We start from the raw sequence: 103488 nt of genomic DNA, 5'->3' as shown, positions 1-103488 counted from the left end.
CTTGTGAATTTTACCCCAGGTGTAACTGAAGTCTTATTTAAACGTCGATTATATTTCACATCAATAATCCAAATCTGAGTAATTCAATGTATTAAATAAATGTAGTGGAGTAAATGTACACGATTTACCTCTGAATTGTAGTTGAGTAGAAGTAGAAAGCAAAAAATTGTAGTACAAATACCTCAAAATTGTACTTAAGCACAGTACTTGAGTAAATGTACTAAATGTAGTTCCCCTACCACTGTCCAGATTACATTTCGTATTTATTTATTTTCTGAATAGAGGTCGTGTTGCCTCAATAAAATCACACAAGTGTATAAAGGATAATAGCAGTGGGTGGGATTTCCGTGTGAAGTGGGAGGGTAGCTCCACAGAAATGCAGGGAAGAAACCTCTCTTTACGAGCTTTACACACGGGGCGGGCCTTTCATTCATGTGAGTTGGGGGTGTAGGCCACTCAGTCAAAGACAATCAGAGATGTTTGAGTTTCCATGCGCAGTGACCAGGGAGGTAAAGCGCACAGCAGTTTACCCCTCCTCCAGCTTCGACCTTTTTTTCGGCCTCCACAACCACTAAATCACACTTGATCCGAGCAAGCTTTTTCTGATTAAAAAGAAAACTGGTCATGCGACGCGATTTATTCCTGCCCGAGGGAAGAAGGAAAAACTAGATACGACCTGTTGGCGATGATGGATTACTCGAAGGCGCAAATGGTGAGTGTCGACGACTGCTGGGCTGCGACCCGTGTTTCGTGTTTGTTACAGTAACAAAGCAAATGGCGATTAATGTAATCGTTTTAAGAACATTTGCACGCTTTCAAAAGCCGTTTCGCTGTGGTTATTAGAAGTGTTTTTGTGATGATCAGTGTAGTCCGTGTGTTCGCGTTGATCTGCACTGGGAAATTGTTGTTTTCCCATTAATAAAACCGAAAAATCGACTTGTGAAAAAAATCCCGAGTTCTTGCATATTTAAGTAGCTTTTAACAAACTGAGGATACAGGGATCTAAGTGAGGAGCATTTTGTATCCTGCTACTAATTTATTCTTAGTTTAATTCATGATTTTTCCTGTACATTTTCTGTTAATTATGGTCTCAAACCATCAAGCTTTGTTTCCCTTTAATCCACATATGCTGGGCTTTCTGGGCCCGAGACAGCCCCCCTCTTTTGAAAAGTTTCAATTTACCATGTCAATTTGTTTTTATCAGAAGATAAATATACATAGGTTTGTTCAGACAATATAGTGTTTAAACAACAATCTGGGAAACAAATAATTAGCCTTTTTTATTTGTTGAATACATTTCTCCATTAACATTGGATACATTTCTGCAGCATTTATTGCAAAGAACCCAATCAAACATTTCCCCAATTAATTTTGAGATTTGATTTGTTTTTCTGTGCATAGTCAAGCTTCACTGAGGAGGGGAATTCAGCTGGGTTTCCTCCGCCTGGTAATGCTGGGGTGAAGCTGGAGGCGGTGATGGAGCAGTTGCAGAGACAACAAGAGGCCAAACTGGGGATGAATCTGCAGGAGAAACATCTTCTTCACGCCCAGCTCCTCTTCGCCCAACACGCTGCTGCAGCCAGGGCCTCTGGCTCCAGACTAGACCCCGCGTTATTTGGCAAACCAGATGGACAGACTTATCTGGCAGCTCAACAGGCTTACACCAGCAGAATAGATCCAGATGAGGAAGATGAAGACTCAGATGAGGAGGAGCAGGAAATGGTGGGGCCTGAAGGGAATGATGACATGGAGGAAGATGATGATGATGAGGATGAGGAGGAGATGGGGGACGGGCCTCATCCACAGGCGAAGAAGCCGTGTCTCCAGCAGGTTCCTGGCTTCCCCTTCGCTCCTTATCCCACACCTCAAGCGTCCGCTGTGAAGCAAATGTCCCAATCTCCTCCTCCAGTAGCAATAAAAGAGGAGCAGGAGGAGACGGAGCTGCTGTCTCCTGCAGGACAACAGGCCTTCACCTCGCCCAATGGCTTCGCTGACTGGGGCTTTGATGAGTCGTTCAAACAAGTAAGTTACCTTTAATTTAACTGCATGAATAAAGGCCATATTGTTGTTCTACGCTGTATTGTTTTCTATATTTGGTAGTGAGATATTTCTCTTTAAAAGATACAGATATATCCAAAATAAAAACTCTTTCCACTGTTGGATATATTCTAGTGATTATAACTCCATTCTGATGTAGTCTCAACAAGAGAAAACTGTATCTGTACAGAGTCAATTAACTTCTGTATCTCTCCATGATACTTGTGTGTTCTAATTCCTATTAATAATTCTTGACTTCTTCCTGCTGTGTCGCCTCCTGCGCTCTCACACATGTGGGGGGGGATGTTTCCTATTGGCAAAATGCCTGAGTTTGATAGTTTTGAATTACTCGGTAGGCCAGAGATCTCTCCTTCTGCTATAGCTTGTGTCTCACACTTCAGAAAACACACCCTCGCCACCTACTGAGCTAATTGGTCTTGGCTGTGGTCCAATCCTAACTGCTCAAATCAGGCCTGACAGGGATGAAGTTAAAATGAGAGCAGGGGATTAATGAAATCGCCTCAAGCGTGTATTTATGGCTTCAAAGGTTAACTACTGTAAGGAATTGCAGGGTAGGGGGTGGACTTTTCTCTCACTGTATCAGACAGATCTCCTCTAGATGAGGCCCAAAGCTAGTATTTACGAGTATGTTTTCAACAGATATGTTATAGGAAACAGAGGCTCCCGTCAGAGACTTTTTCTACAAGCAGCCTATGTGATTGGTTGTGCTGTATGTCTTTCCCTTAAAAGGCCCCACTTCAATACAATACATTATGATTAATGAGGCCTGTGGCCAGAGGACAGCTGGGTTAGTGCCTCACAGCATACCAGCAAGCAACTACCCATAAAGTTGACTTACAGTAGTTCAGTGGAGCAGAATGGGCTTTTTGATATTTGTTTTGAGTTTTACGCATAATTTTCTTTGATACCTCACATTTACTTGTGTGCCCTCCTTGTTGCCTGAGTTTTGGTAAATATTCTCTATGATTTAAAAAGGTTATGTGTACATAAGGCCCTTCTAAAATCTCACAGGCTCACAAACCTTGCTGCTGACGTAGCTCAGTGGATAGCTCTGCATAATTTAACCGTTGCCTGGCAACACTTAATGGCAGCTTAATTCAAATGCCAGTAATCAATACATTATATGGCCACTGTAGTGAGAATTGCATTTCCTTTTGTCAGGCCAGCACACAACACCTGGGGCAATGAAGAGCATTTGTCCCGTTTTAATTAAAGCACAACAACAAGTTGTGAAATTAACTTAATTGTGTGTGTGAAATGGTTAAGGTTATGTGTTTAGACGCTTAAATCACACAAAAACCTCTCTGGAATATATATTAGAATAAAGGTATTTGATAAGTAGTAGTTTGACATTAAATGAACTTAGCTGATTTAAAATGGTATGAAGCCCATTACCACAGATTTTTGTTTTTTAAATGCTGGGTTTTTTTGTACAGTTGATTTTAAAGCAGGACTCCTTCAGTGGTTTGAATTGAGACGGTTTTATGTGACGTGATTATAAATAAGTTCTGTTTGTTAGTTTGAAGTAGGACCTTGCGCGAGTTAATTGGTGGCTGGTTGAAATGGTTGTAATTATTTACTCTTGTTAACCTCTTGTTAACCTTTACTTTCAAATCAGTACCATCTCCATAATCCTTTGTTTTTCTTTCCTTCACTACCGTTATTAATCAAACTTCTTTGTTGTTTTGGGCATGCTGTACAAGCCTCCCTATGCTGGGCAGCCATTGTTCACTCCTGGTGTGCGGTCTCACTGTACGCCATTAAATGTGGAAAGGGCGGGGATGAATGGCCCCCATTTGCTCTCATTCCCAGTCCACAGCCCAGCAAGGGGCCAGATAAATGATCCTGACCTGTTCGGATGACTAAAGGCTCAATAATTAGATTTGGATTAAACATTTGGTCCCCCTGTGGTTACATGACATTAGGAGAGGGATCAGTTTTCACTCTTGCAGCTCAATGATTTAATGAGGCTCATTATAAGAGGAAGTTATCGCCGGGTGTTTTGATAGGACTAGATTTTAAACCAAGTGTCATTTCTTTATTTTGTCATCTTGACTGGTTGAACAGACATACTTAACATTACTACTTTTTGCATAAACCTGATCATTTACATTTTATTGAAATACAAAAACACAGCTTAAACCCTAATAAAATCTGGCCTTTTTTAACAAAACAAAAGAAACCTTTTCCTGACCTACATACTGAATACTATCAGGATTCCCAGGGCTGGATGTGTGAAAACTCTGAGCAATTAACTGAGAGCTCTTTGTTAATAGAGCCACAGTAGGTCTCACTTGCTCATCAATAAGGGGGGGGAAGGGTTTTATTTCCATCTCCTGGTGAAAAGACTGGGATGTTTATCTACCTTCACATCAATAAGCTTTGGCTGGGGGAGTAGAAGTCCTTTATTAGAAACTCTAAGCTGAAGCCATTAGATGTGTCAACAGCTCGGCCACCACAGGGGCAGTTTTATCTGTAAAGTGAAGACATACAGATATACTGTTTAACTAGAACAACAACTAACAACAGTAACAGAAAAGAAAGAAACATTGGTATTTACAGGAGCCCATTACAACAGAGATTTTCAACCAGAGGGTATACTTAATTCTGCAAATGTTCTTCTGGAAAATGTTTTAATTGAAAATAAATTTAAAATGTGTTGAGATAATGTCATCAATTAGCTGTATCGCATGCACTGTATGGTTCATGGTTTAAAGGGTGAGCTAAAGTAACAAATACTTTGGTAAATAATTAGCAAAAAGAAATGTAAAACTGGTTTAAAAGTCAGCTACAAGTAATATTTACGTTTTTCAAATGGTTAGCTAAAATAACATTTATTCTGTTGGGTTAAATAGTAAGTAACCAATAAATGGTTGAAATAGTACGCTAAAGAAATGGATAAATGGTTTAAAACTCAGCTCAAAGAAATGTATATATATTTAAAGTAGACAAATAAATTATTGAAATAGTAAGCTAAAGGGCGACTGTGGCTGGGATCGAAAGACGACCGCATTCTCTCGCAGCCACAGTCGCCCTTTAGCTTACTATTTTAATGCAGTCAACATGTCGATGTATCCTTGGGCAAGATACTTAACCCTGAGTTGCTCCCGATGCCATGGCCAACGGTGTGTGAATGTAAGGTACATGTAAGGTATGAATGGGTGAAGGACATATGTAAAGCGCATTGAGTGCTCTTCAAGACTGGATAAAGCGCTATATAAGTACAGTCCATTTAACAGTAATGAATAAACTATTCAGATAGTAAGCTAAAATTGATATGTAAGATTTAAAATAGTTAGACAATAGTAATGTATAAAAGAATAGTTACAGTGGTGGTTTAAAATACATTTAAATGACCTCTGGTTGGGCTGTGGGTGTACATGTGACAACAAAGGCTGTGAACTTCTGCTTTACAATGTCCTGCAGCTGTCTGCGTGTCAGCATTAATATATTTATACAATATATAATATTGTTTTTACTGTAAACAGTTGGATTCGAAGAGAGATTATTGCATGTTCATAATGTTTCTTTGTAGCTCAAACGGTAAATTGTTATGGGTTTTAAACCTCAATCAGATCGGATCACCACACTTCAGATTTAGTGAATTCAATAATGTGCTTTATAGTAAAAAGTAATACATTTGTATCCAAGCATTACGTGACATTTTAAAAAGGCAAGACAATTAAAGACATACATGGTACTTTAATAAACTAGGGTGACAATTGAAGTTTATCAAATACAAAAATGAGGGATGTTGTTGAAAACACACAAGCTTGTTTTAGTTTTAAACATTTTCACATTGCCCTCATGAGGCTATAAAGCCAGCCAATGATTTATATCCAAGTGTGACATTTCATAACATGAAACAAGGTCCACTATAGTCCCTAAATGAATGTACTGCAATGTCAGTTTTGAATGAAGATCGAAGGAATAATAGGAAAAAAGCATCATCTAGTTAATGTAATTGTAACGACAGAGCGTTCTTGAGACTGTTCTACTAACCATGTTTGATTTTCATCCTTGCATCATCGCGCAGCTCTCGTGGGCATTGGCAGAACAATAACATCTCAGCAGGCCTTTCCACACAGTTGCACACGCACTGCCCTTTTCTGACATTTTTAACCTTTAACTGTCTTAAGGAGGGGGCCGATGGACGATTAAAATGTCACATTGAACTACATAATGAGCCCTTCCATTAATCCCCCTTTTACTGTGCCCAGCTCTGAATGGACCCCCATTTGTGAAATATCAGACAAAATAAGCCTTTTTATTGATTACCATAGGTTTGTATTAAGTGTTGTAGCAGAAAAGGGACATCAAAGAAATACAGATACATAAATAAGTGAAAAAAAACATTGTAAAGTATCTAAAATAAAAATATAAACCAGACAAATGTTAACTCTTTATTACGAGGTAGTACAAGTGAAGTGCAATAATGGTGTGATTGTGGCATAACCTAAAATTCAGAATATTATGATAACACCTACAATACATTGGAGTGATGTATATGATTTATTTATTTATTTGTAGTTTGTCTGTATTCATTTAGCAATGTGATATAACACTAACAGTACATGATGTAAACAGTATGACCGATTACCATTATAAAGTACAGGACTGTTAGTATATTTAACCAAAAAGATATATAAAATGTATGTACAGTGTAAAACAATATGTGTAGTAGAGAAATATAAATATGATATGTAGTCTTTGTGCACAACACCAGCAGTTAACCCTCTTTTATGCAGTGAGCTGTGGTTTCAGGGCTGGGAAAAAATCAGGCATGAACATGAGGTGTGTAGCACAAAGTCCAGAGTCCATGAGGGTACAGGACAAATAAAGAAAACCTTCAAAAAGAAATGGTATCTCTCCGAGGATAAACCCTGCCAGTGTTTCTTTGATTTACATTATCTTGTGTGTCTATTGCATGTCTTGTGGGCAGTATTTGAACCATAAATAGTAAAACACCATATCTACATCAATTTGAACCCTGAAAATGCAATCATTAAACTGGTCACAGTGTGAGGACTCCGGACAGTCTGGAGGACAAACTGTTCACGTGTGTGTGTGTGTGTGTGTGTGTGTGTGTGTGTGTGTGTGTGTGTGTGTGTGTGTGTGTGTGTGTGTGTGTGTGTGTGTGTGTGTGTGTGTGTGTGTGTGTGTGTGTGTGTGTGTGTGTGTGTGTGTGTGTGTGTGTGTGTGTGTGTGTGTGTGTGTGTGTGTGTGTGTGTGTGTGTGTGTGTGTGTGTGTGTGTGTGTGTGTGTGTGTGTGTGTGTGTGTGTGTGTGTGTGTGTGTGTGTGTGTGTGTGTGTGTGTGTGTGTGTGTGTGTGTGTGTGTTACAGAGAGGAAGTGCCATCTGGGCTGAGGAGAGTGACGGAGCAAAAGTAAAAGCTGAACCATCAAGGGACTTCGCCAAGGTCAGTATATTTTGTAGATGTGTTGTAACAAGGCTGACATTATCACACACTAACATTTGCCATTGTTTTTTTTTAACTTACAGCTTTATGAACTTGATAATGACCCACAACGGAAGGAGTTTCTTGATGACCTCTTCATCTTTATGCAGAAACGAGGTAAGGTTTTACAAAACGTGTTGTTTTACCTAGGGGAAATCTTTGATCATTCGAACATTAAATAGACATAGTGGTGGTGTGACATTACATTGCAAGTGAACGCAGCAGGCCCTTAGTTTAACTAAGATGGAAAGTTAATGAGTTACTTCAAAGCGGCGGATGGCACAGTCTGTATTATGAATTGGTGATAAGAATAGTTTTTTCTTGTGTCCATAATAGCATGAAAAAATACTCAAAAGGTCGAATCCTGCAGGTCTTACTATTCATATCAAGTAAAGACTGTCTAATAAGTGTTAGGTTGCTAAATAATAAAACGTATCATTATAATTTCTACGTTTTTTTTTATGGAGGTTAAAATGGCTTTTCATATGTTACAGAAATCTAGGAATGTTTTAATCGTTTGAAAACAGCCTTTTTACTCAACATTATCTACAATTAGCTATAGAAATGCGTCTGTTATACCTTGATGATTTGCCGTATAATTTGTGTTTACATTTCCTGTCCTCTATTCGTCTACCAGCGTTAAGTACTTTATGTTAAAGACAGTTCTGCAGAATAATTTGGCCCAATTAAAACTTTGAAGTAGATGTAGGAATCTTTACTCGTTTGTGCAGGTCAGGGTCCCTGCAGTGTGTGCGTGCATGCGTGTGTCTTCAACCAAATAAATCTTGTTTCTACAACAGTTTTTTAGCCCCCTTGCTTAATTGGCTTTATACCAAATGGGGATTGAAAGGGTTAGCCATCAACCCTGTGATTGGCAGGCACTGCTGGCTCTAAAATCCCCCTCCCCCCCCCTACACTCAAATCAATGCAGCTACAGAGTTGTGGAATTACCTCCACCCCCATCCATCTGAAATAAGCTTCATTAGAAAAGTCTATCCACACAGATTACGCATGCTTAACCGTTTCACCAAACGTTTAGGGCAGACCCTTACCTGCTTTAATCTGCTGTTGCCCTCCTCCTGCTTGTGCTATCCCTACTTTTACAAAGTCACTCGTGTTTCGTGCAAACTTCTCAGGATTTCATTTAGTTATCCTCTCGTTCATGCAGGAACTCCTGTGAACCGCATTCCCATCATGGCGAAGCAGGTGCTGGACCTGTACCGGCTGTATGCTCTGGTGACAGAGAAGGGGGGCCTGGTGGAGGTTATCAACAAGAAGATCTGGAGGGAGATCACCAAGGGTCTCAACCTCCCCACATCCATCACCAGCGCAGCCTTCACGCTCCGCACCCAGTAGGTGTCGCTTTCATTTGCAACAGAAAATCTGAAAAGGCTGTTGACAGCTTTTCTCTTCAGGAGCAATCGAGGAATAGATGGGCTAGAAAATGAGTTAATGTTTTTTTGCTTTTAGGTTTGCTGTACTTGAACTAGAATAAATGATTTACTGTTATTCCTGAAAAAAACAGCAATTACTTTAGTTTAAATAGTTTTGTGCATGTCTACATGGTAAAGTAATCAAAGTATGTCAATCTTTTTTGTTGATTTAAACGCTGACATTTCAGTTATAGTTTCCACATTTCTCAGTATTTTGTACACTTGGTGTAATTCAAAGAAAGTGCAAAACATTGAAATATTTTTGAGTTAAAGGTGGGGTAGGTAATTTTGGTGAAACCAGCTCGAGTGCGCTAGAATTAGAAAATACACAGCCGGAAGAAATCTGCTACTTCCTTACAGAGCCCCTCCTCCAACACACACGAACGCGCACATGACCAATGAGGGCACGATATAAGTTTGTGCACAGATGGAAGGCTGACAGGCAGGTAGGCCATCCAGTTATTTTATCCGGGCCGGCTCAGATGATTGGTCGTGCTTTTTACAGTACTACGGCTTCCACAGATGACATTTTTGTATGGATTTTTGTCAAAGCACTTCAGATATTCATTGCCATCAGGATGTTAAGAGCATTCCATGGAATATAACAAAAAGTGTATCTCGAGTCGGTTTCTCAAACTTACCTACCCCACCTTTAATGGTCTTTCAAGTTAAATAGTTTTTTAATAAAAAAAAAGGCATCAAATATAATTTCTTTAATACCCAGGTTATTTTACAATTTTAAATAGTGCTGCTATAAATCATATGACTAATCCGAAACATTTCCTTGCAGGTATATGAAGTACCTGTACCCATTTGAGTGTGAGAAGAAGGGCCTGAGTTCTCCAGGTGAGCTGCAGGCTGCCATCGACAGTAACCGCAGAGAGGGCCGACGCCCCAGCTACACCAACAGCTTGTACCGCTACTCCCCCTCCCCGAGCTCCGCTCAACACCGCCTCTCTTCACCCACCATGCAGACTACCCCGAACGGCCTGAGTTCATCCGCCAGCCCAGTTCTGAAGAGAAACCCAGGTATGACATATGAGAGTGCAGGAAAACAACAATTGTTCTCATCACAAATAGAACCTGCTGGTAATTGGATGATCCAGCTTCCACCAAACTTCCATTTAAAAAAAAAAAAAAAAACCTAAATCATTAGAGGTCTTATACTTGATTTTTGAAGCATGTTTTAACAATTTTAACATGTTTTCTATTGTTTAACACATTACAAATCATCCTGGTGTAGAACCAGGTGGATCCTCCAGCACATTTAGGAGAGCATTTTTTTCCAGTATTTATCGAGGTAACCTAGACAGGATTATTTATCAGGCATATTATAAACTGCTACCGTTTCTTGTAGGCCGTCCCAGCGTCAGCCTTGTAAGGGCTTTCTTGATAAAAAAAGCATTGGGGTATTTCCAATGGATTTGTCGAATATTGCAGAAAATGGGATCTGTGGTAGACGCACCTTAATGTTTGAATCAGCTGGATAAACACATGTTAACACTACTTTTTATTACATTACATTACATGTCACTTGTTAGACGCTTTTATCCAAAGCAACTTACATACTCAATACTGTGGACAATCCCCACAGGAGCAATTTGGGGTGATGTTTCTTGTCCAGGGACACTGACATGCTGACTGCAGTGGGGTTTGAACCTGTGCTCCCCTGATCTGAACACCAACGCACTATCCACTGCGCCACACGCCTCCCCGCCCGCCCTTTATAATAATTAAAGCGTTAATGCAATTGGTAGAAGTGAATAGCTAATATAATCCTATAAACAAAATACCTGATGGTCGTATTGTACCCAGCTAAAATAAAGGTGGACTCATGTGTCATGTAAGCTTGTGTTATCCACAGACCATTTTTGTGCATCTCAGCAATAACTCATTAAAGAAACGATTTATTTTTGATTCATTTCAAAGTAGCCCGGAAGCGCTCAAATGCGAACACATTTCAAAGTTAAAGACTCATTTCTATACATTCCATTGCCTTTTTCCTTTGCCTATTCTTTAAACACTAATTATAATTTCATGACATGTTTAAAACTATTCCCACTCTGATGTTTTCCCAATCAGATGAGATGCCTACCCCTGTGATGCCCGGCAGGCTGCCCATGGCTCTGGCCCTGGGGCAGCAGCAGCAGCAACAGCTGGCACAAGCTGCCGCGCTGGAGAGTTTCAGAGAGAGGCTGGAGCGCAGCGCTGGAGGAGCCGCAGCCGACGGGCCAGAGAAGAAGATGATGAGGATGGCCGAGGAGCAGCAGCGCCTCATGCAGCAGGCCATCCAACAAAACCTCCTGGCCTTCGCTTCTCACTTCAACCCCATGAATCTCAAACTTAACAATGGACATGGTGAGTTGTCTAGGCTGTGATTGTTATACTGGCTCTTTCATTGCTTAACATGATTTAAGGAAAGTTTATTAAATGGAGTATTTTATTCCCCCCCCCCACAGAGAACAAACAGGATATGTCTCTGAGCATCTCCACTAATGGAGCAGCCAGTATCAGTGTGTCTGTGGAGGTCAATGGCACAGTTTACTCAGGTGAGCGAAACCATTGAAACAGGGTGTATGCCTTTTTTAGTGCTTTTTAAATTCCCCCCCAAAAACTGCTACACCTCTGTCAGAAGATAAATAATGTACGCCTACAGGCTCCTGTACACCCCACTCAATAAAATAAAATATCCTATTATGTGTCTTTAATCCGTACAGAAGCAGGAGATAAACTACAAATTGTGGTTGAATAGGCGAGAAAGGAATACAATTTGAATTTAACCATTTCATGCCTTGGAGCAGTGATTTCCTCACAAAACATATACTTTTTCACTTTTATCAGCACTAAATTCTTCCTGAAACTTGACTGAATTTGTATGTTTTTTTTATGGTTTTCATTGTAATCTGATCTCTGCATTGCAGGAAAGCTGTTTGCCCAGAAGTCGGCTGTTCCTGCGGCGTCGCAGGCTGTAAATCTGGCAGGAACGAATGGTTTCAGTGCCATGTCCTCCTCGCATAGTCCCTCCTCTTCGTCTTCCACTTCCTCTAAGGGACCAAATTAAGCCTCACTTGACCTTAAATGTGTCCTCAGCAAAATTATTTAGCACCATGCAAAAACTGTGTGAACTCTTAACTAAACTGCTGTCTCCTAGGACCCCTAGTTGTGCTAGTTGACTTCCTGTTTGTCTACTCGAGCAGTGCAGAAAGTCAGCCGTACCACTTCAGGAAATCATTATTTTTACAATATAATGTGCTTTAAATAAGTTTTGTCAAGAGGACAGAGATGTTTAACCTCAAAGGCTTTAAAACTGACCATAATATAGATTCAGATCAGAGTTTACCTTTGTGCCTGTTAGATGTTTTTTCTTTTAAATGGCTTTACAAGGTTTGTTCAGAAGTGAGTTTTGACTTTTCTTTGGTTTGTCAACTGCATTTATGTCTAATTAACTAACAGTTCTGTAGCTGCCTTTTTCCATAGCCATAGTAGAACAGTATGGTTGCCAAAATGCAGCTAATGAAGACCAAAAAGCCTTAGCTCAATGTCATAGCTCCTGTCTGTAACTGTTTTACTGGAGCCATTGTGTACCCTTTTTAGTTAAAATTTGGTTTAACCCGGCCGAAAGCTCATAGTTTAATAGCAGCTTTCCAGGTTTATGTATAAAAAAAAAAAATTAGAGAAATGTTTTGCAGGTTGGATTTTTGTATGTTTTGTATTGTGTTTCATTTTATCTTTTTTTATATTTAATCATTTGGCTCAGAATTAGAATTATATGTAGGGTGGAAGTGGTTCAACATTTACCTCAATTGACTTTCCATGTTGGTAAGTTTCTCGGGAATTTCTTCTGGACTCAGGAATGTCCTTTTGGACTCATCACTGTTATACTGTATCTTATAATATATATTGCTGTGTTGTGTTTGCATTAATGCAGAGAATGTATCACTAATGACCTCAAGCTTTTGACAAGTGCACACTGAAACAGTGCTACCTCACTCTTCTAGAGAAATATGCAATGCTTAATGCAGTGTGTTGGTTTAGACATCCACTGAAATGGACTGTATGTGGACAATCAAGTAGACATATCAATCATGCAAACAAATGTCACTGTGAACATCAGAAAGCAAGGTGTATGCTAAACTCTTTTTTGATCTTTGCTGAATGTATTTCTTGGACATATGGCCATAAGGAATAAAACCATCTTGTGTGCTGTAGAAAGACTGTTTTGTTTTCTTCAGCCAAGTCATTGTTACCTTTGGAAAACCCCTGCATTTATGGGCTTGTTTTATCATGTTCCAATAGAAGTTAGCCTTGCGGTTGATAATGTTCGTTTAAGATGATAACATTTTCTAGTAGTCTTTTAATAGACGTGTGTCAGCTTGAAACAATCCTAATAAGTAGGTAAGCATTTAATAACTCTCAACACAAGGTCCACTTATTGGCTGTTTACTGATCTTCAAACTGCATCTCACAATCTTCACCAGTGACTGAAATGATTTTCTGATGTCACACACACTGATCCCAATGTCCAGAAATGAATTTCCATGTTTAGATGTATGTAGGACATTCTAAAACCTGGTTTGCCACCAAAAACCCAAATGGTAGAATGTAAATGTGTCTTTATTCAACTGATTGTACTTTCCATTTAATTTGACTTCACACTTCCAATCCAAAATGCACTATTTACCCTGCATATCAATCAAGGGTTTACATAGAAAACACATGGATCATTTTACAAATGTAATGCATTGTCGTAAATTAAACACATCAAATTACTTTTGATATTTTAAGTATATTTTGCAAAAAATAAGTATGCACTTTAAATACTTTTTCCGCACTATAATAATTGAGTATTTTTAATTGCAGTATTTTTAGTTTTACTCCAGTAAATGATCTGAATACCTGCACCTTTGCTGGACAGTACATGCCAAAGGAAAATAATACACGAGTGAGTGGCCAGATGGGGGTAGTATTTACTCGGCTATAAAAAAACGAGACCACCAGTTCAGGGGTCTTATTTATCTGTAAACATGCACATTTATCCGTATTCAATGTATAATCTCAGTTTTTAATCTCTTTAACAAAGAGCATGGACCAGTAAACATGCAGTATTTGTTTCCCCTGTCTTTAATCTTAAAAGTCATTTATATTTTCTTCCCGATTGAGACCTTGGTGTTTTTCCCACATAAGTCTATCAGAAGTCTACTTAATTCCTACATGGAAGAGGAAGAATGGAAAGAGTCTGTATTGAGTTAATTCCTGAACTCTGCATGCAGACCTTTGACAGACTTTATACCGGGTTAAACTAATGGAGATGAGAGCTCACGGGTCAGATGATAAAATCAGATTGAACAGGTTGTAGGATTTAATGTGGGGGGGCGGAGTATTCTATAACACTGCTGGATGGCATCTGGAATACTGTAGAAGAAAGATGCTACAGGCACAATTTAGAGGTGTTATCAGAGGATATCTCCGCCCACTGCCCCGCCAACCAGGGCGGAATAATACTCGTCAAGTCACTCTCCTCGGACGATGACTGGAATATATTGTCAATGTGCAGGTTTTATTACTCAAAACTGAAACTTGTGTTTTAAATAGTGTGATTTTGTTGTGCCTTTGTGTTTCTGGCAAACCCAAATAATGGCATAGATTGCCTGAAACAAAATCATGTGAGGGAGATCTCGAGGACTGAAAGCCAGAATGTGGTTTAATAAGCCCAACAAATGATCCTCTTTACCGGGACTTCTTGGTTTCTACTTGTGGATGTTTTAAAATAGGCTCTGACAAACCTTCAGCACTCTGTTGGCACCATGCCTTACCACGATGAGGAGTATCCGGGTCAGCCTCTGTGGCAGTCGGTTATGCTCTTCTGCTGTAAGGGTATGATCGAGGGCATCATGGTCATACTCTTCTTCTGGCTCCTGGTGCAGGTCCTTTTCACCAAACAACTGGAAGGTATGGCCCTAAAGGATAAGTTCACAGTTTTTATGATTCTAAATTAACATCCGTATGGTCATATTTGTACCAATACAAGTATGCGGTACAACGTTTTTAGGCATGTGAATATTGTTTTAAAACAGGTTTGAAAATAATGAACTACTCTTTTATCAGTTAGTGTGAAATCTTGTTTCTGTGCTTTAAGGCAAATGATGGGGTAAAATAGAATGTCCTATAACATGTAATTCAGGGTGAGTTTCAACAGTTTCTGAACCATCTGATTTAAGTTATTATTCTCTCTTTTGTCTGCAGTTCACCTCCAAATCCTTCTTTTGGTCGGACTGATAGCTTTTTGTCTCAGTTTGTGCCTGGGATGTGTCCTGTGCTGGAGAAGTCATATGAGTGAAGTGAAAGACAAAGATGCTGTGACTTCAGTACCAGCTCCTGCTGAACCTTTGACCTTTGTCCAGAGCCCGCCTCCCTCATTGCCAAGGCAGCAATACGAGGAGCTGGACGGAGACATAGTGGAGTACCCCTCCACTTTCACCAGCCCTGTCCCTTCTGTGTCTGAATTGTCCTCTCTGCCATTCTCTCAACCAGCTAGAGCTGCCTCTGAACAGCGGCACCAGCCAAAGTCTTATTTCTCCCTGCGTCGCCTCAACACAACACCACAAACAGCCCCCCTTTACAAAGCCATTGATCCCAGCCATGCTACCCTGCCTGCATTTCCCAAACTGGGACAGTTGTCCAAAAAATGTAAGACTCTGCAGAGGCGCTGCATGGTGACTGGAGATAAAATATCTTACAATGAACACAGCCGGCTCACTGGCCCCAGTGCTGTCTCTCCTTCAATGCCTGAAGAACGAATCCCACTGGCTCAACTGAGCTATGGCTCCAGTGCCAGCTGCCAACAGCCACTATCACCAAATCCCTGCCTCAATTTCACTATGGCTTTCTCTCCTGATCAACAAACCCTGGCAGTGACTGTGCTCTGCCTCACTGGGACGCCCCACAGGCTGCAGGATGTGTCTGTGCTGGGCAGTCTGCCGCCTCTCTACCCCTGTCCCATACAGGCCTCTGCCCAGAGCAGCCTCAGCTCAGAGACCCACAGCCTGGTGCTGCTTTTGAAGGTGAGCTCTGTGAAGGAGCTTATGAGGTGTGTCCTGAGAATAGCCATATACACACGGGAACCCCCCAGCATGAGAGGCACCACGCTGGCTGAACTGGAGGCTGACTGTGGAGGGAGAGACTGGGGATCAGAGCAACAATTTCACTTCACAAAGGAGCTCGATCTAAACAAGTGGAGGACAAAAAAGGTACTGGTGTGTTGAACTAAAATATGTGAGTAGGTGTTGACTTTATTCTTAAGATATAGAGCAGAATAACCTGTAAGGACAACTGTGTCAAAAACATGTTGCTGGGCCTCTTTCGAGCATGTTTACGATGCATGTTTAAGATTAAAGGTCAAGACCTTTAGGGGCCCATGTGGGTCTCGGGGCCCAAGGCAAAGTGTTGCCTGTTGAGCCCAGATGGTAATCCTGTAGAAAGGTCACAGCTAAATGGTCTGCTGAAACGTGCAACAAGTGGAAGACATGGAGACAAACAAAAATCTGTATTTGTCAGTATATAAAAAGACGATGTTTCCTATGGTGATTTATCTGTATGTTGTACTCTACAAAGCTACTGCACTACACATGCTGCATGTCCTGCGGATCAATGTTTCTCTTTCTGCTCTTTGACGGCAGAGTCTGATATCACACGATGCACCGCCCTGTAAAGTGCTAAGGTGTCCTCCACAGATCTACATTTTGCTTCAGTATCAGACTACGGACCACCGCATCAAAGCCACGGTCCTCAGAGCAGAAAACCTAGAAAACCTCGTCCACTCGCTGGCAGCAGCAGGTAAAGCCGGCGTTTAATGTCACTAGAATTTGACAAAATGTGTATTTCATTCAGTGATCCTGTTAGGACAACCTGCATAGGGATTATGTAACCATGCAGGGCGGAACCAACTTTTGCTTTTTAAGGACTGAGGTAAAGTAATTCCCTATGTTTGCTTGTAATGTTTAGGGGATTACATGATGTCTTACAGGACTCAAATGCAGCAGGAGATCATCCCTTTTTTTTAATGACATTGTAGTTTAATCCCTCACTATTCACAATCCGCAGGAAAATGTTCCAATCTCCTCTGGATCTGACAGATCTAATCTTTGTTTGCATTAGCCTGTCTAGGCATTACTTTTATTGCAGACAAGCACATCCTGTATAAAGAGCCATTAGATGATATCTGTCTCAGTGCCGTTATGTCACATTAATTTTACTAGGATAATCTGCTTGTTTTATATCAGATGTGTTCATGCGACTAGACAAAATGGCATTACAATGGATAAAGATAGGGGGGGGGAAATGTACGTTATGCATACAGTAAGAACAGTAGAAAATGTTGTCAGTTTGATAAACCTACTAGTGTGATGTGCTTTTTCAACATTTCTATCTTTTAGGTTTAGGTTTTACATCTGACTCATCTATAAGAACATGCCTGCTCGGCTGCATTTTAGTGCAAGAAAAGATTTGACACCAAAAACATTGTGGCATGCGAACTCTACTCCACTGCTTCCATTTGCTGCAGTTGGAAAGCCAGTTCTTTCCAGCAAGCATTTGAATATCAGCTGTCATGTTTAATGTTTGTTCTACAGTAGACTTTCTTTCACGCTTACAATCTTTGTTTGCACAGAATACCAGGTGGTGATCAATCTGCATAATAAAGGAGTCATGATCAGCAGCAGAGAAACTACTCTGTGGGATTCTTCTTTCCTGTTTGACCTGCCTCCATTTGAGATCACTCAGCTGCCCCTCCTGCTTGAGTTTGTTATCATGCAGGTAAATATCACACAGTAAAATGCATTTATGCCAATTTATACATGTTTTCTTAACATAACCCTCTGAATCCTACTTTCTATTTCCTCTCTAATGGGACACATGTAGGTCATTCCTGAAGGGAAAGCTGTCGGTCGAGTGCTTATCGGAGCAGAGGCTGCAGGTGCAGGACTCGCTCACTGGAGGGACATGTGCAGCCTGCAGGTGGAGCAGGCACGCTGGCACATTGTACAACCAGAGTGTCTATAGAGTGCTGACACTCAAGAAAAACTTTGGGAGCAGTGGACCTGATGTATTGTAGGAACTCAGTGGGTATCCGAAGTTAAAAATATCATGTCACCCTTGCCATAAAGGACACACAGCTGGTGTTTACATTGTATATCAAATTGTTTGACTACTGAGAGTTCATTTGTGTGTATATATATGTATATGGGCAATCAGCAATAGCCTTAGTAATGGCCTTATTTCAATGGATCAACCTGTTAATACTCAGTTGGGAAGGTACTGTAAGTGCACAAAACAACCTTTGTAGAGTTCAGAATGCATGGTCTTCTAACATGGTCTTTCTAAATGGATCTTTTACATTTTTTGGGGAACTTAATAATATCTTATAACCATTCAGTCACTCGATATGTAAATAAAAGGAAAAACATAAAGCTACTTGAAGTAATCGTTTAAGTCCTGCTTAACATCAGTGCTTGTTACTAAAATCCATGCAATACATTTATTTTTTCATGTGCATATGGAATTTTATTATTACTCTAAGATCCTTTTTTAAAATATCGTGTTGGCTGTTGGACTTTCTGAATGATGTGAAGAACGGTAGTTTGTCATATGAATAAAAGACACATTTTGCTTGCTTGGTGACTTTTATTAACAGTGTCATCTGAGGTAAAAGCATCTATCAAGTATAACCTCAACATCATTGTGTCTTTAAATTGCTGAAGTAAGTTAGTCCTTACATTTATTTTGAGTAAAACATTTAAAGCTATAAGGCACAAAGTTAGCTGGTTCAGCACAAACACCTCATTTGTCTCCTTCCTCCTCTTCGTCTTCATCTGGGCTACAGATATCTACCAGCTCAGCCAGGAATAATCCATCAGGATAGAGCAAAGCGGGCTTGGTCTGCTGCAGGTCGGTCACATCTGAACCGAGAGCAGTCTTGTTTTTTGCAGTAAGAGGGCAGTCCTGGATTGGTTTGCACCTTAGTGTTGCTGAATCAGGGAAAAAAAGACAAGTCACACAAAACATACACATTTTAAAATGTCATATCTTGCAAATACAGAAGATAGAAAATCAAGCAAGAACAGAAGAAGAAAATAAAAATCATTAAGATCAAAGTAAACAAATACAAATTAGAAAAGTAGCTTGTTATTGTATTAATAATGTATGAATCCCATAGATTTCCAAAAAGCTGGAAACTATCAACATTGCACATATCAAAGCAAATGTCTACACTACTGATTATTACATTAATTCATGCACAACTTCACCTGGCAGCAGATTTTCATTTTTTGCCTTCAGTTTGCAGATAACTGCAGTCATAGTTGACATCTGGCAGGGGAAAGAGCAGTTTTTAATCTCTAATTTCATCTTTATTTTTGGTGCAGAGACCTCTTTTGCAGATGTGTCTGTAGAATGCTATTTAAGTAAATTGTTGTTGTTATATGTTTTTCAAACGGAAGCTTAAAAAGTGCAGAAGAGGGCAACTTCTTGTTTATCAAATAAGATCTGCATCTGTTGTAACAAAGTCTAAAGTTTTAAGAAGATAAAATGTGCAGTTTCTTATTTATCAGCAATGCAAATCATTAAGAGCTTTTAAAGACTTTGATAAAGACTTGTTGTATTTTATCTGAATGTTTTTCAGTACAAGACACTGACGTACTGTAACTCTTTCCTATCCTCTTATTATTGAGTCAGATGTGTTCAGCTTCAATCCGATTATTTACCCAGTAGAAAGAGTCATATGTGAGATTATAGCTGAAAGACATTTCACATTTCGTTTAAGTGGTTATGCAGCCAGGCTGACACTCCTCCCTGTGTGCTGTATGTTCGTTGATTAAAGCAGAAACTGGGATGTGTGTGTGTGTGTGTGTGTGTGTGTGTGTGTGTGTGTGTGTGTGTGTGTGTGTGTGTGTGTGTGTGTGTGTGTGTGTGTGTGTGTATGCAATGAATGAATGTGTGGGTAGTTCTGCTCATTTTATTATATCATCTATGCAACGATTAAGCCATCAATGATATTAATTTCCACCGGTTGCAGATGCTAATACATTATATATCAAACATGCTTGCATGGCATGCAGACAGGCAGATGCAGATGGTCTTGTGCTGTGTTGTGGTTGGAGGTTTAATACTGATGTTTTAGTCATTTAGCAGTTGCATACCACCTGTTTAGACTTTTGTTTATGCTTTTCTACTTAAAAAAACGTTACATTTGATGTAATCTAAGTCTGTGCAACCTGTTGGCTTTGGTTGTGCCAGTTTTCCTCAACATGAGCCTCCTCCCCTCCTGGACAGTCACACTCCTCTTCATCCTCCTCAAACACTGGCATTAAACCTGAACCATGCTGCCAGATCCTCCTGTCCACTGAATTCTGAATGGAGAAAAAAATGAAAATATTTAAGTTAAATGTAAAAACTCTAGTTGTATATGTTAGTTTCTGAAAGGTTCCTCACCCTTACACCCTTAGATGTTTGGGTCCAGTCTTCTGGTGAGGAGAGTGCATTTTCACCTGCAGCTAATCTGTTGTCAACAGTTTCCATCTCTTTTCCTTCTCGCTCCTTAAACAGATTCTTTAACTACAACCATGGTAAGATACAGTATATTCATCAAGTGATGCTTTGTCATTTACAAAAGGTAAAAACAAGGCTTACAGCGCTACATGGCTCGAGCTAAATGCTAATGTGATGAATATAACAATGCTAACGTGAGGATGTAGCACCTTTCACCTTTGTTACCCTATTAGTTTAGCATGTTAGCATGCTAACACTTGCTAATTAGCAGTGGTGGAAGAAAGAGGCTACTTTTGTTTAGGCCTACAAGTGAAAGTTATATGAGAAGTCAAACTAATCAATTATTCAGAATTGAAAATTCAAGTATTATTCATATTATATTATTTGATTATAATGAACATTGCAACTGGTGTAGCTACTTTATTCTCTTCTGGTAGCTTGTGTATTTCAGCTAAATACTCTCGGGAAAGTATGTCTAAATAAAATGCTTGACCTATTCATCAAATAGTTGTTGAGATATTTCGGTCTTAAAAATGTATCAGACTAACATAACCAACCCTAGATCCTTGTATTTAAACAAACTGAAATGGTGTTAGCATCAGGCATTGTGTACCTGCTCAGTGACCATCCTCCTCTGCTGGTCTGTCTCTGGATCTAAAGGAGAGACAGTTTTATCCTTCCTGCCTTCAACAGATGGTATCTCATCTTGAACCTGTAGATAAGAAATCTGTCATTCATTATGTTCACTACCACTATAGAAGGCCATCCTTAGAGGTGTTGTTTTTATGAACTTTACCGGATAAAGCTGCCTCAGTGTTTGGAGCCTCTGGTCTGACAATGTTTCTTCTTCCTGCAGCTGCCTCGTTCTCCTCCTGCTCTCTGAAATCATATGATGGAAGAAGATGTTTTACATCTTAGCCAGTGAGGAAAAGCATTGCATGAACCTACCAAATGTGTGTTTCTTTTAAAACAGGCTCTGACCTTCCAGCTGGGACCTCAGTGAGTTACTGGTCCAGATAGTTGCTTGGTTTCCATCATCCTGATCTTCAGAGGACTTTAAAGTGAGTGTTCATGAGAAACAGATGATACAGGAAGAAGAGATGTGCTGGTTATTCCAACCGTTCAAGCGCAGATCTATTGTGCTTTTAATTAATAGCTTGATGTGGCCGCATGTTTAGATTGAGAGAAAGAAAGTGAGACATCTTTAGTTGAACCTGTTGTTTTCAATTTCTCTCAGCCTTTCCAGACTCTTAAAATCTTCTTCATTATCACATTTAGATGATCAACCGGTTACAGAATCACTTCCCAGTCTTTAAGACAACTCAGCATTTGTTATCTTGTTTTAAAGAAAGCTTACTTTTCCTTTTGTTCCCTTACTCTGACAGTTTTTGCTTCTGCCCTAACCTTGCTGCGTTGTATATACACACCTTTATATCAACACACACACACACGCCTATATATCAAGTCAACTGTAAGTATCCTACACACTAAATATTTATCCTACATACATGTTTACATAAAAATACATCACTGTAGCCCCCCACCCCCACCCTAAGTTAAAAAGTTCAGTGAGAGAGGAGCATGTCGTTACCTTGGGGGCTTTGTTTTGGCTGCTGTGAGAGGCTGATGACGGCTTCCATAACAAAGAGGATTCTGATAATCTGATGAACAGATAGTCAGAGTACACGATAAAGACTCAGATAACAGAATTTCATTTTGAGCGTTTGCTGATCATGCATTTTGAAAATGACAATCTCATCAAAATCCACCCACTCTGTCTGTGTCCCTCTGTCCTCAGTCTGTGCCAAGGCATCAGTGCCTGCAAATACAAGGTCACAGCACTTTAACGCCCCCTTGTGTTAACACAATAAAACAACACTTGTTGATAACATTTGCAGGTGCCAAAGACTGCTGAAAGAGAAGTGCATTCACCTCTATCTTCACATCTGTGAAGCTGAGTCCTGCTCCTCTCCAGCTCCAGCTGTTGTTTGCATGCGCCAAGCTCAGCCCTCAGCAGCAAGTCCGATTCCTTCAGATAAAATGCATATTGGTAAAAAGTGACTCTCTTGTCTTTCTGACCCTCTATCTTAAGTCTTTTAATCTCTGTTGAGAGATTTACAGCTTGCATCTAAATGCACTGAAAGCCATTTGTGGGGGATAGCCATACATACATTTCTGGAGTTGTACTTTTTGACTTCCTCTAGCTCCTGTTGTGTAGACTGCAGGGTCAAAGCCAGCCTTTGCCATTTCTGTGCCCAGTGTGAGGCCACAGCCTTCAGTTCCTCGTTGCTCCGGAGTCTCCCTGCGTCTTGTTTCCGGTGCTCTACCTCTTGCAGTTGTAGCTTTTCCTCCCTCTCAAGGACCCCGGCCTCCAAATACATGCATCGATCCTGCAGTTTCTGCTTTTCTAATTCGTAAACCTCCACAGATTCCCTGCATAAATAGTTTGTGGGTTTGAGGACAGAGGGTACCCCTACTTTTTCATAAGTTTATCTCCAGAATTGAAGGATTTGTTACTTGATTAACATCTCACCTGAGCAGGTGGCACTTTTCTTTCATCGCTGTTATCTCTTCATGTCCACTTCCACTCACTCTACTCAGCAGTTCCTCTCTTTCTGTGGTCAGCTGAGCGCAGTCTGCCTCCAGATCTGTGATCCTTTTAGAGATGGTTAACCTCTCCGAGGTTTCTTCCTGTAGCTGAGACTGTGATGTTTTCAGTTTCTGCTTAATCTTTTCAAGCTCCCCTGTCAGCTTTTCATGTACCTGTTGTAAAGACACAACATTTTATAAAGAATTCAGTAAATGTGAAATAAAAAAAAAGGATGTTTAGTTTAAGTTTTCCACCTCTTTTAGCGACTTTAAATCTTCCTTCGTTTGAACAGTTTCCTGATTGCTTTGGGATTGGCAACCCTCTGAACCTTGTTGGGTCCTCTCCTTAACAACACACAACAGAAGAAAACAAATCTTGTTGTAATCCACACACATTATATGTTTATCTTAAATACCTTAGACACAGTTAAACATGTAATACCTGGATCAGGTGATCTTTGTCAAACCCTGTCAGTTTGGCCTTCAGCTCTTTTATATTTTCCTCCAGTTTTAGCATTTGAGTTGACAAGATGGCTTTTTCCTGAGAAGAATTAAAGACACATTTCAAGATGTAATTCTTTCCGATGATTGTGAAACAAAGGGCCCCTTGGCACAGACATGCAAACAACACCACATGTCCTACAGACGTTATAGTTCTCTTTCTGTTAATCATGCATTTCTTTTCGGTTATTTAATCAGCGGCAGACTTACCAGGCATGCTCGGCTGATCTTGTTGTTAGCCTCACTCAGCTCTTCTTGCAATGTAGAGAGATTCTGTCTCCTTTGATTCGTTTCCTCTATTTGATTCAACAGAGTCTGCTGTGTCTAGAAACGTAGAAACAAAATGCACAGAGCCTAAAGATGTGTACATTGAACAAAAACTAAATAGCAGCACAACAAACAACTACAGTGTGATTTTGTGTACAAATATTTTTTATAGTATATTTTAAGATTTCCGATATATCATTTATACCTCTGTAGAAATCTGGAGTTTCTTGAGCGCCTGGTTGAGTTCATCTTCTTTTGTCCTTGTCCTCGCCTCAGCATCTCTGAGTGCATCTCTAAGCTTGCACAGCTCTAAGTCAACATTCTGCGTAACCTGAATTAAAATCCAAGTCAGAGATTGGCAAACAAAACTATGGAAGAATACTTCATTTAGAAAACATATCTGTTTTTATAATACAAAAGCTTGCCTGTCTGTTAAAGTTGTCTTGACTCTTCGGTAATGTTCCGCCAAGCGAGTCAAGGTTTCTCTCCGTTGGCTGATCATGGCTCCTTCTGTCCAAAGTTGATCTCAGATGCAACAACTCTTTCTCCAGCTGTAGCACCCTTATGAGTGCATTTCACATCAGTACTTTTAATCTTATCTAAAGTCTTTTCACTTTTCCTTTCGATGTGTTTTGCTTCACTTACCTTTCTTGAAGCGCTCTGCGTTGGTGACTCTTTTCAAACTGTGATAATTCAGCTGCCTCTTTCTCCTGCTCCAAAGTGGCCAGTGTTTCTGACAGCTGCTGTGAAACACATGAGTGCCAAACAAGATGCTGTGTGCGTATGAAACAAGATTAAACTTTTACCATAGTGTCCATAATGTTTTCGCTTACCTTATGTTTCATGTCAAACAGTTGTGAAGCAGTTATGTTGTGGCTCAGCGGTGAATTTCTCATCCTCAGCCGGTCCAGTTGAGTGTCTAAACGCTTGTGAGCATCCTGCAGCCAATGGGCTCCTTCTGCTTGTCTAAAGCTACTTTCACCTCGGGCAAACCTTAATCCAGATCCTGGAGATGGAGGAAAGGGCTGTGTCGCACATTCAGGTGCTAGGTGGGACAACGACTGCCACTTCCTCAGACCTGGGTCACTCTGTCCGAAGCCACCAGTGCTCCCAGATGTGCTGGAATACATACAAATATATCAACCTAACCTTATTACTATGCATCACTGACTTTAAAATTGCCAAAAGCATTTCTGACACTTAACTCATTTCAGTATTTCCTCACCTGGAGCTGACATCCGACAGAAACCCAGTCCCAGAGACAGTTGCGGATCCAGACCATGCTGAGCTCTAAGAAAGAAAAAAACATATTTCTTAAAACAACTACTCTCTGATCAACCAACCTGATATACCAGATACAAATATTTGGGTCTTACTTGAGCTGTAAAACGAGATTTGGTGTCCCACATGTCGAGGTCACTGAGAGAAAATGGACTTGAGCTTCTGTACGACGGTCTGAACATTTTGGAGAGTCTTCCTCGATCCAAGTCATGTCTTCTCTTTGTACGGGTGAGGCTGCAGTCTTCCTCTCCCCACGTATGACAGGGTTAGATTTTCGCACAAAGGTGGCAGCTTGAGGTGTGTGGCTATTCTTGGACCATGTGTCTAGATATTTCCATTGCTTGCGTGATGGTCAACAACTAGTTTTAAAACAGGGTTTTTGTGATTCACATAATTATTTTGTCTCATTTTATTTTTGTTTATTCACATATTTTTCTACTTTAAAGGCAATTATGTCTGTATAAAAATGTGATTGACAAAAAATAAACAATACATCTTTTGATCTAATACCTGAAGTGTGCACACAATTGCTTCCTCTTACAGTACCTTGCTGCAGAAACCCCCTCCTCTCCACTGACAATGCTCACTTGCTTTGCTTGTAAAGCATCACACAGCTTTGATTGCGAGCTTTTCAGTGTACAGTCTTTGAACTGAGTATCCATGGTAACTTATGTACACAGGACTCAGTGAGATGGGTGTGTCATGTGCTAACACTTCTGGGATAGTCTCCATATGATCTCACTGCTGCTGAGTGGCTGTTTGTTGACATGAGTCGTTAGGAACATCTCCCCAACACTGATAATAATGCACATAGCTAACCTCTGATTAATGATGTACGACAGTGAATGTGTAATGATTGATGATGGTTGCCTTAAGGGACACATACAAATAATGATTTATAATTATGCTGTTAGAGGGTTTTTTGACTTCAGTTTCAGTAACTAATATAATTATATAAAAATTGCCTATTGAGTTATTTTCTATTCCCCCTTATTGCCGTATCTATATGGTTTATAGTTAAATTACATGTGTTGTTATTAAATACAATATAGTAGAGGATATAATTTTACCGCCAGGGATGATGAATGTCAGATAGTAACATGGCTTTACCAAGTATGTTGACACAGCTCAGTGTGAAATATTGCATGCAACTAATTAAATAGTTGTTTATTTGCATAGTCCAGGCAAATCATTATTCAGCTCTATGCTTCAAAAATATTGCACATCCCAATTAATTATGGTCATTAGCGCTACATGTGACTCAGACTTTCAAACAAAACAAAACAAAACAAAAACACAAGCTTAAAAGGGAAAATCAGCAGCATGTCAGATTGTGCGTAAAAATGTCAGGGTTAAACTCTTATTTCGAAAAACGCCTTATACCGGAAGCAGGATGTTGTCATTCAGCAGCTAGCACCAGCAGCATCTTTTGACCATTCAATGAGCTAAGACCTAACAGTTTTAAAGGAGCTACAATTTTCCTTACAGCACCTAACTTTACACTGTATTCATTGGTTTTCTGGAAAAGAGTGTGTTTCGTATTGATTTCAAAAAGGTACAAAACTTAAACAACACGTGTTTAACCAAATACGGTGTTTGCGTCTTTAAATTAACGCTAGAAAACAGGCCGAAGCTAACGCTAGTCATTTAGCATAACTTCGGTAACCTCATGTAATCCGTGTTTGTGATGTCCTGCATTCAGAAAGTTACTGAATAATTTAAAATCACGTTTGAAGTTAATACAAATATTATCCGACAACTAGCTAAATATTCTGTTCTTTATCCTTGTGCAGTCATGGCAGCCGATTGGTTGGGTAGTTTGGTGTCAATTAACTGTGGTCCAACGCTGGGAGTGTATCAAGGAGAGGTGGTGTCTGTGGACCAGTCCAGCCAAACCATCTCCTTAAGACAACCTTTCCACAATGGAGTCAAGTGCCCTGTTCCCGAGGTCACTTTCAGGTAAAGCTGTACTTTATTTCAATTATTGGCTCTTCTTCCTCGGTTGCATCGAAAATACAACACATTAACAACAAAACAAAAGGAGATACAATACAATACGAGAAAGTAAAGTAAGCACCACAAATATAATCAGCCTTCACATACAGTATCATATGTAGCCTTAAATAATTGCTGTTATTATTTTCTTTATAAAATTGATTGATTCATGATTGATGTAGTCCTTTTATAGCAGTTTATTTGAAGCATTGGTTTTAGGTAAAGATAATGTAAAGTGTCACATGAAGGTATGACTGGTGTGTCATCATTTTGTCTGTCTGGTATGTAGGTTAAACACACATTGGTCTTATGTACTGTACTGTATGTACCAATCAAAATTTGTATAACACGCCGTTGCTCATTGGGTAACAATGTGAACAGCTCTGTTTTGAGTGAACTGGATCTTATGAAGATTGAAAGCATCTTTTGAAGCACTAAACCAGATTGCTAGACACTTATCGAGGTGGAATGAAAATGACATTACTATTATAATTGTAATCTCTTTTATAAAGTTAGTGGTCTTCCAATGACAAAAATGCCTGCCGCTGTTTCTTTCTGTCACTAAATATAAAATGGTCCCTTTTTTCTGCAGCGCCATTGACATAAAGGAGCTCAAGATTTTAGACATCACAATTGGCAATGCTAAAAACAGCTCTTCTGCATCTACAAAAGTAAGCAGTGCTCCAGTCGCAGTCCCAAAGGGCGACCCCAGGTCTGCGGCCAATCTCAACTCTCCTCAGGACTGCTCCAAAAGCCAAGGAGAACGTCACGTGGACATACCTGGCCAGCCAAAAGGATTTCGTCGAAGACACAACTCGTGTAAGTCCCGGAACTTAAACTTTTGAGCTTTCATTTGACGTTAAGAACACACACACCGTTGCAGTCCTATCGTTGATTGTTGCTCTGTTGAGATGATTGTCATTTTCCCATCAGGGTCATCTAGCAGTAAAGGGGCAAACCAAGCAACACCGAAAAAGAATGGTGTGAAGAACGGCCAGATGAAGCCCAGAGACGACGAGTGTTTTGGGGAGGCCACCGACGACGCGGTGGATGCGGATTTTGATTTTGAAGGAAACTTGGCTCTTTTTGACAAAGCAGCAGTTTTCTCAGAAATCGACATTTCGGAGCGCCGTAACGGTGCAAGATCACGTGGGACGCCTCTAGACCAAACGCCCACACGGTACCGCCATGATGAAAACATCCTGGAGGCCAAACCGGTTGTGTACAGACAGATTACTGTGCCGCAGCCTGGGGCCAAAGAGTACTGCACTGGTAAGTTGTTTCTCATTGTAAAGAAATAAAGGTACTGAGGGCAAATATCTAAAGTAGACTGTTATATATATATATTTTTTACCTTTTTAAATATTTCTTTCCATCAATACAGACTCTGGGCTTGTTGTACCCAGTATATCCTATGAACTACATCAGCGTCTGTTGTCAATCGCTGAGCGCCACGGTCTCTCACTGGAGCGAAGACTTGAGATGACCGGAGTGTGTGCGACTCAGATGGCGCTCACGTTGCTGGGAGGACCCAACAGGTGAGCATGTATGGTTTGTTAGCACAGATGAGAACAGCTTTAGTTAAAAAATTATAGCTAGGTCTTACTATTTTTGTTTCGCCTTCTGAGCTAGTATCCTGCAAAAAGAAATCGGCCAAGAATAACATATCAAGCCAGTATAGTGTTCAAGTTCCATAGAAATGAATTGTTAACATTTTATATTTTCAAAGCCAAACATAAGTTTACTGCTATCCAGTGCTTGGAGAGTGCAAACTTCAGGCAATTCAACTTAGTCTCTTTTCCTTGTTTCCTCTAGATTCACTCCAAAGAACTTACACCAGCGTCCTACGGTGGCTCTGATGTGTGGCCCTCATGTTCAGGGAGCCCAGGGCATCAGCTGTGGTCGTCACCTGGCCAATCATGAAGTGGAGGTCGTCATGTTTCTGCCTAATTTTGTCAAGATGCTCGACTGCGTCACCAGCGAGGTCACCCTCTTCAACAAGACCAGTGGCAAACAGGTGTCAAGTATCAAAGGTATGCATTTTTTCCTACTTATGGTTAGATTCTTTCATCTCAGCTAAGCCTAACTGTGGGGAGATTTTTGGCTGTTTGCATATTGAATATATTCATAATGTCAATTTGTGCTCTTATACGACTGTATGGTTAATGATTTCTCGTGCTGTCAAGATGCATATTTTTTTTTTATCATAACTTTATGAAGCAAGGAGGGACAATTAAGTGAGATACAAGATACATTATTCGGGAAAGGAGAGGGAGACCAACTTGGTAGAGATCTGCACTCGGACTACATTTTGCATTCTAAGTGTTCAGATATTCAAATGTTGCTCTTTGATTTTTCAGACCTCCCAGACACGCCGGTGGACTTAATCATAAACTGCCTTGACTGCCACGAGAACACATTCCTGATGGACCAGCCTTGGTACCGGGCGGCTGCAGACTGGGCGAACCAGAACCGAGCACCCGTGCTCAGCTTAGACCCTCCTGGTAGTGGACAGGGTCATGCGGTGGAGGCCAAGTGGTCCCTCTCTCTCTGTCTCCCCTTCTCCCTTGCCGAGGGGGCCGGCAGAGTTTACCTGTGTGACATAGGTATTCCTCGACAGGTGTTCAAGGAAGTGGGAATCAAGTACATTTGTCCCTTTGGCTGCAAATTCGTCATCCCTTTGCACTCTGCGTAATGGGACTAATAGTCAACATGAATCTTTCACCCTCCATGACCATTGGGGTTTTGGCGCCTTTTGTTCCAGAGTTCATCCATTGCGTTACTAACTCATCGACATGAGAAAGGGACCACTGTTTGGTCAATTAGTTCTACGAGGACCAAGTCCATGTGGGTGGGATTGGAAAGAGCTTTATTGAAAAAGTAAATGTGTTGACCATCCGAGGCTTCGGCCATAATGCAGATACTATTGTATTTACATCATTTCACATGATAATTTGTAGACACATCTGAAGTGTCAAAATGATATTACATAACGTTCAGATTGACAATCTCTGATTTAAAAGGGACATATTTCTGGATGTCACTGCAATCTAAACTCATTCTTGAGCCTATCTGGTGAATAAACACCATTCAAACATATATTTTGTTTAAATGTGATGATATTACATTACCACAGAAAACCAACATAGATTGGTGTCACCATTGCTAATGGCCTTACAGCCTGCCATACTCTGCAGAACTTTATTACTCTTACTTCCCATTTAAGCAAATGTGGAAAATTGTCATTAATGCGAGTCGTTTTCTATTTTCTTAACCAGTGTTGAATGGAGCAGCTGATAGAGAATCCAGATATCAGCAGTTGTGTTTGTTAAAGCTAAAGAAGGCCTTCATATGGGCTCTGATAAGATGTCATTTAAAACCTCTTATAGGCAAGGAGATTTGCTTACAGAAATGTGTTACTGAAGTCATGATGTTCCACTAGCTTCTGTGCAATCTCTCCTCTCAGTTAAGCCAATGTGTCATCCACTATAGTAGTTATGAGAAATATCAACCTTAAATTGAATAGGGATGAGCTTTTTAGCATAAAATAAGTACAAGCTGGGAACCTTTGTCATTGTGCCTTGGTTGTCATCCCTATCCGTTCCCTTTGGCTCTCTAGTGTATGTTAAAGGACCACAGCAGAGTGTTTACACGTTTTAGTTCCTTAACTACCAATCATTTATGTAATCTGATCTTTTTTTAAATGCAGAACACAGATTACAGATTTTTAGGAATTCCTCAGAGCCATCATAAAGTCTGTGGTAGTTAAATTGTTTTTTCGTAATGTAGTTGATTTAAAAAAAAGTCTCCATGCATTCTAGACATAGTCTGTTAAGGACTAAAATGTCAAGAATGTCCAAATAGATTTTCACGTTTTATGAAAACAAATGAAAGCCAATGGATGCCTGGTAGACAAAATGGTCTACAGTTGGTTTCGACCTCCAGGCAGGTGAGAATGTCGACAGGTTTTTTCGGTTGACAACAAGCTGTGTTTTCTTAAGTAAAAAGGCTCTTTATATTTCAGATATGAATGCATTTCCAGGTGAATCATCTGTGATGAAAAATGTAACCGTTTGTTTTTTTAATTCCCTCTCCTGGTATTGTGAAGTATGCCTGCTGTGTGTACTCCACCATTAGTGGTATTTACCATGAGAGCTGCTTGTTTTGTGCTGCTTTACGAGGCCTTGACAGAGGGGGTTGTAGGCATTTCTACTGCCAAAAGCTTGTTCTTTTACAAAATCACATTCTTTTAAAATGTGTCCAGAGACAAAGACCGTTGTATTAGGTACTGGACATGGACATTGTATACAACATGTCCCTAAATTGTGTATCATTGCGGTCAGTTTAGTCTATACCTAGCTGCACTAAAGCAGTTACAGAAATGATAAAGGAATTCAACTGGGAAAAGGTTTACAGTGGTTTTGTATCTACAAAATAACATCTCAGGAGGATTACAAATACTTCCATGATATTTTAGTTTTTTCTCTGTGCACATTATCCTGCACAGGGTTCATACACTGATTCTGTGAAAATGAATTCTCATGCACAAAGGGTTTGTCCTTTCTCCAACATTCCTCCGGCCTGATGTGTTATGTCACATCTGTTGAGACAAGTCTGGCTGGGAAGCATCAGCCAGCACTACTGATTGTGAAGAGCTGTTTCCTCTTTGGCCGCCAGGGGGCCATTAAACCACACTTTTGGTGTCTCTTCCTTAATCCTTTGTAATGGCAGCTTAATATACCTTGTCCCCCGAAAATATGGGTATTTCTCTACGAAATGTGAACAGTCATAAACCATGTGGTGATCTGGCTTTGGCAGGAAAGCATTTTGAAAGTGTATTTGTTTAAATGCAGGCTCTGCTTCTTGATATGCATTACATTAGTTTACATGTTTCACATTCTCACATCTTTGCTGGGTTTTTAGGACATGCGATGTTAGTTTGCAGTTCAGGAATAAAATGCGTTTTTTTTACAGCCAGTGGGAGGTTTTGTCTACAGTACAACAGTTTCCTTTTTGGTGCGAAGTTCAGTATCAAGGTTCAAGTGCAAAAGTACTGTGCAGTCCTCTTGTGTCATGTCTGCAGATTGAAATAATAAAAACTTTCAACATTGCTTTATATGTGAGAGTACATTTTGTCCACATTAATGATCTAACACCTTCACCAAATCGCCTGAAATGAATTTAATGATACATTTTTAGCCGTACTAGTTTCTCACTAACGCGCATGTGCACTGCAAAAACAAGGTGGGGCAAACAAAACTTGAATGTGTGTGACTGCGAAAAGGAGTGGGCTGAAGTAGACTCATATTAATCTGAAAGCAATCGTTTAATGGCTGCAATATTTAACAAGTTGGGCTATCGCGTTTTCTCCTCACTCATTTTGACTTTTTCCACAAAATCACCGTCGAGACTGCAGTGAGAAGTTCGTAGCAAAGTTGTTTTTTCTTCATATAAAGGGGCTTTTTCAGGTGATGTTGACAGGAGACGCACCAACTAAAGTCTCGGCTGGTTTTATCGAGATACTTTTGGACTGCTGAAGGTTTCGTGTCACCTGGGACAGATTTCACTTCCTCATCGGGGCTTTGGTTTGTTTTTTCGCCTCGATATCAACTGTCGGTATTTTTTTGGGGTGAATGGGAATTTGTGTGCTGTCGCTCAGATGAAAAGGCTCTTCGGACAGTAAACAAGTCACCTGTTATTACCCGAAACGTCTCGGTTTTTGCCTGAAAAAAAGGTAAGAGTTCTATTTTGAAATTGAGCCTTTTCTTGCAGATACAGTGAAGTTGCTGTGTTGTGGTTGAAGTAGGCTAAATAACAACCCTTAAGTTAATTTTACTTCCTTGTATATAATGAGTACAGGGTAACTAAATGTGTCATATCCTGCCAATGTGGGGTGCAGCAGTTACATCACGCAGCCCTCTAAATGTCTCTGTTCCAACATGGTAGATAATAGTATTGATAATAGGCAATGTATCCTGCTGACTCAAAACTGTCACATAGCCTGTCATCTTTTAACGTTTATTTGTGTCTTATATTGTAAAACATAATGCAGAAGTAGAGGGTTAATAATGTATTTCAGTTTGCTATTGCTTTTTGTCACTTATCTCTCATTCTAATGAAACAATTTACCAACCAGAACCAGCATTTGTGAGAGAGAGGAACTGAGGAGCCATTGGGTGTGTTTCAGGGTGATGCCCCTTTTGCAAATTTCTGAAAAAGACTGAAGCTAGTCTGCTGATGGCTGGCATTGTCTTTATAATATGGCAGAAGATGGAGGGTGACACATCTGAAAGAAGCATGAAGCTTGTGAAACAGGCTCTTGAAACCACAGCAAAGCATGTGTTGCATGCACGGCTGCATCAGCAGGGCATGTTGAGCACAGCTCTCAGCCAGGAAGTGTCCGTCTGCTGCTCAGGCATTCAAGCGCTGCCTTAAATGGTGTTTTTGACGTGTAGACTAGTTTTAAATCACCAATTACCCACACATGTTCGAACATTGGATAGAAGTAAAATGCAAAGTTTGTTGTAATGCCTGGGTGCCAAATTGAGGGGGGGGGGGGGGTTTCCCCTGCCACTCTGACGACAGTTTAGCTTTTCAATGTGACGTTTTGTATTTTATTATGATAAGCAAGTTTGTTTTACATGTATACCCTGTCAATGGCTTTTATGCCGCCTTATATCAGCCTCAGAGGCAATACTGACAGTCATTAAAGTGACACAATGAAGGCTTGTGCAGCAGGGCCTGCCACTGGACTCGTACTTCCTGTCTTACTTCCTGCAGACAGTTGATACAGTGAGCTCCACAGTCAAGCTGCTGTCCTGGAGGCAGAGGTGATTTCCTCCTCTGAGCTTTCTGAAAAACATCTGCAGGCTCTCAGACTCGCATGGCTGAACGTTGGCAGGAACTCTTTCTGTTTCGGTACCATTGTGTCCTTCTCGGTGCACTTGGCCCTGCCACCCTGCTGCTGTAATGGTGATGATAACAGGGCAGCAGCATCAAAGCAGTCAAAAGAGCCTCCCGAGGCAGGAGGGTCAGGATCATACATGTATGAGAGGCAGATTACCCAGGACCCCCTGCTGCACATAGAGATGCAGGAGCACACAGTGAATAACACAGACATACTGCTCATTTTAAAAGTATTGCTTCAAATCACACTTAAAGCACAGAGGTTTTATCAACAAAATACACCAAGAGTACTCCTTACATCATTACATGGCCGCTGTGTCTGATTTATTGCATACTATATTATTAGATTGTTAATATTGGTGTATCGATATGTAGGCAGCATTTTACTTTTGTAGCTGATCAAGTCGTTTTACATTTGAGATACTTTATATAATTGTCAGGTGTCCAGAGGATCCCATCCAGCCTCTGAATTAATCGTTAACAAGGCATTTGATTTGATTTGTTTATATACAGTAGCTATGTTTCTATTCAATGGTAAATGTTAATTGTAATTAATAGTGGAGCTTAAGTACCCTCAAATAGAAATACTCAAGTGAAGTACACGTCCCTCAAAAATCTACTTACAGTAATGGAGTAAATGTACTTTGAGGAAACATTTCAAAGACCAGTGAATAACGTTGTTTTTCAGTGACAAATATCCACATAGACGTCACTGTATCACAGCAGTTTTTCTACACCTTACATGATCAGCATTTTCACGTCTGCAGATAGTCGAGGGAGTGGCAGATTTAAACAAGACCAAAGAACATATTTTTACATTCCTGTCCTGTCTTGCTTGGTTCAGTCAGGCTAACTCTCATCTGTAAAGTTCAGACTGCGACTGGCTTGCAAAAGACAAGAGCCAAATGTTGATCAACCAGTTTGGTTTGAACAATTAGATTGTTATGGATGTCAAGAATATGCAAAATGGGACTATTGTATCTACAGTTGCTCTCTATCTACAGGTATGGCACCTGTATTTGAGTTACTTGTTACATTTGGAGTGTTTTTGTGCTCTCTGGGCTTCTTTCTGACTCATTTCATGTTAAGCCTGCCACTGGGTTTGCTGATTTCCTGTTGTTCTCAGTAGCTTATGCCATGAGTCGATTCTTCTGTAACACACAATTTCCACAGTCTGATATATAAATTCACTGCTTAAAACATATCATTGTATTTATGTGTGCCTGTTTGAGATCATTTACTTCATAATACCAGAGCAGCTGACCCTTGAACTCGCTGCATAAAATATGAAGTGCAACTGATAACTAATGAACTGAAGCTTTACTGAACCTAAAGCCAGTTACTGGGCTGACTGATTTATGATGATAAACTCCTCAATGAGACAGAGGTCAGTAGAAGCTCAGGGGTCAGTAGAAACTCACAATGATAGCCTTGTCCCCTTACTGAATCGAACAAGCTGTGGTTCCATGTGGAGCTCTCTGGAAATGGCAATGTGACACCATGACAGACCGAGTTCTGTCCCTTTCAGTCAACCGCTGCTGGCCTGCTGTTGCGATGAGTGGACTGTCCCAAAAGACAGGAATTAAAGAGATGCGTGGCCCCACTCATCTATTCCTCAGTCGGTGAGATCACTTTGCTTCTTCAATGAGGACAGACAGATTCTGTTGCAATCAACAAATTCTGTTTTAGAGCATAGTGAGCATTTCTACTCTACGTAGATTTGATTAAGATTGTATTTGTAACCACACTAGTAGCATTGCTCTTGGGATGGCATTGTTTGTCAGTCCTCTTTGGTCAAGGCTGTAATATCTCAACAACTATTAGATGGATTGACTTCAAATGTAATGCCTTGAGAACTGTTGGATGGATCACAATGACATTTAGTCCAAGCACGAATAGTTTTTGTTCCACTTTCGTGATCCACTGCCTTATTTTTGGTGCTATTTATAACATGTGTTCCAATCTTTCATTTTCACGTAAAACAGACAGCCCTATGAAAAAACATTCACTAAAACAACACAAATTGTATTAATAAAATATTCTTCAATCTATAAAAGCAAGGCTATGCAGTTAAAAGGAGTTCCTTATGCGTAGACTTTTAAACCGTTAATAGGGGTCACCTGGAGGGATTTGGGTTAGGATTCTTTACAATGAGAATAATGCTCTACTAGCATAGTTTCAGACTTATAGTTTTTGTGTTTCCTGTTAGAACATTCCCCCCCGAGTGAAATGTCAAAGTATCACATAGAAAAGATGCGTTTGGGACGAGCAGATGCAAAGTGGGGGTGTCCTTGCTTGGTTGCTGGGCCTGGGAAATATGTCCAGATAGACAGCTGTGGGGTCTCCACGGGGAACAACATCCGCGTCATCCTCATCATACTGGGTGATGACAGTCCTCTCTGGGACACGTGGACGTTTTAAGTCTCACATTTAGTGTCTTTGAAGAGGCTGGACCTTTATTTAAATGTATGACATAGAAGAAATGCCAGTTTATGTATTCAATGTAAGAAATCTGCTTTTAAAAGGAAGAGCTTAAAGAGAACCCCACCCAAATACTGGTGTTTTCTAAACCTGGGCTCTCTCACAGGAAGCTCATTGCACAGTAATGGAGACGTCGGAGGATGTGACCTCATGTAAAGTGACAGATCTATCAGCCAGGATTTTCCCTTAGCACTGACCATTAATTCCCCCCCCCCCACTTCTCCTTGGGAACTGATACAGGAAGAGAGGAAGTGGTGTTTTTCGGCGGAAGGATTGAGAGAGGGGATGTTAAGCATGACTTAATCCAGAGGTCATCATTTGGTTATACCGGCTCTGATGTGTTGTGCATGTATCATGGAAACGCGGCCCCTGGGTGACTCAGGTCTAAGGTTAGAGTTGCAGTGGCTGCTTTATTGACGCAAAGAAACGCTGGGCTGGATGAGTCCCTCTGGCCTGGTTAGACCACAAGTTTGCATTCCTCCGCTGAACAGAACTATCTTAACTCCTACAACGGCCAGTCATTGGTGCTTAGCTGGAGAGTGGAGTGTCCATTTTTGGTCAAAATGAACCGAGCACCATATGGAGTACATACTACATAATAGATTACGTTTACCGCCTTTTCTTAATAGGCTAGAATATTTTTTAGAAATCTTCTTTAGAGTATATTTCTATGTTCGCTGAAGCCTTGTCTTTAGGTACAAACTGTACTGTTATTCTGCATCATGGAAACATTCTGCCCCAGTTGTGAAAGTGTGATTTCAAAAAAAGAAGACTTGTAAGTTCTGCTTTCTGAACCAGTGAGTTATTTTTACTCACACGGTCTGATCTGACGCTATTCTGACTGCATTCTGATAATAGCTGAATTTTTCACTATTGAACAAATTATACATGACATTACAAATATACACCGCGTTCATGTCACTCAAGGTCACCTTACATCACACCTGTAGCTAGAGGTGGGAGAAGTACTCAGATCTCGTACTTGAGTAAAAAGTACCAGAGTTTTGGAATACTCTGTTAGAAGTAAAAGTCCTTCATTCAAAATGTTACTCAAGTAAAAGTAGAAAAGTATTAGCATCAAAATATACTTAAAGTACTTATTATCCAAATTGGTCCATTTCAGAATAATGTAATATATATATATATATTTTCCATTTAATTATTGATGCATTAAAGTGTTATCAAAGCTGGTAAAGGTGCAGCTAGTTTTAATGACTTAGTATGCTCCAAGGTAGCTTTTTAATTTACTCCAGGTGTAACTAAAGTCTTATTTAAGTGTTGATTATATTTCACATAATTAATCCAAATATAAGTAACTAAAGCTATAAAATAAATGTAGTGAAGTAACAGTACACACGATTTACCTCTGAATTGTAGTGGAAGAGAAGTACAAAGTAGCATAACATGGAAATACTTGAGTAAAGAACAAGTGTCCTAAAATTGTACCTAATTAAAGTACTTGAGTAAATGTACTTAGTTACTTCCTACCTCTGCCTGTTCGAACACAAAACGTACGCATTAGCAAAAGAAGCACCAGTACTTGAACATCCATGGAATCCTCATAATGAGATATACAATGGGCAACTGAAAATAACTCAGATTCAAGATCGGTGTAAACTGCTGTTAAAGTAAGTAAGATGGGTTCAAATGATGGTTTTGAAGAGCGGTTTTGAATTTTGTAATGGGTTCCAGTTTACGATGTGAGCGGAAAGTGTATTTCTCATACTATTAATATGCACTTACACACCAATAAAACACACATGAATTGTCTTGCTGATACTTTGTGTGTAGATATAGTAAGGCTGGCCTACTGACTTCATTCTGTTTCTTTTTGTAGGTACTGCATGTTTGTGTGTGTTACCAGCTCTAATGTTAGCAGCTAGAAAACATCATCCCCTGTGAGAGGATTGAACCGCCTCACCATGACGGAGGTGCAGGTAAGACAGGCCCTCCAGAGAGGGTGCAAGTCAAAACGTAGATACACAACAAGACATGTCTGATGAGAAATGTGTGTGACATTTGTTTACTAATTAGTGATTTGCCCATTTCCCGTAGACTCCATGGCCGCAGGGCACAGAGTGTGTGGCCAGGTACAATTTCAAAGGCACATCAGAACAGGACCTGCCCTTCAACAAAGGAGACGTGTTGAGTATTATTATCGTCACCAAGGTAAAGTTACAGTGCCTAGAACTTGTAGTTTTTTAAAAATGCAATATTTAATCCACACCACTATTTTAATTATTCATTTCTGACATTTTGTTTTTCAGGATCCAAACTGGTACAAAGCTAAAAATGTTGCCGGTCGCGAGGGAACGATTCCTGCCAATTATGTTACGAAAAGAGAAGGTGTGAAATCAGGAGGGAAGCTGAGTTTGATGCCGTGAGTACACAGATTATCATGTTTGACTTCTGATGCCCAATATTATCTTTCACTCTGAATAGCAAACATCATTAGACTTATGTGTGTTCTCTATATTTCAAAAGTTGCCACCACACTAGCTCTGGTTTGCTTCTGCAGCGATGGCTAAAATAGCTCGACGTTGCCATCGCTCTGTGGCTGTGTGGTTGCTGTAGGCAGATGGGCTATTTGTCGTGGCACTGGCGCTGCAGTTATGTGAATGGCGACCACAGATGGGTCGGGCTGTTGTGTAATTGCAGTGCACTTGTGTCTGTTTCCAGCTCAGCCCTGCGTAGCTTCCTGTTGTTTCTCGTCTTTCTCAGACTGAAGTTATCTAAAAGATCTCTCTGTTTGTCCACATGATTGGATTCCGTGTGCATGCATGCAAGCATGTGAATGAATAAGAGTTTTTTTTTTAGAGCTCTTAATCACAAAATAATGTCTAGAATGACTTAATAAGGGCAAACCAAGCTACAAAACAACAACCCTTGCCTTAAACACACCCACAAAAAGGCCCTTTAAAACATAACATGGCAAAATACAGCTATTAAAAAGGAATAACTGCTACCCTAAACCTTATCTAATTAAAACCTCACTTTAAAGATGTATAATGTCCTACAGAACTGTGTTTCTGAGCATCTATTCTGCTTGTACAGCAACACCTTTTTACAGTTGGAGTATCAAAGGACTCCAGCTGATGTTATCATAGGAAACGCAGCTCTTACTGAATTATTGTAAATATAATCTGAGATGAATGGTAAAAGAGGATGTCGACCTTTTGAGTGAAAGCTGTATCATGTTTGTGAATATGAAATCCCTAACTAAAGGGAAAATCCCTGTTGTCGTACCTCAGAGGGAAGCTGCTTCTGTTCCTGTCAGAATAGAGGCTTTTTCTCCTTTTCCAATAAGCTTTTCTGTGTGATAGTGGAATGTAACTTTCTCATGGAGACATGCAAATGGCTTTACTGTACATACTGTGGCTCTGTCATATGCAAATGAGTGTCATCTATACCTTTTTATCTCCAGAACCGTATTGGTTTTATTTGCATTAAGCATCCATTTACAGTAATACAATATTATAAAGTGCAAAAAAACTGAAAAAAAAAAAAAGATGGCGGGACATAACAGTTTACACATTAACATTAAGAAGTTCATAATTTCATTGAGGGACAGTTGTTTTGTGTGCCTCCACCTGTAATATGTTTTTTAAATGACTGATGCAAACAGTAGGAAGTTAGCTGAAACAATTAAAATAGATTTCAATAATTTAGTTTCTAGAATGCATACATTATCCTCATTTTAAAGATTGTTGTGATTAGATTAGTTTTGGTCACATTGTTTTAGTGGCCTCTATTCATTTGTTGCTTCTCTGCGTCTTGACTCCCAGATGGTTTCATGGAAAGATAACTCGGGAACAGGCAGAGCAGTTGCTTGTCCCTCACGAAACCGGCCTGTTCTTGGTGCGAGAGAGCACCAACTTCCCCGGCGACTATACCCTGTGTGTGAGCTGCGAAAGCAAGGTGGAGCACTATCGCATCGTCTACTCCAACGGCAAGCTCACCATCGATGACGAGGGGTACTTTGAAAACCTCATGCAGCTGGTTGAGGTAAGACATTAGATCTCTGTTTAGTTTTTATTCATAAAACGGGATGTTTCGAGTGCTCGCCCTGGTGCTATATAGATCTCTGTCTACTGTATGTTTGTTGTGTTTTCCTGTTATGAGCCCCCGCGTCTCTGTGCTACCTCATAGACCACATACAGTTCCTGGAACAAATAATGAACAGGAAGTGTCAAAGAGGAAGAGTGAACAAGCTGAGGTGCAAAGTTCTAACCTCAAAAAGACGCGGGGCCTTTTACTCTCAAAACGAGTCCCTTTCCTTTTTAACATGCTTATTTTTAACTGAAGCCTTCGAAATAGTTCATGAGTATTTTTAGTCCGACCTATTTAAGGGGAAACCTTTTTCCGTTGTCCATTATATATTTAGCTAATTTGACTTTACAGCCCTCTATTGGTCATTCTGAAGCACTGCTGAGTCTAAATGCCTGAGAACTTTAATGCAGGTTGAGGCTCTGTTATCGAAAGGTGGTACAGTTATATGCCTAAATAAAAGTCAAAACCGCAGATACAATATTATGAATCAAGAACAAACAGTTAACATGATAAGGAATATTCAAACGGACAAAACACAGCTTAATCTATGAATTACAAAAAATTTACCGGTAAGTCATTTTTATTTAAAGTGAGACTTCATTATTCAAATTGATATGGACCTCTTCCAGAAAACGCAGTACATTTACAATAATCCAGCAACATTTTCATTCTTTAAAGGCAAAAGGATTTTGTCCAGGTGGAGTGTCTCCTGATAAATAATTGAGCTAATGATGTACCAAAGGTTGTTCTGTTTTCTAGAAACAATAAGGCTATATGCAATAAGCAACTTTTGGAGACCCCTTAAAGTGCTGTAATGCTAGTGTGTCCATTTCTCTTCATCCCTTGTTTGTTTTTGCTCTGTATGTAGCACTACACCAAAGATGCTGATGGTCTGTGCACCAAACTAATTAAGCCAAAGCTGGAGGAAGGCACGGTGGCCGCTCAGGACGAGTTCTCCAGGGGTGAGTCTCCGTTTGTTGGTCAATTACAATTTATGCATCCACATTATTTACGAGGAGCATGTATGGGCCTGTTATGTTTCAGCTTCATGTTGTTTCCTCTTTAAATGGCCAACAGGTGGCTGGTCCATGAGCAGAAAAGACCTCAAGCTGCAGCAGGTTATTGGAAAAGGAGAATTTGGAGGCAAGTTGCTTCAAGTTTACTTTGAATAGTAGAAACGTGACCTAATTGTATTGTATTGCTTACATATGGCAAAGTTCTGATAAGTATACTGAGCATGTAGACAGGAGTAGACTTACTTTACAAACACAAACAGTATACTATGAACAGGTATAGGTACACATTCAGCATTAAATCTTGTGTATAGAATTTGTACAAAGGTTTTGATAAAAGTCGAGTAAAACCTTGGAGATGCAAACTTTGTTATGTAAACTAAATATCAGCTAAAAAAACCTTTAACAATGAAACACATTCCCTCACCTCTCATGGTTTAAGAGAAGGCTTTGGTTTTTCATATTTGTTTGTTTTGTATATCAAAGGGATGACACTTTAAAATGTGAGTTAACCATTGATTTTCTATTGTTTGTATTCACCTCAGATGTCATGGTGGGAGACTACAGAGGGACTAAAGTAGCTGTGAAGTGCATAAAGAACGATGCTACAGCACAGGCCTTTATTGAAGAGGCTTCTGTCATGACGTAAGAAAGATCCGATATTTTGCTACTCTGGTTTTAGAAACACGAATGCACAAGTAACATGTAAACAAATAACATGTCTGTGTGCTCTTCTCCTCTCTCAGGCAACTACGGCATGATAACCTAGTGGGGCTGCTTGGAGTGATCGTCGAGGAGAACGGGAGTCTGTTTATAGTTACTGAGTACATGGCCAAAGTGAGTGGCAGACTGTCTGTCTGAAAACGTGTCAACCTCCAGAGTGACATTCAAAATATATAACATTTCTGTTTTTGTTTTTTCAGGGCTGTTTGGTTGACTACTTGCGTTCCAGAGGCCGGACAGTACTCGATGGAGAAGCTCTCCTTAATTTTGTTCTGTGCGTATGACTAACACTTTATCTACAATTACACTATATTAAAGTCAGGGAAGCTTGTTTTTGATTGGCTGCATAATGTTGGAGATATGATTAGGGTAAATACATCGTAAGCAAGGCTCACTAGATTTAAACTAAACCATGTTGAACTGCAAGAACATTCTACTGTGTCCACTTTAGGATTGCCCATGTTTTATTGGATCATCAGGAAGTGTATACTGCATGTTTTTGATCCCACAATTGAATGTGGAAAGACAACAGTTCTGAGGTTTTGAACTTTGTTTTCCTGTGCTTTCACAGAGACGTCTGTGAAGCCATGGCTTACCTGGAAAACAACAACTTTGTCCACCGAGATTTGGCAGCACGCAACGTTCTTGTGTCAGAAGACAACATGGCCAAAGTCAGTGACTTTGGTCTGACCAAAGAGGCCTCCTCCACTCAGGACACTGCCAAGCTGCCGGTGAAGTGGACCGCCCCGGAGGCTCTCAGGGAAAAGGTATGCAGTTGTTTTCATGGACTGTTGTTGGTGCTTTGCCTTGTGTAGCTCCCAAGATGTGAAATAAACTCTACGTGTTTTTTTTCCCTAATCAATAGAAATTCTCCACCAAATCGGATGTTTGGAGCTACGGTATTCTGCTTTGGGAGATTTACTCTTTCGGCCGAGTGCCTTACCCAAGAATTGTAAGTACCAATATCTTTTCGGGAAGAGGCATAAAGAAAATATGAAGGAAAAATAAGGGTTTTGATTTAAGAGTGAAACTATCCGAAACAGCCTAGACTCTTTCCTTTTGCTGTAATACCTGAGAGTATCATACTAAAGTGTACAATTATGATGTGGTATTGCAACCTTTCTACATAATATAACACTACTTATAATGTATGTAACAAAAATGCATTCATTAGATAAAAAAGAGACAATCAACCACATTGCTCTTTAATGAGAATATATAAAACTAGAACTGTATATGCACTGAATTTGAATGTGTTGATTGTATTTTAACGAGTTACATAGTTTGCCTCAAATCGTCCTTAAGCTGTTTTCTGTCAAATCTGTCTTTCTCACAACTACTTATTCCGTTCTGTAGCCATTAAAAGACGTCGTGCCTCGAGTGGAGAAGGGATACAAAATGGACTGTCCAGATGGCTGTCCTGAAGTGGTGTATAACATCATGAAACAGTGCTGGAACCTGGACCCTGCTGCTCGACCAAGCTTTCAGATGTTGAAGGAGTGGCTACAACATATCAACCAAGGGAAAGGGAAAAAACCTTAAGACATCTGACAGAACGGATACAAAAAGTGACTTTCCTCTCCCTTCATTTCGACCACTTGGACCACAACCTAGGAGGAAGAAATATTTTGAAGACAATGTTAGATTTGTCCGTGAACCGTAACTGTCAACGTTTATGTTCCTAAGCAGCATCCATGTCTCAGGGTGTTCATATTGCAGTTACTCTTAGTATCTGATTCGGTTGCTCTTTCTGCGCTAGGTTTTCAAGAGGGAATGATTAAGTGTCATATCAACGAGTCTTTCTTTAATACACAGTGCCTTGACCTGTTTTGTGTATTTTATGACCTTTATGTTGATAGCCTTGGTCGTATTGGGGACTGCATTATTTTTTATGAACATTTACTGTGGACCGTGACATAATTTGACTAAGTCGACTGAATCCATTGTATCGGTTTAAAGAGGAGAGACATGTCAAAAGTAGAAAGATGGTTTTGATACATCATTACACACTCTATTCCTTTTTTTTTTTTACAGTTTCATGGTACACCTTACTGCATGATCGTATAATTATTTTTTTAAGAGGACTAAGTTAAAATAACTTTAATTATGCAGCTTTACATTTTTTATTGTCTATTTCAAATGCCCTATAAAAGGAAGTGTGGACAAATGTAAACTTGACTACTGATATAGAACACCATTCAGCTGATTCATGTAGAAACCATTCCCATGTACAGAATTGTCCATCCAACATCATGAAATGTTTCTATTTTTCTGATTCTTCAGATTGAACCAAATATTCTGGATTTTGTATGTAAAGAGAAAAAAGAATGTTAATAAATTACATATTGAAAAAACGTTTTTATTTTCCTTTTTTTCAAAGTTAAGTATTAGCTATTTAATATGGAATTATTCATTTACACTTTTAAACCAATCAAACTCAAATAAATGAAAATCAAATACGAATGGTACCTAAACAATTTGGAGATATTTATATGTTACTAAGTATTTCTATTCTTTGCTGCTTTCTACTTCCACCATTAACCTTCTCTCAACTTTTATAATATGTTGCATTTAAAAAACCTGGATAACAAGATAATAACAGCCATTAGATTAATAAAGTACAGTATTAAAAAAAGAGTACAAATGTATGTACTTGTTTTATAATATTTTATATTATATCAAGACCAGGCTCAAAAACCAGAGAGGACCGAGCAGCTAGGCCCCAGGCTCTGGAACAGTCTGCCCCTCCATGTGAGGTCGGCCCAGACCCTTGGGGTTTTTAAATCCTCACTGAAGACTCACTTCTTCTCTCAGTTCTTCTAGTCAGAGTATAACTCCTGACATTTCCCTGTGTTTTGTTTTTATATTTGCTGTTGTAAATTATTGTCTTTTGTTATTATTGTAGTAAAGTGTTTTTATTACATGTCATGTACAGCACTTTGGCCGACCAAAAATCCTTTTAAAATGTGCTCTATAAATAAAACCTGATTTGATTTGATATATTCTAATACAAGTTATTCCTTTAAGCCATTGCAGTTTAAGTTAACAGTGCTATCAAGAGGTTCCGTTTCTTATTAACAGAGGCTGTGATAGTGGTTATGTAATTTTCCCTTTCTTCAAACGGCAATCAAATAATACATGAACTAATAAGTAAATATAAGTCGTCTCATGGGGTTTCAACGATTTAAGAAGCGGAACCTTGAGGAGGAAAATCCCCCTAAAAGATGGGGGCTTATTACTGTGTTACACTTGGTGTCACAGCGAAATACAGACTGAAAACAGTGTCAGCGTTAAGTGACAGCCTCAGCCTGCAGCTCGTCACAGCTCAGGATTACACAGGCTTTGTTTTACTTTGTGATGATGGACAATGAGGTCGATGTCTTCTATCGGGAGCTGCCAAAAGTGGTAAGTCGCAAAATAATTGATACATCTTAAGATGAGAAGAAAGTGTGAGGAGTTTAAACACGGTTAAAAGTATGTTTGTGTACATTTATAGTTACCTAGTCCTAGATGCTAACGTCAGCGTTTCAAACCGTCACCAGGAGCTCCATGCTCACCTCAACGGCTCCGTCAGCTGCCCGACCATCGAGAAGCTCATCAGCCGGAAACCGCAGCTCAACATCGGACACGGCATGACGGCCATCGGCAAGGGCCAGCGGAGGACCCTGGATGAGTGCGTATAACTTGATATGAAAGTTTAATAAAGGACCCATTTTGTATCAATTAGAGCTATATTTGATGATGACATCGTCGTTATTTCACAAGTAGAAGTATAACGATGGGTGGGTATTAAAGTGTTACTGTTTTTAGATAAGAATAAAACAAAAGCTGTCAATTATTAAAGACGTATTTCACTCCAGGGTGATAGCAGCACACCCCAATTTAGAGAATATCAGGATAATCTGTTTTTGATTTATTCTTTTCTAAAAACAGAGGGATAATAGCTCATATGAGACTTCAAAGGTATTTTATTTTGAAACTGTACATCAGATTATCCTGATATTCTCTGAGTGAATAGATGGGATGTCCTGCTATCACCCTGGAGTGAAATAAGTATTTGATACTGGAGAGTTTTAAAAAATGTATTCTTATCTAAAAACAGCCGGACGATAGCTCATATTATGAGACTTCAAAGGTATTTTATTTTGAAACTGTACATCAGATTGTCTTGATATTCTCTAAGTGACTAGTTGGGGTGTGCTGCTATCACCCTGGAGTGAAATATGTCTTTGATAATTGACAGTTTTTGTTTTATTCTTATCTAAAAACAGATGGACGATAGCGATATGAGATTTCAAAAGTATTTTATTTTGAAACTCCTTACATTTTACATTCACTCAGTTATAATGTGGTAGTTATACGTAGTTTGTTTTAAATAATTATTGATCACATTATATAGACCATATTTCTTAATTTAAGCTCCAGTATTTATGAATATGTTTGGTATGTTTTTTAGGTATATTTCTTATTGAGCGAGTAAGCTTTCTTGACCGCAGTAATAGTAATGTGACAATGGGGAGAGGGGGTTTTTCTTTTTTAAAGGGGTCAAATCTATAAGAAAATGGCCCTCAGGTGTAAATGGCATTTTTATCATAATAATATTATAATGAATTGTAGGCATAGATATGTGTATATATATTGTTTAATTAATCATATTGAAAAATGGAAATGGAATAGTTATACATGAAACATCAACGAATAGAATAGAATACAAAATAATGACCTGCCCATGCAGGAGCATTATCTATGAATGTAATTTTATGTTGGTTATTGGGCAGACATTCACTTGATGTGTAATTCATTGATCTTGAATAAATATTTAAAAAGAAGATTATTTCAGATTTTGAATAAGCTGAAGTCAGAACACATTTCAATAGCTTCCATGTCATGTAGTCTGAACAAGTACGACATGTCGCTTTTTATTGGATTTTAGTCCACCTTATGTTATGAAAAATTGTATGACTTTCATTTGTATTGCTTCACTGCTGTAAATTATAATACATCTTTCCATAGAAAAAAACTGTAGTCCTATGCATGATGTTTACAGCCTGTTGACCAAACAAATAGCAAAACAGACAACATTGATCTGCATGAGGAAGATGTAAACTTAAGCATACTTGATGTCTGCAGGTGTTTCCAAGTCTTCAAGGTCATCCATCAGCTGGTGGACACGGAGGAAGACATCCTGATGGTGAGGGCTGACTGTTTGATATATATGTTTTGCACAGAATGTTACCGACAGCTGTTTCTTTTCTCTCTTCACAGGTTGCTACAGATGTGATCAAAGAGTTTGCAGCAGATGGTGTCAAATATTTAGAGCTGAGAAGTACACCAAGGGAGGAGAAACACACAGGTGGAGAAGCAGCCTTATATCTGAGAAGTGATTTACTGTCAAGGTTTTTTAATTAAATTATTTGGCTCTCAAATTAGACAGTTTACACAGATATTTTGTATTCCCATGGCACGTCTTTGAAGAAAACATGATTTAAAAAAATCCTATTTTATTTGTTTTGTGAGCTGATACAAATGTGTAAAATATTTATATTGTATCGGCAGACTTTGATTTCTTAAAACATGCCATCATTGTCCACACAATAGAAATAGTGTTGTATTGTGATTTAAATGTATCGTTTACACCCCTAATGTGTATACATTTACAGTATATGTGTGTCTTTTGGAAACACTTTGGTGCAAAACATAAAATAAAATAGAATTTGAAACAAGTTTAATACCTTTTCCCTATAGGATTGACAAAGAAGAGTTACATTGAAACCGTCATCAAAGCCATTAAACAATGCAAAAGCGAAGGAGTGGACATTGATGTGAGGTAGGCAACAGTTTTATTTGTGTGTGCAAGTCGGGAAATGTTTATTTTTGTGTGTGTGAGAAGTGCCTGTGTTGAACACACTCCCATTACAGTCTGCATAATGTTTTACCATGATGATCTAGGAACGTGAGTGCTGGCCACAGTAGTTGAATGGTTGTAAATGTGTTCATTTGTTCTCAAGGTTTCTGGTGGCGATTGACCGCAGGAATGGAACTGAAGTTGCCATGGAGACGGTGAAGCTTGCTGAGGACTTCATGCTGTCGTCTGATGGTTTGGTGTTGGGACTCGACCTCAGTGGAGATCCAACAGTTAGTACAAATTGAGCATCATTGGAATTTAAAACATTCACTATTTAATTTCTCTGTGTTACCAGTTTCTGCCTTTCACATGTGCTGGCTGTATTTCTCAGACGGATCAAAAAGACAGTTTTACTCCTAATAATACGTTCCATTAGAGTTACAATACCCACTAGTTGGGGACCAGTTAGAGTAGCGTTTTTTTGCAGGTTATGGCATGTTCAGAAATAGTACTTTTGCTTCTGATACTTGTGCTTTTAAGTTCAAGCTACAAATATGTTTACTTATACATTTATGAAGGTAATGTAAAGACAAAAGCATAAAAAACAATGGTTGATGTTATGTCTTACAGAAAGTGCAGTCTTTCATAATGGTAGCTGTTAAACAATTTGCTCAGGTTTTTTAGTAGTGTTAGCAGTCACTATAGTTTGTGGGAGTATTCCAGTGACTGATCCCAACGTGGTTTCTTGTTTATTTTTTGACAGATGCATTGCTATATTAAAATGATGCTATTTGCAAAAATAATAGTTTCAAATTAAAGGGAAGGTACAGTAAACAATAATTTCATTAAAAATCAAATCCAAGTAAATGAAATATTCAGTGAGATTTAAAAGGAATCCACGAGTCTGACATTTACTCACAACACTTCCTGTTAATGAATGTACTTTTCCCTCTCAGGTTGGCCATGGCAAAGACCTACTTCCTGCTCTACAGAAGGCAAAGAACTGTGGACTGAAGTTGTCCCTGCACCTCTCAGAAGTATGACCACAACATTAAATGTAATCCGTTATCGGTGAGCGATCTGATGAGAGTTAATTATCTGTGAGAGATCTGATGTTCCAACATGAACGGTTGCAGATCCCGTCCCAGCTGGAGGAGTCCGACATGCTGCTGGATCTTCCTCCGGACAGGATCGGTCACGGCACCTTCCTGCACCCGGCCATGGGGGGATCTCAAGGGCTTGTTGACAAAGTGGTGAAGCACAACATACCTCTGGGTAAGAGTGAGATTCAAAGATTTATTTTCTGAGGCGAGCACCAGTGGATTTGCTTATGGACTTTTTTTTTTTATCTCAGAGCTCTGCCTGACATCAAACGTCAAAGGACAAACGGTAGCACGTTACTCCGATCATCATTTCAAACACTGGTACCAGATGGGACATCCCAGTGTGATTTGTGTAAGTTTCGCCTCACATACGATACTATGACCAGTTTTGAATTGCATCTTGACATTTTGTGGCATACTTAACTGACGGTTTTATATGTTTTTTAATGACATACTTAACTGTCTTTACAAAGACTTCCAAAGTCAGAATAATGTATTTCAAAACTTAACAAAGATTATTATTTTGTTTGCTAAATTCTAATTCATTAGAGTCGAGGTATAGTATGCCATATACAGTCTATTTTATGAGACATTATGAATGGACATTTTTTGGAATATGCTTGCTTCCTAAATTGCAACTAAGTCGTCATTACTTCAACCCTTAATTGGGCAATCACATAAATATTTTGGAAAATAATTGATTGCTTGATTTCTACATAACACCTGATGTACACGTTATAACACCCGTTTAACAGCCAATATAATCACTTATCACACCCAGCTAATACCAATATTACACTTGTTACATATGGACACTGACTGTCAAATGACACTAAAGTATGCACCATGAAACTAACCATGTAAGGGTTAGGGACACCTGATATAGAACCTGAATTGACACCATGTTGACCATGAATGATTTTATTCTTTGTCACATTACAGACTGATGATAAAGGAGTCTTCAGTACGGACTTGTCTCAGGAATATCAGCTGGCAGCTTCCACGTTTGATCTCAGTCGTGAAGCTGTGTGGAAACTTTCCCATGATGCCATAGACTGTATCTTTGCCCCGGACGCCGTGAAACAGCAGCTCAAACAGAAGTGGATTGATTTAAAGCCTCAAGTGTTCAAGTGATCCATTACAGGGAAACTGACAGCCTTTAATATACCTCAGAAATCATGTTACAGAACGTATTCATTAACATTTTACAATGTAGAAATCATGTCTTCAACTAAAAGGGAAACTCTAAACATACTGTGAAAATGTTTAAAATAACTGAAAGTAAATCCTTCCTATTTAGTACAACGTGTGTAAGTGTGTTATTTGCTGCCGATATACAGGGTCTCTGCCATGTTGCACACACACACCATAAAACAAAGCAACAAACTTGTTATGACGTACTGTAGAAATAAAAAAATCATAAGCATAAGAAATGATATCTCAGAGGATATCCAGTCTTTTAGGTGCTCTTCAGTATCATCATCATCATGTTGATACCGCTTGGTTCCCACACTTTCCTGTCAACACAGCAGTTTACGGTCACGCCCTCTTTCCAAATTTGCCCTGCTTGTCCTTGTTCTTCTTGAATTTTCCGTGTTGTGTCTCTTTCTTTTTCAGTTTTCCATGCTCTGGAGGCCCATTGCTTGCTTTTGTGTTTTCCCCTTCATACTTCCTCTTCTTTTCACTGTTGGGAGAAGGACATTGTTACAAACATGTTTCTACAACATCCCAAACAACCACAGTCTGCCAAACATCCTGATGTCACTGCACCTTTTGATGCTGACGACCGCTGTGGTCCCTGCTTTCTTCAGCACCTGGTCCCATTCCTCATTATCTCCACGGATCGTGTACCTGTAAATACAAAAAGGAAATTATTAAAACTGCAACAGTAAATATTGCCCTGCATATTTTCAAGATGCTACACAAATGACCAAAATCACCCCTCCTCAAAACCTTGTACTCACTCTTCCATGTCCATTTCCTTGACTTTCTCCACATCCTGCTTGTGTTTCTCATCAAACTCCTTAGCCGCTTCATTCTGTGAGTGACAAATTCATTTTTAAACCTTTTTCCCCCCAAACAAACAAACGCAATTTTTTCTTATATTCATTATTTTCCCTGATAGGTTACTTTACGTAGAGGAAAAAACAAAATCAACACTTTCCACATGAGCATTTGAAACCAGCAAAGGCTTTAAAAATAATCAAGAGTTGTTAAACACATACCAGATCATCATTGAGGCTTCTGACAGTGGGCTCCATGGAAACATCTATAGAAGTCGCCATCTCTGCCTCAATGGCTTTTTCTTGGATGCTGGTGAAGACCTAGGATTGTTTCAAGTTTCAAGCCTTTATATTCATGTGCACATTCGCTACAGCGTAGAAATGGCAATACAAAACTTCAGCCACAGGCTCCTCCAACAGTGCAACACATATACAAAGAGTAATGTTGTTGCAGAAGTATTACATTACATTTGATGGCATCTTCCTCACAGCATGTACGGCTTTTAGAAGTAAACTTACTTGGACAAATTTCCGGATCAGCCGGTTGAAGAGGCCCATGAGCTGCGAGCTTGGGAGTTCAATTTCCTTTTCCAGCTGGTCTACTGATTTGTGCTGTAAACCTATGCCGAGCAGTAGAGCCTAGAGGAAAAAAGGGAAAAGCAACAGGTTCAAATAAAACTGACTTCACGTCAAAGAAACATCTGAAACCATGAGCTCAAGGGAAACGTACACACTGTGCTGCGGAGAGAGACACGTCCCCGAGCTGCTTCAGGAAGAACATGCGAGCCACTGTTGGGACCAGGTCCATGATGAGGTGGTAGTCCACCATGCTCCTCGAATACAGCTCCAGGCGCTTGAGGTCGTAGGGGCTGAAATTGGAGGCCAGCTCGGATCTGCTGAGAACTGTGGAGGTCAGAAAGCGTGTGAGGTGGAGAGGAAATCTGTAGGGTTAGAACTGCTACAATACAGATCAAAATATTCAAATGAATAAAGATAGGGCTCCCATTTTTTTTTTTAAAAAGGACCACACAGTTTACATTAGCAGTTACAGAGAAATGATTCCAGGGACTTAGGATCTCAATGAAACTCGTTTGATCACACACTTCTTCATAAAATAACAAATATGGCGTTTGCATTTGAAGCACGAGCTGGAATAAAGTGTTTACAATCTCAGAGAGCATGATACGTTTACTTTGGATGCTTACAACCTTTTGGCTAATAATCTGAATCTTCTGTTGAATAGGTTTTTCACTTCTGGAACCTCACTGTTGAGCTGTCTCCCTCTAGTAGGGATGCCAGAAAATGACCATGATCAAATTCGAAAACCGGACAGCCCTGGCGAATATTAATCGATTATTATTATATATTTTGGTTGAAACTAAGCCAGGAAAAAAAAGAAAAACATAAATAATAATAAAAATATATATAACTAAAATCGAATTTTAAAAATAATTTTCGATTATGGAGACTGTAACGAATATTCGAAAAATTGAATCATCGCTGGCATCCCTAATGTGATAGCATCAGTTATTGAAGGAGTCTTACCGGTGGTCTCGTCCTTGGACTTCTTATTCTGCAGGATGCTGAGTGACATGCTGGGATGGAAGCTGCTGAACTGGTAGGAGAGGAGAGACAGGAAGCGCCGGCGGAAATCTGAGGGAAACAATAACTTTGTAGTCAGACTATCATGAGTTCAAACAAAGCAGATCTCCAGAGGCAGTGCAGGGAAGTTGTTGAAGTTCACCTTTCCAGAAGGCAGAGAGCCACTGGCTCTGCTCCGGGGAGTCATCTGTGTTCAGCTCCTTCAGCATCACGCAGGAGTGCTCTCCTGTCAGGTCGTTCTATAGACACACACACAATCAATACAGCCTGTGACGACAGCAAAATGCACAGACAAATATATAACAATCTCTTTTTATACTTACAGGGGTTTGTCTTAAGTAGACCGGAGTATAACCAGCTTTCCTCCAGAACCTGCCAGGTTGCACATTTAAAAAAAAAGAGAAATTTATGAAATAAAAAATCTGCAAAAATACAACAACCCTCATCTCCATATTCAAGGACACTCACTTGAGCAGCCTTGTAGTAAGGCCATAGGACACTCCCAGATAGTCCAGTCTCTCCGCTCTCCTCTCACTCAGCTTCAGCAGCAGAGGGGGGAGCTCTTTCCGAGGAGTGATCACCTCCTCCAGCAGACTGACAGCCTGCACACGAGAGACACATGAGTTTCTACCCTAGTTATAATGCATGTGTGTAATCGATGTCTTCTAAATATTGCTGAATATGTCATTTCATCACCTCGCTGCTGACGGATGTGATCTCATTTGGATTTGAGCTTGTGCTCTCATCCATGGTGGGGAACTTGCCCTCGTAGTACATCTGCAGCAGTTGGAGAGCTCTGGAGCCGTAGCCCATCTGGAGGACAGGTGGAGAACCAGTTAGATTCAGAACATGCAGATTAAAATGAAACTGAGAACATGCTGAGACTTGTGCAGGCTCTTACCCCCTGGTAGTCTGGGTTGACAGCGATCCGCACCACTCTGCCTCCGGAGAGGCCGCCGAACTCTGGGTCTTGGAACTACAAAGAGAAAAAGGATAAAATATTTGCACATTGATAATGTGAGTTCAAAAATGTCAAAGCGCTTGTATCGAGTGTGTACCTGCTCTGACACCGTCCAGGGAATCAGGTCCCCAGAGGCCTTCTTTCCTCTGGACAGACTGTTCAAGATGGACTGCCGAGATATTTCTCCCTCCAGACACACCTGAGAAAAACAAATGTACATTTACTAAGAGTCAAGTCAATTCACAAATTAAAAAGAAAGAAGCATACACAAATGGTAATTTTGTTAATAAAAGCTGTAACTGAGCATATGTGTGTCTCCTGTGCTGCGTAACAGGACTACAGCGGCAGCACACGATGAGCATAGTCAGGGTTTGGAGTAACTTACTTATTTAAGTTAACTATAGCAACAACATGGCTTGGAAGAAATAAACAAAGTCATGTTTTGGCTGGACTGACTGACATCAAATGTTCAAAATAAGCTGGTGACTAAAAACTCAACAGTTTGTCATTGACTAAAACTAAGATAAGTTAGGGTTTTCTTTGACAAAGGTAAGACGACATGCCCAGACCTTTAGTCAACTAACAAAAAAGAAACAACCTACGAAACCTCAAAATGTATCTGATCAAATGGCCGGCAGTCAGCTGTGTTTTACCTGCACCACAGCGAGGACCTCGGGCAGAGCGTTCTGTGTGGGGGGGACAGGAGGGAGGAGGCAGAAGAGGTGATGGGCCGGAGCATCGGACAACATCTGCAGGTCGTTGGGGGAATTCTGGATCCAGAGAAAATATTTGAGACGGCGAATAAACAAACAGATGACAGGATACTGTGCGTAGGATGCAATGTGATCCTCAGACTAAGATTCTCACCTTGTAGTGCGAGGCCACGTAGAGGGCCATCAGCCTCTGCAGGAAGGCCTCAGACGCCTTGTGGTAACAGAACAGGGTGTCTCTGTTCACATAGTACCTGCACAGTGGGGGTTAAGGACAAACGCAGAACAAACTGGTGTGTAGGAGTGTGTCACTCAGACAGTTGCATGCAAGTGATACAACATTTCACATTTTTCGTTGTCTGATTTGATTAACAGAAGATTATGATTAGCTACACAGCAGTTTATTTCTTGTTTCATGCATTGAATGTTATGGTCCTGAATGGTAATATCAAAAAAGAGATGAGAAGTGATACAAAGAGAAATGTTCTCTGTAAGCCCCAAGTTTTGTTATTTTAGAAATATTTGAAGTGGATATTGGAAAACTTAAGAAGAGGGTTGAAACATACCAGTTGATATTAACTGGAAGGCAATAATTGATTTTATTACAAGTGTCATCCCCTTTTCTTAATTATATGTAAAACATGTTTTGCTTCCATTACATGCTGTATGTAAACCAGTATGTGGCAGAGGACAATAGGTCAGTAATGTAATGTAACCCGGGCTGACCAGGTCGGTGCATAAAGGATACAGGTCACAGGTCTGTGGGAGGGGGCAGCCGGAGATGAGTCTGGGTATGTTCATACAGTCGAGACACAGCAGGTCGTTCAGCCACTTCTCCACAGCGTCTCCAGGGGCGTACCGGATCGACTCGTGAAGAGTGACCTCGTGGAGAGAGCGAGCTGTGTGCAGAGACAGAGAAACAGTCAGTCCGTTTGCTGACTCACATTGGTCACTAAGCAACCACAGACAGATCCCTGATGTCTGTACCTGCTGCCAGCCTCTCTGTGTTGGAGCTCCTGTTCTCTGCAGACATGTTCTGCTGACTGTCGGCACTCTGTTGCCGCAGCTGTTGGATCAGTTTGAGGGAAAGAGAGCGCCCGGTGCCTTCATATCTGCAGAGAGAGAGAGGAACACAGCGGTGAGAGAGGCCAAGAGCTACTTCTGAAATAGTGAAGTAAAACTGAAATATCAACCATTTCAAAACTCTAATCAGAATTACTGGTTGAAGGGTTCTCGAGGTGTGTTAAAATACAAATATTCTATTTTACAAAACTGAATATTATCAGGGGTTTTGACTATTGTTCAAAGAAAAATCAAGCATATGTAACCTAGGCTTTACAAACATCATATTGCGGATTTCTAGACTATTTTTAAACAAAACAATCCAAAAATGCATTGAATAACTACTCATTATAAATATTTGTTTTCCTTCCTTTCAATGGCTTTATTGGTATTCATGTTTTTGCCAAAGCATCAAAGAACAAACTGACTTATAAATAAACCCATAATAATCAAAATACCACCTCTAAATGTTTTTGCATGTTTAGTTATTTGGGCAAAAGTAGTGTGATATTGGATCATGCATGTCTTCCAGCATACTGACCCGTTGATGGTGGAGGCCATGAACACCAGGTAAGGCCCCAGCAGTTTCTTCACCAGAGGCAGAGGGATGGCGGCGGCCTCGTCTATCACCAGCAGCTCAGCCTGACCCAGCTTCACTGCGTCTCCTGGGTGGATGTACTGTTGGTCACATGGACAGGAAGGTTAGAGGCGAGTCATTCACTAAATATGATATATAACTAACTTTGAGAAGAGTGGCCTGGTCTTGTTTACCTGGATTGTCTGCCGGTGCTCTTTGAAGATGTTCACCCTCACCACAGCTTTGTTGAAGTCTGGATTTAAAGACTGGATGATCTCATAGTCAAGATGCTCCTACAAAATGCAAAAGGGGATGTGAGCTTAGTGTATTAACGTACAGTCCTTGATACAGAGAAGACTCTCAGACTGCATACCTGATACTGCAGAGAATCAAAGCCTTTGAAGATGAATTCAAACATGGTGTGCAGGTTGTCCGGGCTCGGGGAGGTCACAAAGATATTGGAATAGCTGTGGACAATACCAGGAAATCAATATCAAATTAAGTCAGCATAATATACCGAACTGGTTTATTTGTAAGACATTATCAAACCAATCTTACCCAAATGCAACAGCTCCAGCGACAGCCAGCCCCAGAGCTGCAGACTTGCCTCGACCACGGGCAGCCGTCAGAGTCACGGTGGTCCGCAGGGTCTTCTCTGAGATCGCCTCGATGAACTTCAGCACTCCTTTAGCCTAGAGGACAATTCAAACCTTAAGATTTACATTTATTATGACTTGGACAATTATTGAGGTGTAATTCCTTTGTGTTGGTAACTTCAAATACGATCAGTACATTTCATTGAACATTGTACTTTGTATTGTTTAAAAGCTGAGAGGTACTGACCTGGTCCATGGTCTTGCAGCAGTCCACCAACACACCCACAGGCTGAGTGTCATGCAGAGATTCCTTTAGGTCCTTCAGCTCCTGTTCTCGTGGAGTCAGACCGTCCTCCTGAAGAAACGAGACAACAGGTCAGAAATCAGGAACAAGCAACAAGCAAGCAAACTTCATTTATGTAGCACTTTTTAAAAACAGTTGCAAAGTAGTTTATAGAAGTGAACAAAAACACTGACAAGTCCCAAGTGACTTAGAAAGTCAAGCAACTTTTAAGATGCCTCAGGAGGATGTTCCGTAGTCAACGAGCAACAACAAATAATGTCTCCTATAATAAAGTTACCTGAGTCTTTGGAGGAATGGGCTTGATGTTCGCCATGTGGCTGGAGATTGGCAGGATGTTGAGTTGGTCGTCAATGACAACACAGTTCTTGCAGGATGCAAGTGACAGAATGAATCTGAAAACAGTTGAACAAAATAAATGAATACCATTTAACTTTTGGCTCCAAATGCTCCAAATGTTGTGAAATCCATAAGAGCCCTTGCCTCTCATTGAAGCGTCCCACCACATCCTGATGAGCCTCGGTCCGGTACCGAGAGTGCACGTCCTGGGAGAAAAACAGACCACAATGATCCCAAGTCGAGCTAACAGAGTCTGACATGTGTGGAGATGTAACAAGTTAAAGACTTACCATAGTCATCGTGTAGAGCTGCTTGAGAGAGTTCACGGTCCTCAGCAGAATCACCACTATACCTCCTCCTTCTACGGTCTCAACCGTTCTCGCCAACAGGTTGGGAGTGAGAGCTTCAAAGTCCTGGGCGACACAGAAAACAAAACCTCAAATGAGTCGAGTCAATCTGCTACATCAAAATCTGTCTACAGCCGAAAGGTTTGTGGGTTGTGAGCCAATTAAATGAACCGTATTCCATGTTCTTTGATAGAGGCACTCTGGTGTGCAGCGGACAAGGAGACACTCACCTGCAGGACGCACATCCCGTATGTGTTTCCCAGGATCTTGTGAGTCTCGTTGTAGTAACAGTAGCGGATGTTGGTTGCAGCGATGAAGAGTTCAAACGGGTCATCCTGATTCAGGTTCAACGTGCCAGTATTTATTTTCTTCTGCAGGTGTCTCATGCGCTTCTTCCGATTGCTGTTTCAAGCATTTGAGACAAGTTTAATCCCCTTCTCCTTTATAATACAACAAATGTCAAACAGCTTATTCTCTGAGGAGTTTACCTGCTGAAGCCCAGCTCTTTTTTGTAGCACCAGAGTACAGAGGGCCGTGCTTTCACACTAGCTTTAGACAGCATGTGATGCAGAATGACAACCTGGATCAAAGGCAGATTTAAATATATAAAAAAAAAAACAGAAACAAAACTTTAAAGGATTGTAGTTTCAACTACAGACAGCATTTCCATAAATACATCATTTACTAAACAGCAAAAGATTCATAGCTCATTCACGGTCACCATACATCATGGAAAAGGAAGATGCAGTGACACGAAGAGCTGAGTTAAGGTTTGTTCAAAAGAAAACAGCAGAAAAACAACAAAAACAAGGGCTACCTTTGGGCAGAATAGTTGAGTATCTGGAAATCAACATATGAAGGATGTTGAGGACCCAAGCAGAATCAGTATCAGTTTTTCAATAGTCTTTACCATTAAGGTAACCCTCACTTCTTACACATGCTGAATGTCATAACGTGCAGCACCATTGACATTTTTCTTAGTGCAAAAGGATGTGTGTGTTGAATTCAATTGAAACTGATATACACACAGCTATAGATTAAGATTACCTGATCTCTCCCACGATCTCCCACCACCACATATATCGTCCGGTGCTTTAGAGCGACTCCATTCTCAATCTGGACTCGAATCCGGTTGTCTATCTTCTTGCGGACTGTTGCCATTGTTTCACTAAGAGGAGACAGAAAACACAAAGAAGCAAACGGTATGAGATACAGTGTGACACATGGTGCCAACACCCACAGTGCTGTCAAATTGAGTTGTTCTTCACTAACATAAATGGTGATGTACAACATTTAACATCAGATATCTACCATTAAAACAGTCGCATTAAGTAGTGAAATAAAAGAAATGCAGGAAGCATTCCTAATAAACTATTATCAGTAAAAGGAAATAATGATGTTAAAATGTTTAAGTTGCTTAAAACAGTAGAAATAAGGCTGTGTTTTCAGGAATATATTCTTATTTAATGGATAATCTTGCAATAATAATAATTATGCATCCTGTTTACATCTTTCGGAAACATAACAAAAAACACACTTTTTAAAATAAACAATAATGCATTTTTTTTTTACAAAAGGCACAACCACATTTACATTCATAACATGGGCTAAATGTTATGTATTTGAATGTTTTCGAGACGTTATTATCCAAATCGGCGTTTAAAAAAAGATACACGGAAAAACACATTTGATTACTAATTTTAAAGAGGAACTTATTAGGTAATATAAAAGTTGAACAATTCAAAAGTAATGCTGTAAAACTGAGTTAAGAGGAATTTTAGACTGAAGCTAACTTGCAGCCAAAACAAATGAGAGTTCATGGCAGCAGGGAAACTCAAATCAGCCACACAGCGAAGAAGAAACGCAATGAAAGTGTCATATAAATAAAATACACTTAATGTTTCCACTTACCTTCAGTTATCGGAATGAGTGGTTGTTTAATCTTTATGCAATTCCAACAAGTTAAGGGCTGATTTTATATGCTAGGCATCATGCTGTTGATACACTCACGTGGAGACATCGGTTCATGGAGGACCCCCAGTATGACGTCAGAACAGTGCGACGGCATCCTGAAAACATGTGGAAGTAAGTCCCCGAGTTCTGTATGCCAGGTGGAAAACTTTAACTCTTATTACTTCATTTATACGTACGCGTTTATTGGTTTGATTTATGTAATAATATATCCAGGTTTAACGTTTCAAATTAGGGGCTGGTGATACCAGAAGAAGGAGGAAAGATCATTTTTGAATTCTGCCTGTCAGCATTAGTTGAGGGGGGAAAAGCCCATTAACCATGTGCACCAAATGAGCACGCGCCTCTCTGTGGTAACATACCTAGTAGCAACCACAGCATGGACAATAGACTATAGAGTTATTTGGCTTTTTAATAAAACCGTTTGTCAGGGATTTGTTAGCATTAAAAATAACATTTAGCCTAACAGTCCAAATACTTTAAAAAAAACAACACAAGTTCTTATTGTTGCTGTAAACAAATTACAGTTGATACATTTGAAAGGCAGCATCTCAGTTGTATATGAGATATAGTAATTAAAATAGAAATGTATGCACTTGTCACCTACGGTGTTACACTAATCATTCACTTCAGCATATTGCAGTTTAGTATCATTGGACTATAATTTACAGTCACATTTTAAAACATTGCATTTTATTGTTACTTGATAAATGGATCTTCTTTCACCTATTTTTAGAAACATAATAGCTAAATGTTTAAGTGCATTCACCTTTGAAAACTTAACTACAGAGCTTAGTTTGTTTCTCTATGTCTACAGGACTAAGGGAAACATTACTGGTTACATTTTTATGATACTTGGTGCAAGTGTGTATCATGGGCCAAGGAAGAACACCTTACATTTTGGAAGATTGGGCTTACTGGAGGTCTGCGCTCTATGGCCTTCCTAGTGGTCCTTTATGTTTAGCTGCATGTCTACACGTGTGCATTAACAACAATCTCCTTCTGTGTGTAGTGTCCACACATCTGGCAAATTAAACTGATTCAGATTGAGTAACTGTACAGTGGAAAACTAAGGCTGAAGCATGGGTATGCAACACAACTTTATTGAAGCTCTTGAAGCAACATCAATTTACAAACAAGGAAACGGGCGCTCATTGAACATAAAAACATTTTTTTTTAAACTAAAATGACAGTAAAGAACCAAGAAGGGGAACAAACTCCCAAGGGTTGGACCAGCAGTGGCAGGTGCATTTTTTTTATACAAAAAATAACTTATGAAATCTTTCAAGTTTACAGGAATATTGTAACACATGGCATGTGTAAATCGATGATTGGATTTACAGCTCAGCTTGTGTTTCAGACTTTAAACAATTTAATATTTCCAAATACCAAAGCAGAGTTTACTTTGATTTAAGGGACAGGAAAAATACCACTGATAAAGAACAAAAAAAAAGAAAGAACATGAGTGAGCTGGGGCGAATGCGTTTTGGAATTTTCAGTGTGGTGCAAGTTAGTCAGTCACAGTCATTATGAGAGGCCTTTTCAGGATCGTATCGCCTGAGTGCTGCCTCTCGACACTCCTCTGGGTCCCTGACCCGCGCCGCGCTTGTAGTTCGGTTGGTAACCCTCCTGGAGCAACAGAGGGAAAAAACCACATGTTAGAAACTACTCCCACAGAAAGCAAAGCCAACAGAGTGAGGACTGAAAGCTTCTTTCATACCCTCTGATAATTCCCGTTTGAGTAATCCCGAGGTGTGTTGAACTGAGTCTGTCCATAACCAGAGTTTTGAGTATTGGCGAACGGAGGACGATATCCATCATAGCCACCTGAAAGAAGGAAGACTTGAAACTTCAAAAGCTTCTCCTGAAATGTATACCAAGAAAGCTCTGAACATTTTGACCCTTCAGACATGCATGCAATTCTAAATGTCTACAAGCATCAGGGTTACTTTGACAGGTACTATGTTAAAAAGACAGTTAAACTAATCTGAATTGAATCAAAATGCTTAAACTGAAAAGCAACACCAGTATGAAGTTACATAATTCAAGAAAAAAATGTTTAATAATTGTAAATTCTTGTCATTTTAAATTACAAAAAGGCAAAAATATTTCTAATGAATAATAAAATCGATAGGGACATTTGATGTCACTGTGAGAAGGAGTACCATGCTAACAAAGATCATTAACTGAGGCTTCAAAATTAATTTAAAAAATCTAAGTCAGCAATGCCATTTTCTCTGTAACGGTTCTGCTAAGTCTGACTTAAGCCATAATGTAATTGACACCTATGTCTGAATGACAAAAAGCCCTATCTTTAACAGATGAGGTGATGTCACTTAAGTGAAAATAAAGGATATGTTTGTGGCCGTAGGATGTGTTCCTACCTCTGAATCCGTTCGAGGAGCCTCTGTATCCGTTGATCATCCCCCTGGCGTTGCGAGGTCCGCCGCGGGACATGCCTCTGCTGTTGTAGAAGGACTGGCCCTGCCTGGTGAAGCCCGGGCCCTGCTGCTGGGGGGGCTGCTGGCCTGCTGACTGGTCCTGGGAATGGAAGGCACCAACTACCAGAAAACACAGTGGGTGCCCCAAAACGGATCAAGTCAATCTCCAGTATCATTTGAACACAGTATTTATTCATAAAAATAGAGTTAATTGGAAAGGTCAGAGAATTTAAATGAATGTCTGTATTTATGTATAATTTGCCAAGACTTGGAAGGAAAGGGGTAATGTGTGTGTGTGTATGTGTATGTGAGCAATAACATCCAGATTTGAGTGGACTGTAAACTGAGGCAGGGGTGACTTTTGTGTACATCTCCATGTATGTTATATATTTGTGGAATAAATAAAAAGTTCTAAAAAAAAAAGAATAGAGCTAACGGTAACTTTATGTCAGGAAGACAAATCTTGCACAATCAATCCTGCAAGTGCAAAATGAAAACATCTGCCCACCTGTCTGCAGCTGCTCTGCCTGCATCTCTGTTGGCTCCGCAGGATGCTGCTGCGGCGGGCTGCTGAAGGCTGGGTTGTAGCTGTTCTGGTATTGGCTGGCCTGGTTCAAAGCCTCTGTCTCATTAGCTGGCGGGACTGGGGCATTGAGGTTGAACACCTGAGGGGAGAACAAGGGCCACATTGTAGTCAAGCCAAAACCAGAGGAAAGGTCACACGCTCATTAGGAGTAAAGTGCATTACTCATTACTTCCTGGATTCAGCTGCTTCACTTAAAACTAGGGCTCTCAAACGATTAAAAAATTTACTCAGATTAATCACAGCTTAAAAATCAATTAATCATGATTAATCACCATTTGAACTATATCCAAAATATGCCCCTTCTTTATGTATATTGTCGTGGGAATGGAAAGATAAATGAAAGAAGGCGGATATATCCATTTCACATACAGTAGTATGTATGTTTATTATAACATTTTTCTGTGTGTCAAAATGAAAGACAGCCCACACACCTATAAATCATCAAACCGTGGGGTCTTAATTCATTACGTGTTGATTTCTATCAACGGGGGAGTACTTCAGGAAAGTCGACCGGGGGGGGGGCTTTGTGACACAAGTGACGGTACGCATTTCAGATTACGCACATAGCCTGCGTACCAGTTATGTGCACCCCTGTACTACAGCAAAAGTATTCTCCGTCGGGACTTCCTGCAAAAACTCCACGCCGTTATCTTGATTCTGATTGGCCAGAATACGTTATCAAAGATGTTCTATTGAGAAGACCATCACTACGTGACAAAAGTTTTCAAAACCGTTTCTAGTCTTTGGTATTTCCAGACAAGTGGCAACTGAGATCAATCTTACTAACTGCTGTCTTTGCAATTCTCGGCGCGAGTTGGCGGACTTTATTTTGCTTACTTTAACATCATTTTTCATGGAGGGGCTAAGCCATTTCTTGGTATGGGTGTAGCCTACCCCAGCCATACCCTGGCGCTGCCACTGGTGGGATGTGTGGGGCGGGCCATTCTGCACATGCGTTAAATATTTTAACGCAATTCATTCAAAAAATGTATTACCGCCGTTAACGCGATCATTTTGACAGCATTACTTAAAACCCATACAACTGCAATATGATGAGAGAGCACACTGAAGGACTGCACTAACAATCCCTAATGACAGTCATTAGTGATATATTTTATTCCACTGGCAGTGATGCACAAAGTCCTGGAAATGCATTTCTATCTGCTTGACAGGACACATACTCTATTTGAGTACACTAAAAACACAAAATGCTTTAAATAGCTGTATTTCTGGATACCATGAACAACTCTTGAGTAAGTTTGATTTTTCAGTAAGTCTCGTCACAAGGGCCTTACTGTCTGCATTGACTGGAATGGTGCTGCGTTCACGTTGATGCCACTGCTGTGCGGAGCTTTGGAGACAGGCTGGAAAACTTGTGTTTGAGAGGCAGACGGGAGAGCTGTGGAGGGCGGAGGCTGCTCCGACGACAACGACATGGAGGTCTGACGAAGAGGAAAACAAGTTCAGAGGGTCACAACATTGTTCAATGTCGTATATCATTTATGAGCAGGTATTACAATGCAACTTCCAAGTTACATTCTCTTGGCAGGATCAAAAGAGAAAATGAAGATGTGATATTTGACAACTAAAGTCATGTCCTTCATTTCCCCCCTGGCTCTTATTTAAATAATACAGCTACCTACCATCACAGCCTCGCAAACAGGGCATTTTACAGGCTTTTAGGTCAGGACTGGTGCTGGTTCTCGGTTTGTATACTTATACAGTACTTAAAGGACTATAAAAAACCTTTTAAACTTAAAATGTTGCAATTGTTGTTAAACAAAATAGTCTCAAGTAAGAAAAGTTTCCTTATTGACAATCGGCTCAAATCTGATGATATACCCATCATTTTAAGAAGGGCTCTCACTCTTCACAGAGCATGGTTTACCTGGATGGGGTCGATGGTATCTGTTGGGGGTCGAGGATCTGGCGTGTGTGAACTCTGATACATGGGGGGCGGAGTTTGGGAAACAATAGGAACCTGGACACAGATATTAAACATTAACACATATTCTCTTTCAAAGCATATTTAGCATGGCTACACAATCAGGGTTTTCCAGGGTTGAGCACTTACTTGTGTGGGCTCAGGCTGGACAGGAACAGAGTTGGGTTGCGATAGTCGGGACTCTGGGTGAACTAAGAAGATTTGAGCATTGCACCTTTAGTAAACCAGAAAAGTAATTTCAAGCTTTCAAATGCCATGTTTTTATACAAGATCACCAGAACTGGATTTCTCTTTATAACCATACCTGGAGGACACACCATCTGTGGTAAGTCCATGTTCTGAGCGGGTTTCATGGGCTGTGCTGAGACAATGGCGGGGTCAATGGGCTGTCCGTCAAACTCAAGCATGGAGTCCTGAGAGCAGAGGAGTGATGAGCACCTTGCTTAATGTCTAATGTCTACAGTCAACTGTGTTTACTAGAGCAAAGTAACAAAGTTCCCACCTGCATGAAGTTGTACGTTCCCTGCATCTGTGCCATTAGGTCCTTTACCACCTGCTTCCTGATCAAGGGGTCGTTCGGCGGCACAGGAGACGCTAAATTCAAGGGGTGGGTCTCCATAGCAACAGGTGAAACGGCAGGCTGCATAAGCGGCGGCTGTTGCTGCTGCAGTGCAGCGACTGCCTGAGGGTTTTGGAGACAGAACAGATTAATCAGAAACATACAGGAAAAACAGACAACTTGTATAGTTAGTGCTTAATAGATATTACCTGTGGGTTTAAAGTCAGATCATTAAATAAGATTCAACTTGATAATGCTGATAATGACATGTAATTGTTATTGCTGCAGATTTATAACCACGATTAATGATTGGTCAATATTGACAGTAATGTAAATGTTGACATTACAATATATACATGAATAGTCATTGAAGTTGGAAAACCTCGCATTTATTGAACTTTAAAGGGATTTCCTTAAACTTTAATCAACTAAAAAACAAACAAAAGTAGGTGAAAATAAACAGTTAAAACAAACCACAAAGTAACACAAAATAATAATATATATTTATATATTAAAGAATGCAATCATAGCTAAAATCAGAAGTAAAAAAAAGAATTAAAAAAATCAGCAACACAAGATGAATAAATAAATGTAAATCCCAGAAAGAACCATCCCTGCAGCATACCTCTGTTTCCGTGGTCCACTCGTCCCCCTGCTCCTTCTCACTGCTGCTGTATGTGCCATCGGGAATGAACTGTCTGTTTATGAACTACAGGGGGAAGAAGAAACTATCAGCACAACGCTAGGAAAGAGTAGTAGCCCCGGGACCTGACTGGAAAGGGGGAAATGTATCTCACCTCTGTCGTCTCCACAGCAATGGGCTCTGTGAACTCCTCAATCATTTCTGTTTCTGTGAAGAGAAAAACTATTTAGAGAATGCAGTGCTGATTTTATTATTGGTTTATTACATTAGCATTTCAAAATAGAGTTTAATGCAGCATGACTTCAGAGACTGGTTAGTACCTGGATCAGGAGTCTGCTCTTCTGCTTCTGACGATTCAGCTACGGCCGCTGCTGCTGCCACCGCTGAAGCTGCTGCTGAGGCTGCCACTTCCTCCTCCTCCTCCTCTTCCTCCTCCTCTTCACATATGCCGTTTTGGTGAGATCGAACCCGGTCAAAGTACCCACTGAGCAGAACCTGGTCCAAAGTCTCTCTCAGAGCCTTGTCTATTAGAGGAATTACATGGTAAGCACATTATTGGAAAGAAATCCACACAACATCAATTAAAAGCAAGCAAGCAACCCTGTGACTGCTGATATGTTTGGCTTAATCCTGATTGATGCACGAATGTTAAGGGAAATCACTTTTCCCGCAAAACAACAATATTGAATGTGAAAACACAAATACATTTAAATACATGCAAGACAGATTGAAACATATTTCTCAGGGCCAGATCTCCATACTGGAAGAGTCAAAAGATGAACCAAAAACTAATTTATGATCAAAGAAATCCAGGGCCTAAATGTTCTTAATGGCTGACTAAATCGATAAGAAATATGCTACTTTAACAATCAATACCAAGTCATTCGACAACCATCACTTCATTCACTAGAAAACCCATCAAGCCTTTAAGCTAGCTCAGGCATTTCCACGTTTAGCTGTTCAGGAAGAGCAGGTCAGTGTTACTTCCTCCACGGCCTCATGCTTCAGGCCAAGCTGTCTGTTGCTGCTTTAAAAAGAATCACCCTGAGTCACTGAGTAAGACCTCCTCACTGAGGGGGAAAGCCTTGGCTGGTGTCACTACAGTGAACTGGGTCACAAGTATCCTAATGTGGCTCCGGAGATCTGACCAGTGGAACCACATGCCACTGGCACCCTGCCCCCCCCCGCTGCTGAGTCAGGAGCAGCCCTCAGGCTCGGCCCACAGCAGAATGCAGCAGCCCAGAGAACAGAGCGCTGAGAATGCAGAACATCAATATCCCCAAGGCCTGATTACTCACATCAGAACACTGCATTCACAAAATACAACATACACTGGGCTACATTAACATAGAGCCTACAGTACTTTATAACAAGAAGGTCTTGTTCAGAGCGTTTGACAATTTTAACTCACTTATCTTGGGATTACTTGAACGTTTCCAAGAAATTACTTACGGACAGTTTCATCACAAGGAGAGTCTTGCTAATGACTGCTGTGTCACCAACCGTCTAATTAAATGTTCTGCCAACAATTTTCATCACCAGCTGAGAATCTTAATAAAGCGAGTATTACTTAAATAATGCATCCCTTTTTATGCTAACTTAATATTTGACCTTTCAATAGTTATTACTTTGAATGAATGTCTTCAGATTGCTTGTTTTTGCCGCGGATGTTCTATCACCATCATCGTAAAATATAGTTAATGATTAACTGATTATCGATGAAGTTCCTTTTCTGTTTGAAGATACAGAACATTTGAGCTGCTAAATCGGGTGTGCTCGAAATAGATAGCCTGAGCAATCATTAACCAAAATATCAAGGTCTTCTGCTCGCAAACAATCATAGGCTCCAAGTTAAATGGCACTTACACGTTGTTCCAACCACAGCCTTGTCTCTCCCGTCCAGCAGATCCCAGAGGTGCACCGATGCTTCTTCGTACTGGTCAACCAACCTGCAAGTGATAAGATACAGATTCTCTTGTTTACAACAACCAAAAAAAGCTTTTTTCATATTAACTCTATCAAGATATCAATGCCTCAGTTCTACCTGATGCTTTGGTCACGGTCTGGCCCCACCAGTTTATAGAACTCATCAAAAGATGCGAGGTCTGCATCCGTCAGCAGTGACCCGCTGACGCCCTGCTTCAGGTCCTGCCGCACCGCGTCCTCTCCCAGCCGGTCCAGCAGGAACTGCAGCTCCAGAATCGTCTTCAGCCGCTTCTGCTCGGCCTCCTCCCGCTGAAGCTGTTCCCTCCGCACAGTCTTTTTCACCGCCTTCTGGATCTAATGATAATATACATGAGCCACAAAAAGTTACTATAAGTCAGGTCCAACATCACTCTTGAGGTGAAATTAAAAAAGTCATACTTACATCTTGTCCCAGTGTCATGAACGTCTTCTGCAAATCTCGTCCGAATTCTAAGTTATGCATGATTTCCTGGAATTTGGAGAGGGCCTCCTAATAAAACGCAAAGGAAAAAGGACTTGTAAGAATGACAGGATTATTCGTGCTAATGTACAGAATGATAAGGCTTCAGTGCACCCACCAGCTGGTCCTGATTCAGATTTTCCCCTTTTTCCTTCCTGACTTGATAGTCGTCCAGTTTACTCTGTAACAGAAGATCCAAAATGCAGCAAATTCTTAATATGTTAGTACATATTAAAAGTAAAGATAATCTTCTCGTCAGTGATTTCGTTTTTCAAGGGCACTTCAGATATCAGTTACAGATTGCTTCTGAGTGAGACACATGTCATGCCACAACATTAAACACAACAGCATGTCCACATGTTGTTATGAGGAAGTGTCTGGAACAAAAGCTTCACCTTTTTCTTCTCCATGTTGCGGACCTTCTTGTCGAGTACACAAAGCACTTGCTTCATGACTTCAGGCTGTCCAGCAAAATTACCCATTGACCCTGGAGCGGATCCCACATCTGGGCTGGCAGACTGCAAGGTCCCGTTTGCATTCATCGCTGAGGGCATCTATAGAAAAAAATGTGGAAAATCAACTTACATCTATTTAGAAATAACTTAAATTCATGGACAAAGGATTCATTTGACATAAGTGTAATCAGCATGATATGTAAAATGTCAACACTGTAGATACAATTGTTAAAAATCACAAACTCAAACAGTCCAAAATCTAAAGGGAACAGTTTGAAATGAAAACAAAAATAAAGAAAAGCCCAATTGATTGTGATTGTTTATCAAAAGTGTCCTGATTAATCAATGAGTTAACTAACTGTAAGTGTTACATGAAGTAATGTTAGATTGCATGATACAGTGGGCCTAGATAAAGTGAATGACAAAGAACCCACGACTCAAATATCACAGAGATTTCCTGTGTATTAAGATAGCAAACATTTTAACGAATGGAATAACTCAAGTAATACAAGTGATTGAGGTGGGATTTAATAGCACGAACAAAACAGTAACGTTACAGTAACGTATGACTGGTAAAACAATACATTAATAATTTTTACAGAACAATTTAGGTCGATGTTGCCAGTGTTTCAGATTTGGAGGCACAATCACATATGTATTTCTGACGCTGGTTATACATATGTAATTAAGCTTCCGAATAAAAAACTATACAAGTTCCAGTATATCCCTCATCCTCAGAAACCCATTCATCACAGCAACTGGCTAACTTTAGTCCTACTCTTTGAACCCCACATTTCTCCTTAGTTAACCTAATTATTTCCCCTATAGCTGCAGCTACACAGCTGTATCTTCGGCTCCCAGCTCCTTGGACCAGCCAGCCCCGACATACGGTCAGGTCGCCGGTGTTATCTGAGGTCTGGTAAAATGGCCCTCCACACCACCGTTAGCATAGACCGTTGACTTAACGTTAGCATCTTCACGCATTGCTAGCTCGGTTTTCTTGTAGCTTCGGCGACGCGTGCTAACCAGCAGCCGCCCGGGAGCCGCGTTCCCCAGGCAACAGGACTGAAGATATACCCACCTTTATGGTATGTATCCAGAGGGGAGCTTGCTAGTGAAATGTAGGAAACGGCCAAGTTGTTATTATTGTTGTTGTGTTGCTTTATTTTCTCTTTTACTCTAGTGTGGGATCCGCCCCGCCGGCCTCACCGACAACTGAGACGGTGCGAAAGACGGAGAAACTCTTTATAAAGGCGAAGCTCCGTCTTTAGGCGTCAAAGACATGCCTGCATATATAAACCATAAATACTAAATCCCAAAAGAAGGTAGGATTAATAATAACCTCACTTTCAAATATAACATACAAATATCAATTGGAATATTTAATAAATGATCAACCTTGTCACATTTAAACATAAGGATTTGATATTTGTAGTCAGGCAAAATAGTCAACAGCCTCTTGGCAGGAAACCTGCACAATCATTAGCTTTGATTATGCATATCTATACTATACCATACACTGTACATTATAAACAATTTACATTGTAAAGGCCCTATCCATGTGCCATATAAACATATACAGTGTTTCTTTCTGCAGCTATACATGGTAATACAAGACTTTGCTATCTTTTACACGTCATTTTGAAGTTCAAGTTCAGTGGCTGTTTTTTTCTTCTGAAGATGCTTGTCATTTACACTTATTGGTTAAGGTTTAATAACTTATTTGAGAAATATTAGATTGCTGGTTGTACAACAATCAGATCCAAAGTACACATCCAGAATGATACTATAATCCAACTATATATATTGTAAAATGATAGTCCATGAATAATAAAGATACATTAAATGCATTTGTAAGCTCTAGGCCCTAGGACCACACAAATGAACGGAAATTGAGAGTCAGACGGATGTAGGGCCGTTTGAGTTCTGCCCCTACTGGAGAAATGCATTCATATAGTAAAAGGAAAAATGAAGGCAACATTTACCACAAAAAGACTCCGCTTGCAAAGTTGCAAGTGTGAAATCCCACACCATGCGGGGGAAATAAGAGCCCAACTTGTAACACTTTATGTATACAATACATATACATTACACCTTACACTGAAAGAACCTGCAATAGTAAACATAGAACTGTATATTGAAGAGCTGCAGTTGACAGGGCTTTCCTAGTTTGATTTAAGCATGTTAAGGTGTCAAATTAACAAGTAGGCCAAATATCAGTAGAGATTACATTTTGCATTGCATTTTCAAGAACTAAGATTAGCTCCAAATATATGTTATGGAAGTCTTGATGTGCAGTATTCCCTAATCCATTGTTCAAGTTTAGAACATAACAAACACATTTCAATCTGCATGTTTTACAAGCACAAATCCATCGGCATCTCTGTTTTCTTGACTTCAAGTTAATAAACTCTGATGTAAACTTTAATAAAAGAAAAACCATTCAATCCTGATGTGAAATTATATTGTATGAGGGTTTTTGTCAGCACTTGAATAAATGGAAGAGCCAAACTGATTCTGGTAGGTTGCCATGGTACACCATTAGGTGGCAGTGAAGCTCAGCAATATGACAAACACTGAAAGAGTGACACTGTACTCACAGATTAGGTTTAGTTTATGCACATCCCCTAGCCCTGATATGTGTGGAAATTCTGCAAATGTTTTATAAACTCATTTACAAATGTACCATTATAAGGTACAATTAATTGCTTACTACAAACACACACAGCACACACAAGTCATACATGTATGTTAAAACCAAGTGTAAGCATATTTGATTATCTTACTTTTCTAATATATGTGGTGCTGCTTATATGCTTTTCAGTTTTTTTTTCTTCATTTCTGAGCACAGACTTTCCATCAGTATTTAAAAAGGGAGCAAGAAGAATGTGAGACCAGCTTTCTTTTGTTTTACCGAATACAGGAAGCAGTTAACATGGCTGCACAGTGTTTTGATTGCACTGTTCCACTGAAAGTGTTTTCTTTTAGGGATAATACTGATTATGGGAGGATCCCAAGGGTAAGTGAAGCTCCCTTTCAATGAGTGACTAATTTCCGCAGCCTGCTGTATTTCAATCAAACAACAACACTGAACACAGTACACCAACCATTTCATAAAGAATTCTAGGGTGTTTCCTCGTCTGACCTCTGACCTTTACAACATGGCATTTTAGAATGTACAATGAATCCCGCAGTTTGAGACTCTTAGTGAAACCTGTGTAGTAACATTTCCACCTTTGAAGATCCGTGGGAGAAGAGCTTTAAACCAATTGCCAGTTATCACTTCACTTCAGATTAAGCAGGAAGTGGTCAGCTTTGCTATTGCTGTTACAGCCTTTATGCTATCAAATTGTCAACAATACGTCCAGAGTCCCCTTAAACCAGGAAATGGCCTGCAAATTTGGGCCAAATAGTCCATGATGTATGGATTACCATCTTTGTTCCACTAATATTTAGGAGATCTTTTAAGATCTCTAATGAGTCAGCAAGATGGTGGAAATTGGTTGTACATCCTTCAAAAGCTGTGTTATATTTTGATATTTAGTAGACAAACTTGTAACAAATCCACAATATTTGTTGAATGATGAGGAATAGCTCTTTAGTATGAATCTGTTGCTTAGTGCTGACGCTCACTTTCCAGCTGCCCTCAAATTCCACACTGCTTTCAACTCCATAATGCTCTCAGTACCAAACAGGCAAAACAGGAAGCTGGACATGAGTAACTCCACTTCCCAAAAGGTTGTCTACACTCTTAACCGTTTGCTCCCCAAATTCGAACTTAGATATAAATAATAGTTAGTTATAGATGATCAACATGGAAAAACTGATCGTGTGCACGTGTGGCCCATGACATAACATTACATATTAAATATTTAGACATTTTAGAATTGAGACATGACACTTGCACCACCTTTCCGGTGACATTTAGGAAGCCTAAAAACAGAGATAAGGGTTTACCGCTTAATGACAACAAGCATGTTTTTATGGTGCGCTGTAAGCCATGTGATTCGTATCATACTGAACCATCTGGAGCCGACCCGTCTATCTGAGAGGCATTGAGAGGGGTGCCATCATGTATGGGAGGGAGTGGGTAGGAAGTGAAGGCATTGTGCACCAACCCCCCAGGAAAGCTCCATCTCTGCTGCCAGTTGCACATCCTCTGGGCCTTCTCAGTCAACTCCACAGGAAGTAGTGGATGACTTGGGTGTCTTATCAGAACTGACTTTCTCTTTTCTTGTTTCTCATCTATCATAAATGTGTTCTTCAGCCTTGCAATCAGATGACAGTGTGGAGGTTCATGGTACCAATGTGTACTTTTGAATAAGCTTTTCAAACACCACAGTTGTGATTCGTGTACGAAGACTTCTGTGCAAACAAACACTGTTAAGATGCCAACAATTCTAGGACTACTTAATATGTCAAGCTGAATTTCAACAAGGAATTATGCAAAAATACATTTAATGCAATCTTACAAAAATACTGTTGATAATGATGAAGGGTGGTATAGCTTCAGTGCTCTCAAAAGCACATATGCCATGTGATCAAAATCTTGCTGTTTTATCTTCTTTTATTTAGGGACATTTACATTGAAAGTTCATTATTAACTTAGAAACAGGAGTAAAAAAAAAACTCTCCACAAGATCCATTCCTTAGCTAATTTTTCTTAGTGGATGTATAATAATTATGAAATATCTTGTAGACATTCATATTAGCCTTTTTATGAGCACGGCTTGGCTAACAATTGAAACTGAGTAAAACAGTGAACCACTTAAAGCTCCAGAAGACCATATAGGGAAAAAATGAACTACAAATATACAGTTCTAAGCCAATATGTACAAGAGGTCCTTAAAAAGCTAATACAAAAATTGGTATTTGAACATCTCCATGAAAAATGGGCAATTTGCTTCCACTAAGGGAGGTTTTGTAACGTAATGAAAAGCTTAAGATCAGAAGAAGAAGAGTGGACATTGAGGCGAGTTCTCTATTGGAGAAGTTAAAATGGGGATGTTAGGGTTCAAGATTGTGGCATTTGTATTTAGTTAGAACTATAAGCAACCAGAGCTCTTGCACTGTGCTGTTGTGTTGAGACAGTACGAGAAAACCTTGAAAGGTTTTTCATTTGGAGGATATGTATTCAGAGTTTTATCTCTAAGCTGCTCTGCTTTCTGTGTGTTGGCACAGCACAGCATGCTCACCTTGCTCCTGGGCCCTCTCTGCTTGGTACCTGTCCAGAGAGCCCACACCGCTCAACCACTGTCTAGCCCAGGGATGCATTGAGCCTGACGTTAGAGTTTTCCTGCAATCTTCCTCGGTTGCATCTGGTTGAGTGTCTGACTGTGGCTGCTGGAGGTGCTTTATCTCTCTGCCCAGTCCAACTGCTGTCTGTGTCCCTCCCTCCAGAGGCCTTGGCAGCAGATAAGAGGAAGAGCCCACAGCAGTTCTGGTTTGAAAAGGAAAGGCTGTGAGAACAAAAACTATGTAGAAATATCATTTCATTTCTTTCTTACAGAGACAACATAAAAACTATCTTATTTTGGGGTTGTTTAATATAATTTATCTTCTCTTCTCCATCAGTTTACCTGTTTGTAGGCCAATCCTGTAATACAAGAGTTCTGAAAAATAAGTTAAACTCATAGAGGCGGAATAATTATATATTTGGAAACTGATCTTAATAGTGGTATAATGTAACTAATGAACTAAAAAAAACTGATTAAACTGTATACACACAGTATATACGTTATTGTACCTTTTCATGTTATTTATCTCTCTCAAGGACATTTCAGGTAAAAATAACGCACCTGTGTGAAAACTGTGGTCGTGCTTAAAATTCAAGTTTCAAGGCTTTTATTGTCATGTGTGAATAGCTACAGTGTAGTTATGACATTGAAAATCTTAGGTCACAGGCTCCTCCAAAGGTGCAACACAAAAAAAACGATAAAATAGTACAAGTAAATAAAATAAAAATATAATAGAAAAGAATATGATAGAAACTGTGCAGAATAGTCAGTAATTGGAATATTGATATTAGGCCAATATGAAATATGTGAGTTGCAAACAGATGAATGTTATACGTTCTTTCAAGAGTTCAGGTGTTTAACAGTCCTATGGCCTATGGGATGAAACTGTCCCTCAGTCTGGTGGTTTTAGACCTGATGCTGCAGTAAATAAAGTTAAACACGTGTTTTCTATTTAAAATCAAAGTTACTAATGATTTTTACTTTCAGTATAAGTTTGAAGTCATACGTTTCCGAGTAAATTACCTATATTGAGACATTGTTTGCAACAAAATGAATATGTATTAGAAAGTGGTAGGCCATACTAAAAGTCTATCATCTGAATTGCTGTTTTTCTAAGGAAAGTAATGAGTGGCACTGTAATTACCGAGAAAATACACGAGTGGCATGTAGCCTACTAATCATGCCACTCGTTATCATTTGACCCATCGGCACGTTGCATCAGCAAAGCAAATAATGAACTAATTAGTCTCAGTCACGACCCAACCCCCCCTCCGGACAGACCAGCCGGGTTTAGCTGTCGCTTTAAGACTGATTTCCCCCCATTGTCAAACAGTCGTGAGCAGGAAGAGGGAAACGAAAGCAGTGAGCGAGGGGCCCGACGTATTTAAACACGATGCTGCTGCTGCTGCCTCTCAGTAACGGGGACCGGAGGAGGAGCGTCTCTGCAGCCCGATCACTTAAAAACACGCACCCACACGGAGATCATCACAAGTGACATTTTAGATCCGATTGTTGCCGTTTTCATTGACAGTGTGAGAAGTCGCTGCAGGATGAGACTTGAGAGTCATGCAAGTGTCAGCGCGGGTGATCGCCTCAGGAAATGATGACAGTGTCCTCCATCATCGCTTAGCTGCTCAGAGCGAAATTGTTTTGTCTTCGGCCATTTCTGCAGGACTGTGTGTTCATTTAACAAAATAAAGGGCTGAACCGGCGTCTTGGAGACTGTAGGAGCAAGTGTCTTTGATTCAGCTGCACAGGTGTGGACTCCAGCTGGACATCACATCTGAGACATGTCCTCTGCTATAGAGAGGAAGACCATGGAAGCTAATGAGTAAGTAGATTATGTATAATTTAGCATAGATAATGTTTGTGATGCAGCCTATATATTTTAGGAGGCATCATTGTTGTGACAGCCTGTCTCACGTGCATTATCAGCAGATGGCTGACAGCATGTGTTCAGGATTCTCCAGCTGGGGCAAGATACAATTATCCAGAACATGTCCAAGGGCAGATTGTTAAGTGTTTGTACAATGGGAGTATTGGCACAACAAGTTAACTGTTAACCAGAACAACTGAAGTGTTAAGTAAGATATTTAAACCCACTGTTTATTTGATAACGAATTGTTTGAGGCAAAAGGCATTTAGAGGTCTACTCCCATAAAAGCAGCTGCCTGTCAGTGGGTAAGTACTTATATAAAATGTTTGAAACAATCAAACACACAGACATTAATTCTAATTTATACTGTATTGATTGACTACAGCCGTTGTCAACTTTTGAGATGATGCATCTCTTAATGCCTTAAAGGTAGGGTAGGTAAGAATGGAGACACCAGCTCGACTGCGCTAGAATTTGAAAGTACACAACCGAAAACAATCTGCCCCTTCCTTCAGACTTCCTTACAGAGCCCCTCCTCCAACACACGCGAACGCACACATGACCAATGAGGGCACGAGATAAGTTTGTGCACCAATGGAAGGCTGACAGGCCATCCAGTTATTTTAGCCGGGCCGGCTCAGATGATTGGTCGTGCTTTTTCAGCGCCATGGCTTCGCAGATGAATTGTATGTATTTATTGTCAAAGCATTTCATGTATTCATTGCTATCGGGATGTTAAGAGCATTCCATGGAATATAACAAGTGTTTCTGAAATGATTTATACCCCACCTTTAAGGAGTAAAAAAAATAAAATGGACATTTTAGTTGAGGGGTTAATAACGTACAATTTGTTATTTGGCTATATTACTTAATAATATCCAATGGCTCCCTCAGGTGGATGGCATCAAACTGCAATTCAATACGGATGTAATGGACAGATGATAATTAGTGGAACGATAAATGGAAGTGCGTGCAGGATAATTTTGTCCTCAGTCTGGGCTGCTCTTAAAACCTAAACAAATTAACAATAATCTCCCAATCAGTTTCTATTGTAGTTAACAGAGTAATTACATACATTGAGTATTTAAGAAAACAATCATTTGGTGCATCCCTACAATATTATATTTGTCTTTATCTGTAGGGAGCCGGTGGATGAAGTCCTCCAGATGCCCCCCTCTCAGCTGACGTGTGGTGGGTGTCAGCAGAGCATAGGGGACAGGTTCTTCCTGAAGGCCATCGAGCAGTACTGGCATGAAGACTGCCTGAGCTGCGACCTGTGTGGCTGTCGACTGGGGGAGGTGGGCCGCCGCCTCTACTTCAAGCTGGGGAGAAAACTTTGTCGGAGAGACTACCTCAGGTAGGTCCAATAATGTTGTAGGGTCCTGATTTTAAAATGCAGGTTGTTTGTAGGAGGCTTTTATTCACATTTAATCCAATGAAAAGCCAACAAGGAAATGCATATGTATAGCAAAAGTCTGATATTCCTCTCTCTGTGCCATTTTAGACCTCCATTGTTGTCTGCTCAACTGAACTATTTAAAAAAACATCAATAAGCCACATTGTTACAGCACGTGACATGTGTCCTTACTAGGTTGAACATAAGCTCTTTATTTTTTATAATATTGGCAAGCTCACCCTTTAAGAAATGTGGGAAACACTCTAAAACTCTCCATTTTATACAAACATGTTGATATGATTCAGGGAACAGCTGGATTACTAAACAGGCTAAGTTTGCAACACATATTTGCAGTTTGGTAGTTTTCAGGAATATTTTTGCATTATGCAGGATCATCTCATCCTGTGGGCCTGTCTTATAAAAGGTGCAGACCAAGAATTCAAAACATTTATAATTATTATAATGATTTTCTTTTATTCTGTCTTTTATGTAATGAAGTGATTTAAAACCATGTAGTCCAGCATAAAGTCAGGCTAAAAGATGTAAAAGCAGTGAAATGGAGACTCATGGACTCCTTAAAGTATCCTGTTTTCCATCTTTTTCTCAGTATAATCTTTATGTCTCTTCATCCATTCAGGCTGTTTGGTCAGGACGGTCTCTGTGCGTCCTGTGAGAAGAGGATTAGAGCGTTTGAGATGACGATGCGTGTGCGGGACAAGGTTTACCATCTGGAGTGCTTCAAGTGTGCCGCCTGCCAAAAGCACTTCTGCGTGGGTGACCGCTACCTGCTCATCAACTCAGACATTGTGTGCGAGCAGGACATCTTCGAGTGGACCAAACTCAGCAATAGCAACATGATTTAGCAGAGTGGTTTGGTCAACATGAGGGAGCAGCACCCTGCCTTTCCCACTTGCTTTAAAGTGGAGGAACTGACATTTTGCAGCCTGTGCAGACTGCATCATGCATCTGATATTCATAGTCAGAGTCAGCAGCTTTGCATTGCTCTCTACTGGAGACTGATGAAGACTGCACCAGCAATAACAAAAAAGGTTGATCCTTAAATGCAAAACCAGGCTTATATACTGGAAATACTTAAACATGCAATAATGATTGTTTGTTATAAACACTGGAGTCTTATAACCTTTGCAATGAACACAAATAAAATGTTGAGTTCAAAATTCAAGTTTCTATAGTCTTACAATGTTTGAACACCTCAGTCTCTGAAGTGATCAATAGTAATTTATAAAGGTTTTATTTAATAAATTGCAATTTACTGAAACCTTCCTGAAAAGAACTGTGTAATTTGGTTGTAATCACAGGAAAAAAACACCAATTTCATTTAAGAAAAAGATTTCAAGCTTAATTCTTCATAGATGTTGAATTTAATGTGTTCCTGCGGACAAGCTAACAGCTAACCTGATGCAATGACTGACTTTACTTTAAATCAGTGGTTCTCAAACTTTTTCTGTCAGGCCCCCCCTTTGGAGAAAAAAAAATGTCGGGCCCCCCCAACACAAATAGTCACGTAATGGGCCAAGTTAACATTTATTAAAATAAATCTATATGAACGTGAGCATTCCTTTCAAAAAAATAAAAAAATCACTTTGGTAGAACAGTGATAATAAAACAATGCTCCATAAGTCTGTGTGGTCAAAAAATAAATACATAATACAACTGTGCAATCCGTTTGCTAGAACAATAATTATAATACTTTACAATCCGTGCAAAAAAATGAAAAGAAAGAAAATGCTGATATTTGGCAAAAAAGTGTGTCTTATTACAGCATTAGTGGCTGCATGAGCCTGTTTTGCACTGCACATTTCTTCAAAACGGGGTTGCTCAGTGGCGGCGCCAGAGATTTATTTTGGGGGGGCTGTCGGGTAGCTTGACGTTTCATAGACGGTGCTCAAACATTTAGGGTTTCCCATTAATGTACCGGTCGCTACAGTGGAATTTTCTACGGCAACAATCCCCACGCAAATACACAGTGTACCCGCCACTGTTACAATGAAGGCTCGATAATCAGCTCACGGCATATAGGTGTAAGCAGGGTTAAAGTGCTATTTTTATAAGTGGGGAGTGGGCCTAACATAGGGGGGTCTGGGGGCATGCTGCCCCAGGAAGATTTTTTTTAAAATATTGAAGTTAAAAGCATCAATCTGGTGCACTTTGAGAGCAAAATGAAGAGATCTATGGATACATCTCTCAACACCCATTTGAAACAGATTTACTATTTCTTTATGGATATTTTACAAATCACTCCCATTTTAAACTTTATTCTTTTTTTACTGTCATATAGTATTTCATACCTGTTTTTCATTTATTCTCTTATTTTGTTATAACTATAATGATCATATAAACGTGTGCCTCGGAAATAATTGTTTACATTAATCGTGACCAAAACATTTGAGACCCGGCCACTAGCTCGCTAGCTCCAGAAGCTAACAACAACGATCTCCGGTACCGGTGCACTCTCTCTCTCTCTCTCTCTCTCGCTCCCACACACACACAAAATGGCTTGTTCCTCACACACACAGAGCCAAGCTTGAATGAAACACTGAGGCTCGGACATACTTGTACTGTATCATATTATTTTCGAATCAATCATTTTTCAAATTATGATTTAAAAAAAAGAAAAAAAAGAAACAATTTTTCCTCCTGGTCTCTCGCGCCCCGCCCCCCCGCGCCCCCCCACTTTGAGAAACACTGCTTTAAACAGTCTTTTACCCTATTTCTGTCCAATAAATGTCCCTAGTAAATAAATAAATTATATGAAGAAATGTAAGACTTGTAAAATTAAGTGTTTACAGATTTTCCCGATGTAGATGAAACACAAAGTCTGTATTGAAATAATAATGGTTGCACTATTAAGCCGGGTTGAACTGGTGGCGCCCTCTAGTGATCGAGGAATTCCATGCAATACTAATTTTACTGATAGGAGCTGTTTCCAGTTTGGCTTTTGTATTTGTTTCCCCTCTCTGGACATGCACCTGCAGATTTTTGGGTTTTCACTTTTAAATACATTTAAATTTAGAAAAACAATATGAGTGCATATTATTTCTGTGAGTTACAACTATACTTACACATTAAAATAAATGATTTACTCACAAGCTTTTTGATCCCAACTGCACATCTGTTAAGTTCTGTCCCTGCACCTCGTAGCAATAATGCAATCATCAGAGAGAAACATTCAAAAAGATAAATTGCTCAAAACCTCCTCTGTGGTTTTTCCTTTATTAAAAACTCTCCAGAACCACATTTTGCCATGATAATGCACACATGCATGCACAAGAGGAAACAATACCAGCATGGCCTACACTTAATACCGGTTTAAGCCACAAGAGGTCACTAAAAGATAACAATTCAAACCATCCATTGATTTACAGTTCAATCAGCTATCAGTTCTGGCCAGGTTAGGGAGAGCTGCTGAGTATTAGACTGTTAATTATTGCAAAAATATATTATGGAATGCAGCTTTATCTTATAATTAACTCTCCAGGTAGGGCAAGAAGAGAGAATGATCTTAGGGAGAGAAACAGGAAAAATGTATGTCAATGAAGTCAGGATGTTTGGGGCTTTAACATTCACTGTTTCTGGATTCTCCCTTCTTTCCGTCTGTCTTCAAAGCTGGTACCCCTCACAGTGTTTGTGCTCCCTTCTACATGTCTGCCAGCTGTCAACTCACTCTGAACCGGCCACAACGCATGCTCCTCCAGTGCCATCCCAAATCCCCCTGCCATCCCCAGTTATCTTTACAGGCATAACACCAATAATTGAACCCATGAGTTTCTCTTGGGTGGGACGTTGGGAACAAAGACGTCTTACCACACGAGATAAGTGGGTGAGAGCTGCAGCCTTAACTGACATTAAAACGTGAGAAATGTGATCGGGAAACAATTTGCAACCAAGAAAAGGGGTAGGGAAGAAATGAAAGGATAGTATAGGCAGAGAACAGAAGCTCCAGGGAAGTATCTTTAGCGTGGCCTGACAGCAGTTAATTCATAGACAAGTGAGGGGTAAAGGAACAGATAGAGTTAAAAAAAAAAAAAACCCAGGCTGAGATGACGCTTCTGCTGAAAGAGAAACTTATGGTGAAACTAACAAGGTTTCCCACAATAGAGATGGGAATATACTCTATACACACACACAGAGGGATAGGCCTTCGCTCATTTGGAGGTCTGCAGAAAGAGGCATCGTCAGTGTGGCATTAAGCAATGCTTCAGGAATGGCTGCAAGAAAAAAACGACTACACTGCGGTCTCAACAACAAATCAGCTCCATAATGAACACCAGGCGTGAGATATGTGTGGATAAATAACATATTAACTATATCAACTACTAGTATTATAGGAATCTCAGTAAAACATCTACAACGCTGGTGACAGGACTGTTGACCCTGGTAAAACACACTTACTCTTTCCCTTCCATCTTATTTTATTTGCTTCTGATTACATTAGAACTAAAATATTTAGAAAGGGGCTTTATTCTTCTCTTTGACATAAACTGGGTTTATACATCTAGTGAAAGTGACAAAATAACAAAAAACATGTTACTAAAACTAAAAAATGAATAGTTCCGGTATTATATGTTATTTAGGCAAAGCCTGAACATGTTTTCCTTTCGATTGCAGGAAAGTAATTTACCAACAAAGTTTACAAGCATTATCCTACAAAGTTATGTTGTTTGAGGTCAACTAACTCTTGTTTCCAAATGTCCTGACCTTTTATTAATAAAATAGAATAACAGTGCTAGACAGACAACTTTGTTTACAACCATCATCTGGGTACAATTTTAATTTGTCCAATCCTTTGGTTTACCACCAAACACATGACAAGTAATTACATTCCTAAAGTCTCAGCTGTAGTTTCTCTTTACTGCTAATTAGCAAATGCCGCATGATAACATGGTAAACTGAGATATGTTAGCATTTACCTCAAATCACTACAATGCCTCAGCACAGCCGTGGGATCAGCTAGCATGACTGTAGAGTCTTGCTTAGAGCTGAGGCCTTTTGGATCTTAAGCAGAAGTAAAGCCTTATTTTCTGTAGCTCACCTGTGCAACGTAAAAGCAATTGTCCTACAATTGGGAAAAATTATTAACTACGCTAATATAATAAAGGTTAAGTATCTGTTTTGAGTTGTCAAGAAAAGCTGGGAGTCCCACACAGAAGTTGAACGAGGGTGTTACTCTTTATCTGCAGCTCTTTTACTAGAAATAGTTCACCAAGTTTAATGAGAATTGAGCTGAGGGAAGGCCAGGTCTCATCTATAGTCTGTATAAGATCATCGCACGACATTCACACATACAACTCTACAGCCTACAGAGACCCTCAGCGTCGGCCAAGCGGCCTGCGATCCATCGGCCAGCTCTCCTGTTGCCCTGCAGGCTGAGCTTTGCCAGAGCACTATGCTGCCTTTCACAGCAGCCTCAGCAGGACTCAATAAAGCCCTGTGCCTCTTGTGTCATCCCTACCAGCTGTACACAAGGCCGGGAGTGTAGTGCTGTGTTTGTGTGCCGAGGGAGGCCTGTTTCATCTCTAGTGCCCGTGTCACAGCTGTCCCGTACGGGTAAACCTAAAAACCTCCAGCTGTGGGCATGGAAACCAAAGAGACTTTCTGAGGATAAAACCGCAACGGCTGGCAGCTTGCTTTTATCAAACTGCTCACCCCACTGAAACAACCAGCACACATTCACCTCACTCTGCTGCAGTGTGCAGTGTGAACAGCAGATGGCGGTTCTGGTCCAGGCACATGTTGTTAGGAAAGACTAAAAAGGCCCAATGGGTACATGGGTTAAATAAGTGACAGGGAGATTAAGGGAAAGCTGTCTTTTGTAAGGATGCCAGTCCAAGAAAAGATGAATAAGACCTGAACTGAAAGTGAAGAGCATTATTCAAAGCACTACAGACATGACAGTGAGAGTTCAGCGACACCTACAAAGGAAGATGTGGTTTGACAATTATCTGCAGCACTGCAGTGATTAATCACAGCGCGGCCTGTCAATGTCAAACCCATCTGACAAAATGAGTCAAGTGCTATTGATCATGCCCGCCTTGAGTTTCACTTGCACTCACACTTTATCAGATGGAGCTAATTGGGAACATATTCAGTCTGTGGTCCTGAGAGATGTGTCTGTCAGGAGTCACATTCCTGCTTCGATTCTCTGATAGCCCGTAGCGCCTGCAGTCTGGGTGGGGGACAGGCGGTGGGGGGAGAGATTTGGGGGGTGGGGATTGGGGTAACGGCAGCACATTTAAAGGTGGATAGGTGAGTAATAAGCGGGTATCCTTTAACTTTCGCCAGGCTTGTCATCCGACTGGATTAAATATGTGCTGAGGATTTATTGTACAGGAGACCTCTGGGGGACCCAGAAGGACAGAACCGAGCTGCCTCTGCCTCCACTTTTCTGCAACCATAAATTTTCTCTCTCTCTACCTTGACAATCTCTCTCACCTATTTTCACCAGCCTTGTGTACATACGTGTGATGTGATGGATTCTGTGATTATTATAATGTTTACTACTTCAGCCTGGATGCCTGCATGATTTATGTCAAACAGAGGATATATTCAGTTCTTCTACTAAAACTAAAAAAGCAAATACTCAACTACAAGTTAAGGTCCTTCATTAATAAATAAAAAAAAAAAGTAAAAGTATGTAGAAATGTAAGTATTAAAATAAAAGTATGCCTATAAAAGACTAAAAAAGTCCCATCCTAGTGACAATCTATAACACATTACAGATATTATTTTTCTGATGCAGTGAAAGCAGCATTTTACTAGATGCAATTAGTTTTTACATTTTATAAAATTACTTACTCATATTTGCTGAAACTGTCACTATATCCAGCAGTGCATGAGACAGATATTGTGTGAACAAAATATTCTTCCTCTGCCTCCCCCCCCAGTGCTCCTAATGGCATTTACAAGACTTCACTGTGCAAGTTATTTGTATTTGATAAATGTACTGTTATGAGAATTATCATATTTCTTCGCCATCTGTATTGGTGTGAAAGTGTTGTTGGTTGCCTGGTCAGTCCGAGGTAAGTGACGTTGAATAGAGCTGTTTACCTCTGATTCAAGTCTTTATGCTAATCCGAGTTCACTGTTGGCCTTATATTTATATATTTAACGAACAAACAGAAGTATGATATCTTCTCATACCTCCAATAAAAGAAAAAAAATGAGCAAATTTCCCTTTGTTTCCTTTTAAGTACAATACTTAAGTAATTGGACTGTTCCATACCAACGCTGTCCGAGAGCTTTGTCTGAACACACGCATATGCTGACACACTAATGCCTAATCATAACTCAGTCTTTAGATCTGCAAAGATATGTGATGCAAGTGTAGTAAATCTGTTTTGAGCCACTCTTTCGTATGATTTTTACATATGTTTTTTTGGCCATAAGTCATATTCCCCCCCCAAAATGATCCCCATATGTTGAGCAGTGTTCCTGGCTTCTGATGAATAACTGCACACGAGGCTCTGGCCCAAGAACTGCATCAAACACGCTGCCCTTATGGGACGGGCGGGGTGTTAGGTGATATATTTTTTTCCTTTACACTGACTGACACTGGCAAGCAGCAATATTGCCAAATAATAAATGTAGCTCGATGTCGGGACCACATAGTTTGGATTAGAAACTACAATCATGGGTATTATGTGTTTTATAACTCCAAAACCACCGACTTGTACTTTCATGGGTGAGTAGTCAAGGAAATGAACCAACATGACACATGAAAACATTCCTGAGGATTCGGTATGACCATGAGTGAGTGGATACGGTGTTATAGGTCAAAGGTGAACTTTGTCTGCGCTGCAAGCAGAAAGCAGCTCATTATAAATAAGAAACCTGTCCAATAACGTAGAAAAATGATTTTCATAAGTGAGAATCTTACATCATGTTTGTGATTTATTCTCCTCTACATGCGAATACGTACGCTATTTCAGTTATTAACAATTCCGTGATTGATTCCTGTGGTTATTTTTTCATTCAGCAATCAACAGTCGCCATTTGTTCATTAAACAGCGACACTATCATATTTTATCCAGACACATTATTCCATTGACAGTCGGTGACCTCTTGCCCGACACATCATGGGGACCTCATAAGTTAAGACCTTCTTTATTTAGATGAGCATAACAAAAGGACCTCTTGGTATAAATCTAAACCTGACTCCCGCCTCCTTTTCATCAGACATCAGTGAAAAGCCAGACCGTTACCAGGAAGCAGACCGTGGCAGAGAATTTCTCTTTCAAGCAATCAGCGTTGGAAACTCCAATTAAGGTGGTGGAAAAAGGTGGCTACTGCTTTTTAAAAATCAGTGCAGATGTGCAGGTAAGTGACCATGCGGCAAACTTGTGGCTACACGGCGTCGGGCTCAGTGCAATTTCCGTCCCTAATTGGACTTCCCACGCAATGCCTGCTTCCAATCATTGCAGAGAGCCAGGCACACTGGCAGGACGGTGGACCTCAGTTTGACAGATCAAGAAGAACTTAAGGACAGAAAATGTACTCTGCAGGCTTATAAAATTACACATGTACAGGCCTTGTTTGGCTGTTTTCAGGGATGGAAGAAGCAAACATACTGTACTCCAAGTAAAAGTCGTATTGTAGCAGTTGTAGCAGGTTGACATGTGGCTTAATTGTAATACTTTGTATCCTGATTTTTTCTAAATGAAAGATATCTTATAGTTAGCTGTATGTATATGCTGCTAGGATAAGTCGACCGATCGATTCGCTGATTTAATTTTCATTTAATTTTTTCATTGTTAAAAAATGGCAACCATTTCATGGATCCAGGATTCTCAATTGTGACAATTGTTCTTATTTTGTGGGTTGGTCGGACAAAACAAGATAAATAGTGACACCCCCTTGTGCTGATGCAGACCAAATTATTACTCAATTGATTGAAAAAAGCTGATAACATGTTTTATGTGTAATGTTGAAATTCAAATAAATGTAGCGGGAAAAAAAACAATATTTCATTGCAATTTTGTAAATCTGAGGTAAAAAGAAGCATACAAATTAAATGTTCAAGTGAATTACAGATACCTAAAAGCTGGTATAACGTACAGTACTAAATGTTACTTTCCACCACTGGCCTTTCTCTATGAAAATATTGTCTGTGTTTAAGAAAAGACGTATTCCCAAACCGTTGAAGAATAGCAGAGAGTTGCCACCCACCACAATATAGAATATTTGAGCCTCACAGATTCTCTACACCTGCTGTTCTAAATCTTCCGTTAATGCTTGGCAATGCCATCCTTAGTTAAGAGTTTCTCTCTTCCCTTGGATTTCCTCTCCTTCAGAGTTGCCTCACCTGGAACCAATCTGTAACACAATCAAAGTGTCCTAACATGAAAGCTCAGTTCCTTCCTTTGATAGTCATTTTCTCTCCACACTTGTTCTCTTCTCTTCTCTCTGGTAGCTCAAGCAACCATGTCTGGAAAAAATTCTGCTTAAAATAGAGACTCAGTCACTAAGCATTATGCAAATGTCCTTGAAACAATTCCCTGGTGCTCTGTCTTTAGCTTTTGCAGACAACAGAATGGACCCTTTGTCTAAAAATAAGCTGTGCCTAATTAAAAATAAGAGCCTGGCTTGTTTGAAATTGAGATCACTGTTACGAAGGCCTTGATAAAGTTGAGGTAGTGGGGAAAAGTAACTTGCTTGGGCCATTTGAAAGTATCGTTTAGTTCAATCTAATAGCTTTTAAAAGCAATTGTTCCAAATCATGCAAGAGCCAGTTTCAAAAAAGTGTGAAATGAGAAAAGGATTAGTGCAACATTACATTTGATTAAAACCAATTATTTGTCCTAATCGTTGCATATCACTCATCCATCCACAGCACTGATTGCAGCTTCTGGATGAGTTGACGCTTACAGTTTGCACGCTGCGTGCTCATCAGTCATCCCTCTCAGCTGCAGAGTGTGTCCAGGATCGCAGGGTGATTAAACTCTAATAGCAGCCTTTTGAGAAGTCCGGGGGGATTTACTCTTGAGTCAACATGCCAGACCCCATTTCCTCCTCACTCACTGCTGCCTCTCAACACCGCCCGGCTGCAGCCACAGAAGATCTCCACATGGAACTTGTATAGATTGAGAAAACCTTGGAAGTGACCCTGCATAAGGCCTTAGACATACACAGGGAACTTTGCCAATAAATGACCCAGTTCTCTCAAATATTACGTAACTAACTTATGCAATATTACCTTTTGAAAGTGTGCACCAAACGTGTATTTTTTAGATGATTTTGTGAGATACATTCTACCAGATCCTGCTGGTAATCCAAAAGGAAATCACATGATTACATGTAAACTACAGTTAAAGTAATTAGTTGATTAACCAATAAGTTGATCAACAAAACCAATAAAAACAAAAAATCGTAATTTCTTTAAAGTAAAAGAGGCCACATTGTTCAGCATCTTAAAATACAAAGATTTTCAGCTTTTTCGTGCTTTACTAATTTGAATGTGATTGGGAATGATGATTTGACCAAAAAAAGTAACCTAGATGCAGACAAGCATTATTGTCATGTCAAATTGTAAAATGTTTGGTATCTGTATCATAACTATAGAAAGAGGTTATTTAGTAAAAGAACAAATAATTGCTAGTTTTTTGGAAGGAGAAGAAATACAAAAGAAAAACCTTTAGGTAGGTTCAATAATGCATTTTCTAATATTTTATGGACCAAATTATTATTGACAAAATGATAAGCAGATTAACTGATAATGACAGTTAATGCTAACGATAAGCACTCACAATGAATGTAGCTCTACAGATACTGGAAGGACAGCATAAACATTATTCATGAAGCAGATTATATTGTTACACCACTTAGATGATCACATTTTGTCATCTTAAAAAGATTGGTCACTAATTGCAGACCCTATTTAATTATACATTTATATATTTGATTAACTTTTTAACTATAGACAACACTTTTTAGGCCAATGTTGTGTAAGTTTAATAAACCATCTGATCAAGTGAGTTCATTTTATGCCAACAGTAAATTGATGAACGTATTTACAAGAACATTCTGTCTGATCTCGACTCAAGGTGGTGCTTTCCCAAGACGTCGTCAAACAGAACCGAAGAGACATTTGTCACACAGCTAACATTTCAGGATTCTTGTTTTGAAACTTCCCACGAACAACAACACAGAGTCCGTTATGCAGCGTCCAGTGGCTCAGTTGAGACAACGTATGCTGCTCCTCCATGTGACTTTAATTGAATGATTAGATGTAATTCAATAAGCAATCGAAGGGCAATGCACGTGAGTTTGAGGCGTAAAGCAAAAGAGCACTGGTGAGTGGATCCTTTGTCCATGACCCTCCATCATCGCTGCTACCTTTCAGGCTGAATCACGCGGCCTGATCGGCCTCCTGCCAGCATCCCCGTGTAGACCCTCCACCCTAATTGTCCAGGCCACCAATTTCAGGAACTACACAGTTTAAAGGTTTACTGCTCGGGCTGGCCATGTCTTGTGTTCGCCATGTGAGTCACTATCTTTAGACTGGGATCAACAAGACAAAAACATTGCAATTATTAAAATTTTCTTAGCAGAATTTCCATGAATTCCTTTACATCAAGTTGTGGGCCAATTTCAGTCCAAAGTCATCATATCAAGCACGTCGACTTCACTGATTTCAACAACTGAGAGAAGAAGGCTTCAAACTCAGAAACATCGGTGACACCATCTTTTACGAATTGTGACACAACGTACCCAAGCTTGAAATATCACCCCTGCATGTGGACCCATTAGCCCCACATTCACACAGCTGTTTACTGTCAATCTGCCACAGCTCAAGCAAATTTGGCAGGAAATGGCTGGCATTATAATAAAGAAAATGAAAATGGCCCATTCCATAGCTTTAAAGTGATGCAGTGAAATAGCTCCATAAATTACTTCAAGTCTGCTAATTCTCAGGATAAATCAAAGTCTCCAGATGAGTTGAAGTCTGTGAAATATGGCTCATTACTAAACCGAAAGGGACACGAGCCCTCAGAGGGATTAGAAAAGTCAAGATGACTTATAAAATAAAGAAGAAAATGGTAGTCGCAAATCCAGGATTGTAGAAATGTCAGAAGATTCTCTACTATTTGAAGAGCTGACTTGTTAAAGACATCTTGGCCAATGTGTGGGTAGACAAGTGTATTATCCAACATGTGTCTTCAATGCTTGGTCAGTCCACTAGCCAGCCGTCATATTGTTAAAGATAGACCTGTTGGATAGTTTTACAGTAATACCCTGCAGCACAAGAAGGAGAGCAGAGGCCCTATTCTCAAGTTATATGCTGTAAAGCTTTGTCACTATTATTTCTAAATTCTCTTGGATACAATGATCACTACTGCAGCTGACTGAGATCACATCTTAACCCACAAATCAAAGTTAAGTCAGCATCAGGCAGTGTGTGTGTGTGTGTGTGTGTGTGTGTGTGTGTGTGTGTGTGTGTGTGTGTGTGGTGTGTGTGTGTGTGTGTGTGCATAGCAAAGCTGGGCCGTAATAGAAGCTCAGACACTAACATCATATCAATGACTCACACTCATTTGTGATATCTCACATATCCATTCCTTTGCTCAATAAGTGAGTTTTTTGAGGAAAATATATGTATATATATCTCCATTATTTATTTTACTATTAGTGAACTCTCGGTATCAACCCTTAGATGTTGTGTACATGCTGATAATTAAAATAACTACAACTACTGCTTCGTGGTTGTATTCTTCCATCAGCCAGTCAAGTTGCAGTTTACACTCACGCCATCACTTCAACATTCTATAATTCGATCCTATTAAACGTGTGTGAAGTTGTCATATTATGTGTTTAAATTCTTAAGTTCCTAGTTGTTTTTTGAGGTCACAGTGACTTTGACCTTTTCCCACCAAATTATAATCAATGTATATCCTTAAATCCACCGTGTAGGCATACACACTGAAATAAAAAAAAGTTGTAAAGCCAGATCATAGTAAGTTGGACTAATGAAACATTTCTGAAACAATTAAAGAATATATACAAAATGGATAAATGAAGTCTAATGTGAAAGGAGTTGCTTTGATGAACACAGACATTGCAGCTTCTCCTCAACCCTTCAGTGGCTGTATGTGTCTTTCTGCATTGTTTTGGTTTTAAAGCCAACAACTTTCATGTTTACGTTCACTCTCATCGCTCTCATCAATGTAGTTGACTGGCACAACAGTGTTCTGATAAACCAAATGTACAGTACCTGTTCAGGACTAACCGATGCATTAAACAGCCAGAGGGCCCTTTTACAAACTCCCCTATGCCCTTGGGTTCACCCCCTGACAAAACCCCAATTAACTTATTCTGGGAGATCAGTAAGTTCTCCTTGGATGTTTATTCCCTACACAATCAAAACATGAACAAATAGAATGATCAAAGCAACAGAAGAGCAGAAGGTTGGACGATGTTGAAAGAGACAGTGAACAGATATGGCATTACGGAGATGGAGATATGGTCGAGGCAGTTAGATAACATTGTCCTGCGTGGTACTGCAGGGGTGAGTAGGACACGCAGCCATCTAAAAAGAGGACAAGGCAGTTGTTCAACAAGTGTTCTCTGAAATATAGTGAGAGGAGCATGACTCTGATTATAGCGCCATGTGAATGAGCCTCTTTCTTGTCTCTATGAGGACATTCCTGATGATTAGGAGGATGAGTACAGCTTTGTTTGTCCCCCGGAGGCAACCTTGTCTGTTGGGTCACTGAGTACCTGGGAGTCCAAGATGGACAGAAACCATGTGATCCATCTCCGTGAATCTCAGGTTAAGATGGGGTACTATTTACACAAGTGTAAATATTACAGACATGACAGTTGAAGCTTTTATTTGTGATCATGTCAGTTAAAGACGATAAGCAGCAACATAATATGAATGGAGTTGGGGGGCTTTATGCACAGCTGGGGGGCTTTATGCACAGCTGCAGGGCCAACTGAAAAACAATTAACAGGAATGTAACTTGGTCAGGATTTTCTTATGATGTCGTGGTAATACAAAATCCAGACATTGCGATGGAGCGACAGAGGAGACAGATAGAAAATAAAAGTGGTTTAAGTGAGGGAGGGGTCTTTTATCAGAGATGATAAAGCAAAGAAGAAGAAAAAGTTTGAGCAAAGAAGGGTCTGATGATCTCAAAGCTTCTGCTCCATTAAACTAGAATAAGGGATTTGTTGACATCCTCGTGGATTCATCTTCTCATTATAGACACATGCATTTCCAAACATTTGGACTACCTATGTTGTAAATGTATTATCTTTTTGATTTCCACACGGCATCTATTGCACGTCTGTCCGTCATGGGAGAGGGATCCCTCCTCTGTTGCTCTCCCTGAGGTTTCTCCCATGTTCCCCTTTAAACTGTTGGGGTTTCTTTGGAAGTTTTTCCTTGTACGATGTGAGGGTCTAAGGACAGAGGGTGTCGTATTGTCATACTGATATTCTGTACAAACTCTGAAGTCCACTGAGACAAATGTAACATTTGTGATAATAGGCTATATCAATAAACATTGATTGATTGATTGATTGATTGATTGATTGATTGATTGATTGATTGATTGATTGAAGGGCAGATAATCCTGCAGAAGCACACCAAATGGTCTGGTTATCGTTGAAAAATAAAAATCAGGCCCACATTTCCCGTTTAACCGCTTCGGCCGAAAATATAGGAAAATACAAGTTTCCAAATATTTTCCAAGCATTCATGTTCTCCAGAGGATGAATCAATGACTTTGTAACTTGTCAACTAGATTTATGACCAAAGACTAAGCTCAATGACATTCCCATCTGACTGAGATATACTTTGTGTTTAGTGTTTATGAGGGGAAAACAGTCGTAATGCAGTGTTGGATGGAGGTATAGGTAACCTGGGGTGTGTCACGGTAACGATCGGGTCAAGATGCCCCTTGAACACATGCAGTCTGGTTGGGGAGGGAGGGGGGGGGGGGGGGGTTGGGTAAGTCACCCACAGTGTCCTCCTGTTCAACCTCCTTTAAAGTGAGCTCTCTATTGGATTAACATTGGCCTGAGGGTGAGAGTGGGTAGAGGTAACCTGAACAGAGGGTAAAGGGGGGTCAGCAAACTGTTTCAAGTGAAAGTGGAATTTGGGGCATCTGTGTTTGTTTGTAATTGGGTGTGTTTGGGGCTGACTGACATCCTGCAAAGCCTAAGGGGGTGGGCAGAGGTTAGCCCGCGTTGTCCCCGTTTACTCTGCGCTCAGGCCTGAATCTGCACATTGACTGTTGAACTCTGAGCATCTTTACTTCACAAATGTATCCCCATCAGGTTTGGTGGTAAAAGGGATTTTTTAGAATCTGACCTTTGAAGCTGCATTTCTGCACCTCTCATCCCTCAAGCGTTTTATCAGAGGCTGCTGGGTGCGATGATGTCAGCAGACCGTCGCTGGCAGACATTAAAGGAGCAAACAGGTTTCTGTTGAGTGCTCCTCTCAACGCCTCCTCGCACAGATTTGATTTTCAAGAGCTGGCCTCAAGTTTGCTGAGACATGCGATGTCTTCTCAGCTACTGGCAAGAAGAATGTGGACACCATGCAGCCGGTGCAATATGCTAAAAACACATGACTGCGATTTGACCTCAGACACGTATGATTTTCAGCCAATATCAAAATATCTTATGTGTTTGGAAGCAAAGCACTGACAACAGATCTCAAGATTTGCTGAAATATCAGCGTGTTGCAAACTCTGACACAGGATAGCACAGCGCTCCGGGAATCGGCCTCCTATGGCCTCCTATGGCCTCCTATGGCCTCCTATGGCCCACCTCTGAATCTCCTGGGGTGAAAGGTTACTGCTGTGACAGTTCCGGCTCATCTGAGGGTCTCTCTTTACCCCAAAACCAAAACACCCGAAGGCAGAATGGTGGGCTTGTCAGGCCTCCCCGGCCCGACTCCCCAGGATCCCGGCAGGGAGGCAGAGAAGCCAGGATCAGGGCTCCCCCTTGCACAAATACAGACGGGGTCGTGGGTCATCTGGGGAGCTCACACAAGGCTTTCATCCCAGAGAAGCTCATTTCAGGGGAATGTGGCTCTTTCCCCATCCAGATAGGAGTCCTCCCTGAGCCCTGTGTGGCTGCGCTGAACCCTGGATCCACAGACATGTTCCCTCATACCCGTTTGTTTTGTTTTGGAGCTGCGTCTCTGCGCACATCGCCTCTCCTGGTCCAGACACTGCTGTGGGAAGATCAGGCTGGGTCAGCACACACATGGTGTTCTCTTACAATCCAAACACTGGCTTAAACTGTATCAAACGGGAAGATAGAGGAGACCTGTGTAGACAAATAACTGTGGCGTATTTTTGGCTATTACCTTGCATGGTCTGCAAGTGACAGCTGATATGCATAGATTCCCATGCTATAAATAAAATGTCATCATTCCAACTTTAAGCAAACATGACTGATATATCGGGAGAAGGAGAAATTAGAGATCATGGTGGATAGTAATTCCCTGTGTATTTGTTTGGGTCCAAGCTTTCAGAAACCCAAGTCAAATGTAATTGGGCAATAACACAATGCAAGTCGTGTTACCTCTAATTAAATGATCACTGCCATTTTCCCTGCTGAAATGCTGTATGGACATGAACACCAGATACATACTTTTGTTAGGCCGAGATGTCCCAGAGAAGTCTTGCATATAGTCTGCATTTGATTGAATTATGATCTGAAAGTGTGTAGGGGAATCAGTCCTCTAGGTTATTTGGCTCTATAATTTTTAAATGTCAGCATGTTCGAGAGGTGAATTAGGGCTTGAGTAAACAATAAACATCAGTACACAGAAATGCAACAAGTGCTATTTTCGGACGGAGAGCATTTGACTCGCATTAGGCTGGACTTGACTTTGATTCTTTGTATAAAAACGCTCAGAAGATGCACTGCTGCAGCTAGAGACCACTTTGATTTGATCTACAAATGGTTTACAATCATATTTGACTAACAACAAGCTGAAGAACATATTATCAGCACTATGAGGAAGATGATAGAATACAACATTTTCTGGAGTAAAGTTATAAAATTGTGGAGTGTGATTCTTCGCTGCTTTTCATGATGATTCAGCGACAAAGCACATCTGGCCTTCTACAATGATAAGAAAGATCAAAATCAAAATTGCAGGATATTAGTGAAATCTTTTCAGAGTGTTCTGCACATGGAACAATGTTATGTCTGCCATCAATTTGCACAAAGAGACTCGTTATCTTCATTAACTCCTGTGTTCGTTTGCCGTGACCTATCTTCCACAACCTCATGTCTTCTATCTGTCATCAACTAGTGCTCAATATAAAGATATTTAAGGCCGCCACAGAGATGTTTCTTCTTTTTGAATACATTACTATAGTGTGCGTGTGTGTGTGTGTGTGTGTGTGTGTGTGTGTGTGTGTGTGTGTGTGTGTGTGTGTGTGTGTGTGTGTGTGTGCGTGCGTGTGTGTGATCTCGTGATATTTGCAGCATGTGTCCACAAGTGTTCAGCCTCATCCTCTGAAGTCTTCCATATGTCCCATGTTTGAACAATCGTGGGTGCTGCTTCAATTTTTCATTATTAAAGCGAGGCACCTCCATGAATATGTTAACACTGCAGAGCGATGAATATATTCCACATTCAAGCTTCCACATGCAGTACGTTTGATCTATTTTCTGCACAATCCCTTTGAAATATGCATTAATTAAGTGATCTTTTGGAGATTAACAGTATATTTCAGTTTGGGAACAACAATGTTGAAGTTTTTGTTATTATTTGAATAACAGTTATAGTAGTAATAATAGTCAGAATGGAAGAAATTACTTTTCATTATAAAATAAGATTAGATGGACCTTAATAATCCATTATTCTACAGATTTTCTTTTAGAGTTAAAGTTTGAATATCTTATTTGCTATTTCACTTCGCAGTCTACAAAATAAAATCTTGAAATGACATTGAATGTGTTCAAGAAACAGCTTCAAGGAATTAATGTTTAACCTTTTGAAAAACAACTGAAATAATCGATTGTTCAACAGTTATCGATTAATTCAATCAACTAATCATCAATTCAGCTCCAAATAACTTCCAGTAATGCAAAGCTAAACAATATGGTTAATTATCAAGTTGAGAGTAAACAACAACACATCTTTACAAAAAAAACCATAATGATTATTATCTAGAACTTCTATTTATTTATCTTTATTTAGTTATCAACTAATTTAAGATTTGTTTATTGATTGTGGTAGTAAAATGTCAGAAAATAGATCAAAATGTGTATCGTAGTTAGGCGGAGACCAGAGTGATGTCACTAGTGAAAGTTAGGCAGTTTCTGTCACTTTACTAATCAAATAATCCTTTTAACTTGTAATATGAATTATAATATCCTTAACCCTAAATCTTACTGCAATACAAATCTCAACAGTTATTAACTTACAGAGTAAAGTCTTTAAGATGATCAACCACCTATCTGTCGATTTATTTTTTCCAATGGTTGTTTATTAATTCTGCAAATAAAATGTGAGAAAATAGAAAAAATGTCCTATTAAAATCCCCAAAAGCAAAGTAAAGTACAGCTTGTTTTGTCTGACAAAAAATATTGCTAATAACCTGAAGAATAAGACACGGAGAAACAGACAATTAGAAAAAATAGAAGCTGGAGCTAGAGAAATGTGAGTCTATTTGCTTGAAAAGATTACTAAACTGATTATTCACAGACATTTTGGATTTATGAATTGACGAATGGTTTCAACTCTAGTATGATATAAAGTATATTACAACAAATATATAAATATTCTTTGCTTGGGAATAAAAAGGTAAGATCAAGTATATGATTACTTTCCACATCTTTCCTCCCGTGTATTTGTATTAACTTTATGTGTGTCGGCGGTGGATCTGATGATGGATGGAGGTGTGCTCCTGTGTGTCTCCGGCTCATGGGTTAACAGTGAAGGGCTGGACCAGATATAGAGCTGAGAGATGAAGGCAGCACAGCATCCCCTCTGTCTGCCCCTGCTTGGTCCTGTTTATTGAATTATACATCAGTACAACCGCTGCCTCTTTTTTCTCTCCCCTCATCGCTGCTTAATTTGATCAGAGAATCTGCTGATGCAGTGTGTGCCCGGCTCATGTGAAACCAATTTAGAGCTTCACATAAAAATCTGGTGTCTCTTTTACACACACACACACACACACACACACACACACACACACACACACACACACACACACACACACACACACACACACACACACACACACACACACACACACACACACACACACACACACACACACACACACACACACACACACACACACACACACACACACACACACACACACACACACACACACACACACACACACACACACACACACACACACACACACACACACACACACACACACACACACACACACACAAAACTTATGATCAATCTGTCTGTATTCATTTAGCTGGGGAACGCCATCTGATGTCCACAAGTAAAATAAAGCGAGAGATTTCTGAATTTCATCCAAACACCAAAGCAGCAATGACGGAGAGTAGGGTGCTAGTGGAGCCTCGCAGCGGCGAAACTGTGGCGCGCTTATGGCGCATTTCCACTACAGCGCGGAGCGCGGTTTAAGCGTGCCACTAGGCGTATTTCCGGCTAGCAGGTACTTTTTCACAGTTTTCTGGCTCTCCAAAATCAAAGTTCTTTCCGGGCCAACAACCAGGCTCAGTATGCAAAACTAGTGAGAGAATCGCTGGCAACTACAACAAAATGGACATATCTTACCGTGATTTAATTGTAATACACGTTTCAAAATGATGCTGAAGTAACAACATACTGATACCGTTTAGTAAAAACCAGGCAGGCGAAAAACCTTTTAAAATGCGTGTTTTCTGAATGGAGATTGGCTAAGCTAATGCAGCATGCTCCGACCGTCCACACTCAACAACAACGGCCTATACAGACATAAATAAACCAGCGACTGTATTCGCCATGACACAGACAGTCTGTGGTTTGTACTTAATTAACTTTTGTCTAGTTTCTGAACAGATCAACAAGTCCTCCAACTCATAAGCCCAAATGGGGCGATTGTTCAGGCCCTTATTACGACCAAATATGTTGTTTGTTCAAGCGCTTAATACGTCCTATAATTACGTTTTAAAGTGTTCGCCCTCTAGTGCTCCCGTTGAATGCAAATGTTACAGACGGTCGTTTATTCACAAATAACCCTCTCTGTAAAATCCTAAATTTTAGGATAGTTTGGCCATTAAAGCGTTTTTTGATTAGATTTCTAGCGAGAAGTGTATATTGTACTTTTTAGAATCCACGTCGATTGGATCTATAGTTTGATAGATATTTTCCCCGTATTGGAGGTATGCGGCAGCCTCCCTGTAAAGTTACGGGTTGAAAACAGTAGGCTATTTCCGGCCTCTACGTTTTCATAATAAAACCAATGATCAAATGATTTAACAGTGATATCTGCAGTACTCATCAACTAAAAAACATCAGTTTATCCTTGTTAATTATACAACATTTATTGGTTTAAATTGTGTACAATAGCCGCGTTCACCACGTACTTTGCAGTACTTAGTGCCCCGGCACTTACCCCAGGGAACTAAGTACCAATCGCGTTCACACCAGAGTACTTTTCAGCAAATACAATGGCGGCTTCACAAAACTTGTCAGAGTTTTACGGGGCGTGGTTTGCAATTCCCTCAGCCAATCAGAACTCGGGCACTTTTTCCCCCCAAGATAGTACCACCTCTCTAGCAGGCAATACAAATGGGGGTAAAAGTTCCTGGTACTAAGTACTCTTTTTGGTGTGAACGCAACATAAGGGGTACTAACGGAACTAAAGGGGAAAAGTACGGGGGAAAAGTACTCCGGTGTGAACGCGGCTAATGCTTTTGTGTTTTTCCCATAGGTTTTTCTCTTTCGATTCTGAGAGACAACTTTCTTTTTTCAGAGGTTTTGATAGGCTAAAACATCGATTGTTTTAGCCGCAATGCATTTCGGGATATGGTGTTTGTATGATATGAAATCGGAAAAACATTTTTTTTAAATAAAATACTTTATTCCGAGTGTTCTTGCTTTTCTCTTTGGAAGTCATCACATAACGGCATTGTAATACACAGTTCGGCTGCATTAAATATTACATATCTGCCGTAGATATTTATTTATAGAGCCCTGATCAGAAGACCCTTTGACCTTTTGACAAACTGTAAGAAATGAATACGTGACGTGGATCATAAATATATTAGCAATTAAACAACATCTTCCATTTCTTTTCACACAATACGTCTCCTTGCAGTATCAACACTGATTCGGCTGACTTTTATATTTGATCCAATTGGTAGATAGGCTGTATTTACACCATAACGGTGCACAGCTGATGGAAAGGGATTTTTTTGTAGTTTTTAAAGATATTATTTAGTACCTTTGCAACTCCTCATGCAGTTGACTGTTACAGGTCTATACAGTAGACCCTCCAGAAAAACGCGATCCTGCGATCGCAGAATTTACCGCATAATCAGCAAAATGGTGCAGATGTTTAAAAGGCCGCATATTTATCAAAAGGCCGCATAATCCCCGCATTTTTCCACGCAAAGTTGAGAAAAAAAAAAGTTAACTCGTCTTGACATGAAGTAGTGATGATGATGACGTGACGTCATCAGCTCGCGCATCACAGAAGGTAAACAACACCGTAGAGTGAACGTGTGGAACTCACACGACCGGGCAAAGCAGTACCCCGATGTCTTTCACGAAAGTGGGGGGAAACTATTCTGCACCCCGTGCAACTGTGTGTTGGAGCATACGTCTTAGAGAAAATCGACGGTGACGACCCACTTTGATTCATTCAAACATTCAAAAATGCTTTCTGCTGCTGCGGACAAGAAAGCCAAACAACGTTCACCGAGGCATCAACCTCCAAAACCCTTTCGAGGGCTACAAGAAACGAAGTGAGTAGCCTACAAGATTGAAGCTGGTCAGATAACGAACGAGTAAATGAAAACAGAATGAGGCGGAGAAGTGTGTGTGTGTGTGTGTGTGTGTGTGTGTGTGTGTGTGTGTGTGTGTGTGTGTGTGTGTGTGTGTGTGTGTGTGTGTGTGCGTTTAAAATAGCCCCATTGCTTTTACAATAAATAAACATTGAATGTGTTTAATTGAATAGGAAAGGGGTTTAACATTAGTGGCAGGTTGTGTGTGAGAGAGAATAAATAAGACAGCCCAATATTTAAAAAAAAATCTATTCTTTTTCGCAACTTCCCGCAATTTCACCACATACAATCACATAAAAACCCTGCATGTTTAATCGCATAATCAAGGATTTTTGCCCGCCTTTTTCTGGAGGGTCTAATACAGGTTCATGGTACAATGCATAAGCTTCAAATCGAGAGACTGAAACTGTATTTTCCTTTACCGTTCTGTTTTAATTTCACAATAAAGTTAATAGTCATATTATGTTTGATATTATGTTTTATTAACTACACCACTGGTTTTTTAACCCGCGCCGCCTGGTTAAAGCATGTTATTTAATTTAGTTGTTGAATACGTTTTATTTGATGAAAACATTTAAATATTAAGAGTAGCCTACATACAAAATTGGGGGAAAGTAGAAGGCATGATAGAAATATAGAATATAAAATATCAAGAAGATACTGTAGTGATCTCTACAATAAAACAGTTTAGTGCAGGACGTCCAAAGATATCAGCAGGATGTGCAAAACAGACAAACTAATAAGGCTTTATTTAAACATTAAAGAATACTTTAAGTTAAGGTCTTCTTTTGAATAAGAAAAAAACATTGGGGTTATCCACAGATAAATATAAAGTCTGACAAAGTACTTAACGTCCAATATATTGCATAGTTTATTTTGGCACTTGGGGCTGGAGCCGGGGACTGGACCAGTCCAATTCCAGTTTTGGAAAGTCTGCCGTGGTTCCATTCCATTTCATAGAGCTGTGACGCTCAGCGTAACCTTGTCGCACTGCCACTCCAACATCCAATCACAGGGCTTGATGACTAATCACGGGATTTGTAAAGCAAGGCGGATGTTGTAGTCCCAAACGATAGCAGGGGATTCTGGGTAGTGTAGTGTCTTCGGAAACCGTTGTGTCTTAACTCCGAAAAAACTATTTGTTTCTCTGAATCGAAGGTTAAAAACACAAAAGCATTGTACACAATTTAAACCAATCAATATTGTGTAATTAACAAGGATAAACTGATGTTTTTTAGTTGATGAGTACTGCAGACATCACTGTTAAATCATTTGATCATTGGTTTTATTATGAAAACGTCGAGACCCGAAATACTGTTTTCAACCCGTAACTTTACATGGAGGCTGCCGCATATACACGTTGTCCTGGCGAAACCTCAAATCCTCTTCCTAATATCTATCAAACTATAGATCCTACATATCGACTGGACGTGGATTCTAAAAGTACAATATACACTTCTCGCTAGAAATCTAATCAAAAAGCGCTTTAATGGCCAAACTATCCTACAATTTAGAATTTTACAGAGGGGGTTATTTGTGAATAAACGACCGTCTGTAACGTTTGCATTCAACGGGAGGGCGAACACTTTAAAACGTAATTATAGGACGTATTAAGCGCTTGAACAAACAAAAATATTTGGTCGTAATAAGGGACTGAACAATCGAGTTAGAGGACTTGTTGTTATTAACACAGGGCTGTTTTTGGAACAAAAACAAATACAGTGTAAAAAACTGATTCAATGTATGGACTCTGAAAATATCCTTTAACATAACAGACACAGGAGACGGAGAAAGAGAGAAGGGACAATACAGCAGGAATCAGCATGCAAAGAGGACCAGAGCAGTAACGACACCCCAAAATAGACTTTGGAACAAATGAAAGCGAGGGATCTGATCCGCAGCCGGGACGTGAGGAGACGCAATTGGTTTATGAATGCCCAACATTCCTCTAATAATATAAAACTCCACGCTAGGAGTGAAACTTGGCATTACAGGAAAAAGGTTAAAGTCCAACTCAAGTTTCAGCTGCTCTTAGGGCTGTGACGTGTTCCTGCTGAATGACGTGACCATTTAATTGAAATCTTACACGGATAAAGTCTTTGATCATAGTTTGTTTACATTCATGTATTTCTTTCCACTGGTACAAAAAGACAAGTAGATGTACTCAAATACTGTACTTTGTTCCCCAAATGTATGCTTTTGTATACATCAACCTCACCACACCTCAAGGGGAAATATTGCACTTTTGCTCAAACAGTAATCTCACAACAGTTACTTTGCAGATAGTTGGAACAGAATACATTTAGAATAAATTATCAAATATTCATGAAAGTTAAGCTACCCTGCAGTATACAAAGTAATTACAATAAGCTCTCCCATAGCAGCTGCATCAGTACGCATTAATAATTTAAAATTAAAAACCACTCTGTATATCCTTTACTTTTTGATACTGATACTTAAGAACTTTTTTCTAAGTTACATTTTGAAATGAATCCTTTACTTGTAACAGAGTATTTCGACACTGTGGTATCAGTATTTTGGCTGAAGTAAAAGATGGGTACATCTTCCAACAATAGGCTACTGTTTTGACAAAAATGCCACATCAACATATCCGAACAAAGCAAATGTTCCCATAGGTTACGTGTTTCCCATCTCCCATGCCTGGCCTTTCCCACAGACGAACTGAACAAGGCATGGCTGAGATACAAAGTCTAACCTAGAGCACTTTCTCCAGCCCATTACCCTCTCCGCCACGCCTCTTATAGAGAGACCGAACGCCGGAGGAGGTTCAGGGTCTCTGTTGCTGATACACACGAGGCCGGTGCCAACATAAACCCCGGAGGCTCCGAGCTGCCCGTCCTCTCAGCAGCCAATACCTGGACACGGATCCTGCTGGAAGTTAAATAGACAAGCCGTCATTAACGGGAAACCTTTTAGCGAGAATGCCACGCATGAGTGATGTATATCTGTGACAGCTGAGACTTCAGCCTGTAGCAGTGGAGTGGTTTATATTAAGGGAGGTCTGCATGTATACTCTGCGCTCAGAGCACAAGTCTGTCATTACTGATTATTTAGCTGTGTGACAACAGTTGACTTTTTCTTTAACGTGACACTTTATCTCAAAATGCTGTTCCTGCAGGATTGTTAACTTTTGAGGAGGAAATAAAAGCAAAAAAATAAATGCAAATTTTAAGGCAAATGTTCTCATAAATGCTTGTAGTTTGGGTCAACTGAAATGTCCTGTGCAGTAATGTTAGCTCAATGAAGTATAACTAAATCTCATCATTCCTATACCAATTGTTGGATGCAATCTGGAAAGCTGATTTGTTTTGTGCTCAAATACAAATCTGAATAAATCTAACAGAGGGATTATTTATAAATCAAGGAAACATCAATTTGCTTTTTGTGAAAACTAATAGATATTTGTACTTGTGTTTGTATTTGTATATCCTTGTACAAATACACAGATTAAACTAACAAAGAGAGAGATATGTCTTAGTTTTTTGTGTCAATCACAAATAAATAATGATAATGAAGTGAAGATAATAAAGTCAAAGTCAAAAAAGCTAAACTTATCTACACAGAAAGAATGCATAAATAATGAAAAATGTGTTAATTTAGATTGAAATAAACATCAGCAATAAGAGCAAAAACGCCAAGAATAAATAAAAACAGCTCCTCATATTAAAAAAAACATAGGCCTATATCTCAGCCAAAGTTAGACTCATTACGTTAGACTTGAAAAAGCTCTCAGGAGACATTTTCTAATAAACCAATGAAGAATAGTTGTAAATCTCGTTAATGAATACCTGCACAGCGAGAGAGGTGCCGGTGGTGAACGAGACTTCACAATACATGCACGAGGCCCAAACCAGTAAATTGTTTATTCAATTTTTATTTATAGCTGAGCAATTTTATTTTATTTGATCTCATTTGAACTTAATAGGTGCTTAAAGACGTTTGCTTTTTGGAAAGTGAAAAAAACGCGTCTTAAAATAAAGCTTTGATTTTTCAAAGTTAGTTATATTTAATTTTATATATTTTAGAAATCTGGGTTATGTTGGATTGCATATGTGGCCGATACAATGTTGTGTAACAGAGGCAAGACACGAGTTATGTCTCGAGTCATAATTAATTAGTTAATTATACCGGAAGATAAGAACGGGAGAGAGGGAGAGAGAGAAAGAGAGAGAGAGAGAGCGTGGGCGGAGTGAAATGTCCGCGTGGATACTCAATT

The 103488-nt window shown here is 39.9% G+C and overlaps 9 protein-coding genes across 11 annotated transcripts; 6 read left to right on the top strand and 3 right to left on the bottom strand.

Moving 5' to 3' along the window:
• Positions 1-360: 360 nt before the first annotated feature.
• LOC307040879 (AT-rich interactive domain-containing protein 3A-like) lies at positions 361-13161 on the top strand. Its single transcript, XM_079684088.1, has 9 exons — positions 361-712; positions 1402-2022; positions 7403-7477; positions 7561-7633; positions 8685-8868; positions 9740-9978; positions 11032-11307; positions 11409-11498; positions 11871-13161. The coding sequence occupies exons 1-9, from the start codon at positions 686-688 to the stop codon at positions 12008-12010; spliced, it is 1725 nt and encodes a 574-aa protein (XP_079540214.1). The 5' UTR covers positions 361-685; the 3' UTR covers positions 12011-13161.
• A 1592-nt stretch (positions 13162-14753) lies between these two features.
• syt18b (synaptotagmin XVIIIb) lies at positions 14754-18575 on the top strand (the record flags this gene model as incomplete). The annotated part of the gene is made up of 5 exons (XM_079684597.1): positions 14754-14898; positions 15193-16196; positions 16626-16782; positions 17615-17760; positions 17866-18575. The coding sequence occupies 5 exons, from the start codon at positions 14754-14756 to the stop codon at positions 18004-18006; spliced, it is 1593 nt and encodes a 530-aa protein (XP_079540723.1). The 3' UTR covers positions 18007-18575.
• Positions 18576-18610: 35 nt separating this feature from the next.
• LOC307041288 (uncharacterized protein) lies at positions 18611-25877 on the bottom strand. The gene is made up of 21 exons (XM_079684596.1): positions 25224-25877; positions 25073-25137; positions 24681-24966; positions 24493-24590; positions 24273-24408; positions 24053-24178; positions 23791-23904; positions 23522-23620; positions 23335-23424; positions 23024-23253; positions 22662-22923; positions 22423-22519; positions 22264-22309; positions 22082-22151; positions 21472-21544; positions 21287-21369; positions 21104-21202; positions 20434-20556; positions 20217-20351; positions 19251-19311; positions 18611-18971 (listed from the first exon to the last, which is right to left on the bottom strand). Exons 1-21 carry the CDS (start codon positions 25308-25310, stop codon positions 18784-18786), a joined length of 2568 nt encoding a protein of 855 aa, XP_079540722.1. The 5' UTR covers positions 25311-25877; the 3' UTR covers positions 18611-18783.
• On the top strand, positions 20433-32234 carry edc3 (enhancer of mRNA decapping 3 homolog). 2 transcript variants are annotated; one of them, XM_079684096.1, is made up of 8 exons: positions 20433-20567; positions 21464-21551; positions 26922-27087; positions 27716-27942; positions 28057-28395; positions 28508-28661; positions 28939-29156; positions 29484-32234. In XM_079684096.1, the coding sequence occupies exons 3-8, from the start codon at positions 26924-26926 to the stop codon at positions 29816-29818; spliced, it is 1437 nt and encodes a 478-aa protein (XP_079540222.1). In that variant the 5' UTR covers positions 20433-20567; positions 21464-21551; positions 26922-26923; the 3' UTR covers positions 29819-32234. The 2 variants fall into 2 exon arrangements, with proteins under 2 accessions (XP_079540222.1, XP_079540221.1); XM_079684095.1 differs by lacking the exons at positions 20433-20567; positions 21464-21551 and adding an exon at positions 26530-26683.
• Positions 32235-32383: 149 nt separating this feature from the next.
• Positions 32384-45294, top strand: LOC307040886 (tyrosine-protein kinase CSK-like). 2 transcript variants are annotated; one of them, XM_079684099.1, is made up of 13 exons: positions 32384-32857; positions 38348-38447; positions 38566-38679; positions 38778-38890; positions 40296-40515; positions 41429-41522; positions 41638-41703; positions 42119-42218; positions 42320-42410; positions 42497-42570; positions 42868-43063; positions 43162-43248; positions 43653-45294. In XM_079684099.1, the coding sequence occupies exons 2-13, from the start codon at positions 38433-38435 to the stop codon at positions 43836-43838; spliced, it is 1356 nt and encodes a 451-aa protein (XP_079540225.1). In that variant the 5' UTR covers positions 32384-32857; positions 38348-38432; the 3' UTR covers positions 43839-45294. The 2 variants fall into 2 exon arrangements, with proteins under 2 accessions (XP_079540225.1, XP_079540226.1); XM_079684100.1 differs by lacking the exon at positions 32384-32857 and adding an exon at positions 35629-35651.
• Positions 45295-45543: 249 nt separating this feature from the next.
• mapda (N6-Methyl-AMP deaminase) lies at positions 45544-50549 on the top strand. The gene is made up of 10 exons (XM_079684105.1): positions 45544-45701; positions 45839-45969; positions 47427-47487; positions 47562-47649; positions 48042-48123; positions 48305-48431; positions 49098-49178; positions 49278-49416; positions 49496-49596; positions 50187-50549. The coding sequence occupies exons 1-10, from the start codon at positions 45654-45656 to the stop codon at positions 50376-50378; spliced, it is 1050 nt and encodes a 349-aa protein (XP_079540231.1). The 5' UTR covers positions 45544-45653; the 3' UTR covers positions 50379-50549.
• Positions 50370-59806, bottom strand: nat10 (N-acetyltransferase 10). Its single transcript, XM_079684077.1, has 29 exons — positions 59654-59806; positions 58790-58910; positions 58231-58322; positions 57973-58144; positions 57686-57808; positions 57540-57601; positions 57337-57451; positions 57003-57110; positions 56718-56851; positions 56533-56626; positions 56354-56452; positions 56124-56260; positions 55508-55632; positions 55269-55419; positions 54678-54774; positions 54464-54580; positions 53908-54009; positions 53751-53825; positions 53546-53662; positions 53318-53451; positions 53173-53221; positions 52992-53088; positions 52793-52900; positions 51978-52150; positions 51767-51886; positions 51470-51568; positions 51209-51282; positions 51015-51095; positions 50370-50928 (listed from the first exon to the last, which is right to left on the bottom strand). Exons 2-29 carry the CDS (start codon positions 58901-58903, stop codon positions 50784-50786), a joined length of 3114 nt encoding a protein of 1037 aa, XP_079540203.1. The 5' UTR covers positions 58904-58910; positions 59654-59806; the 3' UTR covers positions 50370-50783.
• A 994-nt stretch (positions 59807-60800) lies between these two features.
• caprin1b (cell cycle associated protein 1b) lies at positions 60801-69990 on the bottom strand. The gene is made up of 18 exons (XM_079684078.1): positions 69849-69990; positions 68708-68866; positions 68431-68493; positions 68256-68342; positions 67932-68167; positions 67754-67836; positions 66208-66411; positions 66042-66094; positions 65870-65953; positions 65188-65367; positions 64990-65098; positions 64815-64876; positions 64629-64721; positions 64036-64182; positions 62663-62819; positions 62098-62274; positions 61434-61540; positions 60801-61342 (listed from the first exon to the last, which is right to left on the bottom strand). Exons 2-18 carry the CDS (start codon positions 68864-68866, stop codon positions 61256-61258), a joined length of 2088 nt encoding a protein of 695 aa, XP_079540204.1. The 5' UTR covers positions 69849-69990; the 3' UTR covers positions 60801-61255.
• Positions 69991-75319: 5329 nt separating this feature from the next.
• Positions 75320-78555, top strand: lmo2 (LIM domain only 2 (rhombotin-like 1)). Its single transcript, XM_079684114.1, has 3 exons — positions 75320-75835; positions 77022-77237; positions 77914-78555. The coding sequence occupies exons 1-3, from the start codon at positions 75795-75797 to the stop codon at positions 78137-78139; spliced, it is 483 nt and encodes a 160-aa protein (XP_079540240.1). The 5' UTR covers positions 75320-75794; the 3' UTR covers positions 78140-78555.
• Positions 78556-103488: the final 24933 nt, after the last annotated feature.

This window comes from Notothenia rossii (genome assembly GCF_949606895.1).
Source record: "Notothenia rossii genome assembly, chromosome: 5".
Lineage (NCBI taxonomy): Eukaryota > Metazoa > Chordata > Actinopteri > Perciformes > Nototheniidae > Notothenia > Notothenia rossii.
The sequence above is the reverse complement of the archived record's forward strand: the minus strand, read 5'-3'. Positions and strand labels throughout refer to the sequence as shown.

What these genes read in the sequence shown, in the direction of transcription:
- mapda (XM_079684105.1), top strand. Translation starts at nt 45,654, where the DNA reads ATGATGGACAATGAGGTCGATGTCTTCTATCGGGAGCTGCCAAAAGTG. An exon ending in ATCGGGAGCTGCCAAAAGTG is followed by an intron (nt 45,702 to 45,838) that starts GTAAGTCGCAAA and finishes AACCGTCACCAG; the next exon opens with GAGCTCCATGCTCACCTCAA. An exon ending in GACATCCCAGTGTGATTTGT is followed by an intron (nt 49,597 to 50,186) that starts GTAAGTTTCGCC and finishes GTCACATTACAG; the next exon opens with ACTGATGATAAAGGAGTCTT.
- nat10 (XM_079684077.1), bottom strand. Translation starts at nt 58,903, where the DNA reads ATGGCAACAGTCCGCAAGAAGATAGACAACCGGATTCGAGTCCAGATT. An exon ending in GCTGCAAGACCATGGACCAG is followed by an intron (nt 56,852 to 57,002) that starts GTCAGTACCTCT and finishes ATTGTCCTCTAG; the next exon opens with GCTAAAGGAGTGCTGAAGTT. An exon ending in ACGTGGCCTCGCACTACAAG is followed by an intron (nt 54,581 to 54,677) that starts GTGAGAATCTTA and finishes CTCTGGATCCAG; the next exon opens with AATTCCCCCAACGACCTGCA.
- LOC307040886 (XM_079684099.1), top strand. An exon ending in GAAGAGGCTTCTGTCATGAC is followed by an intron (nt 42,219 to 42,319) that starts GTAAGAAAGATC and finishes CTCCTCTCTCAG; the next exon opens with GCAACTACGGCATGATAACC. An exon ending in GCTCTCCTTAATTTTGTTCT is followed by an intron (nt 42,571 to 42,867) that starts GTGCGTATGACT and finishes GTGCTTTCACAG; the next exon opens with AGACGTCTGTGAAGCCATGG.
- edc3 (XM_079684096.1), top strand. Translation starts at nt 26,924, where the DNA reads ATGGCAGCCGATTGGTTGGGTAGTTTGGTGTCAATTAACTGTGGTCCA. An exon ending in GTTCCCGAGGTCACTTTCAG is followed by an intron (nt 27,088 to 27,715) that starts GTAAAGCTGTAC and finishes TTTTTTCTGCAG; the next exon opens with CGCCATTGACATAAAGGAGC. An exon ending in TCGTCGAAGACACAACTCGT is followed by an intron (nt 27,943 to 28,056) that starts GTAAGTCCCGGA and finishes TTTTCCCATCAG; the next exon opens with GGTCATCTAGCAGTAAAGGG.
- LOC307041288 (XM_079684596.1), bottom strand. Translation starts at nt 25,310, where the DNA reads ATGTTCAGACCGTCGTACAGAAGCTCAAGTCCATTTTCTCTCAGTGAC. An exon ending in GAAAAGTGCCACCTGCTCAG is followed by an intron (nt 22,924 to 23,023) that starts GTGAGATGTTAA and finishes CTATTTATGCAG; the next exon opens with GGAATCTGTGGAGGTTTACG. An exon ending in AAATGAAAATCTGCTGCCAG is followed by an intron (nt 18,972 to 19,250) that starts GTGAAGTTGTGC and finishes TCCCTGATTCAG; the next exon opens with CAACACTAAGGTGCAAACCA.
- LOC307040879 (XM_079684088.1), top strand. Translation starts at nt 686, where the DNA reads ATGATGGATTACTCGAAGGCGCAAATG. An exon ending in TTGATGAGTCGTTCAAACAA is followed by an intron (nt 2,023 to 7,402) that starts GTAAGTTACCTT and finishes TGTGTGTTACAG; the next exon opens with AGAGGAAGTGCCATCTGGGC. An exon ending in AGTTCTGAAGAGAAACCCAG is followed by an intron (nt 9,979 to 11,031) that starts GTATGACATATG and finishes TTTCCCAATCAG; the next exon opens with ATGAGATGCCTACCCCTGTG.
- lmo2 (XM_079684114.1), top strand. Translation starts at nt 75,795, where the DNA reads ATGTCCTCTGCTATAGAGAGGAAGACCATGGAAGCTAATGA. An exon ending in AAGACCATGGAAGCTAATGA is followed by an intron (nt 75,836 to 77,021) that starts GTAAGTAGATTA and finishes CTTTATCTGTAG; the next exon opens with GGAGCCGGTGGATGAAGTCC. An exon ending in TGTCGGAGAGACTACCTCAG is followed by an intron (nt 77,238 to 77,913) that starts GTAGGTCCAATA and finishes TCATCCATTCAG; the next exon opens with GCTGTTTGGTCAGGACGGTC.
- caprin1b (XM_079684078.1), bottom strand. Translation starts at nt 68,866, where the DNA reads ATGCCCTCAGCGATGAATGCAAACGGGACCTTGCAGTCTGCCAGCCCA. An exon ending in ATCTGAATCAGGACCAGCTG is followed by an intron (nt 68,343 to 68,430) that starts GTGGGTGCACTG and finishes GCGTTTTATTAG; the next exon opens with GAGGCCCTCTCCAAATTCCA. An exon ending in CTCCTCGAACGGATTCAGAG is followed by an intron (nt 61,541 to 62,097) that starts GTAGGAACACAT and finishes TCCTTCTTTCAG; the next exon opens with GTGGCTATGATGGATATCGT.